This window comes from Tamandua tetradactyla, chromosome 4 (assembly GCF_023851605.1).
Source record: "Tamandua tetradactyla isolate mTamTet1 chromosome 4, mTamTet1.pri, whole genome shotgun sequence".
Classification (NCBI taxonomy): domain Eukaryota; kingdom Metazoa; phylum Chordata; class Mammalia; order Pilosa; family Myrmecophagidae; genus Tamandua; species Tamandua tetradactyla.
Window position 1 is genome coordinate 124,744,107 of NC_135330.1, and position 144,179 is coordinate 124,888,285.

Genomic DNA, 144,179 nt, shown 5'->3' on the forward strand with positions numbered 1-144,179 from the left:
TTGTAATGGGTCTCCCCTGCTCACCGATCTCCGCGGCCTGGGGATTTCCGATCCAATTCTCTCCGTTGGTTCAGGGGCTGCATGTAGTGGGTGCATCAGCTGCCGCGGCTTGAGGGGACCCTGTGGCTGGTCGAGGGCCGCAGCGGGCCTGGGGGATTCCCCACCGGACCAGGAAGCCTCCCGCGGGGGGGGGGCACCGCAGCTTGGATAGCCCTCTGATCTGAGACTCGTAGCCGCGGACTCAAAGCCGAGACTCGAAGCCGCCCGCAAAAGAGGGGCGCCGGCTGCCTCGGCTTGGGAAACTTGCTTCTCCGAGACTCTCAGCCGGCCCGGGAAGGAGGGAGGGAGTAGCTCCGACCGCCGCAGCTGCAGCTGCTCAGGAAATCGCGCGCCGCTCGGGGGTGTCACTGCAGCTGAGTCTCGCAGTCAGACTAGCCAGTCCAGACTTTGGATAGCCCTCTGATCCGAGACTCGTAGCCGCGGACTCAAAGCCGAGACTCGAAGCCGCCCGCAAAAGAGGGGCGCCGGCTGCCTCGGCTTGGGAAACTTGCTTCTCCGAGACTCTCAGCCGGCCCGGGAAGGAGGGAAGGAGTAGCTCCGACCGCTGCAGCTGCAGCTGCTCGGGAAATCGCGTGCCGCTCAGGGGTCTCACCGCAGCCGAGTCTCGCAGTCAGACTAGCCAGTCCAGACTTTGGATAGCCCTCTGATCTGAGACTCGTAGCCGCGGACTCGAAGCCGAGACTCAAAGCCGCCTGCAAAAGAGGGGCACCAGTCACCTTGGCTTGGGAAACTTGCCTCTCCTAGACTCTCAGCCGGCCCGGGAAGGAGGGAGGGATTAGCTCCGACCGCTGCAGCTGCCGCTGCTCGGGAAATCGCACGCCGCTCATGGATCTCACCGCAGCCGAGTTTCGCAGTCAGACTAGTCAGTCCAGACTGGGTTACGCTGTGTGTCCATTCCCTGCTGTAGCCCTGGGAGCTGTTCTGTACTATTTCTGTTCACCTATTAGTTGATTTGGAGTCGGAGGAACTAAGACGCATGTACCTTACTAAGCCTCCATCTTGGATCCCCTTGAATAACTCTTATATTGATTGTTTCAAACAGATATCAGCAAAATATGCCCAGTTGGCTAAATCTGGTCCATCACCTGTTTTGGAAAATTAAGTTGCAGTGAAACTCAGCCAGGCTCCATCATTTACATATTAGCTATGGATATGTTTGACTACAATGACAGAGGTGAGTAGTTGTGACAAAGATTTCAAGGCCCTCAAATCCTAAGGCATTTACTATCTTATCTTTACAGGAAGCTTGCCAATCCTTTCACTACTCTCAAGGGCTATGTGCTGGGTGAAATTGGGAATTTCTTAAATGCTTTCTTTGCTTCTTCTACACTTTATATTATCAGGTAATTGGAAAGAATACCTTTCTGAACACTCCAAATTCTAGATCAGAAAATCATAATCATTAATTGTTTCTTTCATCCAAATAGGGAAATCCCCAGATAGCATAAGAGTTCAGATAAGCAATAAGCAGTCTGCATAATGTGCCCACAAGTAAGCATTTCGACATGAATAAAATTTAACTAAGCCATTCTCTAATACTCCGCAATATCTCTGAATGATGTTTGGGGTTGAAATGACACTAGTTTTTCATTTGTAGCACTTACAGATGACATGTCACTGAGCATGCCTCTGCACCACCCCTTCTGTAAATGCCACACTAGCCCGGCAATCAAAGGCCAACATTTATACTCAGTTTTTGGAAAATTCATTTGGAAAACTGGGCAATTATATAAAAACTTATCCATAAAACAAAGTAAATCTTATTACTAGCACCATACTCAGAAATTACCAACTTTCATTTTAATGACCTCCAGATGCATTACACAATACTGGTACCTCATTTCAGGAAAATAGAAGTAGAATAACTATGCACTGGGGAGTTTGCTCAAGACATATCCAATTCTTCAAAAATACAATTTTACTTCAAGCAAAAGCAGTCAGGGATGAGTTGTGAGTTTAACGTGAAACATATAAAGCTCACCTAATGTTTTTTTATTTGAATGGAAGGAAAGTTCAAATGAAGGCAGTTGGACTTATTCATTTCTGTGCCAAGTGGAGATTTTAATACACATATTACACTGGTCGTTTAGAAAACACATACAAAGATATTTAGTTTAGTTTTAAACTGTGAATCAGAAATACAAAATAACAACAGATGGAGAAAATAAAATTGAATTCCTAGTTGCAAACAAGCTTAAATACTGTGTTCAGCTCCCGTGCGATATGCTATTTAGACTGAAGGAATGAATGTGACAAATGTTGCTGGTGACACAATCTATGTCTGCATGTAGCCACAAAATACTACATTTGATGATAAGTTCCTTTTCTTTTCTTTTTTCTTAAATTTCAATTGTCATCTCCACAATTCTCACAATTATAATATGGTTTGAATAAATTATAATAAATCAATTCAATGCATTTTATCACTTGTATTCTACTATTTTGTTCTGTGGTTCAATAACTGTGATGATGTTGCGTTAATTGCAAAATACTGTGAAGAGTGTTTATTATGAGGCCTGAGAAATCCATCCGTTATGTCATTCCAGAACTCTTCCATCAACAGAAAATGAAAACAAAGACAAAAAATTCCCAGTTCTTTATCTTGTCAATATTGCATTGCCTGTTACATCCTGAATTTAGACTTTTATCAAAGCTTCTTCACAGAACCATGTCATGGCATTTTTTTGGGGGGGGGATGCATGGTCTGGGAATCAAACCCAGGTCTCCTGCACGGAAGGTGAGCCTTCTACCACTGAACCACTGTCATGGCATTTTTAATCATGGCTTCCCTGTGTGTTTGCCTGCCCAAATTTTGGACCATCTTCCACTTTGTTGCAAAACTTTTTGTCAGATTATAATATGCACACTGAAAAGTGCACAAATGGGAGTTTATAGCTCAATGAATTTTCCCAAGCAGATCACTGCTGTATAGGCTGCATGTAGATAAAGAAGTAGAATATTCCAACTCACCAGAAGCCCCCTCCTGTTTCCTTTTAGTCATAACCATAAACGGAATCACTCTCACAGACTGACTCTAACCTCAGAGATTAGTTTTATATATTTATATATTTTATTTGTCAATGGAATCATGCACTATGCACCATTTTGTATTTGATTTCCTTGGCTGTTTTAGTTTGCTAATGCTGCCAGAATGCAATATACCAGAAATGGGTCAGCTTTTATAAAGGGATTTATTAAGTTACAAGTTTACAGTTCTAAGGCCATCAAGATGTCCAAACTAAGGTGTCCAGAAAAAAATACTTTGACTCAAGAAAAGCTGATGGCATCTGGAACATCTCTGTAAATTGGGAAGGCACATGGCTGGCATCTGCTGGTCATTTGGCTTCTGGTTTCATGCGCTTTCCCCTGTGGACTTTTTCTTTCTGCATCTACAGATGTCTCTGTCTGTGTCAGGTCTGAGCTTTTCCCAAAATGGTTCCCTCTTAAAGAACTCCAATAGGTGGAACAAGACTCACCTTGAATGGGCAGAGACACATCTCCATGGAAACTACCTAACCAAAAGGTCATATGCACAACTGGGTGGTCATATCTCCATGGAAACAACCTAATCAGAAAGATCCCACCCAAACAATAGGTCTGCCCTGCAAGATTCGAGTAGGAAAAAGAACATGGCTTTTCTTGAGTACATAATAGTTTCAAATTAGCACATTGGCTCAATATTAGGCTTGTGAGAATCTTTCATACTGTTGCACAAATCTATATATTTTTAATTTTTAGTTTCTAAGGAGTTGCCTTTATATCACAGATCAATATACTTGTCCTTCCTTTTAAATTATTTTAATGTACTATCCCATATTGGCTTCCTTTTATTGTCTTCTTTTATTTCAATCAACTCTCTGAAAACTATTTGCGTGATTCACTGTTCTAGACACTATGATGAAATAAAATTTATATTATCAATTGTCTTTTTTCTTAAGGAGTCTAATAGTTAATGGAAGGAACCAAACATGACTCATTCAAATGCTATATAGCATTCCCTAAGACCCACATAAAGGTACAAGAAATATATTGCAAAATGTAAAAGGAAGCTACATTAGTTTTGCCTGAGGAGATCAGATAAAATTTCATCTACAAAGTTGCCTTGACAGTTGAGAAGGATTTAAATAGCTAATAGAGTGAAGAGCACTGCTAGCTGAGGACACAGCATGAACAATGTTCCATGACATAAATCTATTAAAAAAATTGTCAGGAATGACTGTGAAGATATGCACTACCTGATTCTGCTGGAAAGGTTACTTTGGACAGATATTTGAGGTCCTTATGCCCCACGCAAGTAGGTATTCAATTCCCCTCCCTGTTTATTTCTCTTCTTTCAAAAAGTCTAACTTTCCCTTTTTTGTAGTATTGTAACCACTGTTAAACTTACATCTCATATCTTGTATTTTTTTTCTATCTTTCTCCCTTCATCATTTCCACTATTCAAGAAAGACATAATGACATCTCAAGGAAAGAAAAAAATCACCTAATTGTACAAGAAACATCAAAGTTTAAACTTCCCAATCTCTTTACACTCTTCTTGCACAATCTCAAATTTACTGTATGGGATGTACTATTATAAATTTTATATAATAGAGTTTTACAGCTCAGTTATATACTCATATTTCATGTTTAAACAATATGTCATTTGATGCTCAATAATGTTTGGAAAATGTTGATATTAAGATTGAAATTACATCAGTGTCGGGGCAGTCCAAGATGGTGGCGTAGTGAGGAGTGGAATTTAATTTGTCCTCTGTAGTAGCTAATAAATAGCCAGGAACAGTACAGAACAACTGTTGGGGCCACATCAGTGACCAGACACACAGCATACATCAGTCTGGACAAGCTGGACCAGCTGTAATCCCACCTAGAACCATGAATCCCCCAAGCCATAGAGGCTGGTGCCCCTCCCCTGCAGGCTGCTTCCCAGAGGGGAAAAGAAAGAGATTTTACTAACAGCAAGGTGCTAAATTCAACCAAGCTCTAACTGTGGAGTTAATTAACAAATTCTGACTACTAAAAATACACCCCCAGCTCAGCTGAACTTTGAGTAAAAGCTAAGGTTGCTGGTTTTTGCCCCAGTGCAGAGGGAGCAGGATTGATGGAAAAATTTTAAAAAAAGAGTTTTTTCAGATTAGATAGCACAAAATACTTGAAAAATTCCCCCTGAAGGAAAGGAGGGGGCACATAGGACCTGGAGATACACAGAGCAATATACCAACTTAAGCTCTTGATAGGCAAACCCAAGGAACTGAGGTCCTGCAGGATTTTTTTTTTCTTTTTTGTGGCTGTGTTTCTATGACTTGATTGATCTTTGCATACAACTGCAAGGCTGCTTAGGCTCAAACTGTCCCAGGCAAGGGCAGAACTAAGTTTGTCTGAGAGACAAAGAGGTGGGTCAGAGAAAGTGAAGTAATCCCCTGGAGGCTGAGCCTTCCCCAGGAGAGGTGAAGGGCCCAGCTCAGGTGGAATTCTTCCCTCAAGAAATTCAGACCCCAGAGTCTGGAAAACTGAAGTGATTAAAGCCAGCCTATAACCTCTCTTATGACTCAACCATGCCCCCAGCACAGAGAATCTGCTGAAGTTAAGGGTTCTGATTCACTGTATTCTGGTGGAACCCACAGGCAGACAAGTGCCACATACTGGGCAGGATAGAAAAAACACAGAGTCTAGAGGCTTCATAAGAAAATCTTTCAACTTGCTGGGTCTCACCCTCAGGGAAAACTCAGGCAGGTGGCTCTTTCCTCTTGAGAGAAGGCCAGTCTGGTCTGTGAAAATCTGACTGGGGTCTATAATACCTAAGCAGACCTTCCTAAGGGGGAAAAATGGCAACATAAGCAGGGCAAGAAACAAAGAGCAAGAGCTGAAAAGTTCTGATCTGTTAAATAAGACCTAAGCCAGAGGTCTAGAATGTCAAAGAACAGTGGACAACATAGTTATCCAGCAAGAAAATCCTAGGTAAAAAAGTGAAAACATCTCCAGAATAAATTAATTAAGGAAAATGAATGCCTAGATTCCAGAAAAAAAGAATGAATCATAGTAGGAAAATTGAATAAATGGCCCAGTCAAAGGAACAAACCAAAAATTCAGATGAAATACAGGAGTTGAAACAATTAATTCAAAGTGTTTGAACAGACATGGAAAATCTCATTAAAAATCAAATCAATGAATTGAGGGAGGATATAAAGAAGGGAAGGGATGAACAAAAAGAAGAAATTGAAAGTCTGAAAAAGCAAATCACAGAACTTGTGGGAATCAAAGGCACAGTAGAAGACATGAAAAAAAAAAAGGAAACATGCAATGTTAGATTTCAAGAAGCAGGAGGTAGGATTAGTGAACTGGAGGACAGAACATCTGAAATCTGACAAGCAAAAGAAAATATAGGGAAAAGAATGGAAAAATATGAGCAGGGACTCACAATTGAATGACAACATGAAGCACATGAATATAAATGTTGCGAGCATCCCAGAAGGAGAAGAGAAGGGAAAAGGAGGAGAAAAACTAATAGAGGACATTATCACTGAAAATGTCCCAACTCTTTATGAAAGACTTAAAATTACAGATCCAAGAAGTGCAGTGTATCCCAAACAGAATAGATCCAAGTACTCCAAGACACTTACTAATCAGAATGACAGATGTCAAAAAAAGGAGAGAATTTTGAAAGCAGCAAGAGAAAAGCAATCCATCACATACAAGGGAAGCCCAATAAGACTATGCATAGATTGCTCAGCAGAAACCATGGAAGTGAGAAGTTGTATGATATAATTAACATACTAAAAGAGAAAAACTGCCAATCAAGAATTCTATATCCAGCAAATTGTCCTTCAAAAATGAGGGGGAAATTAAAACATTTTCAGACAAAAAAAATCATGGAAAGAATTTGTGACCAAGAGACTGGCCCTGCAAGAAATACTATAGGGAGCCCTAGAGACAGATAGGAAAAGACAGCAGAGAGAGGTGTGGAGAAGAGTGTAGAAATGAAGACTATCAGTAAAGGTAAAAAGGAGAAAAATTAGATATGACATATAAAATCCAAAAGGCAAAATGGTAGACGAAAGTACTGCCCTTACAGTAATAACACTAGATGTTAATGGATTAAATTCCTAAATCAAAAGACATAGACCAGCAGAATGGATTAAGAAACAGGACTCATCTATAAGCTGTCTGCAGGAGATGCATTTTAGACCCAAGGATAAAAATAGGTTGAAAGCAAAAAGTTAGGAAAAGATATTTCATGCAAACAACAATCAGAAAAGAGCAGGAGTAGCTATACTAATAGCCAACAAATAAGACATCAAATGTAAAACATTTAAAAGAGACAAAGAAAGACACTATGTATTAATAAAAGGAACAATTCAGCAAGAAGACATAACAATCATAAATATTCATGCACTGAGCCAGAGTGCTCCAAAATACATGAGGCAAACACTGAAAAGAGAAATAGACAAATCTACAATAATTGTTGGAGACTTCAATTCTCTATTCTTATCAATGGATAGAACATCTAGACAGATGATCAATAAAGAAACAGAGAATTTGAATAATACAATAAACAAACTAGACTTAATAAACATTTATAGGACATTACACCCTACAACAGCAGGATACACCTTTTTCTCAAGTGCTCATGGATCATTCTCAAGGATAAACCATATGCTAGGTCACAAAGCAAGTCTCAAAAAATTTAAAGAGACTGAAATCATACAAAACACTTTCTCAGATCATAAAAGAATGAAGTTGGAAATCAATAATAGGCAGAGGGCCAGAAAGTTCACAAATATATGGAGGCTCAACAACACACTCTTAAACAACCAGTGGATCAAGGAAGAAATTGCAAGAGAAATCAGTAAATATCTCGAGGAATGAAAATGAAAACACAACATATCAAAATTTATGAGATGCAGCGAAGGCAGTGCTAAGAGGGAAATTTATTGCCCTAAATGCCTATATCAAAAAAGAAGAAAGAGCAAAAATTGAGGAATTAACTGTTCACTTGGAAGAGCTAAAGAACAGCAAACTAACCCCAAAGCAAGCAAAAGAAAGAAATAATGAAGATTAGAGCAGAAATAAATGAAATTGAGACCATGAAAACAATCAAGAAAATAAAAAAACACACACAGAAGTTGTTTTTATGAGAAAATCAATAAGATTGATGAACCTTTAGCAAGGTTTACAAAAAGAAGAGAGAGGATGCAAATAAATAAAATAAAAAATGGAAGAGGAGACATAACCACTGATGCCACAGAAATAAAGGAGATAATGAGAAGATAGTATGAACAACTTTATGCTAATAAACTAGACAATGTAGATGAAATGTACAAGTTCCAAGAAAGGCATTGACTCAAGAAGAAATAGATGACCTCAACAAACTAATCACAAGTAAAGAAACGGAATTAGTCATTAAGAGGCTCCCCAAAAAGGAAAGTCCATGATCAGATGGCTTCACATGTGAATTCTACCAAACATTCAAGAGAGAATTAGCACCAATTTTGCTCAAACTCTTCAAAAAATTGAAGAGGAGGCAAGGCTATGGCTTCATAGAATGCGTTATGTAGCCTACTTACTCATAGCCTACCTAACTCATTCTCTGAAGCCAACATCACCCTCATACTAAAGCCAAACAAAGATACTACAAGAAAAGAAAAGTACAGACCAATTTCACTAATGAATATAGGTGCAAAAATCCTCAACAAAATTCTTGCAAATTGAATCCAGCAGCACATTAAAAGAATTATACACCACAACCAAGTAAGATTCATTCCAGGTATGCAAGGATGCTTCAACATAAGAAAATCAATTAATGTAATACACCATAACAACAAATCAAAGCAGAAAAAACACATGATTATCACAACTGATACAGAAAAAACATTTGACAAAATTCAACATCCTTTCTTGTTGAAAACACTTCAAAAGACAGGAATAGATGGGAATTTCCTCAACCTGATAAAGGGAGTATATGAAAAACCACAGCTAACATTATCCTCAATGGGGAAAAACTGAAAACTTTCCCCCTAAGATCAGGAACAAGACTAAGAATGTCTACTGTCACCATTGTTATTCAACACTATATTGGAAGTTCTAGCCAGAGCAATTAGACAAGAAAAAAAAAAAAATACAAGGCATCAAAATTGGAAAGGAAGAAGTAACATTATCACTGTTTGCAGATGATATGATACTACATGTCAAAAACCCTGAAAAATCCATAGCAAAACTACTAGAGCTAATACAAGAGTAGAACAAAGTGGCAGGTTACAAGGTCAACATTCAAAAATGTAGTGTTTCTATACACTAGTAATGAGCAATCTGAGGGAGAAATCAAGAAAAACATTCCATTTACAATTGCAACCAAAAGAATAAAATATTTATGAATAAATTTAGCTAAGGATACAAAATATCTCTACAAAGAAAACTACAAGAAATTGCTAAAAGAAATCACAGAAGACCTAAATGAATGGAAGGGCATACCATGTTCATGAATTGGAAGACTAAATATAGTTAAGATGTCAATTCTACCTAAATTGATTCATAAATTCAATGCAATACCAATTAAAATCTCAAAAAATACTTTTCAGAAATAGAAAAGCCAATAACCAAATTTATCTGGAAGGGCAGTGTACCCCAAATAGCTGAAAATACCCTGAGAAATAAAAATGAAGTTAGAGGCCTCACACTACTTGACTTTAAGGCTTTATGAAGCTACAGTGGTCAAAACAGCATGATACTGGCATAAAGATAGATAGACTAATCAATGGAATCGAATGGAGTGTTCAGATATAGACCCTCTCATCTATGGACATTGATCATTGATAAGGCAGTCAAGCCAACTCACCTGGGACAGAATAGTCTCTTCAATAAATGGTGCCTGAAGAACTGGATATCCATATGCAAAAGAATGAAAGAGGATCCATATCTCGCACCCTATACAAAAATAAACTCAAAATGATCAAAGACTTAAACATTAGTTTTAAGACTATAAAACTTTTAGAAGAAAATGTAGGGAAACATCTTATAAATCTTATAATAGGAGGTAGTTTCTTGATCTTACATCCAAAGCACAAGCATTGAAGAAAAAAATAGATAAATGGGAACTACTCAAAGTTAACACTTCTGTGCATCAAATAACTTTGTCAAGAAAGTAAAAAGGCAGCCTACACAATGAGAGACAATATTCAGAACAATATATCAGATAAAGGTCTGGTGTCCAGAATATATAAAGAGATTGTTCAATTCAACAACAGAAGGATAAACAAACCAATTACAAAATGGGTAAAAGACATGAACAGACATTTCTCAGAAGAGGAAATACAAATGGCTAAAAGGCATATGAAAATATGCTTAACTTCTCTGGCTATTAGAGAAATGCAAATCAAAACCATAATGAAATAGCATCTCATACCCACCAGAATGGCCATTATCAATAAAATAGAAAACGACAAGTGCTGGAGAGGATGTGGAGAAAGAGGCACACTTATCCACTGTTGGTGAGAATGTAAAATGGTACAACAACTGTGGAAGGCAGCTTGGTGGTTCCACAGGAAGCTAAGTACACAATTGCTATATAACTCAGCAATACCATTGCTAGGTATCTGTTCAGAGGACATGAGGACAAGGACACAAATGGACATTTCCACATCAGTGTTCAAAGCATCATTATTTACAATTGCCAAGATATGGAAACAGCCCAAATGTCCATCAACAGATAAATGACTAAACAAGCTGTGGTATATATATATGATGGAATATTACATGGCTGTAAGACAGAATAAAGTCATAAAGCATGTAACAACATGGATGGACCTTGAGGACATTATGCTGAGTGAAATTAGCCATAAACAAAAGGACAAATACTGTATGGTCTCGCTTATATGAACTAACATTAATGAATGAACTTGGAGAATTTCAGTTAAGAATAGAGGCCATTAAGAGATAGTAGTAGGGTAGATTTTTGGTAATTGGAGCTGAAGGGATACAGATTGTGCAGCAGGACTGATTGTAAAAACTCAGAAATGGAGTTTTTTAGGCACAATACTACCTAATTGTAGCACAATAATGTTAGTACACTGAAATGTGAGAATGATAGAAGGAGGAGGGCTGTGGGCGCAAATGAAACCACAAGGAAAGATAGATGATAAATACTGATAGTGTATAATCTAGGAATGCCTAGAGTGTACAATGATAGTGACTAAATGTACAAATTAAAAAATGTTTTTGCATGAGGAAGAACAAAGGAATGTCAATATTGCAGGGTGTTGAAAATAGATGGCAATACACATTTTAAAACTTCAACTTATGTGTGAGACTAAAGAAAAAAATTTATTTGGTACAAAATTGATATTTTGACTAGTTGATTTCCTAATATAACTTATATGGACAGTTTAATTAAACACTATAAGTACCTAGAACCTTGAATAGGGCATGAGATTTTGTTGACTTATCCAGGTGATGCCCCAATAAATCCCAAAGTGATTTGAACAGTGAATTAAAAAATATGTGCAAAGTCCCCTTGGGAGAATGGTGAGAAAAGGGGAAAATTCATCTTCCCATTTGTAGAATCCCTGATATTCTTGCAAGCAGTGGCGACAAACAAATCAATAAGCTGAGTCTTCAATCTTGGGGTTTGTTCATATGAAACTTATCCCCGCAAAGGATAGGCTAAGCCTACTTAAAATTATGCCTTAGAGTCACCTCAGAGAACCTCTTTTGTTACTCAGATGTAGCCTATCTCTCAGCCAACACAGAAAGCAAACTCACTGCCCTCTCCCTCTTTTTGTGGGACATAACTCCCAGGGTTGTAAACCTCCCTGCCAACATGGAACAGAAATCCTAGAATGAGCTGGGACTCAGCATCAAGGGATTGAGAAAACCTTCTAGACCAAAAGGGGAAAGAGAGAAATGAGACAAAATAAAGTGTCGGTGGCTAAGAGATTTCAAACAGAGTCAAGAGGTTATCCTGGAGGTTATTCTTATGAATTTTATAGATATCCCCTTTTTAATTTAAGGTGTATTAGAGAGGCTAGAGGGAAGTGCCTGAAACTGTAAGGCTGTGTTCCAGTAGCCATGCTTCTTGAAGATGAATGCATAATGATATAGTTTTTACAATGTGACTATGGAATTGTGAAAATCTTGTGTATGATGCTCCTTTTAGCTATGCTATTAGCAGATGAGTAAAAAATATGGATGAAAAATAAATAAATAATGGAGGAACATATGTTGAAGTAAATTGAGTAGATTGAAATTCTAGTGAACAATGAAAGGGATTGGTAAGGAATATGGAAAAAAATAGGGGGAACAAAGGTTAAAATCTATTGAATAGATGGAAATACTAATGGTCAATGAGAGGGAGGGGTGAGGGGTATGGAATGTGTTAGTTTTTCTTTTTTCTTTTTATTTCTTTTTCTGGAGTGATGCAAATGTTTTAAAAAATGATGATGGTGATGAATATCACTACTATGTGATGATATTGTGAGCCATTTGATTGTACACCATACAAGGAATATTTGTATGTTAAGAATGTTCAAGTTTGCATGTTGTTCTGGTTTGATAATACAAAATAAATTAATTTAAAAAAGATTGAAATTAAAGTACTGAATACAATAATTGTATTAGCATTATTGTTTTTTTGTATTTGTACTTGACTTTTCTGTGAGAGAATGAATGACGCTGCCTGAATCCATAGGACCAGAGTTTGTGATCTGGTCTTGACTGATAACAGTAACAATGAAGAAGATGTGGGAAAGATCTAAGCAACCAGATCTTTTTGGACTTATTGTAAGAACTTCTCTGCAGAATAGGTGATCTGGCCAAGAAAAACAAACAAACAAAAAATGAGGCAACTGAATTCAGAATCTATTGATAGCCCTTTAAAAATTAAGCTTTTAAAAAAAACTAAACTTTTTCCAATACCAAAAATGGACAAAAGGGGAAAAAGTCACTACATAAAAGATGAATAAGAAAAAAATAATAAAGTTGTAATGATATAACCAGAAATATGACTTATTGTTATTCTCTATTGCTCATTTTCTACCTTGAGACATTTTTCTAGTTAGTCAGAGACAGATTATTTTCAGGATTATTACAACGGAAATGGAAAGAGCAAAAAGGGCAAGTTGTCCACAGTTTTCTTTTGCTTTTCCATCCAAAGTGGATCTGAAAGCAGCAGGACAGAGTTACTGATACATATATTAAACCAAAAAGAGAATAATGAAAGGCCAAATTATTCAACCCTCAGCCAGAGAAGGGTTGCCAGGCCTAGAAGGAGGGAAGTGTGAGCAAAATCCTGGAGAAGATCTGACAGTGGGAAACCTGAGAAGTGCAGGATTGTGTGGAGATCAGTGGGATCAAAGGAGAAGACTAATGAGTCATGAAGATAGCCAACACAGAAGTGAAGTAAAAACAGGGTTCAGGTACATAGAACAGGATTGCCTAACAAGGAAGCATTGAGGGCAGTTTATAAGTCACCTATGAAATACCCAGCAAGGAGGTCTGTTCCTTCCTCAGAGACTGTTTGTGTCCAATTAGACCCCCCCTCTTGTGGAAACTCTATGACATGCATAAGCTTCCACCTCCAAAATCAGACACCAAGTGTCCTTGACATCCAGAGGGGCAATTTGAGAAGGAAACACTTACCTCAGTTCTTAGGAAGAACTGGAGAAGAGTATTCTACTTAAAAAATGAGGAACTTCAGCCCAAGCAGTAATAAATAAATGCAGATTTTTTTAAAGAAAGATTTTATTTATCAAGTTAGCAAATATTTGTTAAGCAATACTCAATATTTCCAAAGGCACAACAAATAGACACTCATCTATGCCACTGATAGAAGCATACATTAGTTCAGGCTCTTTGGAGGTTACTTGACAATATTATTTCATACAACCATAAAAATGTCATAACTTTGACTAAGACATCATTTCCAGGAACTTATCTTGGGAACTAAGTAGGAATGTGCAGAAAATTGTGTGTGCATTATGGTATTATCAAAATAACATTAAAGTGTTATTTATGATATAATAAAATTCAAGACTGCCTATCGATCTTAAGATATTCCTTAAGTAAATGGAGTTAAATCTACAGGACAAAAAATTTTGAAGGTGAATTTCTTTTTATTTATGGGGCATGTTTTGGTTTGCTAAAGCTATTGGTTTGCAATATATCAGAAATGGAATGGCTTTTAAAAGGGGAATTTATTAAATTGCAAGTTTAGATTTCTAAGGCCATAAAAATTGTCCAAACTAAGGCATCCAGAGAAAGATACTTTGATTCAAAAAAGGCTGATGGGTCCAGAACAGCTCTGAAACAAAGCTGGGAAGACATGTGGCTGGTGCCTACTGGGGCCTTTGGCCTCTGGTGTCAAAACAGCTTCCCTGGGGACATTTATTTCCTGCATCTCCAAACATCTGGGTCTCCTGTTGGTTCTCTCTGTCAACTCTGAAGCCTTTCCCAAAATGGTTCCCTCTTAAAGGAAAAGGACCACTTTGAATGGGTGGAGACACATCTCCATGGAAACCACCTAATCAAAATTATCCCACCCAACAATATCAAGTCAGGATTAAAGAACATGGCTTTTCTTGGGGTGGTACACCACAGTCTCAAATCGGCACAGGGCATTTTAAGTAAATTATGCAATATTAAAATAAATAGAAAAAAATGAATTCTACATAACTATAAGTTGAATAAAGTAGGATATACAATTCTACATGAAATATCATTCCATTTTATTACCTTGAAAGAAATATGACTATAGATAATTCCTCTTACTTATATATGTACAGAAAAAAATTCCTGTAAGGATAGAAAACTCAAAATTAATAGTATACATTTTTGAATGGAAGGATTATAGGCAGTTACTTTTCTACTTCTTTACACTTTTCTATTTTCCAAGTTTTTGTGTTTGTTTGTATTTGTATTTTGTTGATTTATTATTACAAACATTACTTAAAACATAGAAAAAATATATGCACATACACACATAAATAAATAAATACACAAATAAATAAGAAAAGAAACACACATTTTCTATGGTGCTCAGTTCTGGGTAATAGAAAAGAACTGTGTTCTTTTTTAAGGTGGGAAAAAATGCTAGGCTCCTCTGAGCATATTAAGTACACTGCAGATCTCCTGGCTCATTGCTAGCTGAGGCTTCAGGGAATTCTGCCACAATTACTCTGCCCACAGAAGCTACAGCTCTGCATAGTCTGCTAGGAACTTCCCTGGAAGAGCTTCACATTATCTCCCCAGTTCCTGCACATGTCCCTGGTCCCAGTGCCTGATCCAACTACAACAATCGTCCTTCCTCCTATTGCAGTTTATGACTTCATAGCTCAGATCATGGACCAGAGAGTCTGTCTTTGAGGCTGCACCTAAAGTCAGGGTTATATTAAAAGCAGAATCTCCCTTCAGGAAATGAAACATCTAAGAGCACAGTTGAAAGAAGAGGATCAATTGACTAATTGATCCAGTGGAGCTACCCAGCCAAGTTTCTGTCTCCATATATATATAAACATATTCTTCAGACACCAAAAATAGTACACTTTGACTTGTGTTATGCTATGCTGTCTACATCTGAATATTCAATTATGTTGTAAAAGGATAGTATTTACTGTGATGTTTCCACGTTTTTCTCCAGAGAGAAAAAAAATCTAAAGTATTAAAAAAATTACTTTTGCACTGACAAATGAATCTATCCAGATATGATAGAGCCACTATAAATTTTTCAGAACTAATTGTAGAAGGATAGTGTAGAATTCATACATATCAGGCAAATTCAGTGGTCTTACCTCTTCTTCAAACAGAAATGCCAACATTTTTCTGACTAACAGACTATACCAATTAAAAGGAAAAGAAAGCAATTTAGTTTGGAAATGTATACATAATGAGAGCATATTGATAAAATATTAATATTAAAAAGACTATGGTACAGTAAAAAAGATTCTGTGAAAGTTTCCTCTGAGGGATATAACTTAATCAGCAACTGCTTTCTTAAAACAAAAGTTGAAAACTTAAATACATTAACTTTCCTTTTCTTTTAAAATCGGCGAGGTGCTCTCTAAACTCAACACTGCATGTGAAATCATTGCTCTCACCCCTACATGGAGCATGACATCCGGGGGTGAAATTCTCCCTGGTGATGTGGGAGAGGACTCCCAGGGACGAATCCAGACCCAGCACCATGGGCTCAACAATTTCATCCTGATCAAAAGGGGGAAAAGAAGTGTAACCAATAAAGTATCAGTGGCAGAGAGAGTTCAGTAGAGTCAAGAGGTTACTCTGGAGGTTGCTCTTACACAAGCTTCAGTTAGACTTTGCTACCTATCATAACCTGCCAACCCCCAACCAGGACCATTCCAGTCAATCCTAAAGAACACCTAGGGCAATATATAAGATTCCACAAGGGTTCCATGCACTAGATTAACTTTCCAGAAATCTACAACCTCCAGATGGGTCCCTGGTCCAGGTAAGTCCTGAAACCTAGCCCAGCCTCTCCAGAACATCAGGTAGTTCCATCTCACTACCCATATTACTGACATACCCTTCCAATATGAAAAATTTAGAATGGCCATAGCCCGAACACCCCTAAAGAGAGGGATGGAAAGATCAAAGATGATGGTGGAGTTATATAGTGAAGATAGAATTTAACAAATGGATATGACTGCTCAATCATTAAACTGATAACTCTTTTAGTCTCCATTATCTTAGAGCAGCTAGAATTGAAAACCTAAAATTGTGGAATTGTAACCCATGTCAAACTTTGAAATATGTTCCACAACTAACTGTGGTGCCATGCTTTGAAATTTATTGCTTTTTTGTATATATATTATTTCTCACATCAAAGAAAGAAAAAAGTCAATTGTTGTGATACAAAAAAAATTTAAGCCTTCTAGCCTACTACATTAAGGATAGCTAGAAGGAAAAATCTGAGAAGATGGTATGGTAGCCCATGATAAACTCAGATCTGTCCTGTATCTACTTGTTGAAGAATACTTTGAAAACTATTGCTTTTTTATTTCTTTGCTTTGTATATATGTTATATTATACAATAAAAAAAGTTTTAAAAATCAGCAAGGAATGTAAAAGGTGTGAGAAATAATGGCACTTGGTTAATTCATTGTGATATAATCAATCAAAAAGTTTATTAAGAGAGGAATGAAATTGCTGCTCTGCCAACATCTGTAGGTTTATCTTGACTTTATGAGGACAATCAAATGCTGTTTGCTATACCCTGTTGTATCAGTTAGGGAGACTTTGGTTAAAATGTAAAAAAATGTAAGTACAAAATGCAGCTTAAACAATTGAGAAAATTATGGGCTCACATAACTGAGAAGTTCTTACAGCATAACATGTTTCCAGATTCAAATCCTAAAGAAAAGAAGAAAGCATTTATTTTACCAATAGCTCAAAGATTAAGAACTGCATTGCATTATCCTAGATATGTCTAATTTATATATTGAACAAGAATAATAGATTAATGTGGAATGCGTGATTGATTTATATCATTCCAGGCTTACTCTAGGAGTTGGGATAAGGCTCCTCCCAGCTGAATACAGGAAATTCAAGATAAAATTGAAAGGAAGGCAACCAACAAAGCAATGTTCATTTATCATCAGAAGTCTACTTGGATTTTTAGAATCAACTGCAAGATATCTCCTCATTCATTTCTTCAGTCTATCTTCATAGCAAAAAGAAAATTTTCAATTCAATGCTAAGCTTCACCATAAATATTCCATGACAGAGTAAGGCAGGACTTCAAGCATTTTAGGGGGGAAACTTGAAAGTCAAAGAGTGAACATAGTCCAGGGGTGTTTTGATTTGCTCAAGCTGCCAGAATGCAATATACCAGAAATGGTCTGGCTTTTAAAATAGGGATTTATCAACTTACAATTTACAGTTCTTAGGCCATGGAAATGCCCAACTGGATGAATACCTGGACTATGAAGACAGGCTGCTGGTGTCCGGACCCCTCCGTCCCATGGGAAGGCATATGGCTCATGTCTGCTGGTCCTTCTCTCCCAGGTTTCATTGCTTTCAGCTTCTGGTTTCAGTGGCTTTCTCAGAGCATCTTCTCTTAGTTTCTCCAGGGGCTTTTACTCTCTCTTAGTTCTCTGGGGTTTTTCTGTCTTTCACTCCCTCATAAAGGATTCCAGTAAATGGACCCACCTTGAATGAGGTGGTCCACATCTCAACTGAAATAACCTAACCAAAATGGCTCACCCACAATAGGTCTGCACCCACAGGGAGACTAAAAGAACATGGCATTTTCTGGGGTACATAACAGGTACACACCAGTACAAGGGGTACCAGATAAGATCATGATAGGAGTTCAAGTGGTGCCTTACTGTCAGCTTTAGTTCTTTGGAATATTTAACTTATGTCCTGTTGGCTAGCATATTGAAAATAAGAATATTCATAGTCAGAATACCTATCTCTAGTTCGAATTGTATAGCCCTTTAGGTTTCGTGACAGCCAGTTAATCTCCTCTGGGATGTAGAAGTTTCATCTATAAAACAATTAGCTCAAAGAGATTTCTGTGAGCATCAAATAAAACAATTTGACAATGCTTCATAACCTGCAAAGTCCTATAAACATGAAAACATTACTATTGCTAGACACAAAGCTTAATTGTTATTGATGTTGTTAGTATGGTACCAGATAACAAAATCACTTTATGAGGTTGGAATTGAAAAAAAAAAATACTTAGGCATCATCTTAATTAAGATGTATTTAGTAAAAGTTTATCCCCTATGTTTCTGCACTGCTTTTGATAAATACATGCATAAGAAGAGAAAAAGCCAGTGAATGTAGTGCTGAGTCCAATCAAGCACTTAAAAACTCTTAACTTTATTACTTTTTCCTACTTCCTTTCTCATGCTCCATCTGCAAGTTACTAAACCAAGAACCACCTCCCTTGAGTATATTTTTTTCCTGTAGAGAGAGTTTCTTGAACTTAAATGATGTTAAAAGAAAGTTTAGTGCCTAGCAGAGGATCTCCTCCTAAAGCAAAAATGGACCCAATGGGATAATCAGAAGAAAGAAAGAATGACTTGGAGATTTGAAGCAAAGCAGGTTTGTAGAGTACACTCAGAAATAGAGGACCCAGAAAACCCTGGCACCCTCAATAAGAATTTTCATTTGGCAAGAAAAAGCTTATTTCTAAGGGCTCCATCCTCTCTGTGACTTACCAAATTGCTCCCTTATTGTATTAAATTTCCAATAGCCAGTCTATTGAAAGAAGAATATCCTGGCTAACGCATCTATTTGTTAGATACAATTTGTGTTATAAAATATTTAATTGACTATATGAAAAACAACAGATCATGAATTAACTATTCAATCAATGGTTCATGAATTTGGTGGCATAAACTAGTTTTCCCCAGATAAACATTTTTACAGTGAATCTGTTCAGTTATCAACAAATTCTGATGAACATAAAAACTAGTAACAAGACGCCCTGCAGCAGCCGGCCCGCCCGCCCTCCTCTCCCCTCTTTGTCCGCCGGCCTGGCACACGGCGCCCACGCCCCGCAGCAGCCGGCCCGCCCGCCCTCCTCTCCCCTCTTCCCCCTCCTGCTCCGGTGGCTCTCCAACCACCACCGTGCCCTCTTCTGCCTTCTACGGCTCCTCCGCCACCAGCCTCGACAACCTTGCCACCCTCACCTTTCCTCCTCCAGAACAGCTACTGGGGGAGTGGAGACAATACAGAGCAGCTCCTGGAGCCATGACAGAGATCAAAGGGATGGCGCACCCCATCCTGGAACAACTGACTGTCTGGGAGAACCAGCTCCGGTGAGATCACCGAGGGGCGCGGGCTTTCCAGGGCGGGACGGCAAGCGGCCGCAGTCCCTCCCTTCCTCCTTCCCAGGCCAGCTGGCAGAATTGGGCAGGCGGTCCCCTTGGGCCACGGCGGCTGGTGCCCCCACCACGCGAGGACCCCTGGACCAACTGAGAGAGTTGGGTCGGAAATCCCCAGACTGCAGAGAACGGTGACCGGGGGGTCCCTTCCAAACACGTGATTCCCCGGTCCGGCTGGGAACAGTGCACTCTCCCAGGCTGCAACAGCTGGCGCCCTCCCGCCACGCTTGGCGCCCCGGGCCGACTAGGAAATTCGGTCGGACGCTCTCCCGTGCTGTGGCGGCCGGCGACCCTCCCTGCGTTTGGACCCCCGGGCCAGCTGGCACTCTTCCAAGATGCTTCGGCTGCCGAACCTTCCCTACGGCGAGAGTTTTCCAGAGTTAAAGGACCCACAGCAACTTTCACGGTGGAACCCGTAGACAAACGTGTGCCACGAGCGCCACCTACTGGGCAGGATAAGAAAAACAGAACCCAGCGATTTCACAGAAAAATCTTTCAACCTGTGGGGTCCAACACCCAGGGAAATCTGACTAAATGCCCAGATGCCAGCAGAAGATAAAGGATCATCCTCAGAAAATTGAAAATATGGCCCAGTCAAAGGAACAAACCAATAGTTCAAATGAGATACAGGAGCTGAAACAATTAATGCTGAATATATGAACAGAAATGGAAAACCTCTTCAAAAACGAAATCGATAAAATGAAGAAGACATGGGCTGATCAAAAAGAAGAAATAGAAAAACTGAAAAAACAAATCACAGAGCTTATGGAAGTGAAGGATAAAGTAGAAAAGATGGAAAAAACAATGGATACCTACAATGATAGATTTAAGAGACAGAAGATAGAATTAGTGATTTGGAGGATGGAACATCTGAATTCCAAAATGAAACAGAAACTATCGGGAAAAGAATGGAAAAATTTGAACAGGGTATCAGGGAACTCAAGGACAATGTGAGCCGCACAAATATATGTGTTGCGGGTGTCCCAGAAGGAGAAGAGAAGGGAAAAGGAGGAGAAAAACTAATGGAAGAAATTATCACTGAAAATTTCCCAACTCTTATGAAAGACCTAAAATTACAGATCCAAGAAGTGCAGTGCACCACAAAGAGATTAGACCCAAATAGGCATTCCCCAAGACACTTACTAGTTAGAATGTCAGAGGTCAAAGAGAAAGAGAGGATCTTGAAAGCAGCAAGAGAGAAGCAATCCATGACATACAAGGGAAACCCAATAAGACTATGTGTAGATTTCTCAGCAGAAACCATGGAAGCTAGAAGACACTGGGATGATATATTTAAGTTACTAAAAGAGAAAAACTGCCAACCAAGACTCCTATATCCAGCAAAATTGTCCTTCAAAAATGAGGGAGAAATTAAAACATTCTCAGACAAAAAGTCACTGAGAGAATTTGTGACCAAGAGACCAGCTCTGCAAGAAATACTAAAGGGAGCACTAGAGTCAGATACAAAAAGACAGAAGAGAGAGGCATGGAGAAGAGTGTAGAAAGAAGGAAAGTCAGATATGATATATATAATACAAAAGGCAAAATGGTAGAGGAAAATATTATCCAAACAGTAATAACTCTAAATGTTAATGGACTGAATTCCCCAATCAAAAGACATAGACTGGTAGAATGGATTAAAAAGCAGGATCCTTCTATATGCTGTCTACAGGAAACACATCTTAGACCCAAAGATAAACATAGGTTGAAAGTGAAAGGTTGGGAAAAGATATTTCATGCAAATAACAACCAGAAAAGAGCAGGAGTAGCTATACTAATATCCAACAAATTAGACTTCAAATGTAAAACAGTTAAAAGAGACAAAGAAGGACACTATCTACTAATAAAAGGAACAATTAAACAAGAAGACATAACAATCATAAATATTTATGCACCGAACCAGAATGCCCCAAAATACGTGAGGAATACACTGTAAACACTGAAAAGGGAAATAGACACATATACCATAATAGTTGGAGACTTTAATTCACCACTCTCATCAATGGACAGAACATCTAGACAGAGGATCAATAAAGAAATAGAGAATCTGAATATTACTATAAATGAGCTAGACTTAACAGACATTTATAGGACATTACATCCCACAACAGCAGGATACACCTTTTTTTCAAGTGCTTATGGATCATTCTCAAAGATAGACCATATGCTGGGTCACAAAGCAAGTCTTAACAAATTTAAAAAGATTGAAATCATACACAACACTTTCTCGGATCATAAAGGAATGAAGTTGGAAATCAATAATAGGCAGAGTGCCAGAAAATTCACAAATACATGGAGGCTCAACAACACACTCTTAAACAACGAGTGGGTCAAAGAGGAAATTGCTAGAGAAATTAGCAAATACCTAGAGGCGAATGAAAATGAAAACACAACATATCACAACTTATGGGATGCAGCAAAGGCAGTACTAAGAGGGAAATTTATTGCCCTAAATGCCTTTATCAGAAAAGAAGAAAAGGCAAAAATGCAGGAATTAACTGTCCACTTGGAAGAACTGGAGAAAGAACAGCAAACTAATCCCAAAGCAAGCAAAAGGAAAGAAATAACAAAGATCAGAGCAGAAATAAATGAAATTGAAAACATGAAAACAATAGAGAAAATCAATAAGACCAGAAGTTGGTTCTATGAGAAAATCAATAAGATTGTTGGGCCTTTATCAAGACTGACAAAAAGAAGAAGAGAGAGGATGCAAATAAATAAGATCAGAAATGGAAGAGGAGACATAATCACTGACCTCACAGAAATAAAGGAGGTAATAACAGGATACTATGAACAACTTTACGCTAATAAATACAACAATTTAGATTAAATGAACGGGTTCCTGGAAAGACATGAACAACCAACTTTGACTCAAGAAGAAATAGATGACCTCAACAAACCAATCACAAGTAAAGAGATTGAATTAGTCATTCAAAAGCTCCCTAAAAAGAAAAGTCCAGGACCAGACGGCTTCACATGTGAATTCTATCAAACATTCCAGAAAGAATTAGTACCAACTCTACTCAAACTCTTCAAAATAATCGAAGCGGAGGGAAAACTACCTAATTCATTCTACGAAGCCAACATCACCCTCATACCAAAACCAGGCAAAGATATTACAAAAAAAGAAAACTACAGACCAATCTCTCTAATGTATATAGATGCAAAAATCCTCAATAAAATTCTAGCAAATCATATCCAACAACACATTAAAAGAATTATACATCATGACCAAGTAGGATTCATCCCAGGTATGCAAGGATGGTTCAACATAAGAAAATCAATTAATGTAATACACCATATCAACAAATCAAAGCAGAAAAATCACATGATCATCTCAATTGATGCAGAGAAGGCATCTGACAAGATTCAACATCCTTTCCTGTTGAAAACATTTCAAAAGATAGGAATACAAGGGAACTTCCTTAAAATGATAGAGGGAATATATGAAAAACCCACAGCTAATATCATCCTTAATGGGGAAAAATTGAAAACTTTCCCCCTAAGATCAGGAACAAGACAAGGATGTCCACTATCACCATTATTATTCAACATTGTGTTGGAAGTTCTAGCCAAAGCAATTAGACAAGAAAAAGAAATACAAGGCATCAAAATTGGAAAGGAAGAAGTAAAACTATAACTGTTTGCAGACAATATGATACTATATGTAGAAAACCCAGAAAAATCCACAACAAAATTACTATAGCTAATAAATGAGTACAGCAAAGTAGCAGGCTACAAGATCAACATTCAAAAATCTGTAGCTTTTCTATACACTAGTAACGAATAAGCTGAGGGGGAAATCAAGAAACGAATCCCATTTACAATTGCAACTAAAAGAATAAAATACCTAGGAATAAATTTAACCAAAGAGACAAAAACCTATATAAAGAAAACTACAAAAAACTGCTAACAGAAATCACAGAAGACCTAAATAGATGGAAGGGCATACTGTGTTCATGGATTGGAAGACTAAATATAATTAAGATGTCAATCCTACCTAAACTGATCTACAGATTCAATGCAATACCAATCAAAATCCCAACAACTTATTTTTCAGAATTAGAAAAACCAATAAGCAAATTTATCTGGAAGGGCAGGGTGCCCCGAATTGCTAAAAACATCTTGAGGGAAAAAAACCGAAGCTGGAGGTCTCGCGATGCCGGACTTTAAGGCATATTATGAAGCCACAGTGGTCAAAACAGCATGGTATTGGCATAAAGATAGATATATCGAGCAATGGAATTGAATAGAGTGCTCAGATATAGACCCTCTCATCTATGGACATTTGATCTTTGATAAGGCAGTCAAGCCAACTCACCTGGGACAGAACAGTCTCTTCAATAAATGGTGCCTAGAGAACTGGATATCCATATGCAAAAGAATGAAAGAAGACCCATATCTCACACCTTATACAAAAGTTAACTCAAAATGGATCAAAGATCTAAACATTAGGTCTAAGACCATAGAACAGTTAGAGGAAAATGTAGGGAGATATCTTATGAATCTTACAACTGGAGGCGGTTTTATGGACATTAAACCTAAAGCAAGAGCACTGAAGAAAGAAATAAATAAATGGGAGTTCCACAAAATTAAACACTTTTGTGCATCAAACAACTTCATCAAGAAAGTAGAAAGACAGCCTACACAATGGGAATCAATATTTGGAAATGACATATCAGATAAAGGTCTAGTATCCAGAATTTATAAAGAGATTGTTCAACTCAACAACAAAAAGACAGCAACCCAATTACAAAATGGGAAAAAGACTTGAACAGACACCTACCAGAAGAGGAAATACGGATGGCCAAGAGGCACATGAAGAGATGCTCAATGTCCCTGGCCATTAGAGAAATGCAAATCAAAACCACAATGAGATATCATCTCACACCCACCAGAATGGCCATTATCAACAAAACAGAAAATGACAAGTGCTGGAGAGGATGCGGTGAAAGAGGCACACTTATCCACTGTTGGTGGGAATGTCAAATGGTGCAACCACTGTGGAAGGCAGTTTGGCGGTTCCTCAAAAAGCTGAATATAGAATTGCCATACGACCCAGCAATACCATTGCTAGGTATCTACTCAAAGGACTTAAGGGCAAAGACACAAACGGACATTTGCACACCAATGTTTATAGCAGCGTTATTTACAATTGCAAAGAGATGGAAACAGCCAAAAAGTCCATCAACAGAAGAATGGCTAAACAAACTGTGTTATATACATACGATGGAATATTATGCAGCTTTAAGACAAGATAAACTTATGAAGCATGTAATAACATGGATGGACCTAGAGAATATTATGCTGAGTGAATCCAGCCAAAAACTAAAGGACAAATACTGTATGGTCCCACTGACGTGAACGGACATTTGAGAATAAACTTGAAATATGTCATTGGTAACAGAGTCCAGCAGTAGTTAGAAACAGGGTAAGATAATGGGTAGTTGAAGCTGAAGGGATACAGACTGTGCAACAGGACTAGATACAAAAACTCCAAAATGGACAGCACAATAATACCTAATTGTAAAGTAATCATGTTAAAACACTGAATGAAGCTGCATCTGAGCTATAGGTTTTTTTTTTTTTACTATTATTACTACTTTTATTTCTTTTCTCTATATTAACATTTTATATCTTTTTCTGTTATGTTGCTTGTTCCTCTAAACCGATGCAAATGTAGTAAGAAACGATGATCATGCATCTATGTGATGATGTTAAGAATTACTGAGTGCATATGTAGAATGGTATGATTTCTAAATGTTGTGTTAATTTTTTTTTTTTCTTTCCGTTATTAAAAAAAAAAATCTAGAAATGCGCTTGACTGTCTGGGTGGGAGAAACATGTAAAGCATGGTTTCTACTCAATTCTTCTCATTGTCAGAGCTTAGCTCTTCCACAAAACTTTTGTACATCTTCAGTCCAGAATTCATTTCCATCTCACTCCCATATTTTATATACTTTCTTAAAGCATTTATCGCATTAAAAAAAAAAAAAAAAACTAGTAGCAATCCCAACATTCTTTTTTGGCACAACTTTGGCCCTAGTATTACCTTCTTATTGAAATTCCTGTGTTTCTGTTCAGATAACTAACGATTTTAAAGAGCCATACAATCTTTTAGATCGTACTGTATTATTTAATATTCATATTGATTACTGTTTCTTAAGAGTCTCAATTTGTTAACTAGGCTTTCAGGTTTTAAAGGACAGCTCCCAACAGAGTCAATGCTCAACAAGCGTTTTTCAATCTTTTATTAAACATCTGCTCTACGCCAGGCTTAGTGTTAGGTGCTAAAATATAATTTACTAATACAGTGTAATTGATGTGAGTAGTTACATGCAGAAATAAGTCAGATATTCTGACTCCTAGAATTCACTCAAAATAGTATATAATGTGAATAAGAAGTATAGATTTCAGAGGTTGTATTCTTCTAATTCATTTTTTTAATTAATTACTCTTTTCTTTAGCATGCAGATTTTAATGTTTTTAGGTTGAAAAGTTTGCTGTATAATTTAAAATTTGTGGTCAGATTACAGAGATCTTATTTCTTCTTATTTTCTATATGGTGCCTGCAATCTTGATTTTCAATAAATAACATTGTTGCAATAAAATATAAAAGAATTGTAAAACTTAGATTTTCTTCATTTCTAAAACTCTGCATCATTTACTATAAGGTACTATTTTTCATTTAAAAATTCCAGTATTCTCTTTATACTATATGAAAGTAGAATATATTAGGCTAGATGACATTAAAAATCTAGGGTTCGTTTCAATTCGGTTTGAAACAGAAAGGAGAGCATTATAAGAAAAATATGTGAAATAAAGAATTATTGTTATTTCTTGCCCCAATCTACTCTACAAATTTCTTATTCTCTCAATTTGCCTATGAAGTCTGAACCACAAGAAAGAATACTTGGAGCATGATCTCTCTTCTCTGATTTTTTAAAATATGAAACACAGATACTAAATTGTGTCAAAAAAATCAGACAAAAAAAGGAGATGGTTCAATTTTATGGAGACAGTGAACATTATGTAAAATGATTGGTGGTAATTCAATATTAACCTCCCAGACTGAATATTAACAAAATTTATCCCTAAAAATTTAAATTCCATAGATTTTTGCTCTACTGATATTTGCATGGTAGTGAATAAACCACCAGAGATTCAAAAGAAATGATATTTTAAAAAATAAATTGTATTTATGTGTGATATGTTTTGGGTTTCTATAGCAAATGCTTTTCAATTGCCATATGAATATCTTGGGATCCAGCACTCTCTCCCGTTCTTAGAATCACCACCCAAAGCCCTGCTGCAAATGGCAAGGAACAATCAATCTACATTCAGTTCAGAAAAGGAACTCTTAAAAATGTCTTTTTTTTTTAAATAGCCTACTTTTGCTGAACCAGAATTTCTAGCATTGTGTCCCAGAGGACAAGAGTTCCAAGAGAATGCCTAACATAAATAAAGTTGTAAATTGGTTTATATTATGATTATCTTTATATATATAGTTTCTGAGAATGTCCTGGTAATAACATATATTTAAATTTCCCGAACTTACTTATCCAAACAAATCTTCACAAGTAACTCAAAAAAGAACTCATAGATATGGTTTTGGAAACTCTTTCTAACTTAAATACGCTGTGTGGTTCTATAATGACAAGACATTTATCAGACATTATTATCAAATGGGCTGGTAGGCATAAATTATATTTGCCTACTTGTTCCTAAAATACTTACTGAGTAACCATTGTGTACAAGGGCATGCCTACCTATCCATATGACAAATAACTGGAAAGATACTGCTCATAGAGCTGACAATATACTACAGAAAATTACACAAAAAGATATTTGCCATAGAATGTTATAAGTATTAATCTAGCTCTTGACTTGATGGAATTTTTCCAAAATATTGTCCCTTTTTTTTGCAGTTTAGTTTAGTTTTTCATTGTTGCTATCTCTAGTTATATAATAAAATTTTATTGCACAGGATTGCCATTGTGAATATAAACTCTGCATAATCTAGTCATATCTTAACAAATTTTAAAAGATTTGGATCTGTTTATACCTATATTTAATGACACCAGATTGATGGGTTCTCCTAGTTATTGTTTGTTCATTTTGTTTCCTTTTTACAACTTGCTCTGCCTCTTCTGCTTCCACCAAGTTGTCTTTGAGGAAACACTGGCCAACACTTCCAATTTGTTGCCCCCAGCAACACTAAAGAATGGAAGAGGAAGCAGATAACCTAGTTGGTTAATTGTTGAGCTGACCTTTCTCCCTATTATAAATGACTAGGATCTTCATTGGGGATTTGTATGTAAGCTTTTCCTTCCCCTCCGATTTGAGAACATGGGCTTCACTGTGCACCTCAACACATTTCTTACCATCACATGTTCATGTCATCTAAATCACTTTTACACATGAAGATCACGAGTGATCTTCATGGTGGCTTCATCCAACTTCTCAAAATTCAATCAATTCCATATGTGATATTTGAGCACCCACCGTATGCTTGCTGCATGCTAAGAAGCTGCCAATGGAGATGGGAAAACCAAATCTGTAAATTCACCAATAAGAAGACAGTGCAAAATAGCCAAGATATTAGAACAGAATGAATAAAATAAAGAGTCGAATACATGCACACAATATAAATTTTGTGACCTGGTAGGAAGAGAAGACACAATGTTGGTTGGTGAAATAATGGGCCAAACTGCCAAATCACCCTTAACACAAATGATAGCTCTTACGTACAATCAAGTTAATTAGTTGTTCAAAGGACAGTGGTAATCACAAGCCACAGGCTGAGCTTCCTTCCCCTAGAGATTTGACGCTGTTATTATAGTTCCTCCAATGTAATGTCTCTCCCACATTAGGACACATTTGGTTCAGATTTCATATGTGATGTATAAGCCTTGCATGTGGATCATTATTTGAAGAGAAGGAGACATTCAGCTATGGAACATTTCTTTTTAAGTATCCCATTAACTGCATAATTTTCCAGTGATCCATGTTCCATAAATTCATAAACTCTAGGCTCCTTTATAATATACATCATAAACATGGTCTATGACTGTTGCAGGAAACACCGGATGAGCCAGGACCGAGGCTCCGAAGTTTCAGGAAGCAAACTTTATTAGTCTGCATGCACAGGGCTCAGCCGAGTCACCTCTGAAAGCGTGAGCCCCAAACAAGGGTTGTCACAGGGTTTTAAGGGAAGAGCTTGACTACATGCAATCTGCAGAAGGGAGGGGTCTCTACAGGAATTTTTCTTATCCTGCCTACGTGCAATTTCAACCATTCTTGGGGTGAGCGTCCTGTCTAACATAATGTGTTACTACTTTATCAATGTATTATTTTAAATTACCAATTGTGAAAAGTAACTAAAAGTCTGCAGTTTTGACTGTCCTTGGGGTTTGGGAGACTTTTCAAAGGGGAAATGGCCTGAATAAGCAGGGACTTGCCTGCTGCTAGAGGAAACGGCTTGGGCAGACAGGGGCTGCCTGCTACAATACCTTGTTGACCCACTGGGTGCATTCTGATAAAAGCATTTCACAGATAAGAACTCTCCATTATCTTTCAGCTGGTAAACATCATACATAACGTGTATAAATAAATGCATAATGTGTACTTAACAGCAGGTTTGCTTATAAGGGGATTTGACCAGGTTAGATCTTTCTTTCCCAAGTGAAAAGAGGTTACGTATCTGTGACTAATCTAGTATTTTCAGTGGGGAATTATTCTACAGGAAAGCAGTAGAACTTGATATATTATAAAAGCATAGCCAATATGACAATCCTTACCTTGACACAATCTCATTCCCAATTGCACTTCCTATCAATCAGAAAGTCAAACACATTGAAAGTTTCATTTTTCTTTCCTGTTCTTTTATCATACAACAATATCATTTTGTGGTAAGATATGGAGTGATATGAAGGAAAAATTCCATGCAAAATAAACAATGTCACAACGTCAGATTTAAAGCAGACAACACTGGTTTTGTCATTTCGAGGAATCATTCGTCACCCTAATAGAATGTATTCACAAGCATTTAAGGGTTTTCTCTTGTATTTTGCCAACATAGATTCTCATTCATGAAATGTGAAGTGATTTTCTAATAAAAGTGGAATAACTTTTGTTATATTCCAAAAACATTGCATTAGCAGGCTATAAAAATAAAGCTACCAAGACTTGAATGATACTTAACAATTTTGCAGCTATTTATAATTAAATCAATATCTCATTCTTTTGATAGCACATCCTTGTCAATCACATTCCTTAAGTTAACTGCCCTATCAGTTCCTGGCTGCTGACATCTGAAGTATATATGAATCATGAGTGAAAAACCAAGCCATTCTGGAAGCTTATTAGCTCTATTACATTAAAGCACAGGTAATCTACTGGCAGAAATACAAACTCATCCAATTTTGTCTATTTCTATTTCCTGTATCTGTATTCCAATGATATGGTAAATGTTTACCAGTTTGTTAAGATTGATTAATTTTGTTTTTATCCTAAATCACCAATAAATGTGTAATTAATTAAAAACATTGTTGAAAACCATTTACAAATAATGGTGTTTTGTCAATTCATAAACTGCAATTACCATCAAATCACATAGATAGGTATGTGTTTAAAGTCACATAGGAAAAATAGATGCCTAAAGATTATATTTTGTACAGCCTTTGAAAAAATTATCAGTGCACATTTAAACCCATTGAAACTTGCTTATTGTAAAAAAATCCTGTCTTTAAAATTTGCTAAATGATCATTTTAATTGTTTTTGGTATGCCATATGGTGGGGATCACATTTCATTCTTTTTTCCATGTGACTATCCCATTACTGTAGTACCATTTGTTGAATTTATTTATTGTTGTTTTCATTGTTTTTTATTGATGTTCTTGTTTTTGGGAAGTGCATGGGCCAGGACTTGAACCTGGGTCTCCTATATGGCAGGCAAGAATTCTACCACTAAACTACCCTTGCACCCCGATAATTTAATTTTATTTCTTTTCTTGGTAAGCTTGATAGTTATTTATGTATTTATGGAGAAGCATAAAATCCCAATTTTATTTTCTTTTAAATATATTATGAATTTTTAGAATTTAGGGAAATGTATATAGACAGCAAGCAAACATTGTAAAATTTATTATCAAATGATTGGTACCCAGGTTGGTGTGTGCACATGCATCCACTGGGATAGCTGAGAAAATTATTAACACTTTCATTTGTATTTGATATCACATGGACTTTTAGTTACTTTTCACAATTGGTAATTTATAATAATACACTGATAAAGGAGTAACACATTGTGTTAGTTTGCAAGCTGCTGGAATGAGATATACCAGAAACAGAAAGGCTCTTAAAAAGGGGGATTTATTAAGTTGCAAGTTTACAGTTCTAAGGCCATGAAAATGTCTAAATTAAGGCATCCACAAAAAGATACCTTGGTGGGCGGGCCGCGGTGGCTCAGCGGGCAAAGTGCTTGCCTGCTATGCCGGAGGACCTCGGTTCGATTCCCGGCCCCAGCCCATGTAACAAAAACGGAGAAACAGAATACAATAAAAACAAGAAAATGTTTAAAAATGTTTCCCTTTCTTCCTTCCTTCCTTCCTTCTATCCTTCCTTCCTTCTCTCTGTCTTTAAAAAAAAAAAAAAAAAAAAAAAAAAAAAAAAAAAAAAAGATACCTTGGTTCAAAATGGTCAGGGTTTCTCTCTTAGCTGGAAAGGCACATGGTGACATCAGTTAGCTTTCTCTCTAGGCTTCTTCAACAGCATCCCTGGTCCTCTGTCTGTTCTGTTGGCTCTGTGGGGTCTGGTGGCTCTCTAGATTTTTCTAGACATGGTTCCCTCTTAAAGGGCTCCAGTAAACAACCCCATCTTGAATGGGTAGAGATGTATCTCCATGGAAACCATCTAACCAATTGGGTGTGTCATATCTCCATGGAAACAATAAAAAGGAACCCTTCAGCAACATTTAATGAGAATTAAAGGGTGTGGCTCTTCTGGGGTACATAATAACTTCAAATCTGTACATCCATTTATATTATTTATTAATAAATCAATAAAAATTTGGGGGGAATGTAGAAGCATTTCACTAATGCTTCTTTAGTGAAAATATGAGTGATAAACTTGTAAATTAGCACCTGAAGGAAAAATGCCCCGTGGATCTAAGTGGTTGCTGGTTTTTAGAACATTGATGTCTAATATTAAATTGCATTTTTGTTAGTCACATGCCCCAACATATAATTTGAGAAACTGTTTCTGTCTCTTTTACTTACTAAGAAAATCAGAGGAATAGAGAAAGAACTGGGCCTAAGTGAAGGAAGAGCAATTCTACTGAGTGGATTTTCTGCTTTGATATGATCTGCCCCTTCTTACTTAGGTGAAGGGCATGTTTCCATGATATTGAACAAATCAGTCTTATTAAGTATTTGCCATCTGCCTGCACTCTAAACATTGCACAGACACTTCATATAACCTGCTTCACCATCTACCTTGGGGTTACCAATTATCAGCCCCCAGTTCTTCCTTCTGCAACTTTCCCTCTGGAGTGTTTAATTGCGCAATATGGTATATACCAGCTGGGATTGATTACAAGTGGCTCAAAGAATATAATATTTGTTGAAAAGTTTGCCTTATATATAAAGCTTAAATGCTAAAAAGTAAAATGATTAGAATGTAATTTTTAATCTTTTAATTGATTTTCCCAAATTTAAGTTTAATATAATACTTGAAGAAACCATAAGCTCATAAATAAAGAAGTACATGACATTATCATATTTTAAGCTTAATAAGCCATATATCTAAATATATACATATAAATATATATACAGGATCAAGTTTATTGCATTGTTTACAATATTTATGAGGCAAACGGTAAAGAACTCTCAACTATTAAAGGTCCTTGTGTTCTGTGATACTTGAGTGAAGATAATTCAGTGAAAATGACATAGAATATATGAATATAATATATTTTATCAGATTATTATTTATGATCACGGCAAGTTTTAAATTTACAGTTGTGATTTGGACATGAACACATTATACATTCCTAGGATTTGGTTATTACAGTTCTTTATTTCATATAAGAGTGGGGAATGAAGCTACCTCTTCTTTGCTAGAGCTAGTTAATCATTTGTTAATATAGGGTATGGAGGGGAGGGAATGTTATTCCAGATATGTTCCTCCTTTCTCTTCATAGCTAGTAATGTCAGCTATGATATATTGGGCACTGTCCATTAAGAGGTATTGTTCTTTGTATATTTCATTTTGTTTCCTAACTGAAACAAGTTAACACCTCCAAAGCTTCAATTTCCTACCTGGAGATAGATACTTCATGATTTTGTAACACAGCTATTAAGTGACTAGAGCAGAAGTCAAAAGTTTATCTAGATATATTGGTTCTTCCACTTACTAATAGAGCTTTGTCTTAAGTTCCTATCTCATTTCTTATCCTAGTGAAAAAAGTCAAATGTAGAAATCTCCATAGACAACCCCAGGGGCTTGCTAGGTTTCCATTTTTCTGGCACTCACCTAGATCATTTTTAGCCCTGCTTCATGGGGTACTTCTCCCCCAGATGTACTTTAAACCATTATTAAAATGAAGACAGACCAATCACTACAAATAGCAAGAGAAAATCTGACACCTGACTTATGCTATCAGAAAACTCAGTTTCCCGCATTTGGCATACAGCAGTGTGTCTTTCACGTGTCCTTTGATTTAAACTTGAAGCTCACCACTTTACCTGGTGGATAGAGAGGAAGGTGAAGGAAACTGTCCATTAGAAACATCCCAGCTTTGGAACAAATTCTCCTATCAGATAACATCCAACTCTGTGGAGACAAGTCACCCGTGTGGTTCTTCCTAAAACGTTCCAAAATTTTGACAGTTTGTGTTAATTTTCAATTAGCCATATGAGAATACAAGTCTAGGAAAGCAAGGACCATGCCATTAGCATATTTATGTAAATTTAGTAACAATGGCACTAAATTCTATACCAGAAAATATTTCAAATTTCAAAAAGTGTTTAAGATGATGAAGTGATGTGATTTTTTTAATTGACAATGTTAGCTCTCATTGTTACATAAGGAAACCAACATTTAAAAATTTATATTTAGAATATAATACTTGGAAAAAATTTTGAATTCACAGCCTAGAAACTCCAAATCCTCACTTGACACCTAGTGGAAGCAAATACACTGATCGGTAGCATCGGTTCCCAACTGAGGAGGCTTCAACTCTAATGTGCAGTAAAAACTAAACTTTGTCTCTTGGCTGTGACTGCCAAAAGACTTGCCAATTAGTGTCAATAGTATAGATAGTTTGGGAATGTGGGCATCTGACCAGAAAAAAGGATCAACATCATTCACACATTTTGTATAAAAATAATGGCAATGCAAAAGTAATCATTATAAACTTATCTTAAAATCTTAAAACTTAATCTCATATAATATTCTCTGTTCTCCAAAAAAAAAAAAAAAGTCAGACTAAGTCAGTTAATTTCATCAAGAGGAAAGTTAGATATAATCACAGGATATCTTGTAAATATCTTATTGAACCTATAATGCAGGGTATTACATATTTTTTGCCACTTCTCAAATTATCTCATGCTTCTCGACTACCTTGACTATCACTGCTTAGAGAAAATCAGTAACCACTAGACAGTCTTGTGAATCTTTTCCAAATGATCCTTTTAGTATGCTAAGAAAATTAGACTGAGGGGATTTAAAATGGGTATACAGGAAGAAAACACTTTCACACTTAATCAAAGGTGAGGTAATCCTTTCCCAAGAGATGTGCAGGTAGTTTAGAGTTCAACATTTTCCTTTGATCTGTATATCACTTTTTCTGTTTGGAGTTAATTTGATTAAGTGCATACCAAGTGGGAATCCAAGGAAAGAAGGGTTTTCTTTGGGCAGACAGCCAGCAACACAGTAGCAGAAACTTTTTTATTTTTAATTGCTCGAGCTACTTGAGGTACAAATATTTGACTCAAAGTTAGAGATGTGCTCTGAAGGCACTAAGAATCTCAAATAGGGGGAATATGGACCATGCATGCATTTGTGAACTTTTCACCATTAATATATCCAGAAAATTCTCATTAAATTAAGGTTTTAATGTAAATTTTGCTTTACAGTACACCAAAGAGAGGTATTCAAAGCACTGAGTCTTGGGACTTTTAGTAAACTTTCTTTTAACTATCTTAGATAATCTGTATGACATCCTACTGCTAAATACTATTATCTTTGTCTTGTTAGTTCAAAACTGAAGGCATCTTGAAATAAAGATAATCATGAGTTTGGAGCAACTCTAGTCCTGCTTCTCCTCACTGCTCAAGCTTCTCAGATATACACATCTATTTATCATAGGGACTTGGTTTTATTTCCGGTACATTCTATTTCCTGAACCATCTTTATAGATTATTCTCTGTGTGACATTCTACCAACTTCTATACGACTTTACTCTACACTTAATGTACAATTATATAAAGAAAGTTCTAGATGATACGGAATCTATTAAGTTTAGGGAAAATGAAAAAGTCGCTGTTATATTTTACTTTCATACCCTTAAATATGATTCTAAAATTTGCTACCATGCTTTGCAGCCTTAATATCAGTTAAACACAATTTTGATATTTAATTTCCTTAGCCTTAGGGGATTGAGAATAAGGTTTAAAATGCATGGTATTTACTTAACAGTTAAGAAGAGGTTTTGTAAATCCATCTCAGTACTTCTAGGAATATCAAAATTCATTTTCAAAATAAACCTGAGTTAGTATACTCCTGGGTCTGGGTGTATGAGAGACATTTTTACAATGTGTGAAAACAGCTAAGGAGACCTCGGAAGGTTAGGGCGGAAACTTTTGGGAAACCTGTGCCATTCCAGTCAGGCTTGCATTAAAAGAGAAGGGATGCCTATTTCAAAACAAATTTCCTGGGGATTAATAAATCCAATCAGTTGTTCTACAAAAGAAAAGGCATGCTGATATTGTTCACTTTTTCCATGGTTTTATTTATATGGCTTTGGATAGGGCTTTGTGGCAGTCCAGAAGGAGAAATAAAACTTGCTCATTCCCCATTTGAATAGCCCCATCAGTCAAGTGGCAACTGTGCTGTAATAAGTAGAGAGGGAAGCAGACAAATTGACTGGTCTGGCAGTTGCTGGACTAGGTTACTTGCTGTGTGATTCTTAATCTTCGGACCTCAGGAAATTACAAGAAGTTTCATTTCTAACATCATTTTGAGTATTCTGTAATGTAGCTATTACTGGCTTCATCAAATGAGGAACTAGATCCCAGAGAATTTACACTTCTTGTTCAGGGACGTATAGGAGAAGCAAACAGCAGACCCGGAATTAAAATCCATGCCAGTATCATTTAAAACAAAACAAAAGAACACAAACCTCCGTGTTTTCTGCCCTTCCAGAACATTCCCAGCAAGCCATTCTTTCGTCCTACTCTTAGGCAGTAACTTCCATGTGGCTTCCACAATTTCTAATCAGTGAAGATGATTCAGTGAAGGAAATTCCAATTTCATGAAACTCACTTTTTTTAAATGCTGATTGATACTAGAATCTTAAAAGTGGCATATTCCTGCCAAAACCCAGAGAAAAAGCCAAAACCCAGGGCTTTAAATCTTGAGTCTCTACAAGTCTATTTTTGTTTGCTTCCTCTGCATGGTTTGAATTATAATTCCCCGGAGTAGCACCACATTTCCAGCAGGACAAATCAAGTTTTGAGATTAACACGCAGAATACTTTTTAACCAAGAAACTCAGATATCCCCCCATATATCTATTATCTGTCTTTATTTTTGCATCAAAATCTTCCGTCTTTACTAAGATCTAGAATTTTGACAATACATGTAGTGAGACACTGTTGGGAAACAAGAACTTTCATAGATTCTTATGAGGAAGGTCTGTCGGCACAATTTCTCCCACAGCACTGACAATAGCTACCACATTTTCAAATACATGTACAGCGTGAACCAGCAATGCCAGTGTTAAGTATTTATGCTACGGACATGCTCAAGCACAGGTTAAATAATTTGTGTACCATGTTACTGATGGTAGCAGTGTTTGCTGAAGCCCCAAAATTGAAGCAAACAAACTCAACAATACAATGCTAAAAAATATACACGGATAAGTATATGAATTCTATGCAGCCATAAAAATTGAGAAAGTGAGAAAGCTTTTCGTGTGGAACATGCCCAAGATGTATTGTTCATTGAAAATAGAAATGTGCACAAGGATGAGTGATGTTCTCTACCACTGAGTAATAAAAAGAAAATATTTTTACACACATTTGTTTATTTGTGAACTCTCAAGGAATCTCTAGCAAACTAGTAACACTGGTTAAATTTGAGAAAGACAGGAAACTAAGTGTAGGGGGACAAAAGTGGAAGCTAGAACTTTCAGTTATATACCTAATACTTTTGGATATTTGAAGCATATAAAATCTTTAGTAAAAATATATAAAATAAAACAATAATCAAACCAACAAAAATACTCTTTATTCGCAAGAGTTTTTTTTTTCCTTCCTCTAAATTTGGCCAATGGGAGGCAATGAAATCATTATTTTAAGCATTTTCTGTTTATTATATATTGGTGCCATAAACACTACTTTAAGTTGCCTGTACTTTTATGTTACAGACATATGTGATTCTAAGTTGTCCAATTTACTATCACTTCTAAATACTAATATTGCAACTGACATGTGTATCTGAAAATGAAGCTAATCGGTCATTATAATGTTAGGCTTGATATTATATCATATTTTGATTCCACAATAAAATCTTAAAATTATAGTGTTGAAAATTCAAGGCTCTTGTGGTTTCAATTTAGATTCTAAATTACATTTCAGTTTCAATAAAACATTTAATCTTAAAATTTATAGTTTCATTAACCAAGAAAGTAATTGTTTTGTTCAAAAGATCTAACACATTAATGTATAAATTACAGAGACATAAACTCTATAAAATTAAGGCTAAAATGTATTTTATTTGGGATGCAAATAGAACAAAGATTACATATGCTTTATAGCCTTTAAATTGATAGTGCAGGCTCTTGGTTTCACAGAACAACAATACAATGAAATTCAGGTTCCAATTCTGTGAGTTCAAAAAGCACCACTTCTGATAGGAACATTGGGCTTGAGTGTCTCTGAAAACTAGTTCCACAGATTTCCAGTGCTCTTCAGAACATGAGTCCTGATTGTGACTAATCAAGGAAAAGCCCTTCTCTAATAAGGGGCTGTCCAGTCCAATTGCTGAACAAGACAGTCTTGAGAATTGCATCACCAAATGGTCTACTAGACATGGAAGTTTGAAAGAAGATTGGCTGAAGTAAATAGCTCACCTTTGATGAGCTTAGAAATGGACATTTTGACTGAGTGGAGAAAAAGATCATGTGTTACTGGTTTTTAAAAATACTATATAAGTACTTTGAAAGAAAAACATTATAGAATTTTTCTTTCATCCTGACTACTCCCAAGCCTTATTATCCTGTCTAAATGCTGCAATCACTCAGGTGGCAGCCTGCAGTGTGCAGCCATCCCTTCGCTCCTGATTACAGATAACATTTGTGGCATGAGGATGAGGGTGGGAAGTGAGAGCCTGAACCTGGAGAACAGTCATCAGGAATCGTAAGAAAATAGAAGCTCATTCGTATGACTTTGCCACCTCCTAGCAAGTGCCTGCAGCAGACATTTGTTAGTATTGGAATGTGGCTATCTTCCATTGCAATGAATAACCAGAAGATCTCATGCATACATTTTGTCAATTCAACAGCAAAATGTCTTTAAATTGGTGCATAATGTTATTGTATGACCCAATCATCACACAATCAAAAGACTGCTCTGGTTGCCTGCAGAGCTGCCATTAATCTCAACAACATAAGACAACCCTCCATTAAAAATATATCTTGCTTATATTTACTTGGAAAGAGATTTTCTTCCAAGTAAATGAGGGCATGGTATAGATAAATCTTATCTTTAACATTATTTTGTTCCACAGAGGAAACAACGTAGATTAAAGGAGCATTATGATCTAACAAAAATAAGCATTTTACAAGTCATTGTATTTTTTATCTCATTAAAATAAAACACATAAAATTGAGAAAATAGTGATAAGGAAAAAGAAGAAAAGTAAATCACCCATAAGCCGAGTAGTTGTGTAACCACTGGCTGGTATATACTTTTCATTTGTGGCTCCTGGAGTTGCTATATCGTGATATATTTGGACAATCGCATTTAGCTAAATATTTTATTTATGTTCAACTATTTGCTAATATAACATTAGGATGTAAATCATTTTAATAAACTTTTGCAGAAGCCATCAATTGTCTCCTGAGGAGATATTCCTAGGAACAGGTTAGGATAATTTAAGGCTTTTGATATTGTCAAATAAAAGACACACTTTAAGAATATAGAAAGGAGAGACCATTTGTTTATCCTAAGGAAACAATCTGTAAATTGCAAAGACAAAACGTACTCTGATTTCCCTGAGACAGGGGCAGCTATATAGTAAATTCAAGCAGGTAACACAAAGAAAAATATGATTGCTTAAGAAGAAAAAAAGAAGAAAAGCAATCGTCATAAGAGAAAGGAATGCTGAATAATAAATCTTATTTACCCCCCAACAAAAGAGCTACTTTGGAGGAAATTAAACCTGGGGTAAAATAGTGATATGTGTCCTAGCAATTGTCCAAAGTCAGACTGTCTCAGATAACTTGACTCACAGAAAACTTGTATTAGGCATGTGTGAGTGATTTTAACACGTACAGGTAAGATTTGCTTTAGTTATATACGGACAAACTGCCTCCAGGCCCTTGCCAATTTATTTAACAATATGTGTTATCATGCTTAGCTCCAAAAATGTGTTCTGATTTATTTTACACAGGTTATCATTTTGCTGAAAGTCGTTTTACAAAATAAATGTTAAAATTTATATTACAGTATTGTCTATTCATGCATTCTTTTATTATTAAAATGACAGTGTGCAATTATGTCTCCTGGTAATTTTAGGATTCTTGTTGATTTGAGCACTATACATACTTTTTTGTTTCCTGTTGTTTTATTTGTGGGAACACTTTTATTATGCTTTCTTTGTCATTTGCATTGAATATCTTTTTTTTCAGGTATTCATTTGTCTCATGACTGTTAGGCATTTTCTGATGTATGACCAACTTTTATGCTCATCTGGTCAACTCCACCAGTCTGATAGGAGACAACCGAATAAAGATGCCAATGAACAAAACTGGGACAATTTGAATATCAAAACCAAAAAAGAAATAGTGGTTTATAACTCATAGTACAACACAAATATCCCTGGGTCCAAACTGATATAAATAGTTGAATAAATAGATGGAGAAAACGTACGGCTCTTCTTTACAGTAGAAGTTCTAGTTAATAAATGTAAAAAGAATAACTTAACAGACACAGAAAATTACCATTTGGCAAACACCACCGTAAAAAATTACTCTAGAAAAGAACTGTCTATAAATCAGTGGGCAATAGTATGAATAGAAATCAGAAATTCACAGTCTCAAAGTACCTCCCCATAAGAGACTTACTAATTAAAAATGGAAGTATAGTATATTTATAGTTGAGGAATCCGGCAGACACCACTTTAGGCTGCTAAAGAAAGTTAACATCAGCGTTGACAAAGCTCATTCACATCATGCATCTCCTGACGTGAGGCACTGAAAGCACATCACTTCTGTGCCATTCTTACCAAAAATACATAATGTCAATCTAACCATGAGAAGACAGAAGACAAACGCGTTCTGAGGAAGATTCTACAAAACATCTGGCCAGCACGTTCAAAAGTGAAAGACTTAAAGTCTAAGGCACTATTCCAGTTTGGAGGAGACCAAGAAGACATGCCAACTAAGCACTGTGATCCTGAATTGACTCCTGAAAAGGGGCATTAGTGGAACAATTGGCAAAATTCAAATAAGGAAATTATATTTGCTGTTAGTAGTGCGTCAATGTTAATTTCCTAGCTTGGATAACTACTGTTTATGTAAGGTATATGGAGAAGCTAGTTGAAGGATGTATGCAAGTTCTACGGACTTTTAGAACTTGTTTGCAGTCTCAATATTATTTTAAAATTTTTAAAAAGTGAAAAATTTATCAGCCAGTGCCTCTGAGTTCTACATATTAGTGTCATACCTAAGATGTCTTTCTCTCTATAAATTTACATAAATATTCTCTTATAATATATAGAGTACCTGTTTGGTTTCAGCATTTTACAGTGAAAATTTAATTGATCTGGAATTTATTTTGGTATAAGTTATAGGTCAAATATATTTTATTCTTCGAAATGTTAATTAGTTGCCTCAACTAATCATTTGTTGATTAATCAGTTCTTTCTCTGCTGATCAGTGAGCTGCCATTCTCATTTTATGCTAGTAATTATCATATATCATTGGGACTGTTTATTCACATTTACTTTGCTTCATTGATTGTACTGATTCTGTACCAGTTGTATAATGCTTTTATTATTATGGATTTATAATGGGTTACACCATATGGTAGCTCAAATATGTTTTCCAATAGTTTTGTGTTTGTTTTTTCTATAGGAATTTTATTTATAATAAGCAAAAATTTTGTTAGATCACCAAAAACAGGTTTATTAGGAAGGTAATTAGAACTTTATTTACTATTGCAGTGTCATAGACCCCACATATTCATTCATTCATACATCACTTCAAAAATTATCAAGTACAAAAATCCATACACTTGCACAAGGAGGTAACTAGAAAATTTATTTGAGCTCTAAGTAGGGGAGTTGGGATGAGGGACCCTACTATGTGTGTCTAATAAGATTTTATGGTATGGGTTTATACTATTCCTCAAGTTGGAAAAATTCAGCAAAAGAATTATACTATTCCTAAAGTTAGAGAAATTCAGCAAAGAGGGTATTTTTGTAACAGTCTGTGATTATTCCAAGGTACCAGGGGGAAGCAAATGTAGGATGTACTCTCCAACTGAATACACAGCAGTCCTGCCACAAGAATGCCACTCTAAAGATGTTTCATGATCTATAATTACTAATCTCTCAAAAACTAAGCCAAGGGTGGTGCAACAGTGGCTTAGTGGCAAGAATTCTTGCCTGCCAAGCTGGAGACCTGGGTTTGATTCCCGGAGTCTGCCCACGCCAAAAGAAAAAAAAAAAACTAAGCCAACATGAGCAAAAGGCACTTCTTATAATAGAAAATACAAAATAATTATATTTAAAATAACCAAAATTATGAAAAAGTAATAAAAGTATAAGAATATAACTTAAGTTCTGAAAAAAGGAAACTTCAAAAATAAAGTACTTCTAAGATCACAGAGCCATTGTAATTAAAAAAAAAATCCCCATAGATACAATAGATGTGTTAAAAGGAAGATTATACTCAGATGAAGAAAAAATTACTGACCAGAAAGATAGACCTGAGGGAACTATCTCAGCATAAAAGATAAAAGGATAAGATAGGATGCATATGAAATGGAGGCTAAAAATGTTGAGAAGAAAATGAGAAGGCCTAAATTGAATAGAATTTACAGAAAGCAGGTTAAAAAAATAGAAGCAATACATCACAAAACGCTGGCAGGATTTTTCAGAAATTATGTAAACCATGAATTCTCAATCTCAGTAAACAAAACAATACAATGTAGTTAAAAAAAATTTCCTCCTAGGTCTAGCTTAGTACAATCTGAAACAACAATAAACAAAGATGAGAGAGAAAAAGAGAAAGAAAAAAAATTAAAATAAACTACTAGTGAGGGAGGGAGATATTAAGAAATATATAATATTTTGGTGGCGATAAATGGTACTAGAGGAATTAAGAAGGCTGAGGAACAGACAATGAGAATTGGGGGTTGTATTTTATATAACTTGGGAGCAGAGATAGTAGGTATTTCTTGGCACATTTATTTTCCTAAAACATCTCCTCTTCTTCCCCGTTTCTCTCAATAGCCATTGTTCTGCCAAGAATCTGTGGCCATGTGTGACTTTCTCTCATTCCACTTACCCAAACCTACGGCAAATCCTGTCGGTTCTCCCTTGAAATATAGCCAGAGCTACCACGCGCTCCTAACAGACTAGCTAAATAGCCTCCTAACTGGCTTTCTGTTTCTAACCTCCATTTCCTTCCCTATTTGCCACTTTCAGTCCCAGATACTATTTTAATTCTGTGTAAAAGTAAGTCAGGTGAGACGGTGGCTCAGTGGCAGAGTTCTCACCTGCCATACCGAGACGTGGGTCTGATTCCCGGTGCCTGTCCATGCAAAAAAAAAAAAAAGTCAGATCACAGCACTCCTTCCTTAGAACTCTCTAATATCTTCTGATTTCATTCAGATTAAAATAAAAGTCCATTCCCACAGCAGAATGTTCCACATGATCACATACCCTCTCACATCTCTGATCTCCTTTTTACCTACTTTCCCACCTTGTCCTTAGACGCCTGCCACCCTCACCTCCTTCCTTCTCCTGTATGCTCTAAGCATGCTTCTGCCTCTGGGTTTGCCCTCGCTGTTTGGTCTCCCAGGGGTTTTCACAGTTACCCAGACTCTATTCAGAGAAACCTGCATCCATTCTCGGTAAAAGACCACCTCCTAAATCATCCTATTTCCCATTATTCTATTTGGTTCTTCTTTCATAGCATTTATCACCTTTATCTCCATCTGTGGGATATAAGCTGTATGATTTAACAGGGACATTTTCTTTTTAATTACATCCCCAGAATCTAGAGGAGTGTCTAGGTCATATATTCATAGAATAAACAATGGTGTCTGGACTAGAGAAGACATTTTGTTAATATCTGAGAATTAATGTATAAAAAATTGAAGCTATATGAATATGCAACCATATATCCAAAGCATTGAGAGAAAACAGCTGCTCACTTAGAATTCTATATACATCTATACTATCACTTGAAAAAGCAAGGATAAAATTACGACCTTTGTTTGTTAAAGGATGAGGCTGTCACTAACAGTTCATTACTAGGAAAAGAAAATCTGCTAAAATCTACTATATATTTCAAGACGAAGGCAATTAAATGCAGAGGAAAGGAGGAAACTTGAAGAACAATGATGAATGAAGAAATTGTTAAAGATGAGGTTAATATATAAGCGTGGACTGAATGCAATAGTGACAAATTATAACATGATATTGAAAAAAAATAGTGGAACTATATAGCAATCAGTCAATAGATGGGGATGTTGCTGTCAGAATTCCAAAGGCATTGACTATATCCACTTAAGTTTTCACGTTAAATTTTTAAAGAAAATTAACAAAATAGATGTGCATTTCATTACTTTTTTATTCAGTTAAGTAGAAAAATAATGAAAGATTAATCAGTGCAATTCCTATAGGAAACAATTTACAGAAATACCTGCAGAAACTGCCAACCCCTCCAAACATAATGTAAGATTTTTAACACACCCCTCAGTTATTGATATAAAATTAGTGCTAGACAGAAGGTTTGAGCAGCAGTACTAACAATTAACTTCCCTCAGAAAGTGGAAGACATTTAAAGCAAAAATAATTAAATAGTAGAAATTAAAACACATTGGCAAAAAACAGTAATCTACAACTTTAAAATTCCTATATTAGAAAAAAATGCACTGCAAATCAATGTGATTATCGTCCAACCTAGGAAAGTTGATAAAAAAGTAAAAGGAATAATATATTAAAGATAAGAATAATTGTCAAAAATAAAGATATGATAGAATTAAAAACAACAAACTTTGTTCTTGTACATTTTAATATAATAGAAAAAATAAATTAAAATCTCTGGTAAGATTGATTATGAAATAAAACAAGCCACAAATAAAGAAAGTTAAGGTTGAAAGAAGAGACAAAACTACCAAGACAGGAGAAAATTAAAAGTAAAAAACATTGTCTTTTTGTCAATAACTGTTGAAACTTTTATTAAAAAATGTAAATTTCCAGAAAAATTAAGTAACCTATGAAAATTAATTGAAGAAGAAATAGAAAATGAAAATATATTACCTGAACTTCAACCAGTTTGTAAAAATTGACTTAAACAACTGCAAAATAAAAGCCTGGGTTTAATAAATGAATTCTTCCAAAAGAACAAATATCTAATCTTTATAAATTGTTCTTGAAAAGAAAAAGAGAGAACTTCCTCTTTATCTTATTTTATAAGACTAGTATAAAACCAGAGTATAAAATTAGTTAAAGTTCAAAAAATAATAAAACTAAATAAATTAAAGATCACAGAGAAATGTAAATTAATGGTCAGTCTCAAAAACAGAAAAAAAAATATTAACAAACCAGCTATGGTAACATATATGTGTATATAAATTATTCCATCTGTATCTCCATATATTACATATTTAATGCAAAATATAGATATATAAATGTATTTATATATAATATATTATATATAAAATATACCATATTCATATAATTTTTATATACTATGCATGTAATGAGTATATAAATACTATATATGTATATTTAGTTATATAGAGAAATGAATCAAACATTGAAATAGAGATACACACCATCTAAGTGTATGGATTCTTTAAAGTTACACATTTTATTAATATAATTCATTATATTGAGAAAAAAAGATTTAAAAATGTGTTCATTATTAAAAACGCAGGAGGAAATTCATAGAATTCTGGCTGTTGAGTTTGTGATATGCTCCATTGTTTTTTAGCACTCCTTTACTCTGTGGCATAACAAAGTTTCTAAGCTATTTGTGTACCTACCTTGCTTCATACCTGAAATCAACAGTATTTCTGAGCAATAGTTTCCTTTGACGGAAGCTCTGTGAGCTCAGTGTGCTCATTGCTGCTGGAGTATCTATCCATTGGTCTGTGGAGAGATGTAGGGACATACACATATCTTTACACCCAAATATAGAAAAAAATACATGGATGCATATATATGTGTATAAGTGCACAGGTGTATACATAACATTTTCATATTTTGGAAATTATGAGCTCACACTGATAACTCTAATTCCAATTCACAATCCATATTTTCTTTTACATCTCCTATTCCACGTTTGTATGTCCCTTCCTCCAAGGTCATGATCCTGACTCTCAACAAAATCAACGGTCACTCACTTCTCAGTCCTGTAATACTTTTCAGACTGTTTCAGAATATCTTTGCCTTTATGACTACATTAACAAACCTACACAAAGACGTCTGAGTTTGCATGCAACGCTCCTCTACAACCTCACCCCACCCAAAACGGAAGGGTACATTAGAAAAAAACTGTTCATAAATTATTTGGATTATTTGGATTTTTGGCTTCTTTCTTTTCCTTTTCTCCTTTTAGTGTGGTTATGGTATTCATTTGAAATTCAATAGGGTGCATATGCTTCAGTTTGCTTTCAGTTTCAGGATTTTTTTTTCCTTTTGCATCCTCATTGATTTGATTTTAACTTTTAAATATGTACAGCACTGGCATGCTTCCAAGACTCAAAAAAAATTTTTTTTTAAAAAACAGCCCTTTTTTTGGCTCAGAAGAGTGTCACTTTCTCCATATACTATCTGGCCCAGTTGTCTTCCTCAACCTGCATTGGTAACCTATTTCCCAGGTAACCCAACTCAATTCAGTTGGCCTTGGGAATAGTCCCAGGAAGCAGGCTTTAAACTGGGATTTTAGCGTTGAGTAATAATGGAATATCCATCATGATAGTAAATAAAATACTGAGCACCCTTGGCAGGGTCTAGTGATGCCCTATTAAAACATTCACTGGTGTTAAACTGGAATGGGAGACTCGTGGAAGGAAATACACTGGCAAGTGCAGTAGTTCAGATGTTGGAGCGGAAATAGTGCTCAGAATTGAGTAGGTTGTGCCGGGGAAAGCAAGGACACACCTACAGGCCATCTTCCAAGCCTCACCTACCATTACCCTCTTTTCTAATGGGGTATTTCCCCATTAGAAAATGGGGTATATCATAGGTATTTCCCTATGTTTCCATTCCACAGCTGGGGAAATGCTAGGTCTAAGGAAAGCCCTGACCATTCCTGAAACTCAGAAACTGGGAACAAGCAGTTCCAGTTGCTTACCAGGGTAGGAACTCTCAGTGACAGGAACCCTTCCCTCTGAGCTTGCATAAATACTCAACACTCACACAGCACCTGGTCTCTCCTCTCTACTTGAAGTGCGCTGTGCAGAGCTGTCATTCACTCAGTCAAGCAGTTGACCTCCCCGGCACGTTGGCCATGGTGGGCTGTCTTCCCCTGCTCTTTTGGATCCTCTGTGCTGTCGGCGTAATAGAGTGATCATTTGCTGAAAACATTTGTTGTACCTGAGCTGTGTTCCCATGATACACTGTGATGCAACTGATTCCACAGAGCAGTTGTTATCTAAAAATTTTCTATGTTGATAGTCTGCCCGTTTTGTGGCCTCTCTGTCAAAGAGAGCAGGCTTTTGGTTTTGTTGTTATTTTCATCAATACCTGTTGGCATTTCCAGATTTCTGACTTTTCCATCTCCAAATGTGGGACATATGAGGTTGAAAAACAGAAGAAACAGGGAACTCACCACCGTGCCATTCCTTGGGTCCCAAAGTTTCCTAAATGGTCTGCTTTTTTCTCTCCATCTTTCAGAATCTTCTTACGTTTGTTTTATATGTAATTCCAAGGTTTTAAATTATACCAAGTAGGAAAAATAAGGAAAAGTGTGTCTACTTCATCTTCCCATAAATGGAAGCTTGTAATTCACTTGTAAAATACATAAAAAATATTCATTAACTTTCTTTTTCTGTGGATATGATTTTAATTTGCAAAGTATCCAATTTTATAGAAGCCTTGAGTTCCATGGCATGACCAAAATTACAGGAACTGGATCATTTCAATCTCTAGAACTTCAAGTTCTCCAATTCCCAGTGAAAAGTGGGAGAAATATAAATTAAAATTAGTCTCAGTGTGTTACATTAATTATTCCATTTATTGCTTATTATCTTGCTTTGTGGTTCTACATGCCTCTGAAGTGTAGAAAGGATTACAAAGAAGACGAGAATAAGCTAATTAAACTTGGCCCTCTAAAATCTAAAAAAAAAAACTTTAAAATCTAGACAAATGTGTATGGTAAAATTTTGACTAAGCTGTAAAAAAACATTTCTGAAAAAATCAAAGTAACGTGTATTGTGTATTATGTGTGTGTGTATATATCATATATATATATATATAATATATATATATGTTATATATACACACAGTTTGTATTTATCTTTGTGATTCACTCAGGAATAAGAAAATGTTGAACATGTTGGCAATAAGTCTCCAGTCACCATGAACTTAAGTAACTATAAATACAACTTTAAATTTGAAGTGTTTTTAAATCACCTTTACTAAATTACTAATTAAATTATTGTCTCTCCCTCTTTTTCTCTTTCGCTCTCCCTTTTCTTCTTATCCCGTTTCTACCTTTTATTCCCTTTCTTTTCCTAACCTTTCTTTTTTTTTTTTCTTTCTTTATTTTTCGGTAACACTTTCAGTTTTCATTACGTGTCAACTAAGACTGTCATCAGGATATACGCATGTCATAACAAAATGAATCAGTGACCACTAGTTTCTGTCCAGAAAAGAATTTTCAAAAAAAAAAAAAATTCAAATGCAATCTTTGAACAAAATATGACGGTAAAGCAAAAAAAAAAAAAAGAAAGAGAGAGAGAGAATATTCTTAGCAACATGGTCTTTGAACTATCTCCTACCAGTTCCCTTCACATTATGAGCCTTTTAGCTTTCTAGGTAGAAAACAATGTATAGTAGAAAAGTTTTTATTGAATTTTTCTGACCTGATTCTCTACTCTTTTTAGGTCTCTACTTCATTTTGAGAAGTATAAGGACGTATTGATAAAATCATGCTTCCTCTAGCTGAATTTTGCTACCTGAGGAGTTAGAGAATAATACAAAATTAAATGGCATTTTCTTAGTTTTAATTTTTCTGAAACCCTAGATATGCAAGGTTTAAAAATAATTTAACCATGGTGACATCAATGCTTGCTTATCTCTATTTAATTTGAATCTTTTTGTTGAATTGAAATGGCCTTCAAAAATGCCCCAAAAGATTGAAGTCTTCATCCAGCTACATAATAGATAGATTCAATTTTAAATGCAGACTGTAATCCATGCACATAAATATCCAAAAGCTAACCACAGTTTGTGGTGTTCTACCAATTTGTTTCACACAGAGCAGGGGATATTAAGCAACACAACTCCCTCTGACTACAAAGGTGCTATTAAGGGCTATTGCATCAATAATGGGTGGATATAAACTCCCTAAATAATCATAGATTGGATATTGTGCAGCAGTTTCAAAAGTGCAGTTATAGCCTATTGTGTCAGTAATGTGTGCATTTAGGCCTCTTAATAGTACATATTGGCATAATGACTGTGAGATAGTGGAACTAGATACCAAAGGGTAGATTCTCATTTCCTGAATACACTTTAGGAGCGGAAATAACTATCTGTTTGAAATTATTTAGGCTCATTCTTACTGGAGTCCAGGGGTTGGGAAATGTAGTCTCTAGTGGGCTCTTCTGTCCCTGTGTCATTAGAAAAAAAATTATGAAACTGTTACTCAAGTTTTTCTCCCACTTGTTTCAGAGAAGCAGAACCCAGGTTAGATTACACATTGTCAGTTCAGCCTCCACTCTGCAATGTGCAAAATCTACACACAGACCTCCCCACGTTGTTACTGATGTCCCATAATTTCTAAGCCAAGCGTGTCTAACAACAGAAACATATTGATTATGAGAGAAAAGAGATTCTATCTACAAGCACGTCCTGCTTCCAATTCCTATTCCCATTTGGAAAAACTCAAATAATCTGAATTAAAATGTTAACCCAGGCCACGGTGGCTCAGCAGGCAGAGTTCTCGCCTGCCACGCCAGAGACCCAGGTTCAATTCCTGGTGCCTGCCCATGCAAAGAAAAAAAAAGTTAAAAGTTAAACTGCAGCCTATTTTCAAGTCTTTTTTAATGTAAAAAATATATAATATCTAGTTACACATCAAAACACTGAGCCAATATATTAAAATGTAATTAACACAACAAAATGTTGTATGTCTAAGTAACAAACTATCATGTTAGGATTTAAAATACTTAAAACATAATTTCTTGATCAGCCATCTAATTTTTAACATGCAGTTGCCCCCTTTGCAGTAATATGTACAATTTACATGCCATTATACCAATTTTATATCTATAATACAGCATAGAAAAAAAAGAGCAGTAACTAGATTAGAAATTACAAATAAAATTTTATAATAAAAATAAGGCAAGTTCCAAAAATGAATTCATTCATATTTCCCAGATAGGATAGGAAGTAAAATTCAAAGAAAGTTGAGAAAGGAGGAGGCAAGAGGATTGAGACTGTTTTTGTGTCTAATTGCAAAATATGATGCCGCAGAAGCTGCTCCATTTGGGTGATGGAAGGGCTACTTCAGGCATACTCTGTGATTTAGAGGAACTGACAGAGATTCACCATTGTTTGAATTCTGCTGTAGGCAGTCTTGAACTGGAATGCTGTGATTAATATGTAGGAGAAGTGACTGATGGTTAGGCTAAAAAATTACAAAACTGAGCTGCTTAAACCTTGCTTAATTTGACCTACTTTCATAAGGTCTATAAGAGGAATCCAGACAAGTTTAAGGTTTAAATAAAAGAATAATGTTCATCATTGCATCTGCACATCCTTGTTTTTGACATTTGCCCCACTTTTCGTGACATGTAAATGTAATTCTGATATTCTACCAATTTTAAGTGCAACAATCTTCCCACAGATTATTTTCTTAAAATGGTGTCTTAAGTTTCGAACTCTTAAATAAATGTCATCCCTATTAAGATTTGCAAAGGTAAACCAAAACAAAAATAATCACATATTTTATGACATTTGAGTTTTAAAACTCAAGTAGAGGTTTGTTAAGGAAATATTAATGGGAAGACAATTTGGGGGACATACTGCAAAGAAAATTAAATTCACCTATCACACAATTTCTATAAAATTCCACAGGTTTTTTCCAGTGTCAGAGTTCCAGGATAAGATATATTTTTCATCCATCTCTGGGCTCTGCCCATGAAGTTGCACCAAATTCCCCAAAACGAATCAGTGTGTTCACTCTGTTTACGACCAGTTGCTCCATTCTGCCTGGGCTTTCCCAAACATCTTCTAGACAGTGTTTTTCACCACAATCCTAGATCACTAACTCTTTCTTTGACTGCCATAAATGATTAGAATTTACAGTTGTAGTTAGATTCAGGTGCCAACTTGGCCAAGTGATGGCACTTTTTGTTCTGTTGCTACTTTTTGTTCTGTTGCCGAGACTTCAAGCATCAACATGTGAAATTCATCTATGGCTGATTACAGCTGTGTTCGGCTAAGGGAACTGCCTTCCACAATGACTGATGTTTAATTTGATTAGTTGGATGCTTAAAAGAGAGACGTCAGAAGAGAGCTCAGCAGCTCAGACCCAGATGTTTAGAGATGCAGAAAGGAATCACCCAGGGGAAAACTGTTTGAACCCAGAAGCCAGGAGGGAAGGCCAGAAGACATCACTTTGTGCTTTTCCATCTGACAGAGAAACCCAGATGAAATCCAAACTGCTTTTCTTCCAAGTAACTGTAAATTTGTATCTAAACAAATCCCTTTATAGAAGCCCATCCATTTCTGGTATATTGCATTCTATTTCTGGTATACTGCATTCCGGTAGCATTAGCAAACTAAAACAGTAGTCAATGCAAAGCCATGATCCCAATTAAAAGATTTTTTTCCTTATTATTATAGCTTTAACTTTTTAAATTCTGATTTGATTTCATTACTTGATGTATGTAATAATTGCTATATATATGAATTCTGTATTCTAAAATTTCAGAGATCTTTCTTTCTTATTTTAGTATTTTCTATAGGGACTAAAAAACTGAGGTAAAGATAAAAGGAACAGATAAGATTTCAGTAGAACTACTACAAAGCAAAGACTTTCCCTTTCTTTTATTAAAAAAAAAGTGTATAAAAATAATCACTAAAAACCTTCTAACCAGAGCACTTCTAGAAGATTTAGGGGTTTTGAACTTAGTTCTCATGAAAGTCTTTGTATTTCTACCCATATATGATGAATTGCAAATTCTTATTTACCCCAAAACATTTATGTAGGGTACATTTATATTCATTTATAGACATGTACGCAATATATATCCTTTCATATGCACGCATATATATTTCTACACACACCCTTACATACAATTACATAGATTTTAATAGACCTTAAAATTTGATTAGTCCAGAATCTTTGTTACTTCCAAAACGTTAAACTATACCCAAATTTTCTGAGCCAGTCATTTTAGAAGAGACTTGTGGCTTCCAACATAGGAAAAGCTAAATTCCTGAATTAAGAAAGTCAGTCAAAGTTAATAATTTTACAAATCTAAAAATCATAATAACTTTAAGAATTATAATTGCCAGTAAATTTTTTCTGTGTTTTTTTAAAATCTTCAATTTTGCTAACATGTGCATTGATCAGATTAGGAGCACACAGCTCAGATTAGGAGCACACAAGCTTTTACGATGCCCTTCTTGAAAGTGGGGAGGTTACATTTCTGGTAAGAACTAATGCCAAGGAGATCTGTTACCAAAAAAGCTTTCAATAAATAACCCTTTACCTAGCCATGATCAATGACCTGACTGGAGATAATAGCATATCCAGTATTGAGCTGACATCTTCAAACTAATATAAACAATAAAACCTCTGCTCCTAAGGATTGACACATAAAGCAAAAGCAGAACATATATAAGGAAGCTGATTTCCATATAGACTTATGTCTAGAAGTAGGCTGGATCAATTGAATACCATTCCTTCATTTAGCCAATATCTATTGACTACCTATGCTATTTCATTCACTGTGCTTGGTTTTGGAAATATAAAAATAAAATGCACATTATGGCTGCCCTAAAAGACATCTGAATCATTTAGGAAAACAAATATGAAAATAAGCAATTGTAATACAACATAATAATTGTTGTATCTATGATTATATGCGAAGTATAGAGAGGTAACCATGGAAAGGAATACTTCATGTAACTAGGGAAGTCAAGAAAGATTATGTGGAGGAGGAAGTATTAGAATTAATAATTACAGGAAAATCAGTATTCTGCCCAGTGGTCAATGGTGGGGGGAAGGGCATTCTAAGTAGAAGAAACGATTTGCGTAGACACGTGGAAGAGTGAGCGTGTATGGCATATTTATGGAATTGAAGTAGTTTGGTGTTGTTGAACTACAGTGTGAGAAGGAGGAATGGCATGGCAGGACATGGGGCTGGACAAGTAGTAGAGCCAGATCTTTGAATGAGTGAACCAAGCAAGGAAAGAAGCAGTAACCACATATAATGTTTGCAGATGGGAGCTCAAGGTAGTCTGTGCCAAAAATCTAGATATCAGTATGTTCAGACTATCAGATGACAGTTGAGATAACAGGCAGGACATCTACTTAGAAGAGAAAGGGAATAAGCACTGATGCCTGGTGGACCCCGCTATGAGGTGGGGTGCAGGTCAGGAAGAGAAGAATCAAGAAGGAATATGATGCAGACATCGTAGGACAAGTGAGCCTCAAGCACAGAGCTATTAACTATACCAGAAGGCAAAGTGGTTAAGTAGAATAAGGACTAAACATATGCACAGGAGTTTGCAACTGAAGGGGGATGGAGTCCTGAAGCCTTGATTTCATCTTTAACTTATACTTTCAGACAGCATGTCAGCAATATCATTTCTACTGAGCCACTTCATTTTGAAAGAGGTAAACACACAGATGGGCAGATGGGCACGCTCATTCTATCTCTAACATATTTTTAAAAATCCATCTCTTAAAATAAGTTTGATGGGGTTATGTCACTTGAATGTGAAGCAGAGAAGAACAACTTCCCAGAAAAGATTTCACCCTGTCCTTTTGAGAGCTGCTTAGCAAATCATTAAGTCTCTTGGACTGGATGGAGTGTATGGTATCTTTATTTCTCAGCAATTTCAAAATGAATTCTGCAGTTGAAGCCTTTATGCCCTGTGGTTGACCTTTATCATCTAAACATTGGGAAATAGAACATGTGACTATGTTTTAGTTAGTCTATTGACAATTGACATTATTGATGAGGCCAAAAATGCTTTTAAGGAAAGAAAGCAAAGAGAGGGCCTAATATTTTCTTTTTAAAATCTTGTAGTATTGTGACAGCTTTTTAAAAAGCTTGGGTTTTTCTTGGGTTGCCAGGAGAAGCACAATTACAGAATTTTATGGCTCCACAATTAATTCATAATATTCACTCTGAGAGGGAATACAAAATAACACTAAATACACTAATCAATCATACCTGTGCCTCTTGTTACATTGGCAAGATTTATTTTAAATATTAAAGGAGCTTTTGTCTACCTCAGAATTTGTGAATGGCTGCCATTCAACTTCCTAGAGACTCCAAATAACTAACAAAGTTTCCCAAGTGTGCTTTAGGTGCAAAATTAAAATGCAAATGAAATTGGGAGGAGATATTTTTATTTTGTTTTGTTTTTAACATTTGAAGATTCTTTCCTGACAACTGTATTTTTCCTTTATGAGCAGTGTAATAGTAAAGAATTGTATGCCCACATTATAGGCTGATCATTTCATAGAGGTTGTATATAGACTGCCACTAACACAGACCCTCAGGAGCCTGCTTTTATATCCCAGGTGAGCAAGAAAAGCAGCAGCTAAAGATCTAAGTTAAGTACACAGGATAAATTCCAAAGAAATAAGAGGCATAAATGTAGAAATAGTAATAAAATTAATAGTAATAAAAATAATAGTAATGATAACAATACAAGGAACTATGATGAAAACCAAATACATTTCTTTAAAACCTATGTCAAGGAAATCATTCCGATTAATTAGCATTTAGAATATAGAAGCAATGAAAGGCAATAAAATGTTAAAATATATTATGTTACAAAAAAATCACACCATAAGCAAGGTAAAAAAATAAATAAATAGCAATAATAAACTGGGAAACATATCTTTAATGTATATGTCAGACAAAGAACTGATATTCCCGTTTGAAAGAGCTTTAAAATTTTGAGAAAGATTCAAAATCTTAATGAAGTGCAGATCTGACAAGGCAATTCAAATAATTTTTAATAAAATATTCCTAAATACATAAAGAAGATATACCTCACTTAAAACAAAAGATGCATAAATAAAACTAAAACACAAGGTCATTTCTGACACATTATATTGGCAGCATAATCTGTTGGTGAGAATGTGGGGAACATATCTATTGTTCTATATTGTTTCTTGAAAAGCAATATATAAACAATTACATATGCATTTACCATTGAGTTGAGAGGCTCTTCTAAGAACCTGTTCCATAGGTATCCTGAAAAAATATGAAATGATTATACACAATGTTATGAATACTGACATTAATTGAAATAGTAAAATTAGAAACTATCCATAAATCCATCAATAGGAAGATGCATAAATTATGAGTGCAATCACATAGTAGAAAACATACAGCTCTAAAAAAGAATGAGGATGCACTCTCACTCAGTAGAGACATGGTTAAGTGAAGAAAGCAAAATACATAAGAGTATGTACAAAGAATTATATTTACATTTATACAGATTTGTTCTTTTTTCAAAATTAAACACTATCATTATTCACAGGAAAAGCATTTCAACAAAATCCAACATGCATTCCTCACTAAAAACTCAGCAAACTAGGAATAGAGGGAAATTTTGCAAACCTGACAAAAGATACTGCAGAAAAGTTGGAGCTATGCTGTGCAATATTTCACTGGAGGCTCTAGCCAGTGAAATTAGACAAGAAAAAGAAATAAAGGCCTCCAGAGTGGAAAGGAAAAAATAAAATTGTTGTTATTCATAAATGATAAAATTGTGTGACTAGAAATTCTGATGAAATCTACAAAAAAGTTAATGAAAGTAAAAGTGAGTATGGCAATTTTTCAGAATACATATCATGATGTAAAGAAAAATTCTAGATCTATATAATAGCAAAATACATTGGATATTTAAATATGCAATTTACAAAAGCATCAAAAACATAAAATACTTAAAATCTGACAAAAAATTTAAAAGACATAAAAGAATTGTACTGAATTCTACAAAATTAGAGAAATTAATGAAGACCTAAATGAAAAATATACCACATTCATGAATCAAAAGACACAATATCATTTAGATTTCAATTTAACTCAAATTGTTCTATACATTCAAGGCAATTCAAATCAAAATCTCAGTAGGATTTTTAAAAATAAACATTGATATATGCATTTAAAATTTATATGTAAATGCAAAGGAACTAGTGCAGCCAAAACAATATTGAAAAAAATAACGATTGGAGAACTAACAGTCTCTAATATCAAAACTTAGTAAAAAACTAGTGTAATCAAGACCATGTGGAATTAGTATAAAGACATATGAATAGATACATGGAACAGAATAGAGAGCCCAGAAATATCATCACATATATAAAGATGACAGATTTTCAACAAAAATACAAGGGCAATTCAGTAGAGAAAAGGGAGTCTTTTCAACATATAATAAGGGAACAAGGAGATCCCCATAGGCAAATAAAAAAAAAATCTCAGTCCAAGCTTTTCATGACAAACAAAATAAACTCAAAGTGGATAACAGACTTAAATGCAAAAGCTAAAATTTAAAAATTTCCAGAAGAAAACTTGTAATCTATGGGAAACTTTTGAAGAACATGGCACCGTAGGGAACTTAAGGACTCAGTCCTTCCACCAAGACAACTGCTGAACAATCAGGAGTGTCTGAAACAGCTATTTTGACACTCTAGAGGCCAGAAGAGCACTGTACAACAAACAAGGAAGAATGAGAAGAAGAGACTGATAAACCATGGTAAAGTACAGTAAATTGTTTTCTCTGTGCAGCAGTTACTGGCGCCAATTCCTCATCTCACAGCAGACCATTTTGGGGTCCATTCCCTGGCTACTTTGATGGTGAAAGAAAGGGAGATAAAAATCCTCTTCTCTGAGAACAAGGGTAGACGTGGCTGATCACCAATCATAGATTTGATTACCAAAGTTGGATCACTGGGGTCCCAGCTGTGAGGCAACTATTGTTTCAAACTGCCTCAGACAAAAGTGAAGGTAGCCATTGTTTTAACCCTCCTTGGAAAAAGGATGGAGGTGACAGAGATTTAAAGACACAGGATTTCCTCAAGGCTACAGGGACAGTTAGCTGAAAGGCTGCATGAGTCCCCATCATGAGTCCTTGGCCCTTATTTGGCTGGAAAAGGCTGATTTGGGAAAGTCCTCTCTAGGGTGTCTCTCCTCTGAGAATTTGCCCCAGGCAACAGTAGCTTGAGGCAATGAAAGCAGTGTAATAATCTATAGAACTTGGTAGTCTAGGAAAAAGTCCTGCAAGCTTCAAACACACAGAAGAAGGAGGTCTGTCTTCTAGGAAACAAAGGAGACAACCAAATTTCTGTCAGCAGGGAAACCCCAAAACGACTAACACACAAAGCTCAGGAAAAGGTACAGGTCCAGGAAGGCAGGGAAAACCCTGTACACTACATTTGCTTTGAGCATACCTTCCTGATAAGAGAACTGAAGCTCAAGCAAATCATCACCAGATGATTGTAAAACCAAGAAGCAGATACCTAAGGGAATAAATCCCATAGTTAATGTTTTTAAATATCAAAATTTACTGTATGCAGGAGTGCAAGACTAACAAAGAAACAGAAAATGATGGCTCATCAAAAGGAAGAGGATAAAAATACAGAAAACACCAATGAAGAAGATAAGAATGTGGACATACCAAACAAAACCTTTTAAAAGATGATCTTAAAAATGCCCAATGAGATGAAGGAAAGAGCAGAGAAAGGAATAAAGGATATCAGGAAAACAATGAGTCAGCAATATGTGAGTCTAAGAGATGGAAGTTTTAAGAAGGAACGCAACAGAACTACACAATAACTGCAATGAAAACTCCCCAGGAGGGTTTCAAGAGCAAAAAAGGAGCTGGCAGGAGAAAGAATCAGTGAACTTGATGACAAGACCCTTGAAATGAGTCAGGCTGAGAAGCAGAGAGAAAAAAGAAATATTAAAAGCTAAAATAGCACAACAGCTATGGGACAACATCAAGCACACCACTGTATGCATTATGGGAGCCTCAGAAGAGAAGAAAGAGAGAAAGGGGCAGAAGGAATAGTCAAAGAAATAAGGGCAAAGAACTTCTAAAACATAGTAAAAGATATGACTGTACAGAGTCCAAAAGTATCTAGTTAGAAGATCAAAAAGGAAGTACAGGTCTTGAATGGTGCACTAAACCACCTAGAACAGACATATTTAGAACACTCCACCCCAAAACCAGAACACACATTCTCTTCAAGTGCTCCAGAAAAAAAAAACATATGTTGGGTCAGGAAACAAGTCTCAATAAATTAAAAACTAATGAAATTATACAAGGTGTATTATCCAACTACAATGGATTTGAAGCTAGAAATTCACAATTATGTAGAAATTAAACAACATATTCTTAAACAACCAATGAGTTAAAAACAAAACCAGAAGCAACATTAGTAAATACTTGAAGCAAATGAAAATGAAAATACAATATATTAAAATTTAATGAATCCAGTGAAGGCAGTGGATTCTGTACCCAAAGTGAACAGAATGAAGAAAAATAAAGATTAGAGAAGAGTCAAATGAAATAGAAAACAACAACAATAACAACAAAATAGAATCAACAAAACTAAAAGTTGTTGTTTGAAAAGATCTTTAAAATTGGCAAAACTTTAGCTAGACTGACAAAGTAAAAAGAGAGGATACGAGTAATAAAAATCAGAAATGAAAAGAACATAAATACCAACACTGCTGAAATAAAAAGACTAAAAAAAGATACTATGAACAAGTATATCTGAATAAATTAGATAACCTACATGAAATGGAAAAATTCTTAGGAATACAAACTACCCTCATTGACTTAAGGAGAAATAGAAGATATCAACAAACCAATTACTAATAATGAGATTGTGTCATTAATCAAAAGCCTCCCAACAAGGAAAGCCCAGGACCAGATGGCTTCACATCTGATACTACCAATCATTCCAAGACTTAATTCCAGTTCTACTCAAACTCTTCCACAAAATTGAAGAGAAGGGAATAATCTCTAATTCATTCTACAAAGATAACATAACCCTCATACCAAAGTTGGATAAAGACACCACAGGGAAATAAAACTACAGATCCATATCTCTTATGATTATAGATGCAAAAATCCTCTCAAAATGCCAGCAAAGTGAATCTGACATCATATTAAAAGAATCATCTACTATAATCAAGTCAGATTTATCTCTGGTATGCAAGGGTGATTCAACATAAGAAAATCAATAAATGCAATACACCACATTAGCAGAATGAAGTTAAAAACTGCCTGATTATCTCAGTTAACACAGAAAAGGACCACTGACAAAATACAGCACACTTTCTTGATAAAACACTTAGAACAGTAGGAATAGAAGGAAACTCCCTCAACATGGTTAAAGACATATATGAAAAATCCACAGCTAACATCCTACTGAATAGTGAAAAACTGAAACATTCCTCTCAGTTCAGGAACAAGACCCAGATGGCTACTGACCCTGCTGTTATTCTACACTGTACTGAAGTTCCTGACAGAGCAATCAGGCAAGAAAAAGAAATAAATTCTGAATTGGAAAGGAAGAAGTAACATTTTCACTACTTGCTGATGATATGATCCTTTTATGCAGAAAACCCTGAGAATCTACACAAACTTCTAGAGTTCATAACTGAATTCAGCAAAGTGGCAGAGTACAAGACCAGCACCCAAATATCAGAAGTGTTTCCATACATAAGCAATGAAATATCAGAAAAAGAAATCAAGAAAAAGATTTCATTCACAACAGCAACTAAAAGAATTAATTATCAAGGAACACCTCTAACCAAGGATGTAAAGGACCTGTCTCAAAAAACTGCAAAACATTGGCAAAGGAAATTAAAAATATCCTGAATAACTGGAAGGACATTCTGTGCCCATGCATTGAAAGACTATAGTTAAGACACCAATCCTTCCCAAAGCAATGTATAGATTCAATTTTAATTCCCATCAATATTCCAGTCACCTTAGAGGCAGAAATGGAAAAGTGGAAGTGTGAGGTGACCCCAAATAGCTAAAGCCATCTTGAAAAGAGGAGAATGAAGTTGAAGGACTCAAACTTCCCAATCTTAAAACTTTTTACAAAGCCACAGTAATCAATCACAACAGCATGGTCTTGGCACAAGGACAGACATATCAAACAATGGAATAGAATTGAGAGCTAAGAAATGATCCCTCACATTTATGGCCAATGGATTTTTGACAAGGTGGCAAATACTACACATTTGGGAAAGAATTGTGTTTTCAATAAATGGTGCTGGGAAAACTGGATCTCCATTTGTGAGAAGAAAGAGGGGGCTCTATTTCACACCATAATACAAAAATCAACTCAAAATGGATCAAAAACTCTAAATATAAGAGCTAATGACTATCAGACTGCTAGAAGAAGATGTAGAGAAGCATCTTCAGTACCTTACTTTCTCCTGGAGTCTGTAATTTTCTGGTACAAGCTGATTCCTCCCTCCTTCATATAGTAATACCGAAGGGTCCATCAATTGATGAATGAATATATAAAAGGTGCTTTTTACATTTACATTACACAATGAACCTTAAGTTAAATTATAGACTTAATAAATAATTCAATTATAGAAATGTGATCATTAATTTTAACACATTCTACACCACTGCAAGGTGTTGGTGGTAGGTTGGTGCATGGGAATCCTCTGTTTTATGCATGATTTTTCTGAAAACCCTTAAGTTTTCTAATAAAGAGAAAAAAACTTGCGATTTTGAATAATGCAAAGATTTATTAGGTACAATGGAAAAGCATGCAGTAAAAGAGAACAAATTAACAAATTAAAATTCATCAAAATGAAAAGAAAGAGAAGGACAAAAGAAAGAGTGAGAAAGAGAAAGAAAGAAGGAAGGAAGGGTGGAAGGAAGGAAGGAAGGAAGGAAGGAAGGAAGGAAGGAAGGAAGGAAGGAAGGAAGGAAGGAAGGAAGGAAGGAAACGATATTTATGTTTTCAGAAAGACACCTTAAGAGAATGAAACACTAACCACAGACAGAGAAAATATTTGCAGCACACACACTTGATAAAGACCTTGTTTCCAGATATATTCTCCAAACTCAAAAATAAGAAAACAAGTTAAGTTAAAAATACATAAATATTTGAGCAGACACTTCATCAAGGAAGTTATTGCAAATAAGCACATAAAATGACAATAACATTAGTCATCAGGAAAATAAAATTTAAACTACAATACAAACCTATTGGGCATGGTAAATACCTATTAGGATTTCTAAAATTAATAAGATTGACCATGCCAAATTGTCTTAGTTTGCCAGGGCTACTATGAAAAATACCACACACTGGTTGGCTTGAATAACAGGACTTTATTATCTCACAGGTTTGGAGTCTTGAAGTTCAGTATCAAGATATCTCCAGACCATGCCTTGTCCCGGGGTCTGTTCCATGGATGAATCTCAAAACTATCATGTTTAGCAAAACAAAAAGTCAAACAAAAGACTATGTGCTATATAATTTTATTTATGTGAAATTCTCTATAAGGCAAAACTGTTGAGACAGAATCAGATCAGTAGTTGCCTGGGGACAGAGTTAGGGTGGGAAGGGGTCTGGCAGTGAGAGTCTGGAGGCAGGGATTACACAAGAAAGCAAGAAAATCTTCAGGGATGATGGTTATAATCTCCCAATGGTCTCATTCTCATGACTGTGGTAATAATTTCATGAAAAAATAAATTGAAACAAAAAAATTAACAAATATGTCCAGTTTGCTGAATGTCAATTATGCATGCCTCTATAAAGTTTGGGTAATAATAAATAAAATAAAAATATAAAGGACACATTAGCCCTCGAGAAGAAACTTCCAGTGACCATTTATGGGCAATTTGATCGTCAACAAGAATAATAGCTACAGTGGATTGACACATATTGAAATAAAAGGACCCCAGACCTCAAAATCATATTCATAAAACAGAGACCAAGAAAAAGAAAAAGTAGTCAGTGTTTATCTTATCTTTTCTAAGCAAACTGAATTTCAAGATAACCAAATATATATATCTGAGCATGAAATGTTATTCATCATAGAAGGCCCACAAATGTGGAAAGCATGACAGAATTTGAGAAACACTATTTGTCACCCCAATGAAATAACTGTTTCAGGCAAAGTTCTCTAGTGAATAAAACCATTAGATAAAAGATTGATGGGAAACTTTACAAAGGGAGTTTAGGAAATGACAGTCTGATCCTACAATTCAATCTTAACCTCCCTAAAAGTGGGAAAATGAGATATTACATGCTGACTTTGCAATATAAGTTGAAATATTCAGCACTATCAATAAATATTCTTGGGAAAAGAAAGCTGAACTTGAATTTACTCAGGATCTTTTAGCTACCTTCCTCATCACAGGAAATGTAGGAACATACTAAATGATATGATGAAGAAACAAAGTGACAAAACCATAACTTAGGACATTGCATAAATAATTGACCCAAACCCTTCAGCAAGTTAGTGATATAGGAAAGGAGGGAATGCTGTAGATTAAAAAGACAAAACACATAAAAAACAAATGCAATGCATAGACTGGTTTTGGATCCTGATTTAAATAAACAATTCCAAATGTGGCTGGATATTAGATGATAATGTTACTGGACAAAGGCTGTGGATTCTTCTGCCTGACACGCTCAATAATCAATTCCTAAGACACCAGGGTTTCAAAAAGAGAAAGAGTTTATTACTATTACATGTAGTAGGACAGCAGACAGCATAAAGGCCCAAAATGTCTCCCCATACTGCAGTAATTCAGGTAGTTTTATTAGAGAAAAGATGGGGAGGGTTTAGGATAATGACCACAGTGGCCCCAGATGATGTGATTAGAGGTGATCTAATTGTTGAGCATGTGCAGATTGATTACATGCTTAGTCACCGAGTTTATGAAAGAAAATGGTGGAATAGGGTTCAGATGACTTGTAGGTTAAAGTCTAAGCTACTGTGCGTATCAGGTGGGCCCACTTAGGTTAAATCCAGTTTAAGTCATCAAGATAATTTGGAACTTGGAGAGAGTTAGTTCCAGGGGGACCCAAGACTCTTCATTCCAGCCACTAGGGGCTGTCTTTAATGATTACAAGACTCTAAAGTTGAAAAACTGGATACCTAGGTACAGGTGATTAGATACGAGGTTTTTACAATAACAGGAGCAGAAGATAAGACTATACAACCATTCTCAGAGATCAAGGCAGCAGCTGGATTACAATTCCCTGTCTACTCCAACATTCCAGAAAGCAAAATGGAATATTTATATAACAATTCACTAGTCAAAATCATCCCTTGAATCCTGATTTCATGGTTACAATAACAAGAAATTATTATTAATTTTGTCAGTTACAAAAATGGCCTTCTGCTTATGTAATAAACCGACTACACTTTTTTGAAATATATACATCCAAAGATGCATGGGTGAAATGGCACGCTATTTAGTTGATCTGAAATACTTGAACTACAGCAGCATCAATAAAGGAACGAATGAGACAATATTGGCATGGCAATATTAGATGACTGCTTCATCTAAGCAAAGGCTATGGGGGGGGCATTACACTCTACTTTTGCTTATGTTTGCTCTTTTTCAAAGTAAATATTTTAAAATTACAGCTTCAAAATCTTAAACGTGCAAACGAAAACATTGGTCCTGTCGCCTCTCAATTAGACTTGATGTTAGTACTTAATTGTTGTTTAGTCTTTCTAACATTCTGTCACACTTCCTGCTCCCCAGCTCATTGAAATAGACTAAAGCTGGAATTTTCCTGAAAGCTGCTTAAGCTGTGCCTGTTTGAAAAAGGCTGAGAAGTGAGTATCGATTTGGCTTCATAGGGATTTGATTAGCCCATTTTAGATAGATTGTGCACTTATTTTCATTAAAAAAATGCAGAGAAGTGTTCAGACTAAGGTAAATCTCAGAGTGTTTTGTGAAATAGGATATTCGGGTCAAATAACTATTCTGTGTTTTTTTCCATATAAGTCACAACCAATTTTCAAAAAATTTGAACAACAAAAATAAGCATTAGCATGACCCTTATACAGCCTCAGAGTCCCCGGATTGCCACATCAATTCTCATTGCACATCGCTATAGATAGGAAAGATGCTGGTAGAAGACATTTGAGTTGTAATAAATGCTGCACATACAGATAAAATCTCTGATAATCAATTGTTACACTTACCACACTATTCCTTCCCAATAAAGTAGAGGACAGGAAGATTCTAAAAGAGAATTTTAAAAAAGAAATTTGACTCCTGGCTTTATGTTTTTTCATGCTGTTCATTTCATTAAATAGACTCGCCTCCAGCATTCTTACTGTTATCTTCGAATGCAACATTTATTGAATTGCTATATACATTACAATCTTATAAATTCTATAAATGTATCTCACATATTTAATACATGAAGAAATATTAAGTATAATATGTAATTTTATCCTAAATAAATTTTTGGAATTGATGCGATTCTTCAAATGATGGTGTACTTCTCTTTCAATAAAGAGAAAAATTTAAAATTTAGGTATACAAAAGATACCAAACCTGTGATTTGTTTTCAGGAAATCTAATGAAGAAAAGAGCAAATAGAATTATTTTCGGTAGAAAATCAGACTAAAGCATAATTTCTAGTCTCTCATTTCTAAAAAGTTCAAGTCTACTAATTAACTCTTAAATCCAGGAGCACAGCAGGAATGAGTTCATATAAGACATCTATCTTTACTTTAGTATACAATTAAGAAAGCCCCATTTTAGACACAGTTGCCCTCATGCCTGGTAAATATTGCCACCTATTCAATCAGTGCTGTAACTATTTCCAGCATTTAAAAGGCCTAGAAAATTGTTCCCCATATAGATTCATAAAGATGAACGATTATGCTTGTATGCTTTGTTTCTCCCCCAGCAATATTTTATTTGGCAATATACAACATGTAGAAACGAATATTCCCAAACTGAAGAAAAATAGACCATTTTCAAGGCTTTCCTTCTAGTTTCATAAAAATCTGTCATAATGAGTTCTGGCCCAAGAACACATAACCTAGCACTTAGGATATTAAGTTTATCATCCAAGAATGTTTCCAATCTTTGTGAAAATCAGGAGTCTTTCCTTATCTTCCTCAGTAGAGTTCAACAAATAAATACTGAAGGCATAAGAATAACCAATATAATTTGTGGAATGTGCAATTTGTGCCAGACATATGCCCAGCACACCCCCCCTTACACGACTCCAGATTCCTGTCCTCATTTTTAGGTGGCTGGGAGTAGTTATGTGAGTTGACCAAAGAGACCTGGTTACCGTCAACACTGTTCAGATACTGATTTACATGATCCTGAGCTTTCGGCCACCACCAGCCCTTCACTTCCAGGTGACAGAAGTCCTTGGCAAAACAAACAGAAATAACCTACAGGTCCTGCTCCCTGCACACCCAGAATGAAGGAGCAGACAGGAAAACATGTGAACAGAAAACCACAGAGCACTGGCAAGCTTGAAACTTCTCCTAATGAATGGGATTAACGCTTTAACAAGGTTGCCCTGATAAAGAAATGCCTGTGAAATTCCCACCACATAGTAGGCAGTCAACCAATTATGGTTCTCCTATGTTCCATGAACCTGACAAAAGGAAGAGATTCAGGTCCAAGGAAAGAATTTTGAAGGCAAGTTAATTTTTTAAAGTATTCAATGGCTTTGATTTATGCCCAAGTAAGTTTCAGCTTGAAGAATAAAATACTTCACATTCTTAATAAAAAAAAAGGCTAAAAAAAAAAATCACTGGCACACAAAAAAATCACTCCGTAACAGAATTACTTTAATGACTTGTGGTAAATGTGCTCTTGAATGCTAGTGTATTTGGAGAGTAGCAAAGTCCTTTATTCTTACAAGGATCATTTGTTCTGAATTTGACAAAAACGATGAACATTTCATTCTGTTTTACTTCTAAATGGATATTATTGTCTTTGTTATTTGACAATGTCAAGTAAAATGTCACACCAATCTGAAAAGCCCATTCATATTTAATAGGTAGACGGCAGAATAGCATGTACCTTTGACTGATTTATGGCTTGAAAATTCTACATAAACAATGTTGATATTTCCATTTTTACCAATTGTCAGCACAAGACATTTCACAACTGTTGTTTAAGCAAAACACAACTGTTCATTGCTATAAAAAACAGCAGCAAGTAACAGAATGTTAGTCTAGAAGAAAAGTGCCTATTTACTGAATGTGGGTAGTTTTAACAGTAGTATGTTTTAACCTTTAACTTTGTAAACTTTATGCTCATTAATGATCAAAATATGCTGTTTGAATTTGAAATTCTTGGAATGGAGGGTTAAGATTTAGAACATTTTGGGGGGCAATGTATGCTAACTGTATTTTTATGACTGAAACTGATAATTAGCATATGAACTTCATAAGTGTGGATACGAAATGCTCTTCCTTTGTCAGAACCTTGCAAGAATATTCTGCCAAGCTTCTTATTCTAAATTTCTTGATGTTGCTTGTTCTCATTTAAATGTTAATATGTTCAGCAACTTTAATTGCATAGCACCTTTCTTATCAAACTCACTTCTAATTAAGTACGTCAAAAGAAAGGGCAAAACTTCTAAACATTTTACAGCCATAATATTGCTTTAAATCATGCAAACAGATTTTGAATATCCAGAGACAACTTTATGAGAAAAAAAAGTCACTCTGATTCCCTCTTACTTCTTTGAATGGATATGTTAGTAATTGTAACTCTTTCTCTGTGTTCGGGCTGTGTTTTTAAGTGTTGTATACGTGCATGTGTGTGGGGTTTGCTGATCAGGATAGGAATTCAGGAGCAAATACATTACCCTTGAGTTGCAGGGAACTCAGACAGATTTATGGGATGTATTTGTGTGCTCAAGCATATCAAGACCTGCATAAAAACCAGTGCATTCCTTAAACTTGAAATCATTTAGTAATCTCTCTTACATCCCATCTCCTTATCAAGGAGAAACACCCCGCAGCCATCACTAAAGCTTCAAAAGCCTATGATTTAAAACAAATCTGGAGGCAATCCCTTCCTTTTAATATCAGAGGCGTATTACATATGTTTTAAATAGAGACACTAATATGGAAATCCGGATTTTAAAAACCTTATGTTTGTATGCATGTATACAATAGAAGCAAAGACTTTTAAACTTCTTTGTTTTTTATTTGCAATCCCCATGTTTTATGTCTCTCATTTTTAAGCTGGTAAACCCAACAAACAGGAGAGTCAAAGTAAAGGGCAGACTAATACCTGGGAAGGTACCACGATGGATTTGGTGGGGGCAGACTGATTAAACTAAGTCAGCTTAATTCAAAGCAGCAGGAGCAACAGATGTTGTTGCCTTTGTTTATTTTCCCTTGTTGCCAGATGGAAAGGGAGAAATAAATACTAGGACAGAGGAGAAAGCTGCTGAGTTGTGTTTCTACTGCATCTAAGCCTGCTGCAACATTCAACATGCAACGTGCTCCGGTGGTCTATGCAAAGAGATTTGTTTTGGGGTAGACTTTCCATCTCTGATGACATCTTTCTCTTAGAATTGGAGGCAATAGGATGGCAATCACCTAACTAAACAACACAGATTTTTTTCTCATGCAAAATAAGGTAATTAAAATATGCATCTTTTTGCTATATTCTTTTTCGAAATCCAAAAGCAGGTTTGAAGGTACATGTACCCACACTGAAATGTGTTTTCTGAAGGCAGGGATTCTGTCTCCTTACACTCTATTTTTAGCAACTTGCATTAGTTTACACACACTAGCTGCTCAGTGAAGAGCCATGATTGAACATCAAATCAATTTTATTTTTCAAAGATTATTGATGAATTATTGAGCACCTACCTCATGCCCGTCATTATCTAACTTCCTACCTAGAAATGTCCTCTTATGCACTTCTTTTTTGATAGTCCTGAGGTCATGTAACCTAACTGAAGTCCATTGATTTTTGAATTTAATAAGTATTTATTGAGGAGATGGCATGTGACAAGAAGTCCAGGCATTGGAGACACAGTGGTGAACAAAACATAGAAAAAAAAAAATTACTGCTCTCACACAGCTTACATAACAAGCAATTAACAAAATAAATAAGTAAATAACATCATGTATATTTGTCTAAGCTTGGGCTCCCTAGAAAACAGAGTTTGAATCAAAGTGCAATTGTTAATTTTTCATTATGAAGTATAAAACCAGGGCAGGGAGAATAAAGGAAAAGTTTAGAACAGATTGGGAGCCAACACAAAGTGATGTGTTACTGACCTGGCCACAGCTTTGCAATCATGGTAATTTGGCCATGAGAGATAGCTCTGGACAGAGTTCAAAGAAAATTAGGAAAGGTCCTTCAGTGAGAACAAAGGATAAAAATAATCTGCTTGTATTCAGGCTCCCTCCTATCTTCTACTTCTAATGGCAAAATTCTCCTTAGGTGGGGAAGTGGGTTAAGTCTCACTTAACAAAATACCTGGGCTACCTGGCCACCTTGAGCAACTCCTGAGTAAGCCTGATCCCCTTTCACAGGCATGAAACCCCAATCAGGCTAAATCTTGGCCTGGGAATGTCAAAACGCCCCATTTCTGAGATGACAGTGTTGATGGTGCAATCCTCAGGTTGCCTTTGCTCCACCGATTTCATATGCAGAAAAAAAGAGCAAACATGAGACAAATGAGTTGAGAGAGTCTAAGTGGTCTTAGGTCTTTGATTTCATTCCTTTGGCATCTAAATGATTCCTGGGTCCAACAGCTTTCCTTTTCATTCAGTTGGCTACCTCAAAAATCTTTACTGGATCCCTCTGTTTAAACTGCTTTAAGTTGATATTCTGACATTTGCCACTGGAATAAATCCCACCTAATGCAGCATGTATTATTTTCTTCATTTTTCAGAAATTAAAACCAGGACATGAAGTCATTTGCTGAACAACCAGTGGCTGAGTTATTATTATGACTAAATCACAGCAGCTATTCTGATATGTGTGCCATTGATACAAATTTGATTGTTATTCCATATTTACTGACAATAACTACACTGGAAAGTACATGAGGACATTATGTTATATTAAGTATAAATTACTCTGAAAAAATTCATTTTGAATCAAAATATGATTTGTATACAACTTCAGACATTTTTAGGAATTTTAGTAAGTATTTTGTGTCTCTGAGCTCTTTCTTCCTAGGAATGGGTCTAATGTTTATTGTAGTCTACTCTAGGCAAGACATTGTGTGATTACATGCACCATCTCATTTATCAAACCTGTTCCTCCTAAATAGTTGTTATCCTTGTTCTTCAAATGTAGAAACTTGCCCTCAAGATCATTAAACAATTTCCTGTTGACTTGTTAGTACTTGAAAAAGATGGGATTGGATTCTAGGTATGGCTGATTCTGGACCATTTGTGCAGTATGCCACAAAACATAACAATAATCTTATATGTATGCTCTTGTGGATTTTGAGTAAATGGAAATTTAATAAAATTCAGTGTTCTTTTGGCAATAAGCCACATAAATCATTACAAGTGAAGTATGAACATATATAACAAATAACATCTCTTGTAGACACCACATGAAATAAAAACTTAGGAAAACAGGCATTCCAGAAACTCTAAATATTTCAAATTCTGTTTTAAAATACTTTCCTCAAATGTATGTATGCTACATATATTACTGCTAAAGGGAAAAAAAAACAAATTGGGGTTTTAATCATATATCAAGGCAAAGCTAATGAACTAACATACAAAAGAAAGTCTCCTTTTTATTTTCCTGCAGCATCTAATTACTCTAAATATATTAGTGCATATATTAGCATAATTGTTTCACATATTGCAGAGTGCTCATTAAAAGAATGTATATATTATTCTATATCATCAATCCATTGAATATTTCAATCCATTTAACAAAACTGAAAATCTATGTGACATACATACATGTACTTACACACATACTTATAATTATATAAATATTTATATTGTGAGAAATACATTACCTAATGTAATTTGAATATGCAAATTAGGATTGCTAAACACTGGAGAGCTTTCAATCTGGTTTGCTTGTTCAGGTATTTCAACTCACTCATAACCTTAAAAATCTCATAGAACATTTTAATAAAGTTTCTTCACATATATACTGAAGCTTATGTTGTGGCTCAAAGGACATGCTCAGACAGGAAGGGACTGCAATTGCATCTAACGATTATACAAACAAAAGAAAATTCTAAACATGACCAAAGTTCACCTCTAGATATTTAGACAAAAGTGAAAGAAAGAAAGAAAGAAAGAAAGAAAGAAAGAACCATGCATATTAATGAGATGCCACCATCTAATCACAACCCATTCTCTCATACCAGTTCAATCAGCAAATTGGTTCAGAAAATAATGTAACACTCAGGAATGCTAAATGTTTATAAATAAATGCAGGTAGCTAGCTTCAAAAATAATCAGGTTTAAGGGTACATGGGTGGTTCAGTGGTTAGAGCGCCTGCCTTCCCGGTGGGGACCTGGGTTCGATTCCCAGCCCATGCACCCCACCAAAAAAAATAAATAAATAATAATCAGGTTTAATACTCTATCAGAGAAAATAGAAGAGATTTGTAGATGTTAAATAAAAACAGAAATAATTTAGAAAATATGGAGAAAATTTAGAAACACAGTAGAATGAACTGTGTCAAATTATATATTTGCCTTAAATGTAAGAAAAAGAGAAAAACTAATGAAGCATCTTCAAAATTTAGATAAGCACAAGAATATAAGTATCTATAATTTCATATATGTATATATAACTTTTGGGACTTGAGATCTTAAAGGAAACAGTTGTTCCAAACCAGCTCTTGGAGGGTTTGGGTCAGGGCAGCCCAAAGACCAAAAGATATGGCAGGCTTGGAGTTAGACATGAATTTTAATTAGGATTTGTGAATAGGAGAGGAGTTTTTGCAAAGGCAACCAGTAGAGAAATGGAAGTCAGCACCCCACAAAGGGGGCAGAGGGAGTGCAAGGGCTTATGGAGGTTTAGGACAAAGATGTGAGAATAGAGTTTCAGCAGGGTCTTGTGACACAAGTGTTTGCTATCAACAGTAATCAAGGGAGAGGAGTTTCAATGCTCTGTTTATGATACCATCTGTACATTTTTCCACCCACCCTGAGGAGATCTGATGACCTTTCATTTCTGTCCCAGTCATTGTAGGTGGCTATGTGCAGTAACTTTTTTTTAAGTACCCCATTATTGCAGCACCATTTGTTGAGTTTTGTTTTGTTTGGTTTGGTTTGGTTTTGGTTTGTTTTGCTTGTTTGTTTGTTTTTTAGGAAGTGCATGGACCAGGGAAACAAGCAGTAACTTATTCTTTATATGAATGGGGAGGTCCTGAGCCCTGGGTCTCTACAACAGCCAAATTTGTATTGTTGGCAGATTGTTATCAGCCTGGACAACTCATCATTTCTGCAGTTTGGCAAATATTTACAGCTCTGCATTTTATAGACACAAGGTAGGATTGCATTTCCTGCATACTCTTGAATTTGGATTGCATGGGGTGGAATGAGGGGATGTGATTATAATAGCAAAAGAATTACAAAGGGCCACAACCAATCATACTGTTGAGAGACCTTCCAGAGTTCTTTTCCCCTCTGTCTAGGATAGCAGCGATTTTTTAAGATGGGGCTTGCTAAGTAACCTGGGTGGCAGATTGGAAAAATGTGGAGCAGGACACTCAATGGAATTGCAATGGGCATGTCAATTGAACAAGAACTATAGTTTTGTTGTTGTATCATTAAGATTTGAGAATTTCTTGTTAATGCATCATAACTTCCCATATCCTGACTGATATATAAACACAATTATTTGGTATTATCAAATAGGATAATAAATTATTTGGGGACATCTTGGTGATAAGAAACAAAAGTCAGGATGACATCTAATAGTTGTATATTCATTTCCAGGCAGTAGCTTAAATATAATAATATTATTGCTTCTCAAGTTCTAACTTAGTATTTTATAAATAAACCCTGGTAATTAACAACTCTGAGATCTCTAAGCCCAGGCTGTACCCTACTTGTAGACACAAAATGTTGTCCCTGGTCTTGACCTATTTCAAAACATATCTTTCAAAAAAGCACCTCACAAAAGCAGTGGGTTCTTTTGCCTGATGCACTCAATAACCAACTCCTGAGACACGGGGGTTTCAAAAAGAGAAAAAGTTTTTAACTAGGCACGCAGTAGGAGAGCAGATGGCCTAGTGGCCCAAAATCTGTTTTCCCGAACTGCAGTGATGCTGATAGTTTTATTAGAGAAGAAGATGGGCAGGGTTTTGGATGATGAGCACAGTGGGCCCAGATGATGTAGTTACAGGTGATCTAATTACTGAGCATGTGCAGATTGATGACATGCCTAGTCATAGAACATGTGTAAGAAGATGGTGTAATGAGGTATAGGTGACTTGCGGGTTCAGGTCTAAGCTACTGCACATGTCAGGTGGGCCCATTTTGGTTAGATCCAGTCTTGGTGATCAAAAAAACTTTGAACTTGGGGTGGGTTCATTCTGAGTTGATCCAAGACCCTTCATTAATAAATATTAGGAGCTGTCTATAGTAATTACAAAAGTTGAAAAACTGGATAAATGGGTACAAATGAAGGTTGTCACATGGTTTTTATAATCACAGGGGCAGAAGATAAAGGCTACACAATTACTATCAGAGATCAAGGCAGCTGAATTGCAAGTTAGAGATTCTAGGTATTTTCCCTCTATCTACTCCTATATACCAGAAAACAAAAAGAAGTATCTATACAATAATTCAATAATCAAAATCATCTCTTAAATTCTAATTTCTTGGATACAGCAGAACACCAAAATTTGGCCACATTTGAGGAATCAATAATGATTTTGTCTATATAAAATTGGAATGCCAAAATACTTACCGTAATAAAAATACTGACCAAGTTAACTATAACTTGTGGCAAGCATAAATACAAGGAAATATGGACAGAGCTTTCATAACAAAGGGATGACTGGAAGTAGATTTACCTGGTGCAGTGTTCCCACTTGGGAAAGGTATGGTGGAGAAAGGATGGATTTGAAAATACTGCTATTTCAAATACCTCAGTTTCAAATCTCCAAGTTGGAACAATGAAACTGGTAATAGTTAGGTAACACCAATCCCTGTGATTATCTCAGAACCTACTTTATCATATATCTACTCTCTTTCGCGCCCATAATTTTTCTTCTCTATTGGTTTCTTCAGAGTCCATTTCTGCTTATGCAACTGTCTTCTATAAAATTAACACAAATAAATCAACATAACTCTCCCTAAATTTGCTTATCTACTGCCCCAACTAGATGTTTACTTTACAAAGCTGTTTTGTTGCCCCCCTTTCAATCTCCGATCATTTACTTTTCTGATTCCCATCTTTTCAAACCTGGGCTCTCTCTCTTCTTCTTTGAATACTGAATTTAAATTGCTCTCACCTCCATGATGCTAAATCCAATAGACAATTTCAAAAATCTTACCTTGCTGATCTTTCAGCAATATTTAGCAATGTTATCACAAGTTTTTCCTCAAAGCACTCGTTCTCATTTTTTTCTATGGTGATATCTCAAGGGTTTCCTTAGGGATCTTAAGGAAAAAACTATGACTGTAAATGAGTGCTAGGAGATATGCATTGAAGCTGGATTTGCATAACAATTTCCCTTGGATTGAAAAGTCAGTTTCCATATCAAATATAAGGTAAGGACACTGGAGCGGTTGGGGGTGGGGTAGGGCACTTCCAGAGCTTCCATAACCCACACACCTCTTGATTTTCTTTTTGCCTCTTTGATCACTTATCACACTGTTGTTTTCAGACTCTTCTTTATTACTTTTACCTTAAAGCTAGTGTTCATCAAGGTATATCCTTTGATCATTATACCACATGCATTCTGACTCAACCCTATAACAATTTTAAATGAAATGAAATCCAAGCAACTTTAGGACCCTCTAACAGGGAGAAGGGGTGATTTATTGGATGAATGCCAGGGTATCAAATGAATAACAAGTCAGAAATTGCTGCCACTCCCCTAAGGACTGGAGCCAGCAATGTGAAAGCCTAAAGTTAGCAGCTGAGGCTATTTCTGTCTCTTCCTGTGCAATAGCTTCATCTTCTCTCACTCCTTTGGTAGTCTTTCTCTGTTTTCTATGCCCTTGGCTCAAATATAGGTAGGTGCTCTGGAATGATGCCCAGAGATCATGAATTAGCACACAATGTTTCAAGTTACCAACCAAGACTGACTAGCAAGCCCGAGAAGCAAATCCCACAACATTCCTATCTTCCTCCACTTACTTAAAAGCAATGTGGCGGGGTGCAAGGGTAGCTCCGTGGTAGAATTCTCACTTGCCAGCTGGAAGACGGCGTTTGATTCCCGGTCCATGCACTTCCCAAACAAACAAACAAATGAAAAACCAAACAAACAAAAATTCAGCAAATGGTGCTGCAATAAGGGGGTACTCGTGGAAAAAGAATAAAATGTGATTCCTGCCAAACAGCATGAAAACAAAAAACAAACAAACAAAACACAATATGCTCTGACAGTCAAAGTGTCTTTCTCCCCCTACTATAGTTGACACTCTTCCTAACAAAATTCCTATCAGAATTTAGTAATAAAAATAGGTTTCAACTTTTAAACACTTTATCTACTTCATCCTGAAGAACACCTTTCCTCCACCCTTGTTCTTAGAAAAAGGAAAATGAAATATATGCTATCACTGCTGAAAAGGTAAGGTTAGCTCATCAAGTTCCTGGTCTTATAAAGATTTCAATCACGAAAAATAGTCCCCTTCTCTGACCCCTTCTTGGGTACTTAGATCAAGTCAAAGGTAAAGAAACACAAGGACCTTTTTTTCTCCAAGTTCAGTCCACTGCTACAGTTGCTCATTCTGCTAGAAGCTGTCCTTCAGCTCCTGCAATTTAATAAAGGTGGGAAAGATTGAATTTCCTCACTTCACCCAAACCAATTAATCAGCCTGTAAATTAAAGTCAGCTGTGGATTGAAACCCTCAGTCACAGTTTGGACTTACCACCATCAGTTGTATTATTGACAAAGAAAATCAGATTTATAGATAGCAGCAGGGCATTCAGACACTTTTGGAAATGAATATGATTCTTCATATTAGTTTTCTCAGGTTGCCTACTGTGGACTTATCCTCATACATCATTACTGAAAAATAGTGTAAGTATTGCCATTATAAGTCCAATTGCCATAGAGTTCTTACAATTTAATTTCATAGTTGTAGTACTGCAAAATTTGCTTCAGGGGAAGGTTCTTTTCTAAAATACCATATCAATACTTACCAGATAGCTCACTTGTAAAGTAAATATAACATCAGTCGTAAGTTAATTAGTAAACTAAAAACAAACACACAAAACCTTACCATTTCACTTTTATTTTCTTTGAAATACCCAAATTTAAGCTCTTGTTGCCACTATGGCTTTGCAGAGCCCTGGAATTATATGCTTGGAGGTATTTGTATTTTTTCTAAATCGGTGTCTACTAACTCCGCAGTAGCTGTCATACTGGGTTTGGTAACACTTCAAATTTAATGATACTAATTATACCTAAAATGCTTTTGTAACAAGTATGCAAGCATTTTATAAATTTTGTTCATAACTAAATGAACATGAAGAGAAATTCAGCGCTCTTCAGCTTATAAATTGCACAGTTACACCTTTGGTGGCCGCGTATCTCAGTAATCTGATTATGCATCAATGGTTCACTCAAAATCTCAGAATTAGTTAGCAATAATAGTGCTTTTGAACATCTAACACTGCCTATCTATAGGCTTACTGGACATGACAACCACCTTCCCACACTCTCTCATAGATGTACTATTTCTAGACATAGAAAACATATTGACTAACAGAAATATAGAGCAAAGGATGAGAATGCAAATTAGGAGACTGGAGTGGGAACTTGTATTCCACTGCACTGAATCCTAAAATAAATTACGTTATCCACTCGCCTTATTCACTAACCCCTTAACTGTGGCCTCACCCAGATGCCTGTTACATAATGGAATACCCACCCTATTTATTTTGTCAAACAAAAATAATTCCTTCACTTCTTTTTAAAGAAGTGCGTGTACATTGTTTAATATTTAAAATAACTTTAAACATATCAGCCAGCAGGAGTCATGTGTTAATAACTTGTTCACGAAATATCAGGCAGGCATGAATATCCTTAGCTGTGAACAGTAACAATAACATCAAAATATCGCTCTTGTCTATTTCTCTACATCAATCTGTACAAAGTACTGTCTGCATCTCTTAAGAACCTTAAACACAAACCCAACTGGTAATTTATTATCATGCTTGCTCACAGATGGAAATTAATTAAAATAAAATCAGACAAGGATCCAACTCCAGGAAATTCATATAAAATGGCAGGAATGGCTATTCTATTACCACATGCTTTTACTTTTTGATAGAACCTGTTTATAAAAGGTAGATTAGATTCATGAACTTAAAATAATTTGACCTGTTAAATAGTAAAATAATCTTGCCTGGAAAATGTAAGAGGGCACAGTAGCTCCTGGACTATCATTCCTTATTACTTAAAAATCTAAACTGAATAGAAATTGGACTTGCGGACCTCAGTAACATAAAGAAGCAACAGCTCTTTTTGAAATTTGCTTTATAATTAATAACACTGTAGTTCTTTATAAACACAAGATATAAACATATCTCCTATGGACATATCCTCTTATAACTTTTACCTTTTGATCGTAGTCTATTAAATCTCAATAATCCGTACTAAGATCTGCTAAAAGTAGAAGTTAAAAAGAGTATGAGGGATTAGTTTTTAAGATTGAATCATTCACTCTGAAGGGCATAGGGATAATCTTTAATGTCCCAATAGAAGGCGCTTGCTCTAGTTTGCTAGCTGCTGGAATGCAGTATACCAAAAACAGAATAGCTTTTTAAAAAGGGAATTTAATAAGTTGCTAGTTTACAGTTCTAAGGACGAGAAATTGTCCAATTAAAACAAGTCTATAGAAATGTCCAGTCAAAGGCATCCGGGGAAAGATACCTTGGTTCAAGAAGGCCAATGAAATTCAGGGTTTCTCTCTCAAGTGAGAAGGCACATGGCGAACACAGTCAGGGCTTCTCTCTCAGTTGGAAGGGCATGTGGCGAACACAGCGACATCTGCTAGCTTTCTCTCCTGGTTTGCAGTTTCATGAAGCTCCCTGGGAGTCTACCAAAAGGGCGTCTCTACAAAATGTTTCCTCTTTAAAAGGATTCCAGCAAGCAACTCCCCCATCAGTGGGTGGAGACATACCTCCATGGAACTCATCTAATCAAAAGTTACCATCCACAGTTGGGTGGGTCACATTTTCATGGAAACAATCAAAATGCTCCCACCCAGCAGTACTGAAAGAGGATCAAAGGGCATGGCTTTTCTGGGGTCCACCACAGAGTCAGACCAGCATAGCACTCTACAATGGCTCTATAGTTCCAAATCCAGTGTCAGCTTTTGTAGTCAAATCATTCTCCAACTTCTGAAATCCTACGCTATTTTCGTCATTTAATTTTACCTTTAATCTGGCTTGCTATATCTTGCCCAATAACAACCATCTTGTTTTAGCTACATATGTTCCAGAATGATCTGGAACAGGATTCCTTCTATCCTGTCTTCATTCATTTGTTTGTGTCTATGCCTCATGTCACTATTTGTAACTAACTGCAATGGATACAGTGGTGTGCCCCCCCGATGCCCATCTCAAAGTCTCTGCCTTCACTCCCCAACTTCTTGGTATGTTTACTGCTGAGGGTTCAGAGTCCTGTCCATGACTGAGAATTGTGCTTGGCCACAGGAAACTGCCTCACCCCAAATCATGCCCACTCCCAAGGGCCACCCACAGCCAATGACTACTTGATGCACAGCAGTAAAACCCACCCCCCTTTCCTCAAATTGGTACAATTATAAAAAACCAGGTCCAGAGCTCTGCATATCAGCCAAGTCTTCAGCTGCACCTGCAATGCTGATCAGCATCTGCTGCTGCCTAATCCTGTGTTTCAAACCTCATTAGTGATGTATCCCACAAGAGTACTCCCCAGGAAATCTTCTGCACACAACTTCCTACCTTGGAATACATTTCCAGAAAATTCAATCTAGTATTAACTAGACTCTTGAATTTTCTAAACATATGGAAAGAAGAGAAGGCTGGAGAAAGAAACACTTTGCTGTAAGTAGAGCTTTTGTCTCATCTTAATATGAAAATCCAATGAATCAAGCTGGATCGCTTCTATTTATAATAGGTGGTAGGCTTTCTACTCAATCAAAAGCAGCAGGCTCTACTGCTCCATTCCTCTTAAGACAAAATCAAAATCCTATTTCTCTGTATTTTATGGAATGGGAAAATCTGTTCTGGGTAGCTTCCTCTCTAGGTTTTGCTTTCAGAAGCTTCCCTGGGAGCATTCTCCTTCATCTCCAAAAGCCACTGGTTGGTGCACTCTAGTAGTTCTCATGGCTCTCGTCATTCTGAAGTTTTCTCCAAAATGCTTCCTCTTTTAAAGGATTCCAGCAAGCTAATCAAGACCCACTTGGAGTGGGTGGAGTTACATCTCCCTCTAATTAATACCCACAGTTGAGTGAGTCACATCTCCATGGACACAATCTAATCAAGCCTCCAACCTAAAGTACTGAATAGAGATGAAAAGAAATGGCTGCCTCCACATGATGGGATCAGGATTAAAACATGGCTTTTCTAGGGCACATAATCCTTTCAAACCAGCACAGTTGATATTCTAAATCTTTCTATGCTTTGGCAGCATCTTCAGTAGATCTGGACTGTTTTCCAACTCCAAGTATGTAGAATAAAATACTCTTTAAAAAGAAAGGACAAGGGGATACAAGGGTCGTTCAGTGGTAGAGCTCTTGCCTGCAATGAAGGAGACCAGAGTTCAATTCCCGGCACTCCCCTCCCCTTAAAACAAACGAAAAGCAAGCAAACAAATGCAAATTCAACAAATGTTGCTGCAATAATGGGATACTCACATGGTAAAAGAACAAAATGTGACCCCATCACACAGCATACGAAAGAAAAAAAATAAATAAAAAAGGAAAGTAAGGGTAATAGGACCACATAATCAGATATGACTTACCTACTTATTAATTGTCCTCTTGTGAATGCTTAGTCCCCTAGAAATCTGGCTCATCCCAATAGTTGTCTTTGGACTTGGCAATCAAATTCAGCATTGCTTCTCTTTGGAAAGTAAAGATGGGGGGGGGGATTATAAACTCCTTCTAGCAAACATTAATAATTGCAAAGTCTATTTATATGATGCTTTATTTATAGGAACTTATAAATTTGAGCTGCTATTATTTTTATTATTGATACAGATTCCCTAACCGACTGCAAACATCTTTGGGAAAGGGCCATGCCCTTCTCACCTTTGTTTCTCAGTATCAATAATAATAGCATATTACATGCAACAGATAGGCAGAAATTGTTATTTACTACAGGGCTAAATGAGTAAGAAAATTTCATTAAAAATGCCTTTATGTAAATAATCAATATTTTGGAGAAATCCCAAAATTGACCCTTCTGCATAATATTAGGGATCACTTTCTGATTTTGCATAACTCTGTCAATGAGCATAGTGTAATTATCCCTGAATCCTGCTGTTTTTGCTTTTGTAAGAATATTAAGGAGAAGCATTATCAAACATACCCCTGAAGTTAAGCTAGATTATTACACACAACTCCATACACAGGAGCACTACAAATGACCACACAGATTGTACACTACACAACACCAGAGAATACTCTTTGAATGATACCCCTTAAGTTGTTCAATCAGGTAGCCCTCTAAATATTTCCCTGAAGTATAGTCTACATATGTATCTAAAAAGAAATTGTTTCACATCATTTGTTTGTGAATTCATTTAGACTAACAGTGATCACTGATTTCATTTCTAACTCATCTTAAGTAATATGCCAAGTGTGCCAGTTTGAAGATACCAGAAAAGCCTAATTTTAAACCTGATTCAGTCTTGTGCAGCCTTTTCTTAATCCTGATTCAATATTGCAGGGAGGAAAGTTTTGATTAGATTATCCCACAAAGATGTGACATGCCCAATTGTGGGTGCACTCTTCTGATTAGATGGAGGTGTGACCTCACCCATTCTAGATGGGTTTTGATTAGATTACTAGAGTCTTTAAAAGGGGAAACATTTTTTGAGAAACCTCAGAAATGATAGAAACCTCAGAACAACAGAGAGAAAGCTGACAGAAATTTCAGAGCAAAGCTGAAACAGATGCCAACACTTGAAGATCACTTGAAGAACAGAGACATGGATGCTTGGAGACTCTTGGAGCCTAGCAGATGTCACTATGAGATGTTAAGCAAATCAGAACTTGGATAGAGCCAAAGGAAGCCAAGAGATGAAAGCCAGCCCTAGAGAAGTCAAGAGAGGAGTCCCCACAGGAACAGAAGCTGAAAGCAATGGAACCCAGGAGCAAGGGACCAGCAGATGCCAGTCATGTGGCTACCCAGTTGACAGAGTTTTTCCTGACCCATTAGCCTTCCTTGAATTAAGGTACCTTTCCCTGGATGCCTTAGTTTGGACATTTTTATAGGCTTAGAACTGTAAACTTGTAACTTATTAAATTCCCCTTTTTAAAAGTCATTCCAATTCCATATCAGGTATATTGCATTCCAGCAGCTAGCAAACCAAAACACCAAGCTTACCAGAATGTATCACTTCTTTTTTTTTTTTTTTTTTAGAAATAGTACATGTGCCCATCACTGGAATTTGAAAACCTTCTGTGTTTTCCAAATTTCTCAAAATTACATACAGGAGTTCCATGGATATGATTACATTAGTTTTAAGTATACTATAATGCAATTCTTTCTATTGTGAAAACTTAAGAATATTTAAATGATGTGCTGTTTCTTTTTTCAGCACCATTTTGTAAAAGATAGCTTCAGTGGTCTGCCTGTAGTCTCTGGAGTTTCTTCACTCCCACAGCCCAGGTTCTATAGTCTGTTTATTAGAGTCTTATTCTGGCTCCAGATTTGGGAATTTTGTCTACATGAGGGCAACTTTTTACCAAAGAATGACGGGTGCAAAGGTATAAAAATCCCCACTTCCTTGTTCCTGAACAGAACAACTCTCTGGAATCTAGCCCAAGTTATCTGACAAAAGATGTTGCTTAACGTTGCATTCTTACTTGCCTTCCCTCCCTTTTCTATTCCTATCCCACTTTTTTACCTCCTACCTCCCTGGGAACATTTTTTAACAAATCATTTTTAGATTAATCCCCATCTCAGTGTGCTTCTGGGATTTCTATGGTGGGGTGAACTGTGTGCCCCAGTTTGGACCTGATCTCAGTCTGGGTCTGTATTTTTGGTGGTATGGGCCCATTGTAAATGAGCCGTGGCCCCCTGAATTAAGATAGGCTTGAATCTGTGTTACTGGAGTACTTTATAGGCAAAATGAAAGTCAGAGACAGAGAGAAGCCAAGAGAAGCTGCCATGTGCACTGCCATATAATAGAAAAGCCACAGACCAAGGATCTCTAGCCACCGGCACCAGAATACCACAGTCATTGCGAAGGAAATATTACTTTGCTGAAACCTCTAGACTTCCCCAGCCTCAATCAATGAGCCAATACATTTCCATTGTATTTGTTTTTGCAGCTAGAAAATTAAACTAGTACCCATCTAAGATAATACCTAACTTGTATCCTAATTGATGTGTGAGCAAAATTCCTAGGAGAGAATTATTGAGTAAAGAAAAATCCTCTTATTGACTTAGGCAGAAGTATTTGGGTACTGAATGTTTCATTCCATCACCCATTAATATTTTACCAGTCTCTCTAAGAATCTCCTTCACTTGTCCTATTGTCAAAAAACAGATTCTAACCTGTTTCTCATCAGCTCTCCTTATTTCTGGCATTAACCTCCTTAATTCTGTTTTTAAAATGTCTTGGTTTCCTTTTGCATTTGCCCTGTTTTCGTGTCCCTCCTTTCATCTTTGGAAAATGCTTTTACGTACAAGTGTATCACAGATTTTCCCAAACTCCTACAGGATCCATTTGCTTTCTCCTGCTTGTCTTCCACATTGCTGTTAGGCAGAAATGGATTTTATTGCAGAGCCTTTCAACACACTTGATACATGTACACTTCAGAGTTACATATGAGACCATGGAGTTGAATTCACTTTTTAGAGGTTTCCTAAAGTCAAGAGTATGTGTTTGTATCTGCCGAGCAATTCTATCCTTCACCATTCCAAATTCTAAATAGGCACAGCCACTTTAATTGGAAGGCTTCCTTCACTCTCGCATCCCAAGCCAATTCTTTCCTCCCATCTGAATAAAATCCAGCACTTGTCCAATTGCTTCCTCATGTAAGATGAAATTGCAAAGGTAAATAACAAATTTATTAGGTGCCTTTTAGCAGAATTATATTGCTAACAGATGCACACAGATTTACAGTCCTCCATTATTTCCATACATATGTTTTTTAATTAATTTGTAAATCTCTTATGAGTTTATCCATAATCTTCATTTCCTTAAAACAGTCCTTCTTTCAACACATGTTTATTTTGAATTTACATTGTGCCCTCTAAGACCTAGATTTTGGCAGAAGATTAAGCTACAATGATTATTTCTGTTTATTTTCATATTATTTACCTCTACTCATAGACTCTCTACTTCACTTTATAGATCATGTATGTAAAAACAGACATAAAATTTTGCATTTTCACAATATGCTTCTCTTCTGTCATGTCTTTCTTTTGGATAAGCTACAGGCTTCTATTGCTTTTTTTTCACATTGTTCTGCTCTGCCAAGTTTTAATACCTGTGAAGACATGCTATGCTACAATGTTGAGCTTATATTGTACGTTGCTAAATTTCTGGATGCTATATAGATATCTTAAGTCATGAGTATATCTTGAGTTCTTCTTGTCCATTATTTATTTCTAAGACTTACAGGTAACTCCTCCAGTGTGACCTTTCTCTGGGCACACATGTGCACACCTGTGTGCACATTTGCATGTGTAACGTCTATTGAGAGAGCATCAAATTTCATAGGTATTTCTCTTCTTTCCACATATAAGCCAATTTAATCCTTTTGGTCATATTGATATGTCTGCACAAAAACCTGTTTTCCTCAAGCTTCCTAAGTTCCATCCATCTCTTGCCAGAAGACCATTGTTTTGTCATCTAAACCACAGTGCTAGAAAACTGGTAGTCTTGAATCTGAATAAAATGCTCAGCTTCCATGGCTTCATTCTTCCCCAAAGTTTTGACTATGAGGGTGAAGACATGATTATTGCACTGGTGTTCCTAATATTATTTTTTTTTAACCCATGTCTTTGGCTGCAAAAAAGGTACATCAACTTTCTCTCAACCAAATTGTTCATTTCACACATGAGTAGGTATAAATAGAAAAAAATGAATATTTTCAGGCTACCAGTCACATCTCAGATTTATATCTCCATGCCTTAGACCTACACTTAAACACTTTTTTCATTTAGTAAAGAAACACCATAAACTACATTTTGATGAGGTATTTTTAATTATCTCATTCATCTTTCTTAACTTACCAGTTAGATTGTAAACAAATGTACTGTATATCTCATAAAAGTTTGAAGCTCTAAGAAGTACCTTCCAAACACCTGATTAATTAACCAGACATGCTTTTGGAAAAGTAATATTAATTTAATATTCTAAGTTTCTTGGTGAGTTGTAATGATATAAAGTTGACACGAGGTCCCTCATATAATGAGAGAAAGAATGTAAGTCACTCATTATAGCACTTCGCAGAAAACAATCACTCAATACAAGCTAGCTATTAATCATATAATAATCGTGCCTACCAAAATGAATGACTATTTAACTGTAGATTTCTTTCATTAAGAACAATCATTGACACTTATCATTACTACTATTGTGATCTGATGTTCAGCCTTTCATGAAGAGGAACAGTACCCCTGAGTCTGTATTTTTGGGGATACATAAAGTGGTTGGGAGAGGGAAGTGATAAGCTACGTGGATGTTGGGACAGACTGGAAGACAGAGTGAAGACAGGCAGTTTGCAAAGACTACTTTTAAACAGATATCCCTCTGTAATACAAATTTCAACAATGCCATGTGAGAGTGGCAATGTTTGAGGAATTCTGAATTCATAATGAAACATCATCTCTCGGCTAATCCATTGTGGCCAGACACATAAAACACCTGCCCTCTTTGTAGATTCTGTGCACTGCCCAGACTTGTTGAATGTCTCGATTCTACAGTGAGTGCCTCAAGCAGAAAATGTCACTGCGATTTCAAAGGGAGTTCTCCGTGGTTAGGAACTGCTATAAATGATCGATTTCCATGTCAGCTTAAAATTTCTTAGCTTTGTCAGTTCAAACCATGTCCTTAATGCACTTTTAATGTTGCTGCCTTATTATCATTATTATTTAATAGTCAATGTATGTGCTTAATGAAACCTGCTTGCAAGTAAAGCATTTTCCTATAAACATTTTACTTTTCTTTGATTAAGAAAAAAGTGTGCTTCTCAACTATAAGAATTTTCCCACTATTTCTGATGACTTTGATACAGTACATTTAACCATATGTAAACGTGGACTCTCTGCTGCTACCAGAAATAATTTTTGCATATAAATGGAGGAAATGACATCAGATTTTCAAGGTAAGATATCATCATGCTGACTGACACAACGTAGATAAAAATCTTCAAAATAACTACTCAATGTCATAGAAAATGGAACATAAAAGGTTTTAATTTATCATGGTTGATATAAATCAGCATTAGATTTTCAGTTTCTTTTTACTTGAACGTTTACACTGGTTCTCTTATTCTCTGTGAAATTTTCTTTTATATCAACATATATAAATAGATTCACATTTGACTGTTTCATAAAGCTCTTTAATACCTCTAAAGGAAAAAAGAAGGCAAACCAAGGTGATGGGAAAGTTACATCTCTCAGGTCAAATTTTCAACAATTGTCAGATAAACATCCATAAACTTCTACACCACTAATAATATATGTTGCTTCACATATGTAAAATAAGTGTAAGAGCTGAGCTCTATTGCTGTAAAGAAAAGTCCCTTCTTTTTAAAATGACTATAATTCATTGGCTTTGGTAATGTTCAATTTTTATCAAAACCAGGAAATATGCACAAAATTAGAATAATAAAATAGGTTTGGAAAATGCATTTAAAATTATACAGTTTAAGTTATCAATCCATGAATAATTCACCACCAAAAAAAGGTAAAATCTCAAAGGCCAAGAATTTTAGCAAAATGCCAAGGGCACAGAGTTAGTTTATAGTGTAGCCAAATAATAGCACCGATTTTTCATTTCTTTGTTTTGACTTCGAGGATAATATTCTTACTGCCACACAGTGCAACCTCTCCAGAGCCTGGTGATTTCACCAACTTTATCTCATCTACAAATTTCAACAGATATTCCCTAATTCCATGCAAAGACTTGTTCAGAAATTTTGAAAGGAGAGTTTCTTGGAATTGTTGATTTGCTTTCAATCATGTTCTAGGCATGGTGTAACACTGAAATAATATACTCAGAAGGAATGATGATAGCTCTATGCTAACTACTTTTACATACATGAACTTACTTTATCATTAGAATAAACTAAGTACTGTTATTCCCCCCCCCCTTTTTTTTTCACAATCACACTGTCACATTTTGAAAACTATATCATTATACAATCATCTTCAAGAAACATGGCTGCTGGAACACAGCTCTACATTTTCAGGCAGTTCCCTCCAGCTTGTCTGTTACACCTTAACTAAAAAGATTATATCTGTTTAATGCGTAAGAATAACCTCCAGGATAATCTCTCAACTCTGTTTGGAATCTCTCAGCCATTGACACTTTATTTTGTCTCATTTCTCTATTCCCCCTTTCAGTTGAGAAGGTTTTCTCAATCCCTTGGTGCCAAGTCCCAGCTCATTCTAGGATTTCTGTCCCACGTTGCCAGGAAGGTTTGCACCCCTGGGAGTCACATCCCATGTAGAGAGGGGAAAGTAGTGAATTTGCTTGTTGTGTTGGCTGAAAGAGAGAGGCCACATCTGAGCAACAAAAGAGATTCTCTTGGGGGTGACTCTTAGGCCTAATTTTAAGTAGGCTTAGCCTTTCCTTTATGGGAATAAATTTCATATGAACAAACCCCAAGATTGGGGGCTCAGCCTATTGCTTTGGTTTTCCTCACTGCTTGTGAGAATATCAAGAATTCTGCACTTAAGGAAGTTGAATTTTCCCCCTTTCTCACCATTCCTGCAAGGGGACTTTGCAAATACTTTTTATTCACTGTTCAAATCCCTCTGGGATTTATCGAGGCATCACCCTGGACAAACCTACAAAATCTCATGCCCTACTTAAGGTTCCATGAACATGGTGTTCAATTAAGCTGCCCACATAAGTTATATTAGGAAATGAACTAGTCAAAATATAAATTTTGTACCAAGTAAATATTTTTCGCTTTAGTCTCACACATAAGTTGAAGTTTAAAAATATTAATTACCATCTATTTTCAACACCCTGCATTATTGACATTCCTTTGTTCTTCCTCATGCAAAATATTTTTAAACTTGTACATTTAGTCACTATCATTATACATGCTAGGCATTCCTAGATTATACCATCTCAGTCTTTATCGTACATCTTTCCTTCTGATTTTATTTGTGCCCCCAGGCCTCCTCCCTGTTATTCCCTTTTGCATATAAGGATGTGCAACTGAAAAAGGTTGCAACTTGCCCGAAGCCACATAGTTTTTAAGTGGTAGAATTGGAATCCCTCATTTCTGCAGCTGCCTGAGCCTTCCCAGGTCCATTACATTTAGAATCACAGGTGCTCCTCACTTGTAGCCTCAGGAATATCCCTAGTTGAAACAAAACAGTACAAACAATGTGCATATCCATATTCTCTTCCTACTGTCTTTGCATGGAGTTTAATGTCAAATGAAGTGAATCCACAAAAACAGAGAGTGTAAACCCAATTTTAGCTGATCTGTCCAGATCACCACCCTTTGTGTCCTTTTTGATACACACGGTTGAGGAATGGGCTTCTGGATAGTGCCAAATTAATAAATTCTATTTCATTCCATCTTCATGTTGGTAGAGTCGGAAGGACTCGGTTTCTGGTCAGAATCATCCCTTTAATAGTTTGATTAATACTCCAAACACACTTCTTCAAGTACAAAGTCTTGAGTGGAAGCTCAGGGTTAGTAGCGTAACTGCTCATGCTACTGCTGTGACTGCTGTTTCTGGTTTTCAACCACTATTATTTAAATATAGCAAAGTCTCTTGGTTCTTGCCAATATCCCTTTCCAGAGCAGATACGTATGTTTCCATGTAAATAGCTACATTGCCATGTAAATTGAATGATACTTTCCTGCTTTCGAATCCCAAATATCTACAGCCATTTATAATAACTGGCACTGGGTTCTGGAAGCCTCAGGGATGAACTAACAGTGTCTTATATCACGACAGGTTGCCGAGGCCTTCGGACACTATGACTTGTCACCTGACTGCCTGGGTTTTCCTTCGAAGTCGGGTGTCCATGGAAACCCACACCTTTAAGACTATCCCTGACCTCAGCAGAAGCACTTCAGACTAGCTAGAAAAGCCCTCAAACGTGGGATTTGGCATTGTCAAGACAACCTTAGATGAACCTTAATCTATACCTATCCCATATCCTCTCTCCACCAGCTTTGTGTCCGAAAACCCACTCACCAGTGGCAACCACTGGCTGACTCCCAGCTGTGGCTGCAAATACGTTGGCCTGTCTCCTTCTCTAGACTCTATATCATTGCTTCCTGTTCCCATAGTCTGGTTTGTTTACTCACAGCTTCATCTAAGTCCCTTTTTATTATGGGTTAACTTTACTGACATGCTACCCACATCATACTACAACTCTGTTTCATTCTTTATCTTAAGACATCATTCAAACTTATGAAAAGCACTTATCTGAAGTTTAGATACACTATAGTCATAGGTTTATCGTGCTCTTTATCTTTAGTGTTGCCAGACTGCCAATTGCAGAAATTAAAGAGGGAAAAATCTTTATTTTTGCCAGGTCCGCACAATCAAAGCACATTCATTGCCTGCCCTAAAAGGAGGTCGTGATTTTTGCTTTTTCCCTCTCATTCTCAGTGACCCCCATGTTGGTTGCTGGTTTTGAATACTTGTTACTTTTCATAAGCCATCCTTTAAAAATTTGTTCAGGATTTGGTCGGAGATGAGTATTCACTTCCCTAATCAATTGTTACCAAGAATCCTATTTCTCTTCCCTTCTCTTATTTTATGTTATTAGTAGTAGCAGTAGTTTGAAAACAGCTCTAATATTTTAGTTCCTTTACTGCTCTTTAAAATCCCAGTTCCAATGTTCTATCTCATTGGCAATTTTTTTATTGTTTGGGGATCTATTTCATTTGAGCTCAAATAATTGAGCTTATGCAGAAAAACTATTACAATTTTTTCAACCACATTATACTTTCTAGTTCGTAGATCACTCAGAATGACTGAGAAGACAAGTACAGTAGAGTTGGGTAGCTTTGCTTTTTCTTTGTCACTAACCAACACTTAGTCATTAGCTGTAAGAAATACACCTATTCCTCCCTCCTTATTTTGGATAAAATTTTTAAAAACCCCAAATATTTATTCCTTTTTTGTTTTGTTTTCCTCTCACAATGTCTTGCCTTGAAATGGCTTTTCTCAAAATGGTTCACATTCCTTTATACTTTCACCATCCTACTGCATTTTTGCCAGCCTGTCTCATATTCAGTGTGGGTTATACGTCCTTCCTTACCACTTCTCTTTAGGGACTTTTATCATTTGATAGTTTTCTGATTGTCAGTTTGGGTACTTGATTTCCATACAAAGCGTCATATTTTAAAGAGCTAAATTATGAATGTGGAGTCATCCTTGGTATAGATTTTCTGATTCTATAAAGTCTGCAGAAACACTGACCACTCAAAAAGCTCCTTCTCTAGAGAGGGTGCAGGGAAAACAACAGCATTAAGAAAAATGGTTTTTATGGGAATTGGATAAAAGGGAGAAATATGAAAATAAAAAAGCTAGGAAAAAGCAGTGCAATGGTGACTCAGTGGCAGAATTCTCACCTGCCATGCCGGAGACCCAGGTTCGATTCCTGGAGCCTGCCCATGCCAAAAAAAAAAAAAAAAAAAATATGTTAGGAGATCAGACAGATAGATAGATACATATGAATTCTATTCATTTATCTAGTAAATATCTCGACACATTGATAGTCATTAACCAAGAAAGATTATCTTCCTTTCAAATTGTCCTGGTTTTCACGGTCATTTTAAAACAAAGATGATTTAGTTCTTTTAAAATATTAGTTGCTAGTAAGTGAAATATGCTCCTATCAATTTCCTATTATGACTAAGTTGCTCCTTTTTCTTCCATTCAAGTAAACACAGAGCTAAAAGTATTATCCTTCATGTTCTAAATTTTGCCTTAGATATTCCATTATGTGTTCGAAAATCATTATAGAAGATATTTTGGTAGACACTGAAAATCATTCTTATTCCATTATTTTCATTTCCATCCTATAAAAATATAACTTTATTTATAAGTAAATATTTTATGCTTTTTATATTTTAACTATGACTATAAATCAACAGATTAGAAATAAAATATCCAAGCATATGATCAGACCATATGCATAATATTATTTGCCTGCTTTATGTTTTCTTATTCTGATCACTCATAACTGATGAATATATATTAAGCTAAAGATGTCTCAGTCTGTTCACAGGTTATTTGCTTTATTATAAAAAAAGAATTTAATAATTAACAATTACTTAAAACATTGATACTGTATACATTGATAAATTTTTTCATTCTTATTAATATAAAAAATTAATATTCTTGTGAGTTTTAAGAGCTATGTAACCTAAGTATTGAGTGACCGGCTTTGTCTTGCTTAAACATAATTGAAATAAATATTGTACTGTCATCACTATTGGCATCTGAACAAGGTGGAACTCATTGAGATTTGCCTAGGAGGCGTATTTCCATTGGCTTACCTGTCAATAAATTCTAGTCTGGAGCTGCAAACTGTTGTGTTCCTTGATTTGTTAAAATTGAAACTGCAGGTTTGATTTAATGATAAGATGTTCAAATCCCACCTATCCTGAAATCAGAAGGTCAATGGGAGACTGTAACTCTAACTCCTCTTCCTTTAGCAATTTTAACTCTCAGGTGGAAAGTTAATCCTTAGCAATGTTTTGTTCTTTTTTTGTTTGTTTTAAAACAACTGTTGGGAAGTTGGCTCCTTTTTTCTGCCTGAGATGTACTTCTCATTTACATGGTGCTTCTGAGGGTGTGCAGGGAAACATGAGACCGGGATGGGGCAGTGTTCAGTCCGAATGGTTGTCCACTTTAGGAGCATTATAAAAAAGATCCCTGTCTGGTGAGGAGTTGGATTATTCTAAGGGTCCATAGGATTTGGGGTTGTTTCATATGTGTAGAGAAAAAGTGTAAGTCAGTGAATATGGGAAGGTAGACATCTAGGAGCAGAGATTATGTAAGTTTAATAATGGTCATGATTATGCACCTTGTATTAGTTAGGGTTCTCTAGAGAAACAGAATCAATAGGGAACACTCACAAATATAAAATTTATAAAAGTAGTCTCACGTGGCCGCGGGAACACAGAGTCCAAAATCCGCAGGGCAGGCTGTGACACTGAACGACTCCAATGGAGGGTCTGGACGAACTCCACAGGAGAGGCTCACCAGCTGAAGTAGGAATGTGACCTGTCTCCTCTGAATCCTCCTTAAAAGGCTTCCCGTGATTAGATTGAACATCACTCATTGTAGAAGACACTCCCATTGGGCTGATTACAAATGGAATCAGCTGTAGATGCAGCTGATGTGATCATGATCTAATTCTATGAAATGTCCTCATTGCAACAGACAGACCAGCGCTTGCCCAATCAGATAAACAGGTACCACCACTTGGCCAAGTTGACAACATGTCTCTGACCATGACACACCCCATGCTGGTTTATCGTCATTTTAGTTTAAGAAAGTGGTATTGAGACTGGATTCTTCAAGAGCTCAATTTTCTTCTCCAGCAGATCCTGGCAGGGAAAAATCTTTTCTCAAACCGATTTTTAGCAGATTCTAGAAAGTACCATTTCCAAAGACCCTCTGTGCCTAGGATGCCAGGCTCCCTGAATATTTTTCATGTGAAGTCAAGAATCAGACCAAAAGTGTTCTGATTATTTTCGGCACACCCCAGACTTTCTGGAAATATGACCAGACTTCATGATCATGAAGATATCTAACATATTATGACTCTAAAATTTCTTCTTTTTCCCCAAGTTGAAGTCCATGCACCCTGTGGTGGAGGGAATCAAAGTCATTATATTGCTTATTCTGGGCAACTATAAAAAGTGGAAAATTCTAAGTTTCACTCCCAACAGTTAGCTACTTTTCCATTCTTTACTACTGTGAGTATAATTGGATTTGAATAAAAAAGATAAATATAAGAGCAGCCTCTGTATGGAGTGGCTGAAAAATTCAACAACCTGGATCTGATGTAAGCATTATAAATGTATACTTTGTTAAAAATAATAAAAATATTAAGGAAAATATAGTACTCAAACCTACATTAATATCAACATTCCTCTAACTTAATCTATGTATCACTATTTGATGTATATGTTTTATAACTATAACTCTGTATAATGTTCACTGAAGTATTTCTCATGCCCTTAGTTTATTTTGGCACTTTCTTTAGTTCTCAGTTTATTACTAGCATACAAGGTTTCAAAACATGACAACCCATTGAATAAATTGGCAAAAGACTTAATGAGTAAGCAAATGGATGAAGGAATAAATGAATTAAAAATACCATTTGTGTTAAATATCAGAAATGTACAATCACCTATTTTTCAATAAAAAGTTAGAACAAAATAAGTAATAATAGGTTAAGGACTGTGCAGAGGATAAAGTTTGCATATATGTTCTTATTTTCCCATACATCCTTAGTACCAAACCCTAATTGTATAAAAAGATTCAATATCCTTAGCTAAAAGAACTATATTGGCCATCTTCCCTTGTACAAAGTGAAGCTCATGCAACTAATTTCTGACCAGTAAGATGCAATAAGAAAGGCTGTGTGGAATTTCTAAGTGGTCTCCTTGAAAAGACCTTACTCATCTGAAACAAGCTGCCCTATTTTTTCTTCTCCTCACTTTCTCTTACTTGGTACAGATTTAACAGCTGGAGTTCCAGCAGGCATCTTCAAATGCGAGATGACCTTGAAAACGAGCCATGGTCTTTAGATGGTGAGCAGACACATAGCAAGACCCAAGTCCCTAATAACTTTTGCAACTGCCTTACCAGCCCTGTATTGTCTCTCTTCACTTTTTGGTTTCACAGAATATAGTCTTGTGTTTTGAAGCTACAGTTACCTTTTAATTTCAGGGTTGTTCTAGTATTCCTGCATGTATGCTCCTTTTGTTGCCAATTTGATACTACTCCTATCAAGAGGAAGAGTTATTTTCTCCAATCCTTGTATCTGGGGTGACCATGGTACATGCTTTGACACTGTATGGCTTCCAAGGTTAAACTTCAATAGGTCATGCAGCTGCTGCTCTTGCCTTCTTGGAAAGCTCTCCCAATACTATCATGTGAAGAACCCCAGTCTATATTACTGGCAAAGCAGAGGTCACATGGATCAGAGATAATCTTTCTTGGCTGAGACCCTCAGCCCAGCCAATCTATAATAAGCACCAGCTGCCAGACATGTGGAAGAAGCCATTTAGAGCACCTATCTCTAGTTGAGCCACAGGTTGACTCCAGATATGGAAACCCCAGTTAGAAGCAGCAGCAGATCACCAAGCTAAATCCCAACCTAAATTGCTCAACTTTCTAAGGCACAAGCGTATAAAATGGGTGTTCTTTTGAACCACCGAATTTGGGATGGTTTAGTAAACAGGAATAGGTAACTGTTACAACTGTTAAATCCTGTTCTAATGAATTTCTAAATGTAATTCAAACTATGTCAAACAAATCCAAATTGAAAAATTCAACAAGTGACAGTTCAGAGCCCAGAGATGATGAGTCCCATCTTTCCTACTAGTTGGAAGAGGGGAGGCCCCTTTTCTTGTACAAGGAAAATCCTTCTTCTTATTCATCAGATTCCATGCACTTGGACTTGTGTTCATTATGCCTCTGCCCCTAATGATTTCTTTCTTTCAAGGTATTAAGTTCTTCAAGATGATGTGATTTTAACAAGAATGGCAAAAACAAGTGTTTTCTCTTCCCTCATCCTTCTGGCTACACTCTTTCTTCTTCTTCTAGCTTTTAATCTGACACTTTTCCTTTATAACCCATTGAAGTTAATTTGTTAAGATACGCATTTCTCCTTATTATCAGAGGCAAAGATACATTTAAGTTCTAATCTGACTGTACTCTTTGTGGTATTTAAAAGAAAATTTGACACCATCATCTATCATCTGTGTCTTATGGTTTCCATAATATCTTTTTTTTTCTGAGATTGTCTTTCCTTTTTCAGAATTCTCTCTGACTACATGGACTTCATCTATTTTTTACTCTAGGGTTTATTCTTTGGTTTTCTTTTCTTCATTCCTCTATTTTTTCTTTGCTCACCTGGTCTAATATAAGAGTTCCTTTAATTGCATGTAAATCACTAATAAGCCAATGATTTCTATATGTACAACTCCAAACAAATCTCCCTTTGCACTCAAGCATTGTATTTCTTTCTCCTTAATGGATGCATATAGTTGTTTAAGTGGTACCTCAAACTTATACTCCCCCCCAATAAACCCATATTCTGATAACACCTTTCCTTCCACCCATTTTGTTGTATTCTCTCCCCATTCATATGGTCAAGTTAATGACGGATGTTGACTTACATTCATATTCATATATTCTTCTCCTCATTCTTGGCACACAGTACAAATAAATGTTCCTGACTACCTTGCTGCCAGGTGTGGACACTTAGCTACATTTCAACTGAAGGAGTTGGAGAAGAAGTCACACTTTGCTTCCACATATGGTCCAAAATATACATCAAACATGCATCTCTATTCTAAATTTCGTTTAGCTAGAAGGGATAGAAACAACCTTCAAGACAAACTTGGACGTTATAAGCTGAAAATCAGTAAAATCTCTGTTAGCTGAGGACCTTGAATGATGGTACACTAGAGAATTGCCCCACACTTTCCTTTATATAAGCAAGAAATAACCTTTTATTGCAGTTATGCCATTATTGATTTGGGAGACTTATTATTTCATCTATGCTAAAAATAATAGGGTTGCCTAGGTTCAAAACTTGGATGAGATTATGGGTGTCTCCATTTCTTGGATCCAATCAATCATGTAAAATTGTACAGATTCAACCCCCTCTGCCCCCAACTCACATACACAGTTTTCTATCTACCTTTTTACCTACCCATAGATAGGATTTACAGACCCACCATCATTTGGTTCAGGCCCCATCTGTTCTTGCCTACATAGTTGAATGGACTCCTAACAGGTATCTCTGATATAATCTAACCTCTCCACATCTCCATCCCCCCCTCAGCCTTTATTAAAAATAGCGTTTTAAAAACAAATGCTTAATTAAACTATGCTTGACTTGCCTACTCAAAACATTTCAATTATTCTCACATTAATTTATTCATTCAGTTTCCTAATATGCTTGGAGCACTAACCATGAGTTGGACATTGAGACTTATAATGATGCAAAAATAAGCATAATCCCTAACTACAAGAAACTTAACATTTTAATGAGACAAATAGACACATAAAAATAACTATAAAAACACAGACTCCACTTGTACATGGGATACAACCCAAACCCCTTGACATGATGTGAAAGGCCTCAATGAAAGTCTCGATGTTATTAAACAGATGCTTTGAGAGCATTTGGAAAGGGAGGCAATGATCATTAGGAGCCAGCATGGGCTCACAAAGAATAACTTCTTTTTTGATAGAGTTGCTAGACTGGCAAATTAGGTGAATTTTATAGGCAAACATTGTTGATTCAACAAAGTCTTATTTTCCCAGAGTAAATTCTTTGATATCCTTGGAAGAAAATGGGAAAATACTAGTTGGAAGGTAAAATATTAGAATGACAATTGAGTGATAAGTTGTAATAAGAAGTCTTCATATTTTGTTACCAATCTCTTCCTACTCTATTCTATTCAAAAATTTAAGACATTATTTTAAATCATAGAAGGTGAACTAACATAAATTAAACCAAACAAAACAGAATAAATGATTAAATATATTAAGGGAAAGAATCATAATTCCGAAAAATATTTCAGTATCCTAGGCTCAAACCAAAAAAGGAAAAGAGATCTCAAATATGTGTATTGAAAAAATTCATGTCAGGCTTTCATGGAGCGGGTGGGTATTATTATTATACTTCCATTTTGCACGTAAAGAAATCCATGTTCCCACGAGAGAAGTCTAGATCAATGACACTCAGCTATAAGTAGTAAAATCAGGTTTGGAACATTTTCTTCTTTCTATCAATGTACCTTCTTACTACCACTAAACACTGCATTTCTGTTGAGATTTAGTTGGGATATATTTAAATTATGTGCTTCATACCCTTATTGTCAAATAACTCATGTTGCCAGCACATAATCAAAGAAATATGATGTAGCAACAGTCACATGAAAAATAAAATGGCAAAAGTTTTAGTTGACTGCAACCTCAAAGAGTGGAGATCAGAATCCATTAGGCAGTCCTTATTTGCAAATAATTGAAACCCTAACCCAACCTTTTTTAGACCCTAAGAAAATCTATTTTCTCAACTAAAATGAAATTTAGAAGTAGAGTGGTGCCAGGTGTGATAAATAGCTCAATGATGCTTCCCAGGTCCCAGATTCTTTTTATGTATTTTCTTTGTCCTTCAACTTCAGTGCTTGAGTTTGCCCTAGCTGCTTTCAGGTAAGTGTCTGGAGAAATTCCAGACATTTTCCCAGGCAGTTCCAGGTATTCTTACTTTATAAAAAAATAAATAAACAAGCATGATTTAGTGTCTCCTTCTTAAGAGGGAGGAATCCTTTCCCAGAAATACCCAAGCAGGGCTTCCCTCAAACCTCATGAGCCACAGTAAATCAGAACCAGTTCAAATATCCACTGTGAAAACACAGTCAAGAAGAAGTGGCTACTAGATGATCTTACATCAAGTATTATTTGCCCTTGGAACTGTGGATTGTGTCGATCTGCCTTAAGATTTTTGAAGGGATTGGAGGACATCGAAATAAAATCAGGTTGTGTCACAAAGAAGAAGAAAAAAGGGTGTTTAGCAACCAAGTATAATGTCTACCACAACGTTGTAAAATATAAATTACTCCCCAAATTAATGCAGTCCTATGCAGTATTTACAGAGGAAGTCTTTAAATATAAACCACACGCTGTGAAGCAGCTCTATCTATGTGAATTGTCTTTGTTTTCACCTCATGTCCAGTCAACATGTTTTTGAGATTCCCCACTGAAGAATTCACTTAAGCAAATATGTTATTAAGCATTCTAGAGCATTCTAGTGGCTGACGATAGTCTCAAGAATTCATCGGCTTGGAAAAAAAGGAGTATTTTTATTTATTTTATAAATTAAACTCCCAGTAATTAAAATGCCCTTCATAAGGCATAATTAATAAGCATTACTTATTTTATTGTCATTGTTATAATTTTACAATAGCACTTTTCAGCCAAATGACCTCTAATCCTCCCCTTCTTTAAACATTTCCTGCAAGCGTTCAAATTTCTTTCAGTACTGCCTAACAGATATTAACAGACATTGATATCAAAACTCAGAAAGCTAGGCATAGAACTATCATATGACCTGGCAATCCCACTACTTAGTATATGCACCAAAAATAATTGAAAGCAAGGATTCAAACAAGTATTTGCACGCTGATGTTCATAGCCACGTTAGTTACATATGCCAAAAAATGAAACCACATTTTCATTCATAAGTACACATCAACCAATGAATGCATAAATAAAATGTGGTATATAATGAAATATTATTTAGCTGTAAAAAGAAATGAAGTCCTGCATGCACGTGAGTGAACACTGAAAGCATCATGTGTGTGGAAATACACCAGACACAAAAGGATTACTATTGTATGATCTCATTGATTTGAAACAATTTGAATAAGAAAACTCATATAATCTAGAACATAGGATACCAGGGCAAAGGGTAGGGATAGGGAATGGAAAGTTCAGACCTAAAATATTCAAGGTCCCGGGTGCACAGGAGGTTTAGTGGTAGAATGCTCACCTTCCACACAGGAGACCCAAGTTCAGTTTCCGGACCAGGCACCACCCCCAAAAAATAATATTCAGAGTTCTTATTTGAAATGATGTAAATGTTTTGGTAATGGATGGTGGTGATGGTAGCACAACATTGTGGACACAATTAACAGCATTGAAATATGTACCTGAATATGATTAAAAGGGGAAACATTATATAATACATTGGTAACAGAATAAATCTATTTTTAAAATCCATGGAACTGCAGTACACAGTGAACCCTAAGTTAATCCGCTGATCTTTGACGAATAGTACAGTTATAAAATGTGGTATCATTGATTGTAACAAATGCCCCACACCCATGCACGACGGTGGTTGTGGGATGCTGTATGGGAGTCCTCTATTTTATGAAGGATTGTTCTGTAAACTCACAACTTCTCTAATAAGGAAAAGAGAGAGAAAACAAAAACAAAAGCAAAAAGTTCAATAGTGCTTACCAAAACAAAAAGCACATTAGTTAGAATGAAAAATTGTCCTCCTATAAAAAATGTTTAGTCACTCTTTCTATTTGTATATGTCCCATTCAGCACCCCCACAGCCTAATGCTTCTTATAAACTATGTCTGTTAAAAAACAAAGGTATTCTCTCAAAGTGGTAATGTAAGGAAAGTAAACACCCATGGCATTTCATATTTTTAAGCTCACAGAAGTGGGACTATGCTCATTGCTGGGCACCTAAATTTAAGATATCTGAGTCAATGAGATTTGGAGAAATTCCATCAGCTTATTAAGAAATACCAGGGAAAGAATAACCTGAAGACAAGATGAAAAGTAGGAAAAATAGAAAGTCTAATCAAATATATGAAGTACTCAGAGAGGCATAAAATGCAGAGAAAAAAATGTAAATTATTTTTTAAAAATTTAAATAAGCATTCTTAACATTATGAGCATTTTTAAACAGATATACAAATATACAAACAACACAAAGACACGTGACTTTTCCTTTTTTTCGGCATGGGCAGGCACCGGGAATCAAACCCGGGTCTCTGGCATGGCAGGCAAGAATTCTGCCACTGAGCCACCGTTGCACTGCAGACAACTTTTCAATTTTACACTGCTTTTATCACTACATAAATTGATATTTTCCATAAACTATATACTGTGAACTTTTTTTCCATGTCATTACATGTATAATTTTTAAAGTATGCTTTTAAATAAAGAGATTTTTAGCATGGACCAGTGTGATCAACGCTATGTACTTTGACCATTAAACCAGGAATATTCTCTATGGGCTGGCTTTGAAGGTAGAGAAATTGAAGACAAGAAGACCAGCTGTCACAGGACCAGGCAAAATGGTAGACAAGTAGACATAAGTGGCTACTGAACACTTGAGATGTGGCTAGCATGATTAAGGAAGTTAAATTTTAGTCTTACTGAATTTTAAATGAGTTGCCTTTTTTTTTTCTCTGCATGAGCAGGCACTGGGAATCAAACCTGGGTCTCTGGCTTGGCAGGCAAGAACCCTGCCACTGAGCCACCATGGCCTGCCCTAAATGAGTCACCTTTAAATAGTCAAATGTGGCTAGTGGTTAATGGTCCAGAATGTCTCCATCATCACAGAAAGCACTATTAGTTAGTGATGGCTGACAGGCATAAGATAAGCCAGGACAAGGACTAAGGTGATGGGTTCATGATAGAAGAGGAATGAACCAATTCACATACAAAAGTTATTTTAAGGGACATGTTGAAGGGTCTATAAAAGTGATTGAAAATTGAGGCTCATTTAGGAAAGACTGCTCCCCCCACCCTCCTAGCTGGGAAGCTGGAATGATACTTGAACAAAAAACTTCAGAATGCACAATTCCAAATTACTTGGAATAAGAAAGCTTTTAATGATATAGAAAAAGATGAAGATGATAAAGTATTTTCACAGAAGCAGGAGAAATTGCTAAATTCAGACCTGTAATAGTAGCATTCTTTAAAATTTAGTCATTGCCCATATCTGGGCTACTACAGAACCACCTGTCATATTGTTTTGATTAATTCCTGCTTGTAATTCTATGATACAGCATCAATTCTATACACAATGTTACTGTTATTCCCATTTTACAGATGCAAACAAAAGCTTAAAAAAGTTAACCAGCATACAGAAGATCACAAAAATGACAGAATAGGAGTTTCAATCCACAGATATCTGACAGCAGCAACCAAAATCTTTATCCATAGGTTCTATGGCCTCTCGTTCTATAGAGTGGTGCTTGAAGTTTTTCTAACACCCAGTGATGTGTTCTCTTTCTCCAGTAAAGTCTGGTATGAGAGGTAACCACCAAAGGTATTCAGTGTTGTCACAAATTAATACAGACATTTCAAAATCTATAATAATTCTGATATTCTTATTATTCCTCAATACAAGGCCAAAGCACACACTTGCATTCTGCATACCAGGCATTCGACATGAAGTGATTGAAGCAAAACTAAATTCCATAATTAATATGGACTAAAATTTTAGTATATAATATTACATTTGCTCTAAGATTTAGTATAAAATAAATAAGACATATTTAAGTCGCATTAAAACAAGTTTTCTTCTTATGAGTAAAATCTGAGAACTATAAAAAGTGTGTTTCAATGAATGTATCACCATGAATATATTTGGATTTATTTTTAATTTCCAGTCTATTTATAAATATTCTCTTGCCAATCCAAGAAATTATTTTAAGTATCACTATCTCTATTTCAACCCGAGTATCCTGCACATGTTAATGCATAATTTTAATTAATAATTTATTACATACTTGCCATGTGAAAGAAGGTTAAAACATTTTGCAATTACCACGGAAATAAATGATTACAGCTAAAACGTGTTTCTATTTCCCCTGGCTCTCTGTAACAGAAAGAGGCCACACCTTGATGAAAATTGAGTGACTGCTTTGCCTTTCCTTCTCTGTTTATAAGGAGTTTTCTTAGAATATAATCCACAGGATTTGCATCTCTCATAAAGACTGTCTCATGTAAATCTGATCATTAATCGGCATGTTCAGTTGGCAGAAACTTCTATGATTTGGAGCTGAAATCTAGAGTATAAAGAGCAATTCATGTTCAAAGAGAAGAGATGAAGTAGTTTTATTTTTATGTTATTAGAGATATTAGTTTATGCTCGCTTCTCCAGCATTTCTCCCCACCGCTTTTCTCAGTTATGATGCTAACTTTCCTAAAACTGCAGAAACTATGCAGAGGAGAAAGCATTGGCATGGTTGTAAAATTTGCTAGAAAAAAAGGGACTATGGATTTTCAGACTGGTTGGGAGCTGATGCTTGGAGCTGGCAGCAAGAACACTGTTTAGGCAGGTGTTTAAAGGGTCTTTAAGAGTGCTAAGGGGGATTAAAAGTGAGGGAGCGCCCGTATGACCTCATTCTGAAGACCGAAGTTCCTGTCTTACAGGGTACATCAAACAAGGCAGAGAAAGGCTTCATTCATTTACTCAACCCCACTGACCCTCCCCCCCACACACACACACTCCCTCAACATCATCCAACCTAAGGACAATTCCTGGATGCATAGAGAAAGAAATATTAAAATTTCATTGCCGTACTCAAATGGAAATTTAATCTCTTTTGCCAAATGTGAGAATCAGACAAAAATATGAGACTCGGTAATTTTTATTATGTTTGAGAATTTTCTGTTAGCTGCTCGAGGGTGAAAAAGGGGAAAAAAGAAATTGTTTCTGGAGTCTCTACTAATTAGCCCCTCTCTGACATTGTTCAGGAAGGAAATTTTGTTCCTCAAATGTGTCTAATCAACAGCCACAGATGTATTGCTTAATATTTGTTGCTCCCTAGTTCTGAATAGGGCCATAGGCTCATTGCTTATTATTTCTGAGTAATGGCCCACACTGGCATCCTCAGACCATGGCTCCAAGTTATCATGGCCATGATTAACCCATGTCATGATAAGGATATGAGAGTTTTTCTTCCTGTAATATAAACCAGCAGTCTGGCCTGGCCTGGTGAGCTCATGCAATAGTTTGTTTCATGGGTATTTAAATTCTCTCCCTGCAAACCTTGGTTTAATCATCTCACACTTTAGTCTTCTTGCTGGTTCCTTGGTAATTAAAGTTTTTGACACATGCTCAAGATCGATTTGGCTAAGAAGTGGCTTTTAATAGAAGCACAGAGTTGGCAAGGTTTGGGGTTGAGTGTGGGAAGGTCGGGAGCTGGAGTGCAGAAGAGACAAAGCCCCAGCAGGACCTTCAGGTCTCTGAACGGTCCCTCTTCCTGATGGAGACATGGGAGTGAGCAGACACTCCAGTCCAGTTCTCCAGAAGTCATAGGCTTTGGCTGCAACTTCAGTAAGGACAATTGTGTACCAAGGAGTAACCTCCTATGACCTGACCACCCACCACTGACAACTTAACCAATTAAGCTTTTCACCTACTATATAGGTTTCATAGGATTAGGTTACCAGATAATGAGACACCAGTTAAATTTGAATTTTTCCACTACAAACATGGGGCATACTTATACTGGAAAAGAATTTGTTGTTTACCTGAAGTTCAGATTTAACTGGCTGTGTGGTATGGCAATCCTAGTTTCACAGGACAGAAAAGGAAGTAGCCTGGAAAGAGCGTTTATTTTTTCCCAAACAGTCTTTTAAGAATGTAAATGACATCCGTCAAGACCTATTCCTTTGGATAAAAAGTAGGAAGAGGTACGCTAGAGTCCCTAGAATGGAGTGGAGGGTACTATAAGTAGAGTAAGAGGGTTTCGGGGATAGAGTGGGTTACCCCTTGTTGGGGGACTTTTGGCTTTTGCAGAAATTTGAATCAAGCATCAAGCATGGACTCTGCTATATAGGTGGTCCATATTGCATGAGAAAGCAACAACAGCAAAATAACTTTCCTTGTCCATCTATACACTAATTACTACAAGTGGAGGTGTCTCCGTTTGTCAAGTTACTATATCAAATCCCACCCAGAGGGTTAGCTTAAACAACCAGCATTTATTGGCTACAGTTTCAGAGGTTAGAAGTCCAAAAGCAAGGCATCAACAAAGCTTTGCTTTCCCCCTGGAATCTGTGGTGTTCTGGTGCTAGCTTTCCATGATCCTTGAGGTTCCTTGGCTTGCATCTCTGTCTTCTGTTGCATGGCCATCTCTCTCACCCTTTGTGTCTGCTTTTCTGATGCCTAGTGACTTTCAGTTTCTGACTCCCCTGTGAGGCTTTCTCTGACTCACTATGTTGGATTTTCTTCTTATATTTTTTTTATGCTGTATAGCGGAGTCACATTTCATTATTATTCCATGTGAGTATCCTGTTATTGCCACACCATTTTGTTGAATTTTTGTTTGTTTTTGTATTCTAGTTTGCTAACCGCCTGAATGCAATATACCAGAAACAGAATGGCTTTTAAAAAGGGGAATTTAATAAGTTGCTAGTTTATGGTTCCAAGGCTGAGAAAATGTCCCAATTAAAACAAGTCTATAGAAATATCCAATCTAAGGCATCCAGGGAAAGATACCTTGGTTCAAGAAGGCCGATGAAGTTCAGAGTTTCTCTCTCAAGTGAGAAGACACATGGCGAACATAGAATTTCTCTTTCATCTGGAAGGGCACATGGTGAACACAGTCAGGGTTTCTCTCTCAAGTGAGAAGGCACATGGCAAACACAGAGTTTCTCTCTCATCTGGAAAGGCACATGGCGAACACAGCATCATCTGTTAGCTTCTTCTCTGGGCTTCCTATTTCATGAAGCTCCCTGGGAGGCATTTTCCTTTTTCATCTCCAAAGGTGCTGGCTGGTGGACTCTGTTTCTCGTGGCTACGTCATTCTGCTCTGCTCTCTCTGAATCTCTTTCATTCTCTAAAGTGTTTCCTCTTTTATAGGACTCCAGAAATTTATCAAAACTCACCCATATGGGTGGAGACATGTCATCACCTAATCCAGCTTAACAACCACTCTTGATTAAATCACATCTCCAGGGAGATGATCTGATTACAGTTTCAAACATACAGCATTGAATAGGGATTATTCTGCCTTTATGAAATGGGATTTAGATTAAAACATGGCTTTTCTAGGGGACATACATCCTTTCGAACCAGCACATTTTGCTTGTTTGTTTTGGGGGAAGTGCATGGGCCTGGAATTGAACCCGGGTCTCCTGCATGGCAGACGAGAATTCTGCCACTGAACAACCCTTGCATCACCATAATTTTTTCTTATAAGGGACTCGGTAATAAGGAGTAAGGCTTACCCTCACTTATTTGGGCTACACCTTAACTAAAAATACCATCTTCTTAATTACAAAGGGATTCACACCCATTGTAACACAGATAAAGATTATGAGCATGTCTTTGTTGGGTTACATAATTCTATCTACCACAGGACACACTTAGATTTCATATGGAAATGGCAGCAATGTTGAGTCACACCAGCCTGGATTCAAATTACACATTTTTCTTCTGATTAACAGAAAATTAAGTCATGTTATCTAGCTCTCCAATCCTCACTTTTCTGATCTTAAATAAAGTGACCTTGTAAAGGTTGTGAGAGGGTTTAATTTAAGTAAGGTATTCACTTTGGTGCCTTAATTATGTTAAACACTCAATACATCTTACCTCATTTCTAGAAAGACATAGCTATAAAATATAAATGATATAGTATATGGTGTTGATTTTTAAAATCTGAATAGAAGTTTTCAACCAAACTATACTTTATCTCTGTTTACCAAAGTATCCTTCATTCTTAAGATGGCATTCTCTCTAGAGTAAATATCAAAAAATATTTGTAGAAGGAACAAATATATTCAGATTTAACTAAAGCTTAAAACGTATTGTCCTTTGAAGACAACTTAAGACCAAATTCTATGATCTTGACATTTTCAGAACTTTGCCTTTGGGTCTAGAAAATTTGCTCTTATAAAGATATATTTTAATTTGCATGCCTTCTTTAGAGATTTCTACTTTTTGCTGATCTGAGAGAGTTTCAATTGATTAATCCATGATTGAAGAGGCAAAATTCATCGTCCTCATTAACTATTAATGTGTTATTCTAAAAAAGTGAATATATTTTATTTTTAGCATTTCTTCCCTTAAAGGAATTTATAGCCACCTTGTTCGCAAGCTATTGTGAACATGAAATTACTAATTTTCATTTTTAGATCAAGATGAAATCATTTTGAAAAGAGAAAGCGTATTACTCTGATTTCATAGCAAATTACAGCTAGATCATTGCCAAAACCATTGTTTTTGATAGCACAATTTGTTTTCATTATTTGTAATTATGAACAGAAAATATTAGTGAAATAAAAGAATTTATCGCCTCCAAACTTTCACATTTAATATTGTTCTTGCCAGTATTTGTGTGTCTGTTGACCATAACTCAGTAGCTAAAAAGATAAAAGAACTTTCTCTGCACACAAATAGAGAACAACTTCTAAATTAAAACCACTTCATGTATCCAGTCTTTTTACAATAGGAATTGATGATCTATTATATCATCACATTTGGGGCTTTTGACAAAATATCTGATAATGCAGAGAATTCAACTGTGTGCGGAGGAGCACGATTAAATTCTGGACCAAAAGATAAAGACTAGAGAAAAATTCATACTGATATCAGACAAATGTTTTGATGAAGCCTTAGAAAAAAAAAAGAATAGACACTAATCAAACTAAGTATCATCCATGCTTTCTATGTGATGCAACCAGGACAGACATAAAGCACTGGTGTTAGAGCAATAATAAATAATAAAGTTATTCAATGCCAGCTCCCATTTTCCTTGATTATTTTACTGGTTCTTTGATTGGATTAAATGGGCTCATATATGAGAAAAGTGCTTTGGTAAAGCACTATATACATTTCAATTATTGAATTCACCATCAATCCATCACCAAAAGCAATGCTGCCAGCATTTTAAGTCACCTGTAAGGGTGCTGAGTCATAATGACACATTGTGAAGGGAAATAAATCTTTGCTTAACAAAATCAATTTTAATAAATAATAATAACCACAATAATAGCTGACACTGCTTATGTGATCAGTCATGTGCCAATTCCTTCATTTTCATTGTCTCATTTACTCTTTCCAGAAACCCTGAGGAAGATATTATTGCCATTCTCATTTTAGAGATAAGGAACACAGCTTAAGGAAATTAAATAAATGACTAAAACTTACGTAACTAGCATGTGGAAGACACATAAGTCTCCTCATCCCCCAAACCCCTATAGTGTAAATCTTGCCACCTTGTCAATATATGGTCATAAGCATAACTCAGTTTTCTCATCAGCGAAATTGTGTAGATAGTGATACCCAGCTCTGGAGGTTAATGTGATACCAAATGAGAAGTTGTATCTGAAATGTGTACAAACTGTAAAATATAACTCAATTACAGCTATTTTGGCAGCGCAAATGGCAAATCCAGGTACTGGGTGTATTTTTAAAATAAGACATGGCTCATACTTCAAGATGTTTGCATTATTTTTTGACAGTGTCATAGATAATTAAAAAATAGATGATGGTATGGAAATTTCCAAAAGAATTCAGAGGAAAGAAAGATCTTTTTGAAGGAGAGATGTCATCAGGGAGAGGGACAGTTCAAATGATAGGTAAGAAAACTAGGATGGGTCATTTGAGGACAGAGTGCCAGGGATAAAAGAAGTACTCAGAGTACAAAAGTAATGCAATCCAACTAGCTAAATTTTATACAAGGAAGTAGTGAAAGATTACATCAGGAAAACAGGTGAGCCTAAATTGTGGGAGACCTTGAATACTGGTGCAATAACTTTATTATTTTATAATACTGGTATATCTTTTACCTAATGCAAATGAAAAACCAATGAAATGGAAAATACCATAGCATATATATAAGATGAAAACATTTATAGTTTGATAACCATGTAATATGATAATCCAGTGGCATTGTCCAAAGTGGTCTATTTGGGTGAACACAGAAAGAATAGTGTTTAAAAACCTTACAGCAATATTCTTATGAGTTGATAAGGGTCTGACAGCCCTGATCGTGGAAGAGAAATCAATTGAATGAAAAAAAAAATGGAATTGATAGTCAAATCACATATTTTGAACTATTTTATGAACTTTTCGAAGGAAGAAAAAACACAGATTAGGGGCAGAGCTATGTCTACTACATTGCACATCTCCACAAACACTAACATAATTTAAGTTCTAATGCTTTTTTTTTTAATAATCAGCACTATAGGGTGTGCAAGGGTAGTTCGGTGGTAGAATTCTCACCTGCCGGGCAGGAGGTCTGGTTCAATTTCCGTCCCATGCACTTCTTCTAAAACAAGACAAACAAGCAAATGAAAGCAAACAAACAAAAATTCAACAAATGGTACTGCAATAACAGGATACTCACATGGAAAAATTATGAAACAGACCCTGCCATATAGCGTACAAAAAAATTCAGCACTATACTCATATATTTAAAATCTAAAATCAATTTGTCCTCTCTGGAGGTACTGATGGTGCCACTTTCTTTTGTAAAAATTTCAGGAATTAGTAATGCTAATGCAAACTACTACATTTATATAAATCCCTTTCTTTATACACAAATGGCAGTATACATGTGATATTGCCCTGTTCATTGCCTTTTCCACTTAACAACACATCTAGGAGAACTTTATTTATCAATACGTAATAAACATCCTCATTCTTCTCTGAGGCATCATTGTACTGCGTTGAATAACTGGCAGTATGTTTTTATGCAGTCCATTTGGTGCATACGGAAGAATTTCTAATATTTCGCTCCTTCAAAACAAGACTAAAATGTATAACTTTATCCAGGGGCCATTTCTCTCTAGTAAAACTGTATCAATTGAAAAATTCTGAGAAGTGGAATTGAGGGTCAGAGATTGTGTGTAATATCAATTATTAGCCTCTACAGAAATTGTACCAATTTATTCACCCTGTAGTAATATATGACAGTTTCTAATTCTCCACAATCTGAATAACGCAGTAGTTGATTAAATCTTTTGCTTTTCATTAATAAAATAGGTGAAAACAACACTAGAAATTTTACTATAATTTACACGACTATTTTAGTGAGTTTTCACATCATATATAGAATTAAAAATTTGTAACTTATTTTCTGTGAACATATCTATCCATATCCTATTCTCATTATTTCTATCAGTTTGGCAAGTCATTCTTCTTTAGTTAGAGAATTTTTCATTGTTAGGTTAATAGTCTTTGGTGACATGATTTAAAAATATTTTAATATTTGTCTTTTTGTCTTTTGACTATGCTTATATTGTTTTTTTGCCATGGAGATTAAGATATATATTGTTTTTAATATTTTAATTTTTTCCTGTATAGATTCTGGATTTTGTGTCATGCTGGAATAGCCCTCCATTCTAAGATATTGTCTTAGTTTCTTCTAGGAATTCATGGCTTTCACTTTCATATTTAAAAATTTGATTCATATAAAATTTTCCTTTAGAGCTTTCACTGCATTTTCTATGTATTGGGGTGTGTTTCTAGAGTTCTCCTTCTTCTATAATGATCTGTTAATTAACGCATCAGCATCACAGGGTTTTTAAAAGTATTATAAATGTTTAATAATTGTTACCGCAAAGCTGGTCTTTCAACATTCTTCAATTTTATAACTTTTTTATGGATGATCTCGCTTGTTTATTTCTCCATATGAACTTTAGATTCAGTTTTCATAGCTCAAGAATCCCTGACTTTTATTTGGAATTCCTTAAATTTTTTAGCTTAGGAAAATTTTCAACTTTATTATATTGAGCCTTTTGGCTTTTCAAATAACAAATTGCATAACTAAGTTCTTCCGACATTTTCTCACTTTATATGAGAAAATGGAAAATTAAACTTGACAGTCCAGGCTGGTTAGTTAGGACCACATATTTAGCCTGATGGAACCTGTATGTAAAAGTTGTCTATTTGAAACTGGCAGCCTGTTGGAGGCTCAACATGCCAGGGTGAGAGAAGCCTACAGCAGGGTCTGGATTAGACCTCAAGAGCCTGAGTTGCATGCTGAACAGGGAGAGAGATAGAGAGTCCACAACCAAGGGCCACTGAGGGGACACTAGGTCAGCTGGGGGAAGATGGCTGATTACTCAGAAGCTTTGTCTGGGCCAAATGAACAAATCAAACACCCAGCAGCAGAACTGAAGCCAACAGAGTTGAGCAGGAGGCACTGCAGGGGCAGTTCTGCATTTTTCTTGTACATCCTTCTTACAATTTGAGTTTAAATGTGCAATATTGTTGCTTATTTATTGTTGTATTATTTATTGAGTATCTCCCTCTTCTAGTATATAAGTTTCAGGAAGAACTTTCCTAGCTTAATTATCTATTATACCTCTAGCATTTACAATAGCATCTGGTACTTAGTAGTTGCTCCATAAATATTTTTGAAAGAAAATGCAATAAATATATATTGAAAAAAATAAATGGGTGAATGAATGAATGCATGAACAGTGATTTTATGCTAAAGATATTACCTCTGATTATTATATTCAACTAATTTTTCAGTGAGAAGGACCATGAGAAAACAGAGGAGAGCCCAAAAGGAAAGGGTGAGAAGAAATGTGTGTGCAAGTTGATGCCAAACACAATTATTCTTTTCCTTGAATTGCATTATGTTTAAATGTGTGATCTAGGTGAGGCCAGAATTATTACTTGAGTACATTTTTCCACTTTAATTTGTCTGTGTGGCCTTGACCAAGGCATTTGCCTGACAGAAAATTTTATGTGGACATTTATGGTCATTTAAGACCTTGACCTTACACCTTTCCTTCAATAAGCAAATTGGAGTAAGCATTGGCAAGTCTTGTTATTATGAAAAAAATATGGTCCAGAAAAAACTTTAGCTTCCAATGGCTAATGCACAGTTTCTTATTCATGTGTTCATTATGAGTGAACTTGACCATTACAATAGTTTCCATAATCGCTTCCCTACCGTTAGAACAATTTTTGATGATATCACCCTCATGCTTCACTTGCTTAATTAGACCCCAGTGCATCAATGAGTCATTTTAACTTTCTTCTGCAAAGACTCTTCTTACCCAGGCCTAACCTCTGTCTCTAAGTTTTATGCTGCTTTTCTTAGCCAAAGCTATAAGATATTCGGTTACAATTTCTTTCTAGACAATTTGAGAAAGATTTTATTGAAAACAAAATAACTCATTACCCATTTCTTTAATGCTTTCTGAGTAAGTAAAGGATTTGTTGTTTATTGAATGCTTACTATGTGTTGTGACGTTGTGTTGTGCATGCCACATTCATAGGCTCATTTAAAATTGATATTCTTTTCATTATATTAAGTTAATAACTGCTCACTATAAAAATTTTGGAAAAGCGTAAAAACTTATGAAAAGGAAAATAAAATTTAAAAACCTTCTCCCTCAGCCCAGAAGTAACCATTTTTAATATGTTGTTGTATTCAAAATCTTGTCTACTTATTAAATCATGTACATTTTCCAATTTTATTAAAATACTTTGGGAGCATCCTTTTTAATGACCATGTGAGTCTTTTAACCATGCTTTCATGCTGTTTCCAATGGACAATTGGAATTGCAATTAATGATATTAAAAACTCAAGGTGAAATCAAGAACAAAGACTTTGGAGACACAACATAGCATGGTTAATCTTCCCATGATTTTGTGCTCCTAAATTATTATTGTTTTAATTTAAAAATTGATTTTGTAAAATATGATTTCTTATGCTGCCCTATATAAAGAGACCTATGAACCAAATTTTATGCTTTCATATTGATTTATCAGGAACTCATTTAACATATTCCATATTCTAACATTCTATACCATAGAAACCCAACACACACACATTAAGAAGTTATGTTAAAATGCCTACAACATAAGCATAGTATTTTCCATCATATAAAATACATTGGACATATTGGCAGCAATATATTCTCTTCTTTTTCCCCACTGAATGCTATAACGTTGCATTAATTTTAATGAACTAATTTTTTGGTCAGATTCACACTGGCTGCAAACCAGACTTAAAAATCACCAGCTAATTCTTTCCACTAGCTTATACCATTAGAGTGTTAGTGGGAGGTGAGTTGGGTTGTGTGGTTTTGAGGAAAATGAATATACCCAAGTGTGGTTCAAAAATGGTCTCAATATTTTCAATGGAATTATAAGCATATGGCCCAATTTGTGTAGTGCAGTTGAAAAAGGGAGAATGCAGAGTTAAAAACTTATATATCAGGATTCCTCTACCTTTTGCTTAAATTCCTGCTGTTTGTTTCCTGACTGGCACTCAGGGACTTTGGGAACTAGAATCAGCTACAAATCAATGTCATAATGATTACCAGGCACAGAAGAGCTGCTTTCTTGGCAGGACCTGAGTCTACCTGTAGCCCAGAGTTAGGGAACAGACCAGAAGAGCTCCCTCTTTTCTTCTCCACAGCTGTCTTTGAATGCTCTGCTGTATCAATCCAATAGAAGGAATGGATTAGCAAGAAGAATCTAGATATCATATTGATATAAATATCACCTAAGTCTGCTTCCTACATGAGAAATTTCATTTCAGTTTATTTATAGTTTTTTTTCTTTCCATTCAGCATATAAGTACTTGAAATGTAAAGTTTACATTGAAATAAGCATCAAGAGTTGACGATTCAAATGACCCTGGATGAGAAAATACCCATGACATGGAAATGTAACTTAGATTATGTGGAAAAGCGCTCAGTCGGCAGAGCCCATCACAGAGCATACCGGTAAAGGTTTAGAGACTTGGGAGGAGAGGAAGCATGTGATTTGTGACTTCATTTGCTAGGACCCTGTTTTGATAGCAATCGTAGTAAAACTTTCTTTGACATGAATTGGTAAGGCGGAAAGTTAACTTAACATCACCGCACTGCTGAATAAGATTGCTGGTTGACATGTCTTAGCAACTACACACTGTGACTATCATTTGCTCAGCCGTGTATGAACCTTTCAGATAGGCCAGCATTTCCTAGAGTTCGTTCTGAGGTAATTATTTGGGAGACTCCAAATTGCAGAAAAATAAATTATGAATATGAAACTTTAAATTGGATAACTTCTGAATAGCTACATTCACCTATGTGATAATTATTAAAAGGAAAGTCTCTCTTATCCTAGTTATTTTCTTTAATATTGAGAACTATATGCCAAGCTTGAGAAACCAGGAAATTCCCAGGCATAATCTGGGTCAATAAGCAAAACCAGAATGGAGAGATTACTTTTAAATTATACCCTCTGTTGGCTTCTTCCTAAGTATAAAATAACTGCAACTATAAGATAGCCTAATGAACTTTAGGGAACATTTCATATTAAATTAAATACAGTGAAACTCTCAAAGGATAATTTGGCAGCATTTTGGTGAATTTGACCCTGTCAGTTGAGGCTTGTTTGCTTTTTTTTACTTTATTTACTGAATAGTAACAGAAGGAATTAAGAGAAAGTCACAGGCAAAATAGAAGATGTTTGATATGACAGCTTTAATTAGCTGACACCAATATTATAATATATATTAGCACTGCTAATAACATGACCTTCATTGGCTCCTTGGAGGACACAACACAATGAAGAGAAAGATCTTCCTTTTGAAATGACAGCTGCTGGTAATTATCTATATTTACACATTTCTTTCCTTGTAAAAAGCACAACTCCTACATTTTGTGATGTTCCCCTAAGGTTTATGGGTCTGTATTCACATTTCTGATAATTAAGCTTCTGTGTGGTATACTAAGTTCATTGTAAAATCAAGGGAAAAGGGTTATGCCAAAACTGGGACCAGAAAAGGTCACAGAACAAAATGAGGTGAATTTGAGTTAAAAGGTAGGCATTGATCCTAGATTATCACTAAAGTGTCCTCATTATTCTCCTAGTATCTGGACCACCTCTAGATGCCCAATCTATCCTAACTTCCCAATGGATTTATTCTTCCTTAAACATGTCTTTGAGCCTGTGGCAGCCACACGTAAAAGGTACAGTAGCTCCTCATAACTGAAAGATAAATGCCATCTCCTTTATCGCTCTGGGCACTGCTTACCTTCTCCCACTCCCCCCACACTCCTCAGTTACATACTTTCTGCACTGCCTTAGCACCACTTAACATTACCATCTCCCTATCCTGGCTCATAAAACCACTCCCAAGCATACTTCTGAAATGCCTACCTGCTTCTTCTGCTCAGTGATATCTTCCACAGATATTTTAGGTAAAAGAACAATTTTTACCTCTGAATTTCACTTTTATAGTTAATTTTGTATTTTATGCACCATAACCTATCCTTCTGAGGTCTTGCAGCACATGCCTATTCCTATTGTTTGGTCTTCTAAGTACCCTCTTATTACCAAATAATCCTCCTTTGGCTAAAAACCACTGATGTAGCTACCACCAACTTCGCGTGGAGTTATATGAATTTTGAGATATGAATAACATGGATAGGGAAGAGAATGCATTCCATTGCTCTCCATTGTACATAACTGAGGTCACAAGAGAGCCAGTCAGAAAAGGTCACGAAGTAGGCACCCATCTCCTTGCGGCTGGTGTCCCTGCCTTTCCCTGGGCCTGCCCTGCACCTTGTTTCCATAGAACAGTACCTGGATATTGTTCTGCATGATGAATATCTCACCTGATTGCATAGAATCTTTACTATTACCCTCAATCAGATCCACCTGGCTCAGATTTTTCTGTTTAATAACTCTTTAAGAGGTCTAAACTTTACACAAGTGGATGGAGTAATTTAAAAAGAAGGAATCCATGCCATAGATTTTACATTTTACAGCTAAATACATAGTTAACATATGGAGGGAAGGAACTAGCATTTACTGAGTACCTGCTATATTCTAGGTGTTGTGAAAGGCTTTTTGTGAAAATGTCTTATTTATTCCCAATTTTAGCAGTGAGGAAATTGAAGTTCAGGATTGTTATTTAGCCTGCCTGCAGTCACACACTCAGAGTTGCAAAGCTCAGATTTCTGCTAAATATGATGCATTTAAAATAAGATTCTGTTTCTCTTGGGTAAAAACCTCAGTGAGGTATGACTGAGTCAAATGATAGATGTATGTTCAATTATTTTATAAACTCCTAGTTTTCCAAAGTGGTTGTGCAATTTTAAACACTCACCAGCAGTTTGTCAGTGTCCCAGCTCCTCCACAAGTTTGCCAGAACTTGCTATTTTCAATCATTTAAAATGTTAGCCATTCTAGTAGGAGAGTGTTGATATTTTACTGAGAGTTTTACCTGCATTTCCATAGTGACAAATTATATTGAGCATCTTTCCATATGTTGTCTGGCCATTCATTTATCTTCTTTTGGGAAGTTTCTGCTCAAACATTTTGTCCATTTTTATTGGGCTGTCTGTCATATAGCTACATGATTTCACATGAATGTTCATAGCACTTTCATTTGCAGTAGCCCAAAACTAGAATAAGCGAAATGTCAACAATAGGTGAATGGATAAAAAATATATAAGATCTAGCCATCCAATAAATACTACACAGCAATGCAAAGAAATAGACTTTTGACACACACAGCAAAACAAATGAATCTCAAAATCATTATGTAGAGTGAAAGACACTATATTCAAAGAGAACATAATGTATGGTTCCATCCATGTATAAATAAATAGATAGACATAGATATAGCTATAGAGACATGTAATTCTAGGAAGTGAAAATTAATCGGTAGGAATAAAAAACAAATCAGCAATTGCCTGGAGCCTGGGTTAGAGGACATTTTGTGGTTGACAGACATGTTGTGTAGTTTCATTGGTGCAGTAGTTTTACAGGCATATACATTTTTCAAAATGCAGCAAATTGTAAACTTTAAATGGAAACAAATTATACCTCATTCAATAATAAACAGAAAGACAGAGCAATAGAGAGATTAGATACATACTTACATACCTACCTACATATATACCTGGGGACAGATGAAATGAAATATTATTCTAGTATTATCCTTCCTTCTGACAAATGAAACTAAAGGAAATGTCTATCCAGAAATGCCTTGACTGTGTTCTTGATTTATCTGTTGCTACCTCTTGTTGCACCCCCTTACTTCCATCTCATTCACTGATTTTTGTGTAATGCCTATTGGCTAACAACTGAAAACTCTGACTTTGTCTGTAGTTGCTTAAATCTGTCTTTACGTGTAGGATCAACAGTGTTTTCAAAGTAACTTGATATCCTTTACCTGTTTGTGCAGTTATACCACAAAATGCTCCATTTTAAGAATTGTGTTCTCTGTCAATGCATACTGCACAAAACATTTATTACTTCTAATAATTATCAGGAAATGGATTATTCCTTTGCCGATGACCATCTGCATATGAGCTATTATGTGTACACTATGACTTAGACAGAAATAGGATAATTTTGAGGTTCACTATTATCGTTAAAAAGTTCTCCCCCATTACGCAACAGTCATTGATAATCTGACAGAATAATCAAATGAGTAAAACACATGCCTGCTTGCAGCCGTCTGGCTCTTTACAGTCTCATGCCCTTTTGCAGGTTTATTGACCTGATAGGAAGATATCAATATTAAAATACTTTTAGAATACAAAGGCAGGGATTTCTAATGGTGAAATCCTTGTATTTCTCAAGTCTCTTCTCAAATCTATATTTCATCTTCCTCTACTTAATGGGCAAGTTCTCACAAATCCTATCTATCTTCAGAACACAAATCATTTGTTAGAATATTTTAAAGAAACTATGCAAAATATTAATACAAAACCAATGACTCCAAGTTAAGTACTGTCTCTGTCACTTTAGCAAGATTAATTTTACAATTTTTATTACATAAAAAATGGAGACAAAAAGAGATATCATGAGTCTTTTCATGAAGAACTTAGTAACGTTTTTCAAATGTATGAATGAATATAGGGTAAGTCTGAAAAACGATTTTCTGTAAAATTGTTTCACTTGCCTCAGAATCAAAAATAAACTATAATACATTACGGAAACTGGTATTAATGCTTTAGTTATAACACCTTCTTCTTTAAGCATAACCCTCATGCCTATAAGTTTCTGACACCTCAAAGGGATATATACATACAAGAAGTTTAAGTGAGACAGAGTCGGAAATCAAACTCAACCATGGCATTTTGAAAATGAGTGCTTGACCTGATTTCAAGCTTTAAAAATTAGACTGGGTGATTTCCACATTTTTACATGCAGTGACAGGTCAGTAAATCACTTGGAGGACTACCTCTAGCAAATGGTGTGATGCAAGTGTAGAGATATGCTTAAGTTAAACTTGAGTTCTTATATTCTATGGTCCAAATATTTCAACTATCCTTAAGCTTTCAAAACAAATGAAAAATCTCTTTTAGCTAATCTACCTCTGATAGAACTGGGGTCCTTGTCTTCAGTAATCTAGCATTCTTTCCCTCCTCAATTTTCTCAAGATGTCCACCTCTCCCTAGCTTAATCATTCTGCTTTTAATTGGAGACATTGGCTAGTTGCACTCTAGATAGTTGCCAGGGAGTGAAATTTTTAACTCACTGCCATCTGTTATCAATCAGAATCTTTGCTGAGGTAAAGCATGTTTTGGATAATTGTTTGATAGACAGTTATCTAATCATTCTGAAATACAATCCTAGGCAAAGTCAGACAAACAAAAAACTTTGTTTATACTGGCATGCATTAATGAAAATCAACAAAACAATGAGTTTACTGATTTACATTTGGACAAAATAAACAAGAACATTTGTGAACGTAAGAGAAAATACTAATATATATACTTATATACCAATTTTTAAAATGTTCATAAAATAAACCTATTCTATTATTTAAATAGAATATATATCGAAAAATTCATAAAATATATCCATACACATTAAGCAAAAATGTATCTGAATTAATTACCATAAATTTTTTTTAAAATAAAACCATTATGAATGCTTCCAGGAAGATGGCTGAATAGATCAACTCAAAATTATCCCTGCTTCACGGAAAAGTTAAAGAAGGGACAGGAGGGTGACTGAGGCAATAATTCAGGAATGCAGTTGACCTGGGAGAGCCTTCTGTACCACATGAGGTAGCCCGGGTTGCAGAGGCCAAGGAACTGAGAGGCAGAAAGCTGGAGCCTGACATGTAGGCGCGGAGCTGAGGAGCCTGTGGACGTGCACAGATGGGACTAGGAAGTAAACCAGGCCATGTTTCTTGGGCACTCTACCCTCACCAGTGTATGCCCATGAACAGTGACTCACCCTACACCTCATACACCAGAACCCCGTCACCTGCTCCCATTCCCCCCCAGCCTCTACTGCGCGTACCTGCTGCCCACCTCCACCCCAAGTGCAGCCCAACTCAGCTCTCCTACACCCATCCCTAGCACTCCCTCCCCCTCCCTGTTCCCTGCAGGCTGTTGCTAGTAATAAAGGCTGTGGGCACTAACACCCAAACCTAGGCTACCGCTGCCCCCACCCTCACCATCACCCATAGTGTGGCCCAACCTCACTCCCCCCTGCCTGAGTTCTGTGCATCTGTTTACAGTAATCCCACACCCACGTGTGTGCACAAGCCACAAATCACATCACTCAGCCCTGGAAACTACACTTTACAGCAGTCCTAGAACTTCACATGTACACAGGCCTCAGCCCCAATTCCCAGCTCTGAGAAAGTGCTGACCTGCGCAGTCAGGTCAGATTTGACCCAATCATTACCCACATTCACAAGCATTTGCCTAACATCCCCAACCTATGCTTATACCTGCCCAGAAACAGATCAATGCAGTGAGTGCCCAACACTGGGGCCTGCTCCCTGCTGCACAACCATCCTGCAAATAAAAGGCCTTCGCCTTCTGAAAGAAACCAATTCCCAAAGTAAATCAATCAAGATATTTAAATGTGATGAAGACAGCAAAAGATCACTAAGCATATCACAATGCAGACAGATACAGCCCTGCCTAATGACCAAATTAAAATGCCAGAGGAGAAACAGATGTTGGAACAACTAATCAAAGATGTTCATAGAATTCTACTTAATAAAATAAGTGTGACAGCAAATGACATACAGGAGAACAAGGAGACAGTAGTAGAACACAAAGAGGAATTTGAAAGAATAAATAGAAAAATAGCAGATATCACAGAGATTAAAGACTCTGTTGACCAAATAAAAAACATACTAGAGGCACACAACACCAGATTTGAAGAGACAGAAGAAAAAATAAGTGATACAGAGGATAGGATAATTTTTTTTTTTTACTTTGAAGACTCAAAACAGCAAATGGCAAAAAAGATGGAAAAAATTGAATGGGAACTCAAGGAAATGAAAGACACAACAAAGAGCACAGATATAAGAATAATTTGTGTCCCAGAAGGAGAAGAGAGGAGTAAAGGGCTAGGAATAATAGTTGAGGATATAATGGGGGAAAACTTTCCAACCCTCATAAATGACATAAATATACAAATCAGAGAAATTCAAAGATATCCAAATAGAACAAATCCAAATAAGCCTTTCCCAAGGCACATAATAATCAGTCTGTCAAATGTTGAAGAGAAGCAAAAAACCCTGAAAGTGGCAAGAGAAAAACAATCTACTACATACAAGGGAAATCAAATAAAACTGACTTCAGACTACTCGACTAGCACCCTGGAGGCAAGAAACTAGTGGTATGATATATTCAAGATCCTGAAAGAGAAATATTTCCAGCCAAGATTTTTGTACCCAGCCAAATTGTCCTTCAAATTGAGGGAGAGATTGAAGCTTTCACAGACAAAGAAATCCTGAAAGAATTTGTCACAAGAGACCAGCCCTACAAGAAACACTAAAAAAGAGTTCTGCTGGTTGTAAAAAAAAGACAGGAGAGGGAGGTCTGGAGGAGGGCACAGAACTGAAGGGTACCACTAAGGATAATTTAAAGAACACAAAGAGAAAGAGGGGAAAAACATTTATTTAGATGTGACAAATAAAATAAAAAAGATCAGATGGTGGAATCAAGAAACACATTTTCAGTAATAACTTTGAATGTTAAAGGACTAAACTTACTAATTAAAAGATACAGATTGTCAGAATGGATTAAGAAACATAATCCAGCTATATGTTGCTTACAAGAGACTCGTCTTAGACACAAGGATACAAATAGATTGAAAGTGAAAAGATGGAAAAAGATTTTCCACACAACTTCTAACCAAAAGAAAGCAGGAGTAGCTATACTAATATTGGACAAAATAGGCTTTAAATGTAAAGACATCATAAGAGACAAAGAAGGACACTATATACAAAATAAGGGGCCAATTCACCAAGAAGATATAACAATCATAAATTTCATGCTCCCAATCAAGGAGTTCCAATGTACCTGAGACAGACATTGGCAAAACTGAAGGGAGTGATAGATGTTTCAACAGTAATAGTAGGAGACTTCAATATACCACTCTCCTCTATAGGAAGACCAACTAGACATAAGATCAACAAGGAAACAGAGAAGTTAAATAACTCAATAAATGAATTAGACCTAAGAGACATATATAGGTCATTGCACCCTAAAGCACAAGGATAAACATTCTTCTCTAGCACTCATGGAACATTCTCCAGGATAGCTCATATGCTGGGGCACAAAACAGGTCTTTATAAATTTAAAAACATTGAAATTATTCAAAGCCCTTTCTCTGATCACAACAGGCTGAAGCTGGATCTCGAAAACCACCAAAGACCAAAACATTCACAAATATATGGAGATTAAATAACACACTCTTAAACAGCCAATGGGTCAAAGGATGAATTGCTAGAGAAATCTGTAGCTATCTGGAGATGAAAAGAGATGAGAATACAACTATCAGAATTTATGAGATGCAACAAAGGCTGTGCTGAGAGGGAAATGTATTGCCCTAAATGCCTATATTAAAAAACAAGAGCAAAAATCAAGGACTTAGCAGCACATCTGGAGGAACTTGAGAAAGAACAGCACACTAGGCCCAAAGCAAATAGAAGAAGAGAAATAAATAAGATTAAAGCATAGATAAATGAATAAGAGAACAAAAGAACAATAGAAAGAATCAATAAAGCCAAAAGTTGGTTCTTTGAGAAAATCAATGAAATTGATGGGCCACTTGCAAGAATGACAAAGAAAAAAAGAGAGAGGATGTAAATAAACAAATCAGAAATGAGAAGGGGTGTATTACCACAGACCCTGAAGAAATAAAAAAAAAAAAATCATAAGAGGATACTATGAACAACTACATACAAACAAACCAGACAATTTAGATGAAATGGGCAAATTCCTGGAGACACACAAGCAAACTGCACTGACTGACTCACAAAGAAATAGATCTCAACAAACCAATCACAAGTAAAGAGATTCAATTGTCATCAAAAATCTTCCTACAAAGAAAAGCCCAGGGCCAAATGGTTTCAGAGGGGAATTTTATCAAACATTCCAAAAATAACTAACACCAATTCTGCTCAAAGTTTTCCAAAAAAAAAAAAAAAAAGATATTGAGGAGAAAGGAACTCTATCTAACTCATTTCATGAAGCTAATATCATTTTAATACCAAAACCAGGTAAAGATGCTATAAAAAAGGAAAACTACAGGCCAATCTCCCTAATGAACACAGATGCAAAAAGTCTCAATAAAATATCAGCAAATTGAATGCAACAACACATTAAAAGAATTAGACACCGTGACCAAGAAGGTTTATACCAAGAATTCAAGGAAGGTTCAACACAAGAAAATCAATTAATGTAAAACAGCACATTAACAAATCAAAAGGGAAAAATCACATGATCATCTCGATTGATGCTGAAAAAGCATTTGACAAAATTCAGCATCCTTTTCTGGCAAAAACACTCCAAAAGATAGGAATCAAAGGTAACTACCTCAATATGATAAAGGGAATATATGAAAAACCGATAGCCAGTGTTGTACTCAATGGAGAGAGACTGAAAGCTTTCCCTCTAAGATCAGAAATGAGATAAGGATGCCCACTGTCACCACTATTATTCAACATTGTGCTAGAAGTTCTAGCTAGAGCAATCAGGCAGGATAAAGAAACAAAAGGCACCCAAATTGGAAAGGAAGAAGAAAAACTCTTATTATTTGCAGATGATGTGATACTATACTTGAAAGATCCTGAGAAATCTACAGCAAAGTTACTTGAGCTGATAAATTCAGCAAGTTGGCAAGATATAAAATTAATGTGCAAAAAATGAGTAACATTTCTATACATGAGCAATGACCTAGCTGAGGAGTCAGTTAAGGAAAGAATTCCATTCAAAGTAGCAACTAAATGAATAAAGTACTTAGGAATATACTTAACTAGAACGTGAAGGACTTCTACACAGAAAGTTACATAACATTGCTAAAGGAAATCAAAGGAGATCTAAATAGGTGGAAAGACATTCCCTGTTCATGGATAGGAAGGCTAAATATAGTTAAGCTGTCAATTCTCCCCAAATTGATCTACAGATTCAACACAGTACCAATCAAAATTCCAACAACCTACTTTGAAGACTTGGAAAACCTAACTACCAAATTCATCTGGAAGGGAAAGAGACCTTGAATAGCTAAAAGCACCCTTAAAAAGAGGAACAAAGTGGGAGGATTAATACTCCCTGACTTTAAAACCCATTTTAAAGCCACAGTGGTCAAAACAGCATGGTACTGGCACAAAGATAGAAGCATTGACCAATGGAATCAAATCAAAAGTGCAGAAATCGACCACCAAATCTATGGGCAACTGATTTTTTACAAGGCCCCCAAATCCTCTGAACAAGGACAAAAATAGTCTTTTCAATAATTGGGCATGGGAGAACTGGATATCAACAGCCAAAAGAGTGAAAGAGGACCCCTGTCTTATGCCCTATACAAAAATTAACTCAAAGTGGATCAAACACCTAAATATAAGAACTAGCACCATAAAGCTTCTAGAATAAAATGTAGGGAAACATCTCTAAGATATAGTAATAGGAGGTAGCTTCCTAAACTTTATACCCAAAGCACAAGCAACAAAAGAAAAAAATAATAAATGGGAACTCCTCAAAAGCAAATGCTTCTGCACCCTAAAAAAAACTTTGTCAAAAAGGTGAAAGGCAGCCAACTCAATGGGAGAAAATATTTGGAAATCACATATCGGACACAAGTTTGATTTCTTGTATATACAAAGAAATCATATAATTCAACAACAAAAAACGAACAACCCAATTATAAAATGGGCTAAAGATATGAGTAGACATTTTTCTGAAGAGCAAACACAGATGGCTCAAAAGCACATGAAGAGATGCTCATTTTCATTGGCTATAAGGGAAATGCAGATGAAGACTACAATGAGACACCACCTCCCACCTATAAGGATGGTTGCTATTAAACAAACAAGAAACTATAAATGTTAGGGAGGATGTGGAGAAACTGGGACACTTATGCACTGCTGGTGGTAATTTATAGTGATGCAGCCACCATGGAAGATTGTTTGGTGGTTCCTTAGGTAACTAAATATCAAGTTGCTCTATCACCCAGCAATAGCACTACCTAGTATATACCCAGAAGAGCTAAAAGCAACAGCACAAACACATTTGCACAGTGATGCTCATAGCAACATTATTCACAATTGCCAAAAGATGGAAACAAACCAAATGCCCATCAAGAGATGAGTGGATGAACATAATGTGGTATATACATATGATGGAATATTATGCAGCAGTAAGACAAAATGACTTCCTGAAGCACAGAACAAGATGGATGAGCCTTGAAGACATAATGCTCAGTGAAGTTAGCCAGACACAAAAAGATAGATACCATATGATTCCACTTTTATGACCAGCACAAAGGTATAATCAGAGACTTATAATACAGAATATAGGGGACCTAGAGATACATAGAAGCTAGGGATGGGTGAACCATTAGCTAATAAGGTTGAACTCTAGTGTAAGGGAATAAACAGGAGCGAAGGTGGGTCTCTAGTGGGTCTATAATAATATTACCATATGGAAGTAGAACAAGATTGAAAGGGGTTGTATAGACCAACATGTCCCACTGATTAACACTAGAAATATGAATTAGTTCTCAACAAGAATTACTTTAAAGATATGATTCTTGTATAAAAAAGTTTTAAGTCCAGGGTACAGGGGGAAACTGCTATTGCAAACTATGAGCTATGTTCAAAAGGAAACCATCAGCACTACTACAGCAACAGCAGAGGTAAATAATGCAGGGGCGGGGGAAGAGGGGCAAGTGTTAAGAGGAGGTTTAGATTTACTATTTGGCAAGGGTATATGTATAGGTTTTCTGGATCTTGGGAACAATGAAACTATCTAAAATAGAGAATGATGATGGACTGTTGACTTTGGACCCTCTACATAACACCTGATGAACGCAGGTGGCTGAAGGATGCACTGAAGGAGAAGTAGATTGGTGAACAATCGTGCATGCTTATGAACGAGGGTTGTGCTACTACAAAAAAGAACAAAGTCATGAGGCGTGCAACGATGTGAATGAACATGTGGGACATTTGGTGAGATAAAATAAGCCAAAACAAAAGAACAACAATCATATGGTCACCTTTAGAAAATGCTTATAAGAAAACAGGGGCCTACATTGTAAGATTTTAGGGCAGACTCATTAAGTTCAGAATGGTGATTATTATTTCTGGATTTTGAAAAGTTGTTTTATATATATAACCTGATATTTACATATAAGAATGAAGCCAGACAGGTTGGGGTTAAAATAATTCAGAACATAAGGGTAAGGAAGACAGTGTCTATATTTTAGAACCATACATTCTCTTTGATACCAAAGGAAGAAAGGTTTATTTGGTCTGGAACTGAAATTTTCTGTAGTGCATAACCTAATTCAACCTATCTGTATAGCTCATTTGAACAATTGAAACACAGGGAGCACAGAATAAGAAAGAGGTCCTTTAATCCTGTATAGATGATTGTAAAGTCTGGATACATCCTAGAGTATATTAAGCAGATAATCAAAAAGTATTGGCAAAGTCCCCTGAGGGATAGGAGAAAAATATGAAACGATTAAACCTTTACCATCAGGGAATCCCCTGATACTGTGTCAAACTTTAGGGACATTCAAGTAAATAGGCCATTCCCTCAATCAGGAAGCTTACTCTTGTGAAGCTTATGTAGGTAGCGGAGAAGCTTAGACTACCTATAGGTATGCCTAAGAGTTACTTCTGGAGGAACTCTTTTGTTGCTCAGATGTGCCTCAGTCTCTCTAAGCCCAACTCTGCAAGCAAAATCATTGTCCTCCCCACTACATGGGATGTGACATCCAGGGATGAAAGTCTACCTGTTGATGTGGGAGATGACTCCCAGGGATGAATCCAGACCTGGCACCATGGGATCAGCAATTCCATCCTGACCAAAAGCGGGAAAAGAAGTATAACCAATAAAGTATCAGTGGCAGAAAGAGTTGAAATAGAGTTGAGAGGCTACTCTGGAGGTTGCTTTTACACAAGCTTCAGATAGACCTTGCTACCTATCATAACCTGCCAACCCCCAACCCAGACCTTTCCAGCCAATCCTAAAGAACACCTAGGGCAATTTATAAGGTTCCACAGGGGTTCCATTTACTAGAGTAACTTTCCAGAAGCCTACAACCTACAGATGGGTCCCTGGTCCAGAAACCTAGTCCAACCTCTCCAGAACATCATATAGTTCCATCTCCCTATTAGTGGCAGACCTTTCCAATATGAAAAATTTAGAATTGCCATAGCCAAAATACCCCTAAAAGGAAGGATAGAAAAAGATAGGATTTAACAAATGAATATGAATGCTGAATCATTAAATTGATATCTCTTTCAGTCTCCAGTATTTTAGAGCAGTTAGAAGAAAAAAACCTAAAATTATGAAGTTGTAACCCATGTAAAAGTCTGTAATATGTTCTACAACTAATTGTGGTGCTGTGCTTTGAAATTTATAGCTTTTTTGTATTTATTTTTTTTTCACAAAGAGAGAAGTAAAAGAAAGTCGACTGTGATGATAAAAAAAACATTTTAAGCCCTCTAGCCTCCTATATTCTGGAGCACCTAAAAGGAAAAATATGAAAGGATCATATGGTAGCCCATGACAAATTCTGGGGTCTGTCCTGAACTACTTGTTGAAGAATACTTTGAAAACTATTGCCTTTTTATTTCTTTGCTTTGTATATATGTTATACTATACAATAAAAAAAGTTTAGAAAAGAAAAAACATATAAGCATTATGATTTTCGTACATAGAATTTGTACAATTTAGGGTACAAGGACTTAAATATAGCTGTTTCTAATGTGATATGAAGTGCATTTTTGTGAAGAATTTGTTTTTTATGGTGATCTTCTCTTTAACATTTTTCACGTCATAGTCAATGATGCATTTTATGGTTAATAAATTTGAAATTGCCTCCATCTTCAAATGACTTGTGTCTAGAATATAATATTTTAAATATTTTCAATGGAAAAGTCACTCTCTGTATAGATGCTGAGGTACCTAGTAACATAAAATCAAATTCTATCAAAGGAAGATATTCTCAATTTTATAATATTTTCACATTGAAATACGTAAATATTACTGTCCAAAGGACCCTTTTTTTGATTTCACTCGATTCTTTTTAATGTATTTCTACTAGAAAATGCACATGAAACAAATTGTCTCTACTTATGATAATTTTAAATGTTTTTCAAATAAAAAAATGCAAAATAATAGACTTTCCCAATTTTATTCCACTATGGGATGAGACATCAATTTATTCAATTAAAATTATTAGCTCCATCATTAAGATATTCTAAAGAAAAATTATCGATTTTCAGAATTGATATTAGACTCCACTCATATTAGCATAATTTTTAAATGACTTTTTTTATTATAAACAATAAGCAAACATAGAAACATTTTTGACATACAAGCATTCTTGACATGGATACAATCAATGGCTCACAATATCATCACATAGTTGTAGTGTGATTCATCACCATGATCATCTTTTTGAAGATTTGCATCTCTCCAGCAAAAGAAGGAAAAAAGAAAAAAACTCATACGTGCCATATCCCTTACCCTCCCTCTCTCATTGACCAATAGTATTTCAATCTACCCAATTTATTTTAACCTTTGTTCCTCCTATTATTTGTTTATTTCTTATCCATATTTTTTACTCATCTGTCCATACCATAGATAAAAGGAGCATCAGACACAAGGTTTTCACAATCACAAAGTCACATTGTGAAAGCGATATCATTATACAATCATCTTCAAGAAACATGACCACTGGAACACAGCTCTACAGTTTCAGGTACTTCCTTCTAGCCTCTCTAATACACCATAAACTAAAAAGGGGATATCTATATAATGCATAAGAACAACCTCCATAGGACAACCTCTGGACTCTGAAATCTCTCAGCCACTGACACTTCATTTTGTCTCATTTCTCTCCTCCCCCTTTTGGTTGAGAAAGTTTTCTCAATTCCTTGATGCCAACTCGCAGCTCAGTCTAGGATTTCTGTCCCACATTTCCAGGGAGTCATATCCTGCATAGAAGGTGGGCCGGCAGTGAGTTCACCAACTGTGTTGGCTAAGAGAGAGAAGCCACATCTGAGCAACAAGAGATGCTCTCTGGGGGTGACTCTTAAGGCTAATTTTAAGTAGGCTTAGCCTATCCTTTGCGGGATAAGTCTCACAGGGGCAAACCCCAAGACCAAGGGCTCAACCTGTTGATTTGGTCGTCTCCACTGCCTGTGAGAGTATCAGGAATTCTCCAAATGGGGAAGTTGCATTTTCCTCCTTTCTCTCCATTTTCCCAAAAAGATCCTGCAAATATCTCTTTATTCACTGTTCAAATCACTCTGGGATTTCTTGGGGCATCATACTAACCTGGACAACCTACAAAATCTCACGTTCTATTCAAGGTTCTATGTACTTACGGGGTTCAATTAAACTATCCATATAAGTTAAATTAGGAAATGCACTAGTCAAAACATAAATTTTGTACGAAATAAACATTTATTGCTTAGTCTTACACAGAAGTTGAAGTTTTAAAATATGAATGACCATCTATTTTCTTTTTATTTCTTTATTTCTTTTTATTATTATTATTATTTTTTTACGTGGGCAGGCACTGGTAATCGAACCCGGGTCCTCTGGCATGGCAGGCAAGCATCCTTGCCTGCTGAACCACCGTGGCCCTGACCATCTATTTTTAACACCCTGCAATATTGATATTCCTTTGTTCTTCCTCATGCAAAAAACTTTTTTTATTTGTGTATTTAATCACCATCTTTATACACTCTAGGCATTCCTCGACTGTACCATCTCAGTCTTTATCGTCTATCTTTCCTTCTGGTTTCATATGTGCCCCTAGCCTTCCTCCCTCTATCATTCTCATATTCAGCTTCATTCACTAGCATAATCTAATACTTTTTTCCTCTTTGGTTTTATAGGGATACATGTCAGTGGCTACCAGATCAACAACCACAACTCACTAAATGTTTCCAAACAGAAATTTGCATCACTCCGTTTGTTGAACATTTTGATTAAAAATTATTTCTGAGCCAAATATGGCCAAAATCTAGAGGAACCATTTACAAAAAAAGTTCAAATGTAGTATTTGGGTTGATTTGAAACAAGTTTTTCGAAAGCTAAAATGTTTCAAAAATTATATAAATGATAAACAGTCAAGAAAGAATATACTTCTATATCCGCTATTTCCCACATGTATTTCCCACATATGAATTCCAGGTTTTTTACATCCATCCTCCCAGCTAACAACCTGGAGCTTTCATACACCTAGGCAGCCACTGCTTTGTACCACTGCAAGGTGCAATAAGCTGCTTAACAAGAGGCCGTGTGGGTCAGCAATGCAGAAGACAGGTGGAAGTAAGCTGTTCCTACTCTCCTATGAAGGGCACTTCCTTTCTTTAAATTAACTTTTTGTCTCAGTATTATACATATATAACTCAAAATTTCCTATTTTAACCATTTTCAAGTATACAATTCAGTGGTTTTAATTATATTCTCAATATTTTGCTGTCATCTCCAACACCCATTATCCCACTTCCTTTAATAGACAGCACCTTGCAAGCTTTCTTTGACAGGGAGGTGTTTATCATGTTTTATCTGAAAAGAGTTAAACAAGGAAATACGGATTATCTCTGTTTATGTTTTGTATTCACTATCAGAGAACACTGTTAATTGCACCTGTATCTCACAGTAGCAACAGAAAGCATGGCAGAAACAGTCAGTAAAAATTGGAGGTTGGACAAACTGATCTTATGCTTAGTTTAATTCAATTATTATTAAAAGTTTATTACCAGAAACCCACAAAATTATGGTACATTGCTAAACAGAGCATGAGAAGACGTCGGGAGAATGGTATAAATTGAGGCCATTCTGAACAAATTGAAGCTATGATTAAACCCAAAGCCTGAAATTTTCTCTAACTCAGTTTAAAGTTTGTGAAAATTTTGTATAAGCTCCCTCCTCTTAGAAAAAGACTATGGAACCAAATTTCTCTACATAACAAATCCAAATCTGCATGACTTTTCTTGTATGTTTCCATTGAAAAATTGAAGACACTGACATGGAAGTCCATAAATTTTCACACATATCATGTTTCAATTAATCTTGACCATTAGCATAATAAAAAGGAAAATTCCTGAGGATACTCCTTAGGATTGTACATCAGGGTTTGGCAAATCTATAAATTTATGCTGAAACCTTGGCTGGTTATACAGCCATTTTCCATAAATTCATTTTAGTCTCATTAATAATATACTGTAGATGCTGCATCTCTAGGGATTACAGAATAAATTATATGTTTTAATAGAACTTACCTAAAAGGTTAAATTTTAATTAGAGCCAAATACAGCAATTCTCTAAGTATTTGAGGATCCTTCTGGAAGGCAATTCCCTTCTGGGATTAGGGACAATAAGAATAAATATGTGTTAACAGGTGAACACAGAGGTGCTTTGTTCCTAGAAGCTAGTTGTGATTACGTTATGCTTTGTCTAGGCTTTGCAAACCAGTGGGAATACAGATTTTTTTATTCAATTGCCCAAATAGCTAAATCAAAAAACTGGACACAGGTTTATTTCCCCAGCAACTTTAACCCTTCTTCTGGCAACAACTCTTATTCCACCCTCAGTGCATTTGGTCTGGAAAGAGGATACAACCCCAGAAAGCTGCACGGTCCAGTTCTAGATATAAATATATATATATACATACATACATACATACATACATATATATATATATATATATATATATATATACACACACACACACACACACACACACATATATACATAGGTATGTACATACATAAACACATACATATATTCATATATATTCACACATATGTACATTATATATTTACTTATATATTTGTTTCAGGCAATTTCATAGAATTTTTGTAACTTACAATACATAAAATTCTTATAATAATATGACTATATGTTATAGGATAATGGCAATTCAACCATATAGTCATTATTTTAATGTAATGTGACTGCCTTTGGGAAAAGAACAGAATGAAAATGTAAAAAATACTAAACTTTGCTTTTGTTTATGTTCATGTCTTAACACAAATAAACTAATTATAATTTATTTACATTTCTTTCTTATGTGCATGAATTCCCCCCTAAAGTAAATAGGAAGAACAGAAATAATTTCATAGGATACTTCCAAAAATTGTTACTCAGACACCTACCTAATTGATGGTTATGATCAATTCAATATTTCCTCATAACATAAGACCTGATTTCCAAACAACTGATTTCATCTACAAAATGCACATGAGGCAATCAACAGCAGAAAAAAATGCTGTTTATTCATTGCTCTGTTTTGTTTTGTTTTTTACATGGGCAGGCACCGGGAATCGAACCTGGGTCCTCTGGTACGGCAGGCAAACATTCTTGCCTGCTGAGCCACCATGGCTCGCCCTGTTTTGTTTTTATTTTAATTTTACATGTGAGATGGTACTATACATTTTTTCCCTCACACCCACAATTCCTGCCTTGATAAATATATTTGAGAATTTGGTAGTCATTTTCTTCAAATGAACAAATAATACTATAAAATTGCAGCTGGATTGGTGTGCCTATAAAAAGCAGCCAAGCAGCTGCAGTTGATGGGACTGTGTACAGGAATCTATTTTCCAGTCTTTGCTACAGCACATCCAGTATTTCTATTATGAAATTACCTTGATTTCTTTAACCCCAAGGACCGTCAAATAAGATTTTCCTACCTTGACATAAAATAGTATAAAACATCTGGTTTGGATGGTAGGGCTGTGGCCACAGGAACAGCAGTAGCCTTTATTTGTATCATAGATTTAAAGAATTAAGGGATAATACAGTGATAGAACGTTCGCCTTTCATGCTGGAGACCCAGATTTGATTTCTGGACCATGCACCTCCCCCCCCCAAAAAAAAACAAAAGCAGAATTAAGGGATTATAAAAGTGTAAATATTCCACAAAAATAATTCTGTTTACAAGATGTATTGATGGTACTGAATATAAAACATGAGAGACATCTCATTCAAAGCATGTGTCATAGAAAGATTTGGCAATATTGACTGGAAAGAACATCAGAAATTTAAAAGGAAGAAGAGATGCGAGTTTGAGAGAGAACCCTTCCAAAGAAAGGACTGTCTGTGTGTGCTTTAAAAACCTTGTAGAATTCCACCTTGCTCTTTTGAGGTTGTCCTGCCCTCTATATGTCTATCTGACATGAGCGTTCTTTGTTTTGCAATACAAGCTCAAAGAAACTTGTTCTATAGAGCTGAAAAAAGGAGCATCAGAGATTTGGACCCATAATAAATGCCTTTGAGGAAAAGTAGAAGAAAATGAAGAGGAAGAGAACTACATGAGTGAGGAACAGAAGACAGGAAAAATATCACTTTACTAGTAAGATTAAAAGAATGAGATTTATGCTATTTATGCTGTCTCATGAACTGACAGCCAAATGATCCCTAAGTTTTACATTCTTATATTTTGTATGAACAGCCTATATATATGCAATTACTATGTTGTTAAAAATCATGTATCATGTGCCTGAGAACTATTGGGGCCCCAAATTAATAACAGGAGAATCTTGACACTGCTCGCAGGCACTTCCTCTATTTGACCCTGAAAGCATTGTGGCAGTTTTCTGTACTGGAAAAAAAGCCTTTGGGACCTCCTCAATTTTGATAATACAATAACAGTTTTGTCTCACTGGCAAAGCTTACCACGCCAAATTTAGCTGCCAATATAGAAGACCAGCATGCTAAGGTTTTCATCAGGGCATATAATATTAAACTTACTCCTACTGTCCAATATCAAAAGTTGGGTTAATAGAAATAATATTTAGGAAGGATTGCCCGGAGATTATGTTATCTATTTTTCTAGGTACTGTGATACTTACACTTTTATTCAGGCCATCAGATTGCTGTGTACCTGAAGCCTATTATATTGGTTCCCTATAGATCTAGTGTTATTAAATGGTGATTCCATCTGATTCCATTTGTCTGATATTGTGCAACCTTATAAGAAATAGCCCTGTATTTACCAGAAGATGTGGCGGGATTTTGTTCTTCAAGTTTCAGTGTTCTCTTTGGGAGGAATTTGGGAAAAATTAGTGTGCTTTTATTTTACAGATATTAGGAATCATATACATGTCCTATTTTCTGTTATAGAGTTTAGAGTCAAACTGTGACCAACTTTTTGTGTTCTAGACCACTTTCTATTTTTATTTATACCTCTACCTTGGTAATCCCTTTGCAATAACTAGTTCTAATTTGTTATGTTATGTGTTTTTGTGAAGATTCTTAATCTACTCCGAAATAATAAAGGTCATAAATGAATAAACAAAAAACATTATTTCACATACATTTAACAAAAAGGATAGATATATTCTAACTTTTAAAAAGAGTATTTAAAATTCAACCTTAAAAACATGTATTTAAAAGTTTATATATATATATGTATATACATATACACATATACACACTTTCTCTATCTGTCTTATATATATTCTCATAAGAAACTCTGACACAGCTGAAAAAAATTAAAATGAGGATGATAATGCAAAACCACAGGCTGTTATAAAGTGAATCATTAACAAAAGTTATGTTAACCATATATTGAGTATTGAGGGCATAGTTTGTATCGGTTATTAGGTTAGGTGTTTTCAATCATTTCATAGCTGAGAAAACTAAAGCTTGAAGAAATAAATTAATTTGGCTAAGATCATTCAGACTAAGAAGAACTGAAACTTGCTACCCAGGCCTTTCTTACTCCAAATATAGTACCTATTTAAAAAGCTCATGTGAATTCTTTTAACATAATGTTTTAATTATGTGTTCCCTTAGTTAAAGCAGGAAGCTAAAGAACAGCAGCTCACATCTTAGAGAAACAGGTCAGTTTGCCCCTTTTCCAATGCAAGTCCCACCAGCATGAAATTGCTGCCAAATGTCTAATCAAATCTTGAATGCATCAATAATGCTGTATTTAAAGGAGAGATGATCCTATTACATCAGTACTGGTCATGCCACATCTTATACACATTCAGAAAAACATACTTTAAAGGGGAATCTAACACATGTTCAAAGGAAATATTGAACAAGTGTTTCATATGAAATACATTGCAGAAATTGTCTATATTTGACCTATCAAAGAAAAATACTGCATCAATTACTATTGCCACAATTATACCATATCACAAGTTCTCACAAAACCTAGTGGCATACTGCTATAAAGACTTATTTTGTCCTGAGTCCATGGGAGGGCTGGATGGAGCCACTGTCCTGAGCTGATCCTGGTTGCATATACTAATGTGTCTATATACAGTTATGGATTAACTAGGAAGTTCTGTGATCTTAGCTTATCTGTCTCAGGCCTCAGTTGGAACAACTGGACTTATTCACATCTGTCCCACATGTCTGACCCTCCAGAGGCTAGCCAAGGCATCTTTTCATAGTGAAGGCACAGGAGAAAGAGAGAAAGAAAAAGCACTAAAGGATACCTGAGGACTAAACTTTGAACTGGCACAATATCATTTCTGCTGCATTCTACTGGTGATTCCAAGTCACATGGTCAGCTTAGATTCAAGGAGTGTGATAAGAAACTCCCTCTCTTGATTGGAAGTGCAATGGAGTCACTTTGCAAAGGACCAAGGTTTAAGAAACAGTGAATTGAGGCCATTTTTGCAAATGAACTGTTACAAATGAGTGAAAACACAATATGGTTCTCTGTTATCTACCTTTTCCCCACGTCTATTAAACCTCTAGCCCGACCATTTTCAGTACTCCAATTCCTTGCACTCCTCTTCCTCAAATTTTTAAATGCCATTAGTAACTCATTGTTTCTCTTTAGCCTTAGTTGAAATCCATATTATATATACATATATATATATACAGACACACACACATATATATATATATTTATATATATATATACACAGTGTTTTTACCCAATTTCAATATAGTCCACTTTAACATCCCAGGAAAATTAGTCATTCTGTGTGAAGCTCCATTATTCTCCCTATACTAAGATTCAACTCTAGGCAACCTTCAACATCTGGTCCCCGACTCCCACTCAAGAAATAGAGTGATTTTAAAGCAAAGTTGGAACGTGGTTAAATAGACCCAATGCCCCAAAATTCTTGAATTCAATTGGAAACTCACTGCTGGGTCCCTTTACTCATTTCTTGATAATTCCTTTGTTTATTCCCAAAGCAGCTCTTTCAAGGCTTTCCTATATTATTTAAACATACTGTACCCGTTAGACACAAAAATTGGTCAAACGTAATTTACTGAAGAAAAAAAAAGACATCATTAAATATGAGCACAATAGTATATGACTACCAGCTGTTATCAAACTCTCTCATCTCTTTACATTATTTCCCCTCTCCCATTATGTCCCATTTTAGAGGAAGTGCCTTCCACATTCCTAATGAAGATAAGCCTCAATATTTCATCTTCTGTCATTGCACATTCTCTTGAGACGTATCTTCATTCCTTTTCTTTTTCTAAAATCTCTACTGAGAGCTCTCTTATCTACATTAAAATATGTTTGTCTCCCTTATAGTAAAGTACCAGGAGGCTTGTCCTGTATAATAAAATACTTAGGAGTCCTGCCCTATATATATCCCCCTTTGTTTTGCTGCTAATCTCAAAGAACAGTCTACATTCTGTGGTTCTACCCTCTACTACCACCACATCACCTAATCCTTTCTTACTATATGACTTCTTCCTCCATCTCCAAACTGAGAACTACCCCATTCAATGGGAACTTGCCTAACTTCCTGATGACTTACCAAGCACAAGGACTTGTTCTCTGTATTCTTTATCTATGCCCCTTTCTGAAGCCATGGGTTTATTTCTTTGAACAATGTGAGATCTGCATTTTCTTTCCTTTTGTAAATTTGCTGAGCTGGTTTTCTTTCCTCATTTTTCTTTACTGGTCCTTCTTAATTACTGCCTATAATAAACATCAATACATTTAGTAATATTTATTCAGCACCTGATTTCTGTTAAAACTCAACTACATGTTTTACATACATTTTTTTTAATTTTAACCTTATAATAAAAGAGTCACTATTAGTAATTCCATATGGCAGATGAAAAATTTGAATCTCAGGTTAATTTACATGCCTATGATTGCATAGGTATTATATAGTAGAAGATGTAATTGAGCTGTCTGAATTCAAAGACATTGACCTAAATTAGTGCAATATTTGGCCAATCCATAATCATTTATATTTGTCCTCAACATTTTTCACTTTTATTTGTTGTTAAGTCCTCTCTTCTTTTTATCCTTCTACTATCCTATTTTATTTATATGCTAATGCCAATCACTCCAATTCTGATCCCTCTTCTGTCCTTTAGTCACCTAAAGTAATCTTTATTTACCTGTAGCTCACTTATTCTTTAGTCTTCTTAGCATATGTAAGAATATGCATATTCTTACATATGCTATATAGAATATATGCTATATAGAATAGCATATGTAAGAATAAAGGAGATGAGCTAAAATTCACTGAGTGACATATACCATGCCATAATTCTCATAAATAACAATAGGTACCACTTTCACTTTTTGTTTCATGTCTATGATGCACTGCGGCAAGTATTTCCACATAGTTATCTTGTTCAACCATTCACAAAACTTATTGAAAATTCAAAGCTCTTAAAACACAAGTTATATTGGCACAGATCAATAATATCCTGAGTAATATTTACTACTCTCCCCTCCATTTCCTCATCTTATGTCTGACTTGCTTCATTAATATAGGTTTCCTGAGTTGGCCCTGAAGACTTTGCATCTGCAACCCCACCATAACAACTATGAGCCCTAATTTGGTCTCTTTTTCCACTCTCTTTTCCTGCTTGAATTCATCCCTTTGAAGCATATTTGCCTCTTTCTCTCGCCTTTTTTTTTTGCTTGGGCAGGCTCCAGGAATTGCATTGCATCCAGGTCTCCAGCACAGCAGGCAAGAACTCTGCCACTGAGCCACTGTTACCCACCCATCTTTGTCTTTTAATGCTGTATCTGTCAAGATGCTTTCAAGTGCAATTTAAAGAGAAAAATCTCAGCTACTTCGAACAAAAATGAGGATGTATTGCTCATAAGTTCCAAAACTCCAATAGGAGGGTGGGCTCAGACACATCTCACCCTTTGGTTTTCGTTGACTTGGGGGCTCCACCTTCCATGTGTGTCAGCTGTGGCCTGACATCGCCTTCCCAAATGGTCACAAACATTCATCAATCGCAGAGCATTTTTCTTCATCCGCATTCATGAGCAAGAGGGTATTCCCTCTTTTTGCCATCAAACTATGATCCCAAATTACACCTGCACTGAACTTCCCTGGGTTCCTTGGGAGTGCCATTGCTGATGGTTTTATACATAGGTTACTTTTATCAATTACCATGGCAAGAGCATTAATTTCACTCTAAATCCTAAGGCACACCCACCCATGGATACCAAGATGAGAACAATCTAAAGTCATAACTACTCAGCAGATGGAAATACTGGTGGTCAATGACAGGGAGGGGTAAGGGATATGTATGAGTTTTTTCTTTTTATTTCTATTTTCTGGAGTAATACAAATGTTCAAAAAAATGATCATGGTAATGAATCCACAACTATGTGATGATATTATGAGCCATTAATTGTATACACCATGTATGAAATGTTTGTATGTTAAGTTTTATCAATAGAAATATAAAAAAATAAAATAAAAAGTAAAATCTCAACTATTGTACAATGTGCAAGGAGTATAATATATGATGCTGTTTCCTTTACCACTTAGTAGTGAAACCCCAACATTTATTTTTCTAAATTTGAGATTACATAGCACTATGTCTTAAAAACTTGGGATTACCTAATACGAGTCTTAAATATAGTAGGTTTTCACCATATATTTGTGGACAAACACTGAGTGGCTTGATGGTTTCGGAAGCAAGAAATTTAAAGTTAATGGATTTAGTCAGTACTACTAAAGCAAGCATAATTTCAAATATAGATAATACATATCTGAAGTTTATATTATAAATTAATTCTATTTACTTTTTTATGTAAAAAGAATAAACACAGATATCTCTATAGCATCAGGAAACATAACTTCGAATTGTCAAAGGGCTTTACACATTGTCTAGCCTTTCAACATTTGGTAAATATAATGAGACTATTAGCCATATTTTTTTCTAAATTAATGTTTCCCTAAGGTGATATTAAGAATTCATTAAATTAAATATTAGTTTTCTTATCATATTGAAAATAATTTATATTACTTTAAATCACAGAATTTAAATGTTTCAGATGTTCTGTGTGACATAGTGCCAAACGTCCATTTCAACTATTCGGTCTATCCACTTCATAATAGAATGAGAGCAATTGATAATCACTGAATTGAATTGAATAAATCCATTTAGAAGTGTACTCCTTTTGTTTCTCAAAAAGTAAACTAAAACTTAAAAAGAAATCTACCCACAAGAGAAGTTTTTAAAGAAATACGTAAGAGCAGAAGAGCAGCCAATATAGCTGGAGATGATGCGTTAGTCATTGTACTCCGTGGTACAATAAAGACATTTTAGGAATATGTTCTTAAGAGTTCAGGCATTTTGAGTAGTGCATATGAGAAAAAAATTTTTTGACATATGCATGGATGTTTCACTCTATCAGGTTGTATAATTCCTGAGCAAAAATGTATGTCTAAGCCTCAACATCCCACTGCACCCTTCACAAAGTAGGCAGTGATATGAAACTTCCTTCTTTAGGGTGTGTGGTAGGCAGTGTAATTTAATGCCAGGATCAAAAGAAAAAACAGTATGTAGCTACCTCTTAAAATTTATCACAATGACCACACAACCTATTTGTAAGCATGTTAATTAGTTTAATGAACACATTCCTTTGGCAATGGCAGATAACAAAAGAGCTGCAACTAAGTCTTCTCCATGAGCTGAGGCTTAAAAACACTGCCTCATCATCTGTAAGAAAAAAAAAAGAAAAAAATATTTTTTCCAAAGTTCTAATCCCATTTGAGTTAACTCTACTTATGGCAAAAGAACAATTTTTACGGAATTCAAGAGCTACTTGAGTTAGGCCCTTTAATCACTGAACAAAGAGAAATTTTGTAGGACGCGGTTAGAGAAAGACACTCCAGATTGAGAAATACTCTTCAAATAATATGTTGTTATTTACCTTCCATGAATCAGACGCATTTAGATTAAGAAAGCTTGTTTTCAAAGTGTCCATGATTCCCTGGGGGGCTACGAGACTCTTTCAGGTGTCGTGTGACACAATTACATTCATAATAACTCTTAGACATTATTTGTCTTTTCACTGTGTTATCTGCACACCAATGATGGGTTTAATTACTGGTGCCTTAGCACAAATCAAGGCAGTGTCACTAAACTGTACCAGAAGTCTCAATATTCTTTGCCATTCACAATCATAGTGAAATAATTATGTTCAGTTGTGAATAAACTTGATGAAGCAATAAAATCATTGCTGTTATTAATTTTTGACATAACTTCAATATCCCATGTGGCAAAACGAGATGTATCCCTAAGGCACTTTTTTGCTTACCGAGGAACAATGATTATATCAAGGAAACTCATTTGTGAGATGGTTTGAAATGAAAGCTGACCTAGCCTTTTTCTTTTCTTTTCTTTAACAGGACATTAATTTCACTTGGAAGAACTGACCAAGAAACTATATGGTTATTGAGACTTGAAATATGGTAAACATTTTCTCAAAAATGAAAAATGAAAGCCTGTCATTTTATCCATCATTTGAGCTTTCAGGGAAAAATTAGAATTTTGGCAAACTTGCATCTATCATATCATAGGATTTTATTCATTTCTGCACAAATTAATAAATTAACATTTGAGCCTGTTTCCGTTCAATGGTCAGAATCTATGGAGGCAGAAAACAGTGGTTGCCAGGGCTGGGGAAAAGGATTAGGGGAATGGGGGTGGGGGGGACTGTTAATGGGTACAGGATTTTATTTGAGGATAATGAAAATATTCTGGAATTAGAGAGTGTAGGTTTGTGTACAACCTTGTGTGATACTAAAAACCACTGAATTGGCCATCTTAAGAAGTTGAATTTTATGGTAGGTTAATTAGATCTCAATAAAAATGAATTAATATTTAAACATTTTTCAGTGTGATTTTCTAATACTGTAAATATGGATAAATGCAATCCATAAATGAAAGTTCTTTAGTCCTGACACTTCTTAGCTCCTTGTTTGTTTTTCTGGTCCCTATGTAATTGTCCATATCAGACATTTGGAGAATAAATAAGTACATTCATTGGAGATGGATTTATAAATATTCATTATATACATGATCTCCAAAGCCATGCGTGTAAATAATGCCACTCAAATATATAATGCTGAGTGGAAAGAAGAAAAATGTAGTAGAACTTTAGGAATAATTTATATTTAAATGATGAATGGATTAAGAAAAATTAGAGAGAGAAGAGGAGACAAAGCAAGAGATAAAAGAAAGGAACAAGGCAAGGCAGTGCATATTTACCACATGCAAAACAAAAGTTCTTAAAATCTTAAGAACATATAATAAAGATAGGCATAAACCAAAGAGCTTATATTATATGGCGTATCACAAGCTAAGTATATTGTCATGGTCAGGTTCATGTGTCAACTTGGCAAAGTGGTGGTACCTGTTTGTCTGGTTGGGCAAGTGCTGGCCTGTCTGTTGCAATGAGGACATTTCATAGAATTAAATTGTGATCATATCAGCTACATCCTTAGCTGATTACAAATGTAATCTTCTGCAATAAGTAATGCTTAACCTGATCACAGGAAGCTTTTTAAGGAGGATTCAGAAGAGACAGGCTCTTCCTGTTTCAGCTGGCGAGCTTCTCCTGTGGAGTTCATCCAGACCCTCCATCGGAGTCGTAGGCTTCACAGCCTGCTCTGCGAATTTTGGACTCTGCGTTCCCACGGTAACATGAGACACTTTTATAAATTTTATATTTGCAAGTGTTCCCTGTTGATTCTGTTTCTCTAGAGAACTCTAACTAATACATATATGTCATTGTTATTTGTTTTGTTTGTTTCATGTCTCTAGAAATTTCTTGCTTTTTCTTAGTATGGTGTTTCTCTAAAAAAATAAATAAATTAGCCAGTTAGCCTTTCCAGAAATATTTTAGTGAAGGAGACACAGATTCTTAGATTCCCTCATGCCAAACAGAAGAACTGAAAAAAATAGCAAAAATAAAATAAAGTACACTAGCTCTGAGAGGGCAATACAATTTCACAAATATTAAGAAGTACAGATTCGGTCAGCTCTCTGTGGGCAAACCGAAAGCAATGTCAGAACCCTGGGAAATTGGAAGGGCCAGTTTCCAAAACTTGCACTCAAGTGCCATTTTTAGTAAGGCAGAGTTTAAGGCTATGGGTACAATGGACAAATGAGAGGATATATCCCTAGGAACCCCTCATTTTTACAAAGAGAATTAGCCAGAAAAAATGCCTATTTATTTTTTCATTATTTCTGGAAGTTTTTGTAAAATAGCAGGTTGAATAACTACTCTGGCTTATATGTTGCTCATATCCAACAAAGACTACACTAAACCAAACCCACAAATTCAGAAAGACATTACAATAAAACAGCTAGCAGATAATCTTGAAGAACATGGAAAGTATAAAATATGAATGCAAACTTGAATACTAAATATGATCCTAGATAGATCTCTCAAATTAAAAATAATAAAATGATGATGATGTTAATAATAATATTATTATTATAAGAGAAATTAGAGAAGAGAATAAAGCAACTAACTCTCTCTACTCCTCCATTTTCCTCTCCCTTATTTTCCCTCCTATGCTTTACATCTGCAAAGGAATAAAAGATATGTTCAGATATGAGAATAAATAGGAAATATAGAATCTAAGAATGTTTTACACAAAACTTACTTGTTGATGTAATATAGTCAACCAAAATAAGTCAGGAGTCAAAAGAAAGAACCCAGAAAGTTCTTTCTGGGAAAGTAATTTTAGGAAAAAAAAAAAAAAACTTTGTAATGAGCATTGTCAGTTTAAATATAGAACAATCATCAAATAAGGGTGAAAAACAAACCCACAAGACAGACTGAAACATATAATAATTTATAAATAAACTAGACAATGTAATATATATATAATACTTAAATTAAAACAACATTGTGGTAGCAGAATATGACTCCCAAAGACATCCATATTCTAATTCCTGCACCCCATGAACATGTTAATTTATGTGGGAAAAAGGGCTTTGCAGATGTGATTAATTTAAGGACCTTGAAGTGTGGTGATTCTGAATTTTACAGATGGGCACAGCTAATCTGTCTAATCCCATGGATACTGAAAAGCGGATAACCTTTACCAGCTGTGGTTAGAAGGTGACGTACTGCCGAAGGGCCAGAGAGATGCAATAGTTCTGTTTTTGAAGGTTGAGAAGGAGCTTCTAGATAAGTAGCCTCTGGAAAATGGAAAAGGCAAGAAAATGGATTCTTTCCTAGAACCTCCAGAAAGGAATGCAGCCTTATCCACACCTTGATTTTATTCCAGTAAGATCCATATCGCACTTCTAACCTGCAGAAATGTAAAATAATCAAATTATGTTGCTTTCAGCCACCAAGTTTATGGTAATTTCCTGTGGCAGCTATAGAAAACGAATACAAGCAACACATTCCTAGAAATGGAGAGGTAGATGGTGAACATGGCACATAGGGTCTGGGGAAAGCAGTTTGAACAAAAATAAGTGTGTATTATTTGTCATCAAAACGGAATAATTGTGGTGTGAAAGAATGAAAAATTTGCATTGCGTTCTGAAGCTTCTTTTAATTGTTACAAAGATGTTGCAAAGAGAGATGATTTCAGATGTATTTATGTCTACAATAATATGAGCTCTTTTTCAGAGCTAGATCACTTAGTCCAAGCTTAGCCGGTTAATGACAAGCATAATTTCACATTGAAGTGAAGAAAAGGTTTGTTCAACAAGCATTCTAACACATGTAGTTTCATCTTACAAACATTCATAGTCTCAGGATTATTAAGTTATCTTCTACCTCAAGCTTAATAGTTCTTGGAATAATTAAAACTGAGCTTTTAGAATAACAAGGAAGTTATTTATATCAAAGACAAGAACTTCTCTTTATAGTAGCAATTATTTATTACCTTTCTTCCTTATCTTTTAGTATATGACAGGGCTGGTCAATCATAAGGGTGTTCGAATAAAATTTTTTGAAAAATTAAGGATAAGATTTTTGAAATTTTTGGTATGAGCTGTTCTCATAGCACTTTCAATTCACTTATAATATCGGAGAGCATGTGGAAATTTGAGAAAACTTGATATTGCATAGAACAAAGACATACCAGAAGAGTTTTTAAAAGGATAACAAATACTGACAACCTAAAATCCAGTTTTTAATGAAGTATAAGCACGTGGTTTAAAAAATGAAAATACTTCAAAAGCTTGATAAAAAAATTCAGCCCTTTCCTCTGTGATATGTAGAATTGTGTTTTGTACTATTGTTTTATGTGTTGTGTTATTGTGGTAATATAAAAATAGTATATAAAAACATAGTTTCTAGGAAACACTTACATTTTGCCAAAATTCTTGTGAGTGCCGTGCTTAAGTCTTCTGCCATCAATTTCATTGCAGAGTTTTTTTTAATAGAATGCAACAGAAGTAACTTGGATGCCAGTTCATATTTTGGACATACATAGACAGTGAGGGAGTGTATGGAGGAAAGGAAGAAAAGGAAATGAAGAATTTGAAAACTTGATTTGATGTTATTATTCTAGTAATGTTATCATATCTTATTTTATCACTATTTGATCTTTAAAGAAAAATATGTTCAAAGAGGAAAATAAAAATCCTAATTTTGAATTATTTATTTATTGAAGAAAAATAGCCAAATGAACTGTATTTTCTAACTCACAAAACCTTAACTGTAACACGCAACCTTCCAAATGCTATTTTTTAGAGAAGGAATTCTCAAGCACTGATAGAGCATTACTTGAACCTGATATAAGTCTTGATAGCCTGTATAAAAAAATTCAGCTTTGACACTCAGGCCTCAGCTCTTCTCCCAAAAAGCAGACCCTATAATTAGTCTCTTAAATATCATTGCAGAGATATTCAAAACTTATACATAGAGAATGCATACATAACCTCTGCCTTTTCATTTTAGTATACTCTCATACTCATCCCCATTGTTTGTTTGCTTTAAGTAAACTCTGAAGGTCATTCTTTAATAAGTATATATAGATTTATTCACTCTTTCTAACAGCAACATAATTTACTATGTCCATCATTTAGTTAATCAGCGCTTCATGATTATGTGTGTGTGCATATATGTGTGTGCATATAAGTGTGTGTTCATGTGTGTGTGTGTGCATATATGTGTGTGTGTGCATGTGAAACACCTTTGGTTACAAAGAAAGCTTAAAAAGTGAATGTGGTTAATTCATGAAATTTGTTATTTCAGTGAGTACAACCCACCAAGGAAAGGATGAAAAGGACATGATACATTTTTCCAAGTTCATGCTATTGTAAATTACAAGTTGCATATTTGAGTCATTTTTCCCCTTGAATCTTTACTGTAAGGTACATAGTGTGGGGTTGAGCGATAAATGTGTGAGTGATTAATATGTTATTTCTCATACTGACGTTGAGCATTGATGTTTAGAACTCAGTTACAAGTGATTATTTCTTTCTAAAATTGTTTTCATCTTTTGCAAAATGGCTTCAAAAAAGAAATCATAAAATAGATCTCAATAATTTCTATTGTTTCTTGTGGGTAGTGTCTTAATAACTGTGTTTATTCCTTTTTTAATAAGAAAGGAAGACAGTGCTAAGTAGAAAAATTGATGCAGATTTTGAAGCATATCTTACAATAAATTCCTTTCTACTGAATTATGCATACTCCAACCCCAGATTAACTTTTATATATGAACAAGCTACTGTAAAATTTTTTAAGTATGAAACCCATTTTATGGTATTTGCTTTATATTATAAACAGATGAAGTGTTTTCAACTTCTGATCAAGTATTAAATAAGTGTGATATAGAGATTCAGAAACACCAAGAGTCAAAATTAGAATTCCCATTAACCAGTTGAGAAACCTTGTATAAATAAATTTATACACCATGTCTCACTTTCTGTGCCAGTTTGAAACTGTTGTTTTCAAACAGTTTACCCCAGCAAAGCCATGTTCTTCAATCCTCATTCAATATTGTTGGGTGAGATCTTTTTTATTGTTTCCATGAAGATGTGACCCACCAATTATGGTGGTAACTTTTGGTTAGATGGTTTCCATGGAGATGCATCTCCACCTATTCAAAGTGGAGTTGTTTACTGGAGCGCTTTAAGAGGTAACCATTTCGGAAAAAGCTTTAGTGCCGACATATCCCACACAGCCACAGACCTTTAGGGATGCAAAAGGAAAACGCCCCCAAGGAAGCCTTACGAAATGAGGAGAGAAAGCCTGCAGAAGTCGCCATGGACCTTCCCAACTGAGAGAGGTGTCAGAAGCCAGAGATCCCAGCAGTTACCAGACAAGTGCCTTCCCAGGTGATAGAGATGTTCCGAATGGTATCAGCCTTTCTTGAGTGAAGGTAACCTCTTGTTGGTGCCTTAATTTGGACATTTTCACACCTTAGAACTGTAAACTTGCAGCTTAATAAATTCCTTTTTAAAAGCCATTCCATTTCTAGTATATTGCATTCTGGCAGCTTTAAAAGACTACAGTAGTTTCCAGTCTGTAAAATGCAATTAAAATACCTATACCACAAATTGATATAACAATAAGATATTATCTATGGAAAGATCTTTATTGTTCAACTCAAAAGAAGTTAATTGAATAACTTTTCTATGCCAGCTATCATGCTAGCCACATATTTGGGACTTTTAGTATTAATGATGCATGCTGAACCAAAATATAAATACAACAACAGATTTATTTGTAGTGAAAACAGAGTGCAAATTCTCTGTTATGTGAACTTGGAAACTCTGTGACTGAGATTCTTCACTTTTGAAATAAGAAAATTAAATAAGTTGATTTATGAAATCCCATCACCATCTCTCTTATTAAATTAGTAACTTTTACAGGTAATACTATATGGTTACCTATATGCTTATTATGACAATAAACTAAGTTTCATGGTGGCTTTTAAAGTCTTCCAAACACTTATAGATACCTATACTGTGGATTGAAGAAGAGTGGTTCTTAAAGAACAGATAATACAGCGGTTGCTGATTTTGCTTATTGTCACCAAGGAAAACAGTGAAGTTTTATATGTTCAAAATTATCAATAACTACCTGTTGGGCTCAATATTCTAAAGTTAATACCTGAGTAATTGCATGGAATTAGTGATATGATAATGTATATTATAATAAATCTGCATGAAGGAAGGAAGGGATGAAGGGAAGAACTAAGGAAAAAGAGAAAGAGAAAAAGAAAAGGAGAGAAAGAGATAAAGTTA